Source organism: Rissa tridactyla, chromosome 3, assembly GCF_028500815.1.
Source record: "Rissa tridactyla isolate bRisTri1 chromosome 3, bRisTri1.patW.cur.20221130, whole genome shotgun sequence".
Lineage (NCBI taxonomy): Eukaryota > Metazoa > Chordata > Aves > Charadriiformes > Laridae > Rissa > Rissa tridactyla.
Window position 1 is genome coordinate 26664586 of NC_071468.1, and position 144179 is coordinate 26808764.

Below are 144179 nucleotides of genomic sequence, written 5' to 3' on the forward strand. Positions count from 1 at the left end.
CTCACTCTGAAATATCACCTCCTGCTCCCCCCTGGCCCCACAGAGGTTCCAAACTATTGGGAAAGTCCTGCGCTGGCCCACCACCTGCTGCAGAAATGCAAAATTAGCCTCGGGCAACCTTGAGCAATGCAAAATTAACCTGCAGGTGTGCGAGGGTGTGGGTGCTAATGCCGCAGGTGAGAAAGGAGCATCCCTAGGAGAGGGATAGGGAGGCTCTGTCCCGACCCAAGCCAGCCTGACCTGCTGCTGGCTGAGTGCCCTGGGGGCATCCTCTAGTGGCTGCCAGCAGTGCGGTGCACCAGCCTCGAGGGAAAGGTGAAGGGACCTGCCCAGGAGGAAGGCAAGTGTGGAAAATAATAATTATTAAAAAAAAAAATGTAGCGAAAAATAGTATTTTGGTAGTCTGCCGCTGTGCGGTGCCATGGGTGCTGCTCAGTTACTGTTTGAGATCCTGGAACGCTGGAGGCCTCTTCAGTAAGGACAAAGGCTCTCAAGCTGCTACTTTTTCCTGTGCTAATGGAAGGTTTTTGCGATGGACCTTTCCTGGCCCATCCGGGCACTATTGCAGTGACCTGGAGAGCAGCCGGTCACTGGGGTTTCCCTAAAGTAAGCCTGGCTGTCAGCCCTGCTGCTGCCCTGGAAGGTGAAGGGTGGGTGTGTAAGAGGAAAGGAGGAAGGCACTTATCCATCAGGGACTATTCTCTCTGCTTGCCATGAAGTGGATGAGAAGTGCTGTTTCTTGGGAGAGCCTCTTAAGTATTTTTGTGCAATAAGCCGTAGCACTGAAATAACATCTCTCCTGGCTTCTCGGCAAAATACCCCATAATTCTGCCGTGCATGTTACTACGTTTCGCTGACTCCTCCAGGGCTCAGTTAGGAAACACAAGATAGCTTGGAGGGTGCATATATCTGACAGCCTGAAGTTAATTCTACGTAAGTGACCTTGAAACTATTTCTTTTCTTGTCAGTGATGAGAGTGAAACTCTAGTTAGCGTGCAAAAGAATTTTCTATCAGGTCTGTGGATCATGAGGATATACAGAGAAATATGTTCTGCATATTCCGTACAATTAATAGGACAAGAAATAGTAAATCTGCCCACAGCAGATGTAAGCCTGGTGCTGTGCTGGATATGGGGAAATCTGTATTCAGGAGCACAGATGACAGTCTAAATATGCGCTACCTTAATAATTTAGCATTCAGATGTCCACGACAAATCTGATGCAGCAAAACCATGTCATTGTATACACTAGGGTGTTTCCTGTTAATTCAGGAATAAAAATAGTGAAATAGAACATGCAGCATACGCTTCAGAGCTCACTGATCCCTCCAAATTTACTCTTCCCTTTAAACAAAGGTTTAATAAATCATTCCTAAATGGATAGTGTTTTCTGGGAGATTATCAGTGACCCACCTGATGCTCAGGAAGGGACACCCAGGTACTAATTAGACCTTTAAGACTTCAGGTGGTACCTTTAAAGTCATCACAGAGGGCAAGTGACACAACAGAAACAACCCAGATCTGGAAATCTGCTGTTTATTTAAGTAGTTTCAATAGTTCAACACCAGCTGGGGAACTACAGTGGCAAAAACTACCCACCTATCAAGTTAACTCATCAGGCCTGGAAGCTTTAAAGGGGATTGCTGACATTAAATCATACGCTATACCTGAGAATCACGCACTATACCTGAAGGAAGGGGGTGCTTCCTTCAAAAAGGAAGTTAATGCTTTTAGAAGTGGGGATTTAATGCTTCCTGCTTCTCCCTGATGTAGAACTGACAAGCCTTGTGCGAGCTTCAGCACAAACTGATCACTGAGGGCTGTCCCAAGCAGAGCGACCTGAGGAAGAAGGTGGTTACGGGGGATCATCACAAAGTGTTTTGGGGTGTGGACAATACAAAAAAGAAAACTGGTTTTGCCTGGCATCTGCTTTTCTTGTAAATCTTTATCTTGGCTGGGATTCGCCTTTCATTGGGCAGACTTACAACTGCTTTCTACTTCAAACAGAAAATGTTGGAACTGATCCATAGCAGACAAAAGCTAATTGCAGCAGGGATGCTTGAGTTAATGGTCTCCTCAGAGGTTGCAATTTAACTCAAATGTATGATTCATATGCCATTTCTGAGAAAAAAAAAAAGTTAGAATAAAATATTCAAATGATTATTGATCTGATAGAACTCAGCATGAAGGTGTTCAAATTCAAAATACTGTTAAAAAATGTAATTTCTATGGATAACAATGCAATATTGATACCTTTATGAAGAGCTATGCCTGCTAACCTAAAAATAAGCCACAAACTTGCCAGTTAATGTTATGAGGGAGGAAAAAGTTGGTTTTAATACAAACAATTCAAGCAGGTATTTGCTATACAGTCTACTGCCCAGTCCGGGACTAATTGTGTTCCTTTCACCTCCAGGAATATGAGATATAAAAGGCGAATTCCATTTATGTAGGTATATCCTACGTGCCTAAACTATGGAAATGCTCTTAGTTGGCAATAATTTCTTGACCCAATCTTTTTTTCACACTGCTCTGTGGAACATGTGGCCTTCTTGGGTTCTTTTTTCTTTCCTTAGAAATGGTTAGGTTTCATTGCAAGGATGAAACTCAAATGAAAGAAGGAAGTTTACAGCATGTGGAAAAAGGGACCGTCCACTTGGGAGGAATACAGGAATGTTGTCAGAGTATGCAGAGATGCAGTAAGAAAGGCTAAGGCCCACTTGGAATTAAATCTGGCAAGGGATGTCAAGGACAACAGGAGCTTCTTCAAGTACATCAGTACCAAAGGAAGACTGGGAAAAATGTGGGCCTGCTGCTGAATGAGGTGGGTGCCCTGGTGACTGAGGATGCAGAGAAGGTGGAGTTACTGAATGCCGCCTTTGCTTCAGTGCTTACTGGTAAGGCCGGCCCCCAGGAATCCCAGACCCTGGAGGTAAGAGAAACAGTCTGGAGAAAGGAATATTTTTCCCTTGGTTGAGGAGGATCAGCTTGGAGATCATTTAGGCAAATTCAACACACTCACAAGTCCACGGGCCCTGATGGGATGCACCCATGAGTGCTGAGGGAGCTGGCAGCTGTTATTGCTAAGCCACTCTCTGTCATCTTTGAAAGGTCCTGGAGAATAGGAGAGATGCCTGAGGACTGGAGGAAAGCCAATGTCACTCCTGCCTTCAAAAAGGGCAAGAAGGAGGACCCAGGAAACTACAGGCCAGTCAGCCTCACCTCCATCCCTGGAAAGATGATGGAACAGCTCGTTCTGGGTGTCATTTCTAAGCATGTAGAGGAAGAGAATATTATCGGGAATGGTCAACATGGATTCACCAAGGGGAAATCATGCTTCACCGATCTGATAGCCTTCTATGACGGCATGACTGGCTGGTTAGATGAGGTGAGAGCAGTGGATGTTGTATACTTGGACTTCAGCAAGGCTTTTGATGCTGTTTCCCATAAAATCTTCATAGGTAAGCTTAGGAAATGTGGGTTAGATGGGTGGACAGTGAAGTGTATTGAGAACGGGATGAATGGTAGAGCTCAGAGGGTTGTGATCAGCAGCGCAGAGTCCAGTTGGAGGCCTGTAATTAGCAGTGTTCCCCAGGGGTCAGTACTGGGTCTGGTCTTGTTCAACATATTCATCAATGACCCGCATGAGGGGACAGAGTGTACCCTCAGCAAGTTCGCTGATGGCACAAAACTGGGAGAGGAGTGGCTGACACACCGGAATGCTGTGCCACCGTTCAGTGAGACCTGGACAGGCTAGACAGTTGGGTGGAGAGGAACCTGATGGAGTTCAACAAGGGCATTTAGGGTCCTGCAACTGGGGGAGAATAACCCCACGCACCAGTACAGGTTAGGGGTTCACCTGCTGGAAAGCAGCTCTGCGGAGGAGGACCTGGGAATCCTGGTGGACAAGAAGTTGACCATGAGGCAGCAATGTGTCCTTGTGGCCAAGAAGGTCAATGGTCTCCTGGGGCTCATTAAAAAGAGCGTGGCCAGCAGGTCAAGGGAGGTCATCCTCCCCCTCTACTCTGCCCTGGTGAGGCCACATCTGGAGTACTATCTCCAGCTCTGGGCTCCCCAGTTCAAGAAGGACAAGGAACTACTGGAGAGAGTCCAGTGGAGGGCTATGAATATGATCAAGGGACTGGAACATCTCTCTTGTGAGGAAAGACTGAGAGACCTGTGTCTGTTTAGCTGGAGAAGAGAAGACTGAAAGGGGAGCTCATCAATGCTTATAAATATCTAAAGGGCAGGTGTCAAGAAGATGGGGCCAGACTCTTCTCAGTGGTGCCTGGTGACAGGACAAGGGGCAACTGGCACAAACTGGAACACAGGAAATTCTGTCTCAACATAAGGAAAAATTTCTTTGAGGGTGGCAGGGCACTGGAACAGGCTGCCCAGAGAGGTGGGGGAGTCTCCGTCTCTGGAGACATTCAAAACCAGCCTGGACGCGTTCCTGTGCAACCTGCTCTAGGTGACCCTGCTCTGGCAGGGGGGTTAGACTAGCTGGTCTCCAAACGTCCCTTACAACCCCTATCGTTCTGTGATGAAGATGTCTGGTTTTGCCTATGATAGGAAGTTATTGTGTAGAGGTAAAAGGGTTTTTTATGCACTCTAGTTCATGGTTTGGCTTGCATTTGTAACTGTGTGGCGTGTACAGGGACACTCCTGAGGAACAACGTGATAAAATGGCTGAACCACATGATTAACAGGTGGAGAAAGGTCTGATTTATGACATTTTTTTCCCACTTACATGTACACAAGTAACTTGGTGGGACACTGTTTTTGTGGCATGTGAAGTGACTGCAGGTCCTGAGCCTGGAAACAGAGGCAAGTCGCTAAATTCACTCCTTTGGTTGTTGTATACCCTGGGGAGGGTGATGTGATCCACTGGACCCCATGGCTCCTAAACTACACTGGGGCACACTGTGGGGTTTTTAGTGTGGTTTTCCTCTGCGTAGTTCCCAGCATTTCAGCCATCCTCATTCAGTGTGGCTAACGTGTTCAGAAAACAGTTTTAATTTGACCCCTGAGATGCTCTTTATGAGTATTTGCTTGTATTACTGTGATGCCTAGAGTGTAGTGTTCACTGCTGAAAGAATGAGAGTTATAAATCAATGTTTGTACTAGCAGAAACAGGAAAAAATATGTTGGGAATTGAAAGAAGCTTACAAAAGGCTCTCAGAAGTCATTACTGCTGAAAAACATCTCAGCACAACAGACAGAACCTCAGGTAAGTCAGATAAATTAGATCACGATGTGAATGGAAATGCTGAAATTCCACAAGTTGCACAGGTATTATTATTTTTTTTCTTGCTGTTTGTATCTTTCCTTGTGTGTGATGAAACTGGCTTTTTAGTAGAGTACAGGCTGTGAGATGTCTTGTGCAGGTCCGATGGCTCCAATAGGAGGGCTGCGTAGAAAAAAAGGCCAGAGTCACTAGAATTGGGGAGAGCCTGATGGAAAGTGAGAGGTAAGGGGGCAGAGTTGAGCAGCAAAAAGATGATGCGTAAAGGAGGTGAAGAAACGTACTTGTCTGCACACAGCTCTGGAATCCAACAAGTCTGCCCTCAGATCCCACTCATACACTGGGAGAAATCTACTTGGAAAGACAGAAGCAGGATGTGTATGAAGGGGGCAGGGAGGAGGTTTGAGTTATATACACAAAATCTCCTCCCGTTCAAGAATTCCTAGGTATTTTGTAACACCTGAAGCAATTCCAGGTAAAGCCACTGAGATTTGATCCCTGTCTACATATAGCTATAGCCTAAATAGGAAAAAGTTTAAAAAAAAAAAAAACCAAAACAAACAAAACCCTGCCTAATATGTATTAAAAAAAAACAACAACCGAGCCCTCAAAAACATAAAGCATAAAAGTGTGTAAGAAATTGTCTTATGCACTTATTTCTTACCTGTTTCTCGTGCAAATATTTTGCTAGACCCCACACCAGGATCTATTTAAAGGAAAAAGGGCTGGATAAAGAGAGAATGCAAATAACTCCCTTTTGTTCCTGGTATTCAGAGAAGCAGGTGCAGATAGAGGGAAATGCCTGGACTTCAGCGGGAACCGAGGAGGGCTGGCCCCTCTTGAGATGGACCTCCAGGTACGATGGTGGCCTCACTGGAAGCAGCAGCAAAGCTCTCGGCTGCCTCTCTGGAGGCAAGCTTTAGTCCGTGCTGCCTCTCACAGCCTCAACAAATGCTAACACTCAAAGCTCTGCGTGGAGCTGAAGAATTGTCTCCGTTCTCTTGCGAGGGTTCACGGTTGTCTATTTTTGCATAGAACTATTTTATTTCATTCACAGACACATATGAGCTTTAAAAGGTTGAGTTACAGCGCTGTGGTGAGCTGAGGAAGTTGCACTGGCTTTAAAGATTCTGGTAAGGCTGGAGGAGGGCTATCCAACCAGGCCGTCTTTCAAAAATGTTTAAACCAAGAATATGCTCTTATGACTTCCTATGGAAAATGGTTCCATACCTCAATGCCCCATACTGTTTAGAAACTCTCTGCCTTTCTGCCAGTGGGCCCTCTCTTGAGTGCCAATTTGCACCTAGTCTATGGTGCTGATGTTTCTGTTACCCTCTGTTACCATAAGGTCTTCATAACCATGTCCTTGGCAGGTGTTTGTTTTTCAGCCCCTTCTGATGCCTAGCAAAATTAATTTCTTTAGGATATGTGCTGTGAAAGAAGTTCCTCAGTTATTCTGGTGGCAATGAAATGCATACCAGAGCTGAAGTTCTTGAGGAGAATTTGCTTCAGCCTTGCCCTGTGCAGGTTATGTGAATCTGGCCAACATGTGGGTCATGCTGACAAACCTCTGTGGATGGAGGCAAATTGGTGCTGGTGCTGCTACTGCTTCATCCCCCGGCCAGCCCTGGTGCCACTGAGGGAACACCGTCAGTCTCGGTGCTGGCTCCTGGTACTCCCCCTTCCCAACTGGTTGGGGAATTACTGGCCCTGAACATGCTCATTCAACGGGCTCCTTGAACCGTCTTCTCCCTTGCATCATGTTTTCAGTCCTCCATCTTGCTACTAGGCGAGGTAGCTTGAAACCAGCTATTTTTCACAGCAGTTCTGGCCGTTCCTGCCCTCCCCGTAGCAGGATGGTGAGCCTGGTTTTTCCTGCTATACCCATGCAACAGGAAACCCGCTCAGTGCACGGGCTTGCACAGAGCCTCCCCAACGAGTTGCCTCTTCCCCAGTGGTTCTCCAGGAAAGGTTGGACAGAAGGCAATCCTGGCTCCCGGCCTGGAAGAGGCTGCCAGGCGTTTTCTTCATGTTAGCATTGCTTCTCACTCCGAGGGAAGAAACCGAGCATGTGCCGCCCTCCTTTCTCCAAGTTGCGATTAGCGGAGAGACAAAGCGGCTCTGCCCAGGCTGGCATTGCAAGTCTCCTTGACCCAGGAGAACAGAGACAACCTGGCACGTTTCCTCAAACTGCTGCACAAACTATGCCCAACCTTCCCTCTGAATATTTCTTAGTCACAAGCTTCAGAAGGGGAATTTGGGAGCCCAGCCACTTGCCACTGGCAGCTCAGGGCACGTCCTGATACACGCCGTACTCTCTTGGAAGTAGCTTTGAAGAAGCTTTGCTTTGGTGTGATGTACGAGATGCTTCATCATCAAGTCATCTAGAGACAAGATAGCACAGAATTCCTCACCTGTTGGAACCCAACGCTCTCAGTAAAACTATTTCACCACTTCCACACTTAAGATATGTTTTTGATCTCTTGAACAAACAGCTTAAGGCTCACCTGCAGACAGGAAGCAATTTTTCTGATGCCTTGTGAGCTGAGGCAAAAGGTAAACAAATATGATGAAGCCACAAATACTGTGGACTAGACTTCTAGCCTTCCTGCGTTTAGCGTTTGCTCTGTAAGTAGTTCCAATGAAATGATCTAGATGATAACTCCATAGTCTAGACCTGCCAAAGTATCCCCAACATCTTATTTCCGCAACATTCAGTATGTGTCAACATAAAAATTTTTTTTTCCCCGAGATAATAGGTAAGAAAATGGCTTAAGAAATAGCTAAGAAATTTTAAATACAGATCATATACATCTAACTATTCTATAAAACATTTACATATGTATATACTCACGCCTACCACGCTTTTACATAGTTTTGTAAAAATGTAGTAAGAACATAATTCCCAATAACATCTGAGTTCTCACTTTCCACTAGATTTGACTGGAAAATGGATTCTCAAATGACTAACTGTACTTTTGGGGCATCAGCTAATATTCTCTTACTCACGTGGGATTTTACTTTTTTCTCCCTTCCAGGAGCCGTCTGCGCTGGTCTTGTCAGGAGCAAGTGTTCTGGGACACACGGCTGACAGCCTGCTAGTGCTTAGACCAATTGTGACTTCCTTTTCCATATGTATTTTTAATAAAAAAATAAGTGTTTCTTAAATAACTAATTAGATAGAAATGCTTAGGTGTTTCTCTTCCAGACCTAAGTTGCAATTTCTATACTGATAGAGCCTACAAATATGCTACCAAACCTTTTCTAGCCCATAACTCATGGTCACATACTACATTACTATTAACATAACATACTTCTCTTTCAAAATAGTTTTGAATTTCTCCTAGCATGGTTCTATATTAGTAACTTACTTAACATTTTAAAAAAAGGTGCATGGAAACACATGCAACTGTGTGTGCGTGTATATATATGTCCATATTTAGAGCTATAAATCCCATATAAGTATTTGCCTGACCAACTTTTTCAGACTTGCTGTTCTCAAATTGAGTTTTCTTGTTCTGTCTCATCCGTGAGATCAAGATCCAGTTGTCTGCTTTGTATCACAAAGGTAATGATGAATCTTTAAGGGAAAGTAATTGTCTGGAATATCTTCAGCAGCCTCCTCTGAAGTCATGTTCCTGACGAGTATTACGTAATTTTGGTTTAACAGAAGTTAAGTAGTTGGAGGAAAGAAAACATTAGGAACTGGGATGTCAGTAACTGACCTCTGAAAAATGTCACTGAGGAAGCATTTTCACACTGAAATTGAAGTCTAAATTTCCTTGTTTTGACCCATACTCTGTTTATTCAGGCAATACTGCATGCTATGGGGCACCAGCTGACACAGGAATGCACTTACATACCAGTTTGAAGTGTATTGAGAAGTGCACACCTCTGATACCTGCTACAGCTGAGCAGCAGTCTCTCCATTTCTAGATTTGGCAGTGTCCATCAACATTATAAGTAAATGCTCACAGCTTTTGGCTAGCAGAACAAAGGCACTTCTGGAGTTCTTACAGGCTGAACAATTTGCAGTTCCAGGACTAGAGGACGCTAAGGGGATTGTCACTACCAAGATATATGGGGAAGAAAGATTAACTACAAAATCAGGTTCTGTACTAAGATGGATGTGTTAAAAAAGAGTTATTTGAGAGCCTCATCTGATCACATCCCTTTAACAACAGATATTAAAAATTCTGTACATTAAAGCAAGACTAAGGGTGTTTTCTTTAAATCATTTTATGATGCTGTTAATGCAAAGGAGAATCATTAGGAAAGGGACAACTGAAACAATTCAAAGTAAGTATTTGAAATGCAAAATCCAATTCATCCAGAAAGTATACATTAACATAAGTAAACAATATATAAAATGAAGAATATACAAAAATTTCCTTCCCTCCTCCCCCTTTTAAATTAAATATGCTGAGAACAACTTAGGTAAAAAGTTTCTCCGCTCAAAACCAGTCAAGTACTCAAGTGAAGTTTCAAGTACTTCTCATAGTGATGATGCAGTTTTTGATGCTTCAGCTAGTATTAATTTTCTGTTAGAGGCACATATATGATGGTAGGGCAGCAAAAATATTTTGCCATTTTTAAAATACAACTCTAAGCTGATTCTTAGGCAAGATAAACAATGATTTCTTGCAAAATGTCACAAGTTAAGGAGTGGGTTTGGAAACCTAGAATTACTGTGTATACTTTATGTATGGGTAGTGGTCACCACCACTAACGAGGCATTGTATTCCATAATGCTGCTTTTTCTTTTTTTTTATTTAGCAGGAATGAAGAAGTGGGACTTAAGGTACTGTGCACTTCATGCAAGAAATTTTGGAGCTGGAATATAGCATCTCATCTTTCCATTTTACTGACTCCCTCTGTCAACGCTGCACTTAGGCAGTAGCAGGGTTCTGTAAGTTAAGGCTGCAGCACCATGAAGCCTGTTGTCTGGTAGAGAGACACAACAACTAGTAGGACATACCTGAACACCTCTCCCCTTAATTTTCAGACTGCAGTAGAGCAGTTTACCTAGCTTCTCTAACGTTATTCAGTGCTTTTTGTATGCCCCCCAAAAGTACACTCAAGGCACTCATTTTATCCATCTCAGGTTAAAACTGTTTACAGAAGGAGCACCCTTTCATGTAATATTTTCAGATTCTGACAGTTTAATATTTATCTAGGTTTGTTAATGTCAAACACTCATTAATATACTAGGAGAGCATTAAATGTTCATTAGGAGACTTTTTTCCTTTAGACTTATCTCACTCAAAGTAACAGCCTAAATAAAGACAACTCACAGATTTCACCCATATCAACAGAACCTGGCTCATAATTATAATCATAGCCTAGGATTCCTCTCAGTCTGCTCCACTGTTTAGTTACAAATTCCTCTAAATTAACCTTTTGTCCCCATTACCTCACAAAAGCCCTCTCCCATACTTGCCAAAAGACATAGTGTACTGTCATCTGCAGCTTGAGAACCACAAAAATATGAAAAATTTAGTATTTGATCTTTCCATTCCAGTACAGCTTGTACTACTTGCCGCTAATTCAGATTTTGCCTGGGTGAGTGAAACCAGAACAACAGCTCTTAATAGAGGCTTACTGCTGTTTGTGTATAGGTGCCCCGTGCCCCACCTTACGTGAAAAAAAAAAAAAAATTTCAGCAATGAGGTACTGCAGTAGCTGGTAAATTCCACAGTGATACATAAAGATTATAGCAGCAACTTGTGTAAGAAGAGTAAACTACATTTGACTGGTATTCTCCAATTTAAAAAAAATCCAGTCATACAATATAATTCACAATTTAAATACCGAATAGAATCATTTAATGGCATATCAGGGATGAAGTCCCACAGTTTATGAATCAATGCGTTTACACCAGGATTTCTTGCTCCGCACCGAGCTGCCTCTGCAGTCAGTCCCAGCAGCTGATTCTTTCCTGCTCGGGGATCAGGCTCCAGTTGGGCGAAGGCTTGTCAGTCGCCAGCCAGTCAAAGTCATCCACCAGCTTCCAGTTGTTTCTGTTTCTGTCCAGCCCAGAAGACTCGAAGTCTCTCTCCATACCAGGGTAGCTCCAAGTGTAGGGGGCGAAGGAGACCTTCGTGCAGCCCTCGATGACCGCCCGGCTGGTCACCTGCACGTAGAAGCGGCTGTCGCGGGTGCGATGGGTGCGGAGCTGCTGGCAGGCCAGCACCAGCAGGCAGTCGCTGCAGCCATCCACCAGCACGGAGGTGGACACGGGCCCGCAGAGGACGGTGCAGCCCCGGCAGTCCCGCACCCGCAGCGTGTTGGCGTTGCCGCGGAGCCGCACCCGGCAGCCGCGCAGCTCGGAGAGGACCACGTCGCGCTGCAGCAGCTCAGCGGGGCCCAGCTCCAGCTCCTCGTCCTCGGCGCGGCTGAACCCGCACAGCGGCGGCCCGCCCGCCTCCCCTTCGGCGGGGCCGGGGCCCGGCGTGGCGGCGGCGGCAGCGGGCCGGGCGGGCTCGGCGGGGCGCGGTTCGCTGCCCGGCGGCGCTTCTTTCTTGAGGGCCCGGAAGGCGAATTTCTTCTTGGGCTGCAACTGCTGGCGCCGGGCCGCCAGGTCCCCCTGGAGCCGGGCCACGGCCTCCTGCCCCTGCCGCACCTCGTAGGGCGCCAGGAACCGCACGCTCTCGGTCAGGAGCTTCTGCAGCCCTTGCAGGCGGGCGGCCGCCTCCTCCAGCGACCCCACCGTCAGCAGCGCCTCCACGGCCTCCCGCTCCCGGGAGAAGGCGGCCACGAAGAACTCGCTCTGCTCCTCCTTAACCACCTGCGCCTCCTTCTTCTGCCGCTGCCGCTCCACGCCCTGCTGCCGCTCCGCTTCCCGACGCTGCAGCCGCTCCGGCAGCACCACTGCGGCGGCGGCCTCAGGCTGCGGGGGAGCCACGAAGGCGGCCGGCACCTCCATCTTGCCTCCTCACCTCCCCTCCGGTCACTAAGCGGCCCGCCGATTGGCTGCCGGCAGCCCCGCTTGCGTCACCGCCGCCGATTGGCCGGCTGGGGAAGGAGGGGGTGTCTCCCGGCGGGAGGGGAGGAGGGCCGGAGGGAGGGGTCTCCTGTGGTTTTAAAGGGGCCGGCGCCTCGCTGCGGGATGGGGTGAGTGCTGGCGGCGGGGGCCGCGCTCCGCGGGGCGCCTCAGCCCGCGTCCCAAATTAGCAGCCGGGCTATAAATAACCTCCCCCCGCCCTTCCCCTCCTCTGCGCGCGCAAGTGCCCGCTCCTTCCCACCCTTCTCCTGCGTTCCCCCACCCTTCTCCTTCCCCCACTCCTTCTTCCCCTCCCAGGCCGCGCCTGCCACTGGTAGCCTGGTGGCGGCCGTTGGACTCGTTGGCTCTTGTCGTAGGGGCGGCCCCGGCTGCCGGCACCCCGCGGCCCTTCCTGAGGGCGGCAGAGCAGGGTCGGTGGGCCTTCTCCCCATCTCAGGGGAGGACGGCTCCGTAGGGGGGACCTGGGCGGGGCGGCCAAGGGCCGCCGCCTCAGCCGCTCTCCACCTGCCGTTAGAAGCAGAAGTCGGGCGGCGCGGGCAGCTCGGGCCCGGTATGAGGCGGGCCTGGGTGTCTGGTGGGCGTCGGGCTGTGCCCGCTGGTGGCGTTGCCCGGGCGGGCCCGAGCCGCGGGGCTGGGGCCGGCTGGACGCTTCACAGGGCCGGGGGCTGCCGGGGGAGGGGGGGGTCTGAAAGCTCAATGTTTTATTAAACCTTCCCTACTGTTTCCTCTTCTGCACTGAAGCAGTTATGAAAAAGGCTGTTAATGCTTGCAGGTGACTGCAAAGGTGCTGCCTATTCGATTTCTTGAGTGTGGTGTTCCGGAAGAGTTCAGTTCTTGAGGGAAAAGGCAAGCGTGGTGCCTGTAGGTTACTTGCCTTCGAAGGAAGGCTGTGTGAGAAACCCACAGAGGCCTATGTGGAAACGTGGCAAGGAGGATATTTTTTACATGTTTAAGTTTTATAAAATTGTGAGATGTGTTTTAAGTTAATTTGCAGCAGGAACCAGAAACGTAGTACACCTGGCTACAAAGTAGAAAAGTCACCATAGTTGTGATGTATTCTTTTGAGAACTGCTCTTCTTATTTGCTGGAATGTTAATTTTTGCAAGGAAAGTTAACACAAAGCACTCTTACAGAAACATATGAAAATAAATTTATCTCCTGCCCAGTTCTAGAAATATCATCTTTCCCTTGGTGTTTTAAAGTTCCCTATGATAAGTTAACAGGTGATCTAAAACTATCCATTGAAACAAAAAGGTACTAAACCCAAAGAAGATATTCCGATATAGATAGTAGATATTCTGGAATAGATAAATCCTCTATTACAGGCTGGCATGGGTTTTTTGTTGAATGTTCCTGTTTGGAAGTACAGATTGTTATGCTACTTATGGTTAGCATTTGAAAGTAGCCATTGTTTTCTGTTTCTTGAGAAATATGGTTGAATTTCTGTGTTAGATGTGATAGAACATCATTAGAGGGTAGAGCGTACCTGAACCTTGTATGTGATAATGTCAGCCCAGTTAGGATGACGGAAGAAAGGCAGTGAAATGCCTTTAATCCTTTTAATGTACAAAGGACTTCACTAAAATAGAGACCGTTCATTCCTTATCATGGTTACAATATAAAGTTGGGGGATTTCATGGGGTTGTTGTATAACAGTAGGACTCCAGAACAGGTTGGATGGGGGGGCAGCAGAATCGGTAACATTGTGGTTAATGCATTACAGCTCTTAACTGTCACAACACTGCACTGTTAATGTGTCCAGAGTTTTGTTTCTGAAAATTTAGATTTTGAGTCTTAAAAACTAAAACCTCTTACCTTGTAGAAAGGGAGAATGTTCAATCATGAAAAAGGAAGAATATTTTGAATTATTCTCACTTGATTTTTATTTTTTTTCCTATCAATATGTTTAAATGATGCATTTAGTAAGTCTTAGGCATTTTTGCTAATAGTCAAATCCACTCCTGCAATAACTGCAGTATTAGGCAGGAATATGTACAATTAATTAACTGTAAGAAAAAAAATAAATCCTTATTTCCATCTTGTTTCACAAGAAAGATGTGTAAGTTTCATTTTACGTAGCATGCTTTTTTTACCTTATGCTCCCATGAGTGTAGGTAATACACATGGTAACAGTGATGTAAGTGCTTATCCTGTATGTGAGAATATTGACAGAAAAAGGCTTTTGCTGTTTTTCAGTATGTACAAATGTTACTGGAGTATGACTTTGGTATTGTTACAGAGATGTGATCCAGTAGATGAACTGCAGTGGATAAAACAACTTTATATATGAAAAGATTACAAGAAAACACTAGCGTACACAGCTCAAAATAAATGTTAAGTATTTTATGCTGCAGTATAACGATTACTTTTTATTACATTTGGGTACTTAGAAAGCTGGTATTCTAAATTGGTTTTTTTTATAGAGGTGATTGGAGGTTTAAATTAATGAGGACCAAATACACTTGTGAGTAAAAGCTTCTGGGAGAGACTGGAATCTTTTCACCTTGCTAATGTGCACAAATGATTTTTGGGTTAGAAGCAAAATAACACCAGATACAAGAAGGTGAAGTGTATGATCATAATGAAAAATTAAAAAGGGAGCAGTAAAATTCTTCTAACCATCTCATCTTGATGTTCCAAATTTACTTTCCACACTTACAATTTGAGGTTTTGGTATAAGTGATATTGGTGTGTTTTGGTTTTTTTTTTGTGGTAATACAAAGACTGACAATTTGCTTCCTGACTTTGGCAGCCACTTTTATGTTTTACGGCTGCTTTGTGTGCTCCATTATAAGCGGTAGAGTACAGAAGATTTACAGTTACCCAAACAGTAACCACCTGAATAAAATGTAAGCCTTCTGGCTCAGGCTTGTACTCATTTTGGTAAGCTTTAACAAGCAGTTTTAGCTGTTTGAGGATATTAGATAAGAGTAAGGTACATAGTTCTGTCTGTGTTATAATTTTTTCCTACTTTTTTTTTTCCCCTGGATGTGCTTTAGTTCCTCTTTGGTTTGAAAGCAGACAGTGATCATTTCAGTAAGACCTTTTGCCGTTGCTTGGACACTGTTACTTGTTTTATGTGAAGCTGTAGGTTGCACATGCTTACTTGGATCTAGTGCTGTGAAACTCCAAAATTTAAGCTCCGTTATGCATGCTTCCAGGTTTCAATCTGTATCACGTAGTTATGTCTCTTGCATGCTGTCTATCTGAATGAAATATTTTGTACTGATTTAAACTAGCTGTACAGCATGACCTCATAGCCTTTTGGAGTGAGATGTATCGCACAGTTCAGGTGAAGGTTCAAGATCCTGTCTTACACTGTCATGTTAAGAGGAACGGGGAGTAAAAGCGAGATCCACAGAGGCAACTGGGTGTCTGGCCTCATAGTAATGGATTCTTAAACCTGAGGTTCCTGAGCTTGTGAAAATCAAGAACCTCATAGTTGTGGTGTCACCTCAAGATGTAGATTTGCACGCTCTCAAGCAAAGGAAGGAAGTAAATACAGTTATTCCTTATCATCAGTATGTATTCCCAATGCTGACGTTTTTTATTCCAAGGGGTGTAATGCGTGTGCATTGCACTGCCACACGCAAAAAATGCTATTTTGTCTTTTAGCTGTGTTTTCAAGAAAAGCAGCGGCCCCTATGTCTTGCATGGAGCTCTTATCTGATAGATGTGATCTCTGCCTGTTAGATTGAGTTTCTCCAGAAGAGATTAGCAGATGAACGTAATTACTTCTGGCTACAAAGTAGGTACTTCAGTGGCTTGTGGAACCATCCTGTTCTACTGACGGTTTTAGTAAGGGCCTTTTGAACTCCTCTGGCACTGTGATCAGGCATTAAAGATGTAAGATGTATTATGATTTACTTAAGATACTGTTGACTGTACAGTTTTCACAGTGGTGCGGGGCTTCAGTAAAAGCGACTGTCTAGTCACTCTGTATCTCAGTGTTCTTCTCTTGGAAAAAAATAACAAATTCCATTAACATTACGTTTGGCATACTGATTGCTTTTATAAAAGCTTTTGTTTGGACTAAAATGTTGTGCTTTATATATTTGGCCATATGGAAAGGCAAGACAATGTAAAATATGTGTGTTTTTAAATCACTAATTGGAGAGTTAGAGCTAAAACTATAAAACTTACTTGGTGCATCTTAATTGCTGTGAGTAATGCAAGAGCTTTGAAATGCAATCCTTGGGAATGCTTAAGATACTAATTATATTCTGACCAGTCAAGGTGCACTTGTTCTGAAACGACTCTGAGCTGGTCCCTTCCAAGAACCTGGTAGTCCCAATGCCAAAGGTGGAGAAACAAATTCCTTTCTATGAAAATGAGTTATCGTCCAAAACCAGGAACAGACTTCAAAGCATAACATCTTAGGACAAGAGGCACTTCAAGGTTTACAAAGCATGGCCCAAATACCCAAAACACAAAAGCTCAAGAGCAGAAGAGCACTTAGGTTTGGTCCAGACCTAGCTGCTAACTGGTATTTAGAATCATAACTTGCTAATTGACATTAGTTAAATTCTGAAGACCAAGTATGTGAACTACAGATGCTGTCTTATGGACTCTCCCTTTGAGGTTATTCTATTAGTTCTGAAGTTCCTCAGAGATTTTTCTCAGTGCGTCACTTCAGATTTGAGACGCTTTTACATTTATTTTTTAAATTTTAAGGCATTTCAGAAAACTGTGTGTGGCTATTGGACTAGCCAGTTCAATGGACTGCCTAGGTTCAATAGTATATCAAAGTTTTCAATTTTGGAATTGTGACTCTTAATTGCAAACATATTCCATTTATTTTTCTGAATAATTTAAATAGAATTAACTCGAAGACATTGTGTCCAAGTTTACTGATTTTCTGTTAGCCTTCCTGTAGTATATTCATTAGTTAACAAAACTAAACTTGTATGCTTTTTGCCTTTTATTCATCTTATGAAAAAATCTGTCAGCTATCATTTTGAAGGAGGACTGCCGCCTCCTATTATTAGCATTTGTTCTTCAGTCTAAATCTGTGAGAATAAATTCTATTCATATCGATATACTTTCTAGCGATAATATTAAGACTTATCTTACAGCAATCTTTATTCATATTCATATCTTGATAAGATTATCAAATCTTATCCAGTTGGTTTCTAGTAGGGTCTCAGAAATACCCAAGTGAAACCATTCTTTCACAAAAGTTGTGACTTAGATGGTGCTTTATTCATAATGTCCTTTCTGTTACTCCATTTTGTTTTGTCCTAATACAAGTATAGCTTAGCATGTTTGTGTGTCTTTCCTGAACCTGAATGCTTTTGATATAGTTTACTGTTCCACTGTGTTTCTGTTATCCCTATAATGCCTGGTTCCATGTTTTAGGCCACCGTTTTTTGCTTATGTTCCTTTTATTAATATTTATTTGATTTTTTTTTAACTCATCCACAGCACCTCAGTTGCATTAGGAGTGGCCCTTTTGTTAGCTTAATTGCCTGGCTGCTGTTTTTAATTACCACTACTTTTTTTAAAAAAAACAACAAACACCTTGTGTCCATCTACTCATTAACATACTTGTATGTATTTCTGTATCCTTACTTACCTGATTTTTTTTTTCCTATTCATCTATGCTAACCAAATGAACTATGAATATTATGCAAGCTTCTCCCAATTTCTGCCATCATTTTTAGTTTAAATTTCTTCTATAAATGTTGGCAGTGTTAGTTGTGGAAGATTATTTCTCCACATACCGTAGTAAAGTTCTGTCTCCAGAGGTATTTTTTTTTTCCAATACATTTCAGTGGCTGAATATCTTAAGATTATTCTAAATTGGAAGTGAGAGCCATTAATCTTTCAAACTTAATTTTCCTTTTTAAGGTACTCTAAGCTGAAGAATGTGAGACACTATTTAAATAACATACAGTATGATATAGTTATTCTTGATCTGTTGCAGTAATAATTGTGCAATGTCATTTGTTTCAACGTGGGGTCCAGTCACCACATTTTTCTCTGGTTTTCCTTGACTGTCTTCCATACCTCGGATCCACATCTCAGAGGAGCATAGTTCTCCAAAATCTGTTCTTTGGATTCATCACAGAACAGCTCTGCTGGCCTTCACACAGTCTCCAGTCATAGAAACCTGTCTGTTTTCTGGTATTGGTGTAAGTCTCTTGTTCTGAGGTTCACTCTTAGTTACCTCCTCTTATGACCTATATGCTAACCAATGACCCTTTAAGATATGTATTGGTTAGATAGTCCTGTGTTTGGTATGATGATTGATACTGGAGTCATACAGCTTTATACGTTACACCATGCAATTATGACGCTGGCTTTGTAAGTACTGGTTTGTGTAAGTAAGACATGGTATCAAGCTGAAATTTGTAATGTTTAGGAATTTTTTACTGGTGGGTCATCTAAGTATTGGTGGCAACTACTCAAAATTTGGCAGTCCAAACAGATGAATTTTTCATATTGCATTTATATTCCAAGTTAAAGTCCTTGTCTCCCTTCATGCCAGTTTTTGAGTGCCCTATTTTTAAAGTGTTGTGACCTCTGCCTTTCTATTGCTCGTGCCTTTTAATGATTTGTTTCTGTGCCTTCAAGCTTAGAGTTATTTATTGTTATCTAAATTAGTAATTAATAAAGCAGTATGTAGTTGGAGAAATGGTGTGTCTAGTGATGAGCTGGCACAAGAAACGTGTTAAGGGATGGAGAGGTAAAGAAGCATGGGAGGAAGAAGTGCCATCGATACCGCTGCAGCACTCAGTCTGAGGAAGCAAGGCTGCAGTGGAGTAAATGGCATTCTTTCCCATCCAGTACCTCAGAGGAGATGCAGTGAGTTGAGGTTACAAAACCAACTATTCATGGAAGAATCTTGTGATGACTGTGGAATTCATTCTTTTAATGCAAATAGCTTAGTCCTTAAATTCTTTCTTATGAATCTGCTGCTGCTTGATCTTCTTTTGGGGTACTAATTTATGATTGCCCAAGGATTGGAATGCTTGTGATGCAGGCCTGGAAAAATGGGCTGAATAATAATGAAGTGGCCTGATCTAGGAGAAGCCTGGAGACAGAATGAATGGGGAGGGTGTTTTGTACACCCTTATTTTCTCCCTCTCAATATCTAAGCCTAGTTTTCACATCTGCACAATCTGTCATTTCAGAGCTATGTATTTCAGCTCACTGCAAATGTCATGTGGTGTCTTTGCACACCTATGAGAGTGGTAGTTGTTAAATAGCATGGTCACAGTTTGACAGCTGATGTCAAAATATAGCCAAGTAGTATGTTGTGTGATGGGTGCATGTGATGTTCCCGGTAGCTGTACTTAAGAATTATCACGCGAATGTCTGTCTTCCCCTATTCCTTTTTGATGCTGGTCTTGCCTTTTTTCTTACGGTTATTCCCTCTTATTCCTTCTGAAGCTGCTACAGGAAAATGAGTGGGAAAATGAATGAATGAATGTGATTGAGGAAGCTCAGGAGAGACAGCAACTGAATGTCCATTGTACGTAATTTGGAGACTAGGACTCTGACCGAGGATGATGGCTCTGGGCAGGTGACCTTGGGGCAGAAGAATTTTGACATATTAGGGTCTTTTGTGTTAATGCAGTAAGGCAGTGAGAAAAGGGGAAACTTCCTGGGGCAATGATACTCAGTTCAGAAACACTATGTGATCCTCTTAAAAAAGCATGAGTACCTCATGGCAAAAACCAGTATTTCTTTAAAATCATGGTCTGGAAAATTCTGTAGTACACCGGAAAATAATAACACTACAGCTTGAAGACCACATTCAAACTTCTTAGTATTAAAGGTAACATTAATCTTAATTTAAGTGCACACTTCATATAAAGTCACATCCAACTCTTGGTTTTTTTTTTAGTGAGTGTTTTTACCTGAGCCAATTTTGCTTCTGAACAGATATATCAAATATAGAAATAGATGCAAATTTACTTCTGCAGGGGGTACAGTATGTTCTGGTTTTGTTTTGTCCACTCAGTGGCAATGTAAAGGGTTTTCGTTATTAAAGTCACTGACTTGTGTAGGTCTGTAGAAATCTAGTTGCTTCAGGGTGCTTCACCATGTAGATGTTAGCTCTCCTTCCATTTGTGTAATGCCCCTGCAAGGTTATTGCTGAGGCTGCTTTGAAGCATCCTTCAGGGAAAGTGAGTGTAAATTATGGTACAATTGTGGACAATTTATGTGGCTTCCTTGTGTTTCTTATGATAAGGGAATCTATTCAAAGTCACTTGTCCTTCTGCCTCCTGTTCCTTCTTTGTATTGCCTACTTCCTATTTGTGGTTTCTGTAGGACTGGGAGAATAATAATATACTGATCAGATATTCCGCCTTGTAACCTCTGAAGCAAAGTTCCTTCCTGTTAACCAAATCAGAAGAATGCTTGTGGTGTCTCTCCTGCTCACAAGTTCTTACTTGAGCAACATTCTTTAAAGCCAGTAGGCTTTAATTCAGGGCAGGGTTTGGCCCCTTGAAGTCAGGAACCTTGAAGGTTGGCCTTTTCGATTTTCTAATGCTAGTGTCAGGCCTGCTATAAGAGCTCTTTGACACGTGGTATTTACTTCCATATTGTTGGCTATTCAGGCCCATACTGTGTTTATGAAAGGTGAAGTTAATATGTTGGCTGACGGACTAGGCAGCACCATGCTTGTGTTCAGTGTGTCTGGACTGTGTAAAGGATGTGTTGGACTCATGCTAAGGCCTGTTGGCTATGACCCGACCTTTCCAGTTAGGGAGTGATTTGAAACTTCACCCGAATTCCCTACTGTGGGCATGCATGTAAACAACAATTGCAGGTAGGTCTTGGCTTTGGCAAAGGTTTGGAATCAGGCTTAACCATTGTTTCACATATTATGATACAAACTGGTTGATTACTTAAAAAATAATATAACCAGATTCTAACTGGTTGAGTTGCTGACTTTTTTTAAAACATAAAAAATCTGGCCAACTTCTTGGAGAAAGTCCATTTAATACACTGCCCATAACCGTTTTCACGTCATTGTATTTTAAAACTAAAGTTCAGCTGTAAACTAATAAAAAAGAATATGCTACTAAATAAAGTCTTCAAATCCTTGTCTCTAAGGAGTTTTAACAAAGTTATTTTTTCTTAAAAAAAAAAAAAAACAATAGAAAAGGTTGCTGTGTGCAAGACCTTGGGAACTGCAATTACTAGCAGAAAAAGGGTCCTTAAAGAGATTTCTTGTTTTAAAAGCATTAACATACGTATCTCTACATGCTAAGAATCTAACTTGTTTTCAATCAAAATGTTTTTGCTTTAAATCAACTAGGCTTGTAAGATCATTTGAATGAAGAATTTTTAGTTATATTTGTAATGAATAAAGCCAGTATTTTGAGTTAGTTTTGTAGAACCAAAAAGCTTTGAATAAAAGTAACACTTTTAGTAAGTGATGTAACACATTACTTACTAGTTACATTACATTACTTCCAAAAGTAACACAACTGAAATAAATTGTAGAATTGTATCAATGAACTCTCAGTGCTATAAGCTTTGACTCCAAATTAGCATTTAGGCTACCCAAAACTTTGACTGAAATGCCTGTCATTTGTTTCCACCAAGGGTGATAAGAATGTATCTTAGAGTATTCCAAATATTACAGCTTGTAAGTAGATCAAACCTTATGTTTTTAAAGGTGACCTTGCATTTTATTTTTCTGGCAACCACCGCCCGCCCCGCCAAAGTGTGTAGTGCTTTACAACTTTATTATGAAGAAAATCAACCAAGTTGTTAATATTCTTTTTAGTGGGGAAAAAAATGTTTTTTACTTTTATGTAACCCAAAAGACACCCCAACTTTTAACCGAAAGTAAAACAACTGAAGCACGTATAGCTCTCCATATCTACGGCTTTCTCAAAAAAAAAAAAAAAAAAAAAAGAAAGAAAAAAGGCTAAACTTTTTAAAGGGACTGACTGTAGAAAAGGCGCAGCGAGGATCGCGCCGGAGCCCGGGACTCATCATGTCAGGGCGGCGGTGCCCGGGCGCCGGGCTGCGGCACTCTCCGCCGGCCGAGCGGAGCGGCACGGCCGGCCCGGTCCCCGCCGGCGCGGAGCGGTGCGGCGCGGTGCGGTGTGTGTCGGCGCGGGTGCGGTGCGCTGCGCGGTGTTGCGCGGCGCGGTGCGGTGCCGCGCTCTCCTCGCTCGCTCGCTCTCTTTCTCTTTCCCCCTCGCTCGCTCGCTCTCTCCCCCCTCCCTCCCTCGCTCTCTCGCTCTCCCTCTCTCTCTCTTACACTGCCAGCCCCTGATGTGATGGCGAAGAAACCCCGTTGACAAGGCACTGCTTTTTCATGACGGTGAGTTTCCCTTTGAGTGTATTATAATTTTGTGATAAAAATTTCAAGGAAAAAAAAAACACACAACCTCCTTCCTCCCTTCCTTCGGGGAGGGAAAAGAGAGGGGGGAAATCTATCTCCAGACAGACAGAAAAGAAAGAGGAGCAAATTAACAACCAGGAGTTGCCAAAACCAGGATATTAGGTTTCAGCCCAGAGAGCTATTGGCTCTGGGGCTATGTATATAAATATATATCTAGAGAGAGAGCGAGCGAGAGGGGAGACGAGGAGGAAGAAGAGGGATATTTTGTGGGTGGCTGTTGTTTGGGCAGATGTGGATTCACATGGAAATGAACTATATATTTCTTTTTTCGGCGAGTCTGGTGGTGGTGGCGGCTGCTGAGGGCACTTAAAAAAAAAAAGTTGTTTCTTAAAATAAAGGCGGGGGGGTGGGGTGGGGGGGTAGAAGGGAGAGATAAGGTTTCAGGTCCAGGCTGATAGCTGCAGAGAGGGGAGAGGTTTGGGGTGGGTTTTTTTTTTTTTTTCTTGCTGATGCCATGCAAATTCAGGAGAGGAGGGAAGAAAAATCTCTTTTAATGACTCATTGATTGAGCCGGTTTAAAATTAGTTGTTGTTGTTGTCTTTTTTTTTTTTTTTTTATTTTCCGCCCCCTTGATGGCCATCAAGAGAGGGATGGAAAGAGGAGAGGAGGGAGAGAGTGTGTGTGTGTGTGTATGTGTGAGTGTGAGAGAGAGAGTGAGAGGGAGAGAGGGGGATAGAGAGAGTGTGTGAGGGAGAAAGAAAAATAATCTTTTCAAATCTCCTCCCTCTTTTTTTTCCCCCCTCGTTTCTTTGCTTTTCTCTAAAGCTCTGTGGTCTGTGAAACACTCTTTCTTCCTCCTCGTCGGGAAAATGGAGACACTTCGTCTCTCTCCTAGCTGCGGAGCTGGGAAGGATTTTTCTTTTCTTTTTTCCTTTTTCACTCCTGGCTTGATTTTTTCCTTTCCCCCGTCCACTCGCCGCCACCCTAATCTTGTCGTTTCTTTGAGCCGCCGGTGTCTCAGATTTGTGCCTTCTGGGGATTTATTTTTCACTCGTTTCCTCGTTTTCGGTGTCGCCACTCGATTTGATTCGATTTGTTCGGTTCTTTTATTTGCGATTTCCTCTGAATGGCTCCGTGCCTCCCGCTCTCACCCGAGGAATGGAAGCCGTGCAGCTTTTTGTGGGTGCGCGAAAGGCTCGGGCGGTAGGTTTGGGTTAATGCGCTTTTCCCCCCCTCCTTTTCGGGACCGAGTTTTCCGCTGTGTGTGTGGTTTTTATATATATATTCCCCCCCCCCCCCCCCTTTTGGAGAGAGAATATTTAACTGTAACGCCTCGCTTTTTTTTTTTTTTTTTTTTTTAAAAATAACAATAAACCGTCTCTTTCTGGAGTAACCCGCTTCGCTTTGCTCTAGAGTGGATGCGAACCCGAGCCTTTGTGCTGCTGCTGCGGTTACTTTCTGTGAAAAAAACAACGTTTTACAAGTAGATTTTTATTTGTGGCTAAAAGCGGTGGGCTGCGGAGGGGATTTTCTGCCATCCTCGCAGTTCACATTTATTGGGTTACGGGGAGGAGCAGAGGGGGGCTTCAGTACTCGAGTTATCAATTTGTTTCTATTAATTGCAAAATTCACTTACGGGTTATGTCAGAAAGCAGATCTAGTGATGTTAAAAACCGGGCAAAATTAAACGACGTGTAGAGGACACGTTTGCATTGACTTAGAACTGATACTAAATAATCACGGGGGGAAGAGGAGAGATGTGGAGGCCTTCGCTTTTCCCTGGTTCCCTGCTCCCCGCTCCTCCCCTGCTCGGGGATCGGCGGTAGGGAACGAAACGGGGTATGAAGGAGATGGGAGAGCTCGTGGGAGGCGGCCGCGGCCGTGCCCGGGCTCGGCGGCCGGCGTTGGCGGTGCCGCTCTGGGCGGGAGCAGGGGGAGAGGGAGCGGGGAAGATGGCGCTGCCTGGCTTCCTGCCAGCGTTTGTTGCGCAGTTTCGCTCCCGACTCTCCTCCCCCACGGGCGCCATTTTAAGGTCCTTTCTGCTGTCGCCGCGCCGTGTGGGGCGTTGCCTTCGCGCCCCGCTCGGGCCATTTCTTTTTCTGTCGCGGAAGCGAGAAGTCCTCTCCGTGAAATCACAGAAGCTGCTTGCTTCTCCCCCCCCCCCCTTTTTTTTTTTTTTTTAAGAAATTTCTGTAAGGAGTTTATTCTGTGTGTGCTTTGGGGAGAGAGGTGACGGGTTCTTGGCTGTGGGTGGTTTTTTGGGGAGGGCCCCGCCAGAGTTGTCGCTCCGGATCGGTGCCATCTCAGGCGTCCCCCGTCTCCCCAGCCGTCTGGGCCGCGGTCCTGAGAGGAATTCGGCGGGCTCGCTCCAGAGGGGCCTGCGCTCCCAGCCTAAAGCCCGTAAACATCGCTTCAGAGCTTGTTTTCATCTCATTAAAACATGCCTTTCGTGTCACGAGATGCCTTCTGAGTGCAGGAAGAAAAAAAGAGTTGAAAGAACATCCTCTTCTGTTGAACGATGACCAAAAAATACAACTTGCCATTAAAAACAAGAAATCCACCTTTAAAAAGCGCTGTAGTGTAGCATATAAGGCAAAGTCATCCTCTGTCAAGAGCCTTCAATACCTCTAGAAGTGCTTGCAAAAATACAAGGGCAAGTAACGTTTAGGTGGGTGGGTAGATAAGTCATTTTGTTGCTATTATTCTCTTGGTAATTTTTTTTTGTGAAGGGGGGACTAGGATCTTTTGAAGTTTTTATCACTTCTTTATGTCGCACAGGAAACAGTGCTTTTTCCAAATTACTCAAATTTGGCGGTTCCACTTTAGCAGGCTTTTTAAGTTTTGGGTTGGTGCTGTGTTGAAAATGGTCTCCTGTTTTTTGACCAGAACTTAACACTTTTTTTTTTTTTAACATTTCTGTGTGATTTCATCAATGCTCATGAGGCTTGAGTTTAATACCAACAACATCTGTATTCAGGAACAGCAAGTATGCTGCCAGACCAACACATGCTGCGCCCGCTAAGGAGTATGGAATGCTTGTTTAGTTTTTCGTTTCATGATTTTTGACAGATCAGAGGAGGGCTTTCCCTGTGCCTCTTGCTCATTCCTGAAGGAAGGGAGATTTTTTTAAAATTTGGGATTAATTTTATGTTTTTTAAAATTCTTTGCCTGTTGGTGTTGAAGGGTTTTAAACGATGTTTCTAGTGACATACGCGTTTTTATTGCTTGGAATATACTAAGGAAATTGCCTTGATAGTAACTCTTTTCTGAAGACTTTCTTGGGGATAACCTTGTTAACGTTTTAGCTTTTTAAACAATACAGCTGCTAAAACTTTAATTGTTTGAAAATCAGAGAATTGTGTGGAGTACAGTTTTTGTTCACACATTTCATAAATGTTACTACATGAAATTCACTCTTGAAGTGATGATTTTTCATTTTCGATGACAGTAGTCTGGGGATTGAGGTAGTGAATTTTTAGTGGTAGTGTGTTTTTTATACAATAAAATTAATCTGTCATGTACTAAGGTCTGGCAGATTGTGTGTTGATTTTCTAATTAATTTGTGAAAATACGGAAGAAATGACAAAAATGGTATAAAACCGGCTAGTTTATATCCTCTCGGGGTGTAACGCTCGTCCGATGACTATGTATACTCTCTACTCTGACCTGCTTGCATTAAAGCAGATGTATTCTCATCTTGAGTTGAGATCTTTGGCAGGTAGTATTTGAATATACTAGAGCTATTCTTTTTAGATCTGTTTCTTTGGCCAGGTCTGAGCTTAAAAGTTTTTTCTTTTTGTTGTCGTTGCAAGTAGTACTTCCTATTTTGCATAGCTTGTTTATGTTGATGGAGGAGTGCAGAAACTCACTATGTTTATACACGCTAATAACCCAGTTGTGCTTCCATTGGTGCCCCTTGGATTATTCACTAGTGTGATACTCAATGTATTTTAAGTGTGTTCTTATTTTGTTCATACTTCAAGCACTTGCCTTACACATTATACACGTACCATGAGTTGATAATACTCGTATTACATGTGTGGCTGTAGGTGAGGTCAGTGCTACATAGTTGTGCCCTTGACAGAGACGGTTCTACTGTAGCTAAATACGTCACCTTACAGATACGCCATTTTCCTGTCCACCCATGTGTCCTTTTCCAGTAGAGTTATATATTTAGCTTAATTGTACTGAGAGGAAAAACCCACATAACCACAGTTTAAGACACATTTCCAATTTTGTCCGAGGATCCTTTCTGTATCCATAAAGTTTTGCAACAGGGGTAAGTCCATAGTCTAGAGTTGAGGAGCCTTGCAGGCGTGGATGTGTTGGTGTGCTGCTTGGGCGTTCATTGTACTCTAGCTGTTTTTTCAGAGTTTTGCTGGTATGCTTCCACATCAGTTCCAGAAAAGTCGGATCTGCATAACTGCAGATTATGTTTTATAATGTGGCTCTAATGGACAATGATCATGACTTTTTATACTGCATTAGGCTTGTGATAAGTCTAATGGCTGGTGCATTTTAGCGTAGATGTAGCAGTGAGAGCGTGAAAGTGTGTCATCGCTGTCTAAGTAATAGATACAGTGCAGGCGTAAGAGCCTCTTTGATAATGTAGTTCATTCTGTTCAGAGCATTGACATAATTTCTTCTAGTAGTTCTGGAATAAGCTGCATCTCCGCTTGAAAGGTTTTTTTATGGTGACATGCCCGGTCCAGCGTAGATACAGGGGTTGTCTACAAAAGCAAGCATGTTTTGCTTTCTTGCAGTAGAGGAAAAGCAGCAAGATTAATAAACAGTTCTAACATTCATTGTGACCTGCAACTGTTCTAGTTTGAAAGCTGGAATAAGCAGTATCAATAAAGACCGTGTTTCACCAACTTAAATGCATAAACACCAACCTGAACTGATGTTTTTTCAAGATCATCATGTAGTTAAATGAATGTGTGTATCTTCATTTTCAAATGTTCATTTGCCCTTGCTTTCATTGTTGAAAAAACAACTACTGTGTCTGTATTATTTTTGCTTTATTTGAGAATCGCTGAGGTTTTAGACAAAATAAAAATTAACACAGACTATCAAGTTTTTGTATTGCTTTATTTTCTTGCACTAGTTTTAAAATGTGCTAGAGCTACTTCTGATGTTACTTTGAGTAAGGGAATACTTACCAAAAGCGAAAGTAAATGGGCAAATCACTGTCAAAACTTAATACAATAACCTTTCTTTCATTGAAGGTATTAAGAAAAGGCGGTGAAGTGTAGAGAAGGGGGGTCCAGGGAGAAAGTTTTAACTTCATTGCAAGAGATTGATCATTTCTGTAAGGGCTGATCTTATGCCTTGTCTCAGGTGGAACTTACAGTAGTTTTACTGTGAACTTGATCTGAGGAGTGTGGAACGTCAAGACCTGGTGTTGAAGCTTGAATTTATTGAGATATGTTGACCACAGAAAATACCTTGGCCCTACTGAAAGAGGTGGCACAATCTCCGTTGGCATCAGGAAGGCATTGGCTTCAACAAGGACAAGATTCGCAGTGTGGCTGACTTTCAGTCTGGTTTTGGGGGCATTGATAAGGACTGCACTGCTGAATTAGTTACACATTTGTCAATTCATCATATTCAGATTTCAGTTGATTGCCCAAACATAGTAACTGAAAGGAATATAAATCTCCATTCAGCTTCAGTTATTGTCAGTTGTTAGCTGATACTAGCTTGTGTGAACCAAGCCTGTGGCAAGGTAGCCAGTTTTGTTTGGTTGGTTTTTAAGCTAGTAGTATGGACTAGAGGGGCAATGAAAAGATATTAATTGGACATTGGTTTATAAATTAAATGAAAAATCAGTTCATAAGGATGTTACGCTATGTATTTTATCAGAATCTTTGGAAATTTTATGCACAGAATGAGAAGCATGATACACAGGTATTCTGTAGTAGAAGCAAGGTAAAAACATCTGAAAAACTGACTCTGCCTTTCTTGAAGTATTGTGTTGCACAAATAACGTATGTAACAGGCTGAGGGAGTTGGGGTTGTTCAGCCTGGAAAAGAGAAGGCTCCGGGGAGACCTTATAGCAGCCTTCCAGTACCTAAAGGGGGCCTACAGGAAAATTAACTCTTTATCAGGGAGTGTAGTGATTGGATGAAGGATAACGGTTTCAAACTGATTTAGATTGGATATTAGGAAGAAATTCTTTGCTGTGAGGGTGGTGAGGCACTGGAACAGGTTGCTCAGGGAGGTTGTGGATGCCCCATCCTTGGAAGTGTTCAAGGCCAGGCTGGATGGGGCTTTGAGCAGCCTGGTCTAGTGGGAGGTGTCCCTGCCCATGGCAGGGGGGTTGGAACTAGATGGCCTTTAAGGTCCCTTCCAACCCAAACCATTCTATGATTCTGTGGTTCTGTGCTAATAGACTGCATTATTACATGCAGTAGTTTCTAGAAATACTTAAGAACTTCATTTGAGCAGGTGAACATTTATTTCTTAAGGAACTGTTCAGATTACACCTCCTTTTCTTCTTTTGGGATGAAGCCAGGACCTTTCAAAATGTTCTATGAATATTGAGATTCCTGAAGAATTGTGTATGCAGTGAAACAACTTAGAAGACAAGAGCCCAAAATAGGCCATAGCGTAGCGATGAGGATACTCACTGCAGGAGAAATGGGCTGAGCCGAGCGTTCAACCTGGTGAATCCCATGGGTCGGTAAACATCCTGACCTGCAGGCTGAGAGTTACTCTGAATTTTCTCTACGTGGTTTAAAAAAACCTCTTGTTTACAGGTGAAAATCTTGTCAAGATTTTGATGTTGCCAAGAGCAGGTCTGGATGCCGTAGGAAAAAAATTGCATTGGATAAACTAGAAGTTCAATGCTGAACATGTGTGTCTGAGGGAAAGCGGATTTTAGACAGCTGCACTGCAGGTTCACACATGTGCTCGGTGTGCTTGAGAGTAGCTGGATTAACCTTTACTATCATACATACTGTTAATAATTGAACTGCATGTTTCCATTTTTTCTTAATATATTAAAATATCACTGTAGTTTTTGGAAGCATTGTAAGTTGCCACATTTACCAAACTCAAATTCAAAATCTTTTTTTTCTTTACGGTCTACTAAAGGGAAATAAAACTTAAGAGTTGAATAAACAACCTATTGTAGGTTGTCGTGCTTTAGTGTGTGAGTTTTGTTTGCCCTTCTGTATATGGAGCTGGTACTTCACAATTCTGTAGGGACCCTGCCTGTCCTCTTAGCTGTTCACCTCCTGCCAGATCTCAGAAACCATGAAGATGTCTAGCTGTTCATGAGAGGTAGAACTTCTTGTATTTCTGTTCTGTTGCTATTTTTCTGACTCCTGAATAGTTCCCAGTTTTTGTAGAGAGGTTTTGCATCGTTCAGCAGATGTCTTCTTGTACTGTCGCATACAGATGTCTCTGAAATACTGATGATTAAATTCAGTTTTACAGCTAATTTCAAACATTGCAAGTTCATCTTAAAAGTACTGCTCAGATTTAGAATCTTGGAATGAAAACACTTGCATATTGCGCTCTGTTACTAGGTTAGAATCCCAAATTTCTTGCTTTGTTAGCTCTTTAGAGCACAGTTCCTGGTAGATTTTGCAACAGTATAGTAGTTAACTTTTTGTTGATTACTCTGGAAGAGAAAATTTTTGTAAGGAATAATTACATGTTGTAGAATATAAGCACAGCATGGTTTACAAGTGAGTAGTTAAATCCTTGTGTTTTACAAAGTACATTTTAAAAATTAATTTTGCTTCCTTATTCCTGTTGTCCTGAAATGACAACTTTTTGATAATTATGCCTCCTATATTTTTGCCTAAGTAAAACCGAGAGTAAGATTTTAATTTGCGATCAAGTTTTTCAGTATTTACCTCTTTTCCATTGAATACTCCATCATTATTCCGCTGTACATCATTTTTACAGTTATGGGAGGGGAAAGTGGAAATACCTCTTAATAATTGTTTCTTTGTATTCCGTCTGTGTAAAAAATCAGTTTTTTGAAAATAAAGGGCTTGATGTGGTAAGCAGCTCATAAGTTGATCATAAAATACATGCTTGGTTAGTTACAAGAATCTGAAATTGTCCAGTTTGCAAGATATTAGATTGTTCAAAAGTAGCATGGACTTGAAATGTAAGAGTAAAATATATGGTAATAAGGCTTTGAGTTTATACTTCTTTCTTGCACTCCTGTGTTGTAGAGAATGCAAATGTGGTGTGGTTGTTCCTCTATAGGTAAGTTTCCTTCGGTGAATCCAAGGCTGCCTGTTTGGTAGGAACCTGAGAGATAACCGATAGTGTAAGGAAGGCAGTAGTTACAGCATCTTAGCAACCTGAAGTGCGCACTGCTTGAGTGATAGGCATTACCTAATATGTGCTAAAATGGCGTTTTTTTCTTTTTTCCTAGTTCAGAAGCACATTGAGCAAAATATTAGCACTGTGAAAATTAATGAGAGTCATGGTGGAAATTTGTGTGAGGGAAGGACTTCAGCTCTGGGCGTTTTTTGCATCTGCAGTCAGTGTGGAATCACTTAATGCTGCTATGATCCTTTTATGTAATTTAACAAGGGATGGATGCTTGTATTTGGTTAATAGAGTTATCTTACATCTGTATTCAAAAAGAATATGAGGGATAAAGACGTCATAAATTGGATGTAGCACTCATGAGTTCACTACAATATAATTCTCTACAGTGACTACTACAGTAACTTTGATTTATTCCATTTGTGTTGTTCTGATGATTACTGTTACAGTGACAGCGTATTTCTTAAGATACTCCATAGTGAAGTTACTATTAATGTTGGGATTTTAGATTAACATTCTGGAGAATGGTGTAGAGCAACAGAACAGCACAGAAGATTTGATGGCTCAGATCCATTATAAAGCATGACAGAGGTGTCGTCAAGAGCTCCTGCTGACTGGATGTGTACAAAGTCTTACCGAACCTGTGAGGATTAGTGGGCGTATCTCGTACCTCAGACAGTAGTTGCTTCAGGTGCTACCTATGTTACTGTATGCAGGTTTGACTATCTCCCACTATAAAGCTGTAACTACAGCAGACATTTCCGGGCTTTAATGCATTGATTTCCAAAGGTCACTGTTCACTCTTAGAAGTCGTTGGCCAGCATGCTGCCAGTCAGGAATTGATCCCATGTTATGGGATGCATGGAAGTTATGAGTCAGTAGATTTGTACAACAGTTTTGCAGATAAATGTATTTACTTGTGGCTTACCGAGTTTTGCTGGTGATCGTATCACACCTTTGGGAATTACTGCTCTAAATGCTGCTTTTCTAAACTTGCCACTATCTTAGGATCTTAGGCTTTTTACAAGATGTGAAAATAATACTTTACTGCTTTGTATCTGAAGTTATATATTCAGGTTGTATGAAATTATAAATGACTTTGAGAAAGGAAAATAATTATCTGTGACAAGCTTATGTACATTATATGAAGCGTATATGAGTAGTTGGACTGTTCTGGACCAATCCAGTTTTAATAACTCTGCAGGTTGAAGACCCTGCATGTGTTGCATGATACTGTGGATTGTGTAGCATGATTAAAAGTTTAGTCTGGTAAGGACCACGGGAGGTTATCCGGCCCTGCCCCCTGCTCTGAGCAGAACTGGCTTCAACGTTAGGACAGGTTGGTCAGAACCGTTTGAGTTTTGAAAATTTCTAAAGAGGCCTCTTGCTTGAGCATTCTTTTTTGTGAACTTCTTTTTTTCTTATATCTGGTTGGGGTTTTCTGCATTGTGTGTTTTGGCTCTTGCCTCATGTCTTGCTGGGCATTGATGAGAAGAGGCTGGCGATGCTTGTCTCAGTACCCCTTTTAGCTAGTGGCAGACTGCAGGTGGTGCCTCAGTTAACCTTCCGTTGTCCAAGATGAAGAAACATAGTTCCCTCAGACTTTCTTAATGTGATGTGCCCGCAGGATTTTATTGGCACTCTGCCGGACTCACTTTAGTTTTTCTGTATTTCTGTTAAGGGGTGGGTGTGTGTGTGTCAAAACTGGACACAGTATTTGAGATGGGAGCTCACAAGTGCTGAGTAGAGGGGAATAATTGCTTGCATTGACCTGCCGCCTGTGCTGCAGCTAACGTGAGGGTAGTGGCTGTATTAACTGTACACATGCGGCTACAGTCCAACTGCTTTAAGCTGGCTGAAGCACCGCTGCCTTCCCCCCTACTGAACTGCCCAGCTCCCTCCTTCCTATTCCCTCTCTTGTGCTGTCAGTAGCACTCTTGTAGCTCCGTGGCAAGCCGGAACCAAATCAAGAAGCTAATCCAAGTAGAAACAGATCAGTGTATTCTGTCAGATCAATTTTCTGTTCCAGGTGACTGTTCAAAGCCTTGAGCTGGCTCGGGGAAGGTGGATGAGGGGGCGCAGGTCTGCTCCCTGCCTCTTTTGTTGGTCTTTGCTCTGTAGTAGGCGAGAGCGTTGAAAGGGAGGCAGAGGCTTTAAGGCCAAGTAATAACAGTGCCCCAGAGGACTGGCCTGTGTAGCTGGGATTTCCTTGTCAGTTTTATTACTTTCACCTTTTCTTATATTCTGTTTGGGAGTGTGTGATAAAGGGCACTCTGGTTATTTCCCAAAAGGGATAGGCAGCGCCGCTTCCACAAGTACGTGGGACCCAAATTGAAGTATATACTGGGTTCACCAGTGCTGCATAGCAGGGGTATGAAATAAAACAGTAGAGGCTTTGCTAATAATAAGTTACGGGGAATATCTGTGCTGGGTTGTGACTAATTAGTAAGGATTGCCCTTTGTAAATTAGTTGGATACTAATCCAGGCAGGGCTGAGCTTGGCCTACTTATCAACAGATTTTTTTATTTTTTTTACTTTTTTTTTTAAAAGACCCTGTAGAACAGTGTTGATCATAACTAAGTATTTGTTAGGCTACACTGTAACAGCCCTCCAGCAGCTTGTGTGAACCTGCCCAATGTGTATTTTCCCCAACTGTGTCTAGTGTGGGCTCTTGTCAGGGCCCTGGTGCACTGATGGGTCCCGATGGCCCAGACAAGCCTCACCTGGAGCCTCCACACACACCCCTTGCCAACAGGCTGAAGCCCCCGTCAACTGATCCACATACAGAAGTGGGTCAGTCTTCAGGAGTCTAGGCCAGTGGTCTCCGGATGTTTTTGCACACTCCTATTGGTAAAAGCTTTTTGATCACCCCCAGGATATGTACATTTATTTACAAATTATATGCATGTACTCCTGAGGTTCTAATATTTTCTTCCTGCACCCCAATGGATTGTCTTGTGCACCCCTTGTGGTGCACACCCCCCCCTTTGGAGACCACTGATCTAGGCTATGTTAACTCTAGTCCTCTAATTCCACTCATTGTGTCAAGTTTTATTTTCAAACTGTGTTGGTTTAATATGGTTTATACCCATTTCATAATCAGTCATTGATTTGGCCTACTATGTGTTAACAAACAGTGAAAAGGACAGAATTTGTATAACTTGTGTATAGAAAAACTGAAAAGATAGCAAGAAAAGCAGCAAACTTTTCTTACCATTTGTGCAGTAGAAAATGTGTTAGAAAATTTCACAGGATAGGCTTGCTTTTATTAACACACTTTTAAATGATCATCTGTGTCAAGGTCATGTGTTGCTAAAGTTGCTTTCTTTTCTAAGTAGACTGAATGAGTAGTTGCTTTTGGGCATGTAAGGACTTGGTCTGATTGTGCACCTCCTCTGTTTGTGTCCTGAATTTAACAGGACACTAATCCTCATTGAAAATCTGCATCAATTAAGAAGGTTTAAACCTGCAGTTACATGGTTATGTAGATCTCGGGTATGTGTGGCAAAACAGGAACAGAATTTAGTCTAAATTGGTAGGTTTGTGGCATGGTTGTGATCTTGATGGTTCTTTGATATACTGCTGTGTATGCTCTTTAAATTGCATGTTGGTCCTGTGGCATTGCACAAAAGCACTGTCATGCAGCATCGTGTTAGTATAGTGTTACCTAACCCTCATTTGTGGGGATATTGAGATGGTAGTGATCTGTCTGTGCTTTGTTTGCAGTTTTCAAGGTGCAGAAGCCTGTAGCGCCTTAGGCTGCGAATGCTGATCAGAACAACTTCTGAATGTAGCAAGAGCTGTGTATGAAGTATGTTTGTGGCTCTGTGATGGTACATTGATCAGCTGGTTTTATACAGGTTGGGTCTTTGGTAAACCAACACTAAAAAAACCCAAAAGGTTGACATAATACTTCTTTTTCATCTGTGTATAGAATTCTGCTAGTGATGGCAAGACTGTTGTTAAGGCTTGTTAGGAAGATGCACTTCTGGAGGGAACTGGTGGCGATTCTTGATGTTTATCAAAAATGTAGCTGTTTTCTTTGGGTTTTATTGTCTGTTGTAAACAGGTAGGAGTTTACCTTGGGTAGACTTTTCTTGTATCATACTTGTGAAATGAGGAAAAACAACATTATTTTTTCTAATAAAGCCAACTGCATGTTCATCTCAAGGGCTGAATAGGGAAAAATGTGTATTACCATTAAGATTTTCTCTTTGGTGTTCTCATACAATTTATTTTCCTTTTGATCATTACATGCAGGTTTTCAAGAGTTTAGTGAACTTAACAAATTTGTCTAATTTGTGGTAGTAGTTTTCATACCTACAGGAGTGCTCATTGAACCAAGTTCTATGTGGTTACTTTCCATGGTGTTGAACCCTTATTGTAGTATAGTCACAGTATTTGGATTGGTAAAGCAAAGACATTTTATTTTATTTTATTCAAATAACAGTGTCAGTATTGCAATATGGGATGGTATGGCATTTTCAAAACTAGGCATGCAGTATGAAAACAAAGATTCTGTTGGCTTTTGGTAGAGCTGATTTTTATGTTTGGTTAGCTAGGAGTCTTTGAAACCTTGCTGTTGAGACATGGAGATGCTGTTTAGTTGGAGGAAGTAAAAGCTTTCTGTAAGTAGTACCAACAATGCAGTTAAAGCAGAATGCTAATCACAACACTAATCTCTTGTTAATTTGCTCTTACTAATGCACATTTACATTTAAATTCCATGACATCATAGAACATTTTGTTACTTATTTAGCATTAAATTGCAAGATCAGTGCGCATGCTGGTGGCTGTATGCAACAGTGAGCAGATGTGCTGCTGAATCACGGGAGAAATTATTTTTCTTAATGATGCATAATCAGTCAGTGAATGCTGATTTTGTCAACATCTGAGGTAGTTTTCTGTAGCAAGGCTTTGTTTTCCTGTTCTCCAAGACAGGTGATACTGAGGGATCCTTATAGTGATGTATCTTCTGGTTCTGCTTCAATCTGTCTGTAAGCTGAAGCACAGGAGATTGAAGAGAAAACCTGAATGAGGCTATGCAGTATAGAGAACAGGGAACCGTCTGCTAGTCTAAAATACAAACCAGTTTCAGAACCAGTGGAGTATAGAAGAATGTCAGGAAAGAGGTCACAGAATCACAGGACAGCTGAGGTGGGAAGGGGAGGTCTGGAGATTACCTCCTCCAATGTTCTGCTCACAGCAGGCTCAGCCAGAGCAGGCTGCTCAGGGCTGTGGTTCAGCTTGTTTCTGTGTGTCTCCAAGGATGGAGACTTCATAACCTTGCTGGAAAACCTGTTCTGGTATTTGATTACCCTGAGAGTTAAAAAAAAAAAAAAAGAAAAAAGTTTTTTTCTTGTGTTTAAATAAGTTTGTTTGCTTGTTTGTTTTGATTTGTGCCCCTTGCCTCTTGTTCATTTACTGGATAACACTGAGAAGAGTTTGGCTCAGTTTTCTTTACACCTTCCCACCGGCTACTTATACACGGGGATATGCCCCCATAGACCCAAGTGGAACCATCCTAGTGCTCTCAGCCTCTTGTATAACAGATACTCCAGTCCCTTCGTTGTCTTGATCATTATGGAGATCTGTATGAGGGAGAGCCTGAGGAATGATTTGATGTGGATCTGGTCAGGTACAGTAAGTTTGTTTGGCAAGAAGTAAAAGAGAGAGCAAAATGAATTAAGCCAAAAGTATATTAATAAATTTGAGTGATAAGTTTGATAACAGACTTTTTAAGGGAAGTTGAGAAAAAAACAGGGATGTGATGCGCAGTGATTGATTTGATGTAATTAGAAGATATTGTGAAGAAGAGATTGGATAACTGAATGGAAGCCAGGGTACCAAGAGGCTTAGGAAATGCTGGTATCAGTTGATAATTCAACTGGTGGATTAGCACCGGCTTCCCAGGGAAGTTGTGGATGCCCCATCCCTGGAAGTGTTCAAGGCGAGGCTGGATGGGGCTTTGAGCAGCCTGGTCTAGTGGGAGGTGTCCCTGCCCAGGGCAGGGGGTCAGAACTAGATGATCTTTAAGGTCCCTTCCAACCCAAACCCTTCTATGATTTTATTATTACAGAGATAATAAGGGAGGATAAAATGGTCCTGAGAGTTATGGACAGGGGAAAGGGAGAAGGTATAGTCTCAGATCACATTTTGAGAGTTATGGTGAACAGGAGAACCAGGATATGGAAACATAAGCTTCAGAGGAACAGCGATTAGAGGAAAAAGCGATGGAACATGTTTGGTCCAGGCAGCACCTGACTGAGTAGGCAGCGTTTAAGAGAGTTGGTGGTCGTGATGATGTGAGGCTAAAAAATTCAGTTTGGCTAATGCAAATTAATTCCTCACCTGTTGTTAAAAGGATTGTCAGAACTTTGTACTATTAATCACAAGTTCTTTTAAGTACTCTTCTGAGTATTGTTCAGGAGAAACTGGAAGTGGCCGTTGCCACTAGCGATAGCTAAGAAAAGTATGCTAGAAAATAGTGTTCTTTTTACTGCTTTGTAATGTCTTGGCTATAGTTTTGGTTCTAGCCTATAACAGCACTGCCATGATACTAGCCTAAATTTGTTTACCTTTTTGGCTGGTCAGTATTATAGCCACTAATTTGTAACAGTCTTTGTAGGTTCTATAGTGTTTGGTTATTCCCTCACTGGCATTAGCTGGGAGTAAATTCCTATAGTATCATTTTAATTGAAGTCTTGAGATAGCCTGCAGTGTTGATTTACTTATGACTTTTTTTTTTTTAATTATAGAAGTTGTTTTTAATCAGTTTGGTTAATCATTGGTCTCTCTCCAATTTAAAATTCTAAAAAAAACTCCTAGATGGTAAAACATTAGATGGGATTTTGTATATTGTTATACGTGACTGAATTTGATTTTGAGATAAATCAGTGGACCGCTGTAGAAGGTGCAGGTTTATTTAAGAACTTTGTCAATAGTGGACATCTGTCAACTTCATAAATTGGTTAATAAAAAATTTTGAGATAGTCTAAATTCATTTTATTGTTGAAAGCAATCTGTTGTCTGGTACATATCAAATATCCATCCTCTCCCTTTTTGTTCTAGTTGTCATGGATGATGACGACGATGAATCCTGTCTCCTTGATCTTATTGGGTAAGTTTTCCTTAAGCAATTCTTTCATAAAAGTTGGGAAAAATTGTGCAAAATCATCTTACAGAAGGTGATTCTATCTCAGTATTGTCTCAAGACTAGGTGACTTGCAAATGAAATGAGTAGCTTTGCTTCGCTTCCTCCATGTGGAGATGAGTGTATCGCAAAGCCGTCAGTCCCAGTGTGTGCCAGCTGACAGTCCACTTCCTGGCCTTCTCCTCAAGAGAGGCTAAGGAATGAGTGTGCATGGAGGTTGGGTTCTCTTCTCAGCTAGTGGTAATGTCAGGTCAGTGTTGAAGGACGTTACTAGGGATGTTGTTACTAACTTCATTTTTTTGATTAAAAAAGTAAAGATCTAAATTTTTTGAGTAGTGGAACTAGATACTTTGTTAACGCTATGCTTGTATTTTAAAGGGAAAAGTAAAGGTGTTCTTAATTGTAAATACTTGATTTCTACTATTAACATGGATTTATGTAAAGACGTTAGAAAAATTGAGTTACTACCCAGTACTGTTAAGTATTCACAACAAACGAATTTATCATCATTTTGCACAAAGATACTTGATTTTAAGAAAATTGGGGATTTTAACTGGTCCTCCCCCTCCCCCTCTCCCATCATTTCCATAATGGATTTATCTGGAGGTTTATAATTCCATATGGGAATCTCAAAAAATAATTAGGATATCTGAAGCATGGGCAAGATTTTTGTAGATTGTATATGTAACAAGTTACCTTTCTTTAGCTAACATTCATGTCAGTATTCAAGAACAGATAACATGGTATAGTGCATTTAAAACATAAGAAGAAAATTGAGTATTTCATATATGATACTTTGTTCAAACTCTGCACAAAATTAGTATGACATCGGTCTCGTGGCAGCTACTAAAAGATTGTCTCTGTTTCATACAAGAATTTTTTACTGTCTTAAATGTAGTAAATAAATAGGGCTTTTACCTTTCTCATGCACTCGAAGCTTCCAGCGAAACCAGTGAGAACTTTAACTTCTGAAAACCGGAAATATCACCACAGTGGCTACTGTAATTTGGGGGTGACTGTGGATGCTATAGCAAAAGCATTGCCAGTAATGGCTGACAGTTATATTCTGTGAAGTATACTGTGCAAGATAACTAACTGATGGTAGCCATATGAAAACACATCCTGCTTGGAACATAAAGGTGATAATTGACTGCATGGGACAATTAAGTGCTCTGTCATGAGCATGAATCATGAGGATCCTGGTACAGGCTCACAGGTGGTCCAGAAAATTAAGTGGTCTCCTTACAGATGAGTGTTTGTGTGAAAAATTACAATGTTCTTCCTGCTGCTGGCAGCAGTTACTTTCTTAAGCATCTAGAAGAATGGAAGACAGCATTTTTTTCCATCTGATCTTTGATTTCGGTAAGTGCTTTCTAAAATTCCTTCCCTACTAAAGACAATATTTAAGGTGATGAAGTGTTCTTCATTTTTAATTTTGTTTTTCATGATTTAAAGCTGGTGAGCGTAATTAGTATTAAATGGCCTGGTTATTTATCAGTAAAACTCATAAACAGGAGAGAGCTCTGTATGAGATCATGAGCTCTGCTCTCCTTAACTTGAAATTTAGTGTAATCTACTATGAAAACGACATTTTCATTTGAAAATATGTGTAACTACTATGTTGTAACTGTAATTGTACTGTAAAGTGCCTGTCAGGTACTGTTTGTAAACAGGTGAATGCAGTTTTTTTTTCAGTGAAAAAAAGAGGAATAGAGGTGTATTTGTGCTTTTAGAAGAGTAGTTGTAAACTGAAAGATCTTTAACTTGTTCCCTCTTTATTTTCTAGGAAGATCAAGAGAGGAGAGGTGTTTCTTTCAAATTAATATTTTTTACATGAGAATCTCCTGCTTCTCAAGAATGTTCTATTATTACTTGTTAATCAATAAAGATGTTTTAAAGTCAGAAACCTCCGTGTCATTTTACTCTTCATGCTAGTGGATGTGTTGGGAAATGCTGTATAATTGTTGTATTAAAATAATCCCATTTAACATAACCTTCTAATGTTTTTTACCTGGTCTATATGTGCAGTTACATTAATATATTTTTGATTTGTTTGAATTTCCAACACTCGTTCTGTCAAACCACATTTTTAGTCTTGAGCTTTATTCAGTGGTAGTGCTAAGTTAATGAAATACACTAAAATTGTATTTCATAATATTTAATGAGTTATTTCTGTGGTTGGTTTCACTTGGAAAAGGCACCACTTTTTTCTCCCGAGTGAAGGGACTGTTACTCTGGGAAGCATAGGGTGTTTTTTTAACTTAAATTAAGGGTGGCAGAAAACATGTTAAAGATTCAGGTTTGTAAATACCCTCTTGACTTAGATATTAGCTAAACAGGCATTATAATTCATCTACTTGTTTTAGTTCTTGTGTTATTTGGTGGTAGTATTTTCCTTAGGTTGTGTGCTGTCATAAAATACTGTGTGTTGTAAGAGAATATGAGCAATACCCTCATAAAAGGAAGTAAAGTAGAATGCAATTAAAATTTTGTAATGAACATAATTTATTGCTTGAAATGTGTTGGTACAATGACAGCAAATACGATTAACATCTGAAAACTGTACTGATACAGGAACACAGATCCTCAGATGGTATAAACTTTCAGCTTTGCATTGGAGTCAGTGAAATAAATGTGTTTTTTACTATAAACCTGATTTATATGAATACAGTATCTGGCTTAGTTAAATTAGCATCGTTAGTAGAAAGAGCTTCCTAGAAGTGGTAACCTTTTCTTTTCTTTTTTTTTTCCCTACCCTTAAGGGACCCACAGGCGCTGAATTATTTTCTACATGGACCTAGTAGTAAATCTGTAAGTAGAATTCCTGTGTATTAGACACACATAAGCTTCATTTAATGTATTATTTCTAAACGTGATTTTTTGTCCTTTACCAGAGCAATGAAGACTTGACTAATGCAGAATATTCTGTAGCCAACTCAAATTCAATTTTCGCCAACTCCAATGTAAGTGGTCAGGTGATAAATTATATTTGTATTGAATTGCATGCTTCTGTTATGGCTCTAGTTGGCTTTTATAAAACTGAACTACGTACATGTGGGTTTTGACCTTTTCCGCATGAAAATTCTGAATGCTAACATAGAACCACCTCATGCTGTTAATAGAAGTATTTCATTGGGTTTTCAGTGGGGAATTAATCCGAAGATACTGCACTGTTTGGCCATGTTTTGTAAATATATTAAACAGCTTGCTGCGCAGTGAAAATACTCGCCGGTGTGACTCTCTTCAGTAAACTGGACTTGTAATTTTAGTGATTGTAGATTTACTGCTCAAATGTAGACCTTAAAAGTTAGTCATTCATACATTTCCTCTGTGTGTTAGGGTAGATTTTTTTTAATTATTTCTAAGTAGATTCTGAGCTAGCAATTTTTTCAAATTAACGAATGGTGGATTTTTTGTTCTATCGACTGAATAGCTAGTTTGGGATCTTTCCTTCCTGTAGGGAAGTCACTTTAAATTCATTAGGTGTTGCAAGTAGTCTTCAGTATTCTTTCTTGACCAGGAGTGTATTGCAGCCCTGGACCAAGTTTTACCCAATGAGGCTGTGGAATCCCCATCCTTGGAGATACAGCCAAGGCTGATCTGCTGTAGTGCTGGCAATAGTCCTGCTTTGAGCAGAAGGTTGGGCTAGATGACTTCCAGACATCCCTTCTGATCCATGATTCTTTGATTTCATTGGTGTGTTTTTTTAAAAAAATGAATTCTTCATCCCACAATTCAGTTATTTGAATACATAGGGTGGGGTTTCCTTGGTAATTCCTCTTTCTGTTGTACTGTTCTCTTGACTCTGTCTGTTTGTCCTGTGTTCCTAAGGGGTATATGGATATGCTTGTAGGTTTTTAGGGACCTTAAATAATTAGCATAAATAAATCCTGAAAACTGTTTATCTGTGTGTAGAGAACTAGTGACGTTTCTGTAGCCACAGTAGCGTGATGTGAAGTGTTTGCCCTATCCTTCCTCTTTCAGTATCATTGTTGATAGATAGAAGAAAAATCCATTGAGTTGAGTTCTTTTTCCAGATAAACTGGTTGAGCTAATGGTGGGGGAGTGGGGTACCAATAGTAATAAGGTGTGCCCAATTTTCAGCTAATTGGGAACAGTGGTTTCGATGGTACCAGGCTAGCTATCACCGGACAGCAGCTTCCTGTATGCAACATGGCAGAGGTGCGTTTGCGGACTCATCCTGAGAAAAATGAGGTTATGGGGGCGAAAAGGATGGCATATGACATGCATTTGTCATAGACTTCCTAATTGTTCTTTGTAGAGATTTTTCTGATAAGCATGAGTAGGTGGGCAGGAGTCAGGGGTGTATTGCTGGTGTATTTTCACAAAGAGAGATTTGGACTAATCTTGAGAGGGAGTGGGAGATTCTGGGCAAGGTGGGATTGTTGCATAGAGAGTAGCGGTTGGGAGAAACAAAAATATTTGGTGAAAGCCAAGAGAGCTTTCTGGTATATGAAACTGGGGGGGGGGGCGGGGGTGGGTAATCTAGAAGGCAGGTGATCAGAAGAACAGGGATTTCTAGTGTGTATTCCTAGGATGGCTTACTGTGTTTTTATTCTCCAGGACTTGTTCCTCTTGTGCTCTATTCTCATCCTTTTGTGTCTTCATAATGAATACCAATGCAGTCTTCCCCTCCCTCCCTCCAACACGTGAGAGGCCTGTGCTGACCTAAGTGAAGCATGATTTGATTGCAAAGACAGCTTCTTATAGTGCATTGTGAAGGAACAAGTGGTATCTAAACTATAAATAGATGGTTCCACAATTCCTGCTTATAACATAAGATATGTGAAAAGTTAAAGGCTTCTGAGGTTGTTGTCATTAAAATTTTTGCAGATACTGAAAGTTCTGTCTTTGTATGTATTCAGAATTGCTACCATGAAGTAGGATTGACTGTCTTGATGCCCGTCTCATGCCTTTCAGTGGCAGAGTTTACAAATTCAGTGGCAAGGGTTCAGTGCCTCAGCTGGTAAGCATGCTCAGCCAACACCTGACACAAACAAGATGAAATTTCCTGCTGACTGAAGGATGAGAAAGCAGTGTCCACTCTTCCCTCTCCCTCCCTTTCCCCCTTCTCCTCTGAGTTGAGTGATTGCATATCACCTCAACTGATTTCAGGTTGGTTTCCTTGGAACGGTCGTCAGTCTCTGTTATAACCCTCATGAGAGAGTTCCTTAGCCATTGCCCTATTACGTGGCTTGTACTTGGTGACTGCTTCCACCTTCCCATTAGAGTAGAGTAGAATGAGAGCAGAGTATTCATGGGGTCAGCGAGAATAAGACTGTTATTGGTAAGCAGATTCATGAAGTTGCAGAGGCACTAATTTCTTGTTGGAGTTAGTATGGTGTTCTGCGTGGCTGTTCTGAATCTGGGCAGCAGTGATTCAGATGTTAACTTGGAAGGTCCCTAGTTCCAGCTTATGCACATAAAATTGTTTTTGGATGTTAAACAGTCCTGGGAGCAGGGAATGAAACTTAGGATTCTTCTTTCCAGCGGGAGAGTTTCAAGTTATTAATCATGATTGCATGTAATATTATTATTTATTATTACAATTGCTATTACTAGTAGTTATATTGTTAATACTAACTGAAATAGCATTAACTGGAGCCCTCCAAGTTACACAGCCATGAAAAATTTCCGATTGGTCATTGTCACTGGACACAAGTTACAGGTGCAATAGGGAATTCTGCACAAAAACCTGACAGTTACGAGTCCTAATAACAGCCTAGTTAGTGACTCCTTTTTGCTCTGCCTGGTGGTAGCTAGGTACAGTTGAGAACGCGATTTGTAGTTGTAGGTGTTCATGAGGTGCAGACATAAAGACATTTAAATACTAGTTTAATTCCCTCTGTTAACATTAAATGTAAAGTTTTTATTGTAATCTTATCATTGTATTTTGAAAATATTTTACTGAGAACAACCTCATAATATTTTAAAACATGATGGAAGTTTCATAAACTACACAGGCCGATTCAGAAACAGATTGGGCTAAAATTCTGAATAAATACGCTTGTGGAACTGAAGTTAGGGTCGGAACATTCTTGCATGTGATAATTATGTCTTGCAGCATATTCACACTGTTTATATGAGGTGAAAACGAGCGTCTCTGACTTTCAAGGAGTGAAGGCTCAGAGTTTGAAGGTGACTGATAATTTCACGCCCACATCCTGACCTAAAAAGAAACTGCATGTCGTCTTTGAATAGTTGAGATACAATTTTGCAATTTAGAAAGCTGTATTCTGTCGAACTTAAAACTGTTACAAGTTATTATTATGTGTTTAAATTTGTCGTTCCACCTGTAGAAACCTGATACTATTGTTATGTAGTTTCTGGACATAGTTTTGTTGTAGGAAAATGTTACTGACAGTAGGCCAGAGTGAAGTAGGTTCTGCTTTTCCTTATCACAGTATTTATGGATGTAGATTAAAAGGATTTTTCCATTCAGGGTGCCACTTAATATTTGCTGTAGTTTCAATGTTTCTAGTTCTCCATAATCTTTTTACTAGCATAAACCACAGAGTCTGTAGCATTGGTTTTGTCAGTGCTTTGTTTCTAAAATTTTTTTTAAACAAAGTATCAATGTAATTCCTTAATGTTATAAAATGGTCACTAGTTTGCGCTGTATGACTAAAGAAATATTGGTACAATTTTGGAGATGGATTTTATTTGAGAGAGGAGGTCAGTGAAAGAGCAGCTTTCTCCTGCCTTTTCCCTGCTACTACTGTTGCTACTGAAACCTTGCCCCAGATTGAGTTACAGTGGAGGTCTTTTCACTCCTCCTTTCTTTTATCCTTTTATCCATACAGTGCTCAGCTTGAAGAAGGGAAAATGGTACTTTTAGAGCATGTCACATCCTCTTGAAACCGTGCAGCTGCAGAGCTGAGTGCCGTGGAATTGGGAGATTTGAGAAGTGAGAGTAGTCTCTCCAGCAGTTTGATACAAGGGCATGAGTGGGATCTAGGTGACGCACGTGTTTATGCTGGCCCACTGTATGGGATGAACATCACCTTATATGCCTACTAGGCAAAGAATATAGTTTTGCAAAGAAAGTTTGCTTGCAGGGAGAAAAAGCTTAATGAGGAAACAAGGTAGAGCTTGGAATTTCTGAAAATTATTTATTTCTTGTTTTGCATTTCAGAACACTGATCCTAAGTCGTCTGTGAAAGGTGTGAGCGGTCAGCTTGGAGAGGGGCCTAGTGATGGACTGCAGCTGTCCAGTAGCCTTCAGTTTCTTGAAGATGAACTTGTATCTTCTCCTTTACCTGATCTTACTGAGGATCAGCCTTTTGATATTCTTCAGAAGTCCTTGCAGGAGGCCAATATTACTGAACAGACTTTGGCAGAAGAGGCATATTTGGATGCCAGTGTAGGTTCTAGCCAACAGTTTGCACAAGCTCAGCTTCATCCTTCTTCATCAGCATCCTTTACTCAGGCTTCTAATGTTTCTAATTACTCAGGTCAGACGTTGCAACCTATAGGAGTTACTCAAGTGGTACAGCAACCTGTTGGAGCATCTTTTGCAAGCAATACAGTCGGTGTGCAACATGGCTTTATGCAACATGTCGGAATTAGTGTTCCCAGCCAGCATTTGTCTAATAGCAGCCAGATTAGTGGTTCTGGGCAGATACAGCTAATTGGTTCATTTAGTAATCAACCTTCCATGATGACCATTAATAACCTTGATGGATCTCAGATTATCCTGAAAGGCAATGGTCAACAAACACCTGCAAACATGAGTAGTGGCCTCTTGGTTCATAGACAAACTCCAAATGGTAACTCACTGTTTGGTAACTCAAATTCAAGTCCAGTAGCACAACCTGTAACCGTTCCATTTAACAGCACAAATTTTCAGACGTCATTGCCTGTCCATAATATCATCATTCAAAGGGGTTTGGCACCAAACTCTAACAAAGTTCCCATTAATATCCAACCAAAGCCTATCCAGATGGGTCAGCAGACCGGTTACAATGTGAATAACTTGGGAATACAGCAACATCATGTACAGCAAGGGATTCCGTTTGCCTCTGCCAACTCACCTCAGAGTTCAGTAGTTGGTCCTCATATGTCTGTTAATATTGTTAATCAACAAAATACAAGAAAATCAGTTACACCTCAGACAGTTAGCAATGCTGGAGGTAGTATTGTTATCCATTCTCCTATGGGACAGCCTCATGCACCTCAAAACCAGTTTCTCATACCTACAAGTTTGTCTGTTAATTCTAATTCAGTTCATCATGTCCAGGCCATAAATGGACAACTTCTTCAGACTCAGCCTTCCCAGCTGGTTCCTAGCCAAGTGTCTGCTGAGCACGTAATGCTCAACAGGAACTCTACAAACATGCTAAGAGCCAACCAGTCGTATTCAGGACAGATGCTGAATAATCAGAACACAGCTGTTCAGCTTGTTTCTGGCCAGACATTCACAGCTCCTGGAAACCAAGTTATAGTAAATCATGGAACTTCACAGATTGTTGGTGGACAGGTGCCACTGCAACAGGCGTCACCAACAGTGTTGCATTTGTCACCCAGTCAAGCGAATGTTTCTCAAGGTAGATCGAGTTTTACTACGTTGTCACCTGGGCAGTCTACAGTCTCAAATATGTCAGCTTCTAATCGATTTGCTGTTGCAAGTTCTTCTGGTTCAGTACATCCTAGCTTGGGACCATCAGTTCAGTCTGTTGCATCTGGAGGAAACTTCACTGGAGATCAGCTCACACAGAACAGAACTCAAGCTTCTGTCAGTGCATCGCATCGTCTTCCAGCATCCTCTTCCAAATCTGTCAGCACCTTTAGTCACACGTCAATTGGAGTAACACAACAACAGTTTGCCTTTGGTCAGGTACGAAAGTTGCTTGAGAATATAACCAAAGAAGTGCTTCTAAGCTGTGCTAAAATCTGGTTAACAAAGTATTAAGGTTGGTGTTAATACAGAAAACATTAATTTTGCTAATTTGTATTGTTCTAAATACTCTGGAACTGCTGAAAATTACTGTAACCTGGATAGCTCATTTCACTTTAGTCTATCACCGAGTGAATGAGTCTGTCACTTTCATTAATTCGGAAGATTTTGTTGGTGATTTGTAGTAATATTTTCAGAACTGTTTAGCAGTGATCCAATTCCACTGCTGCTTAAAGGAATGGGCATTGTAAGATTACACAGCTACAGGCTCGCCTGAAAATCTTACCATAGAGCTAGATATAAAGGCTTGGGTACATTCTTAGCACTTGCAAGTCTTCTGACCTCACTAAATACTATGCATGTGTTTTCAAAGTTTGACCTATTCAAATTAGAGATGAAAAGATTTCTTGGTTTTCTCTTTGTTATTTACCATGCAAAATCAATCTGTTAAACCTTAACCTTTCTGGTTTTTCCCACTGTAGTTTTGTGTGCCTAGAGCAGTTAGAAGTTTTCAAATTTGAAGCAAAGACAAGGCAAGAGGTGTTTCTTAGAATCTTTAAAAGGAAATACCTTTTAAAGCAGTTTGTAAAAGCATAACATTTTAAAAATATTTCCTCTAAGAAGTCTACTTAGTAAGAATTAAAAAAAGAATTCTGAATTTACTTTTAAGGTGAAAACTGGTCTTTTGTTGTCCAGTTGATGCAGCTGCGGTATATATTCAAGTCAAGTTTGTCTGTTTTCATAAGTGAACTTCCAAACTCTGCCAATATTTAACTCAGTGACTTGTCACATAATTAGCAACAATATATTATTCCACTTCTGTCCTTTTTTTGCTTTTCATTTTTTCCTTGGTCATTATAAAATACTGATAATCGTCTTGGAATGCATTTTTGTTATCTATCTTAGATCTTGCTCTTCTCCCAAAGGTCTAATGGATTTTTTTACTCAAGACCAAAATGGGCAATGAAATAATGTGTCTTAGGAAATAATGTGTATTTAGAAAACAAGGGCAAATATGTTGTAGAACCACATGTTTGGTCTTTGCCAAAATGACTAGCACAGGTTGTAACATTTTGTTTGCAGATGAGTAATTTGAGGCCTGCCTGTCTTTCTGTTCATGTGACTGTATCTTCCTATTTGTAGGTTTTGTGCTGGGTCAGTGAGTTTCAGCAGTTACAAACGCGTAATATTTCTTATTGCTGTAAAAGATCATTTTGGTTTTGTGCTGAAATTTCAGAGCTGGAAGTGGGAACTACAGAGAACAAATTGTACTGTTTACCAGAATCTTCTTAGTTTGTTTGTACTTGCATTTTAAATATTGTACTGTATTGTAAACCATGTATCATTTAGTCACTAAACACTGGACAGTTTGTTCCACTGTGTATTTTTTTGTTGTGGAGACACCTTATTTAGTCATCTTGCAGTTTTGAGACTCTTAAAAGCTGAGCTTTCTGAGGGCCACTTGTAGTGGTAAATCATGGGTCTTCTAGAATGTAACTGGTGTATATTTGTACTGTTAGTGTAATTTCTCTTCCTCTCTGATTTACTTTATAAAATTCTTGAACTTAGGAGGAATTGGGATGTCTGAAATTTCACCACTTAGGAGTTTGAGGTTGAAAAAGGTTGCGTAGAGCTGAGTTTTAGTTGCCTTTTTTGCTTTTCTCCTCTGTTTATTAAAGCTTTCAGTAAATATTTGACTGTTTTTTTATTTTTTTTAAATGTACGTGGCACAGAAAAAAGCTATGAGCCAGACATCACCAGTTTCTGCATCGAAGACACAGGATAATTTGAGGCAGCCTCAGCTAACGAGTCTTCTGAGCAACACACTATCAGGTCAACTAAGGTCTTTTTAAAATAACTTCTTAATTTTCTCCAGCAACAGAAATTGGTTCTTCTTCGATGTGTCAGACTTGCATTGACGGCTTACACTGATAGGTTCTAAAGTTTATCACAATTTAATTTTTAGAAGAATGCAAACTAAATTTTTCAGTGTTTAATGTGTGCTTTTATTTTTCCAATCTATGGCACTTCATTTTGTAAAGTGAGTAGAGTGAAAAGTGGAATCTCCACAATAACCAATTATTTCTCCCCTCTATAAAATCCAAAATTGTACATTTTTTACATGTTTTCATTTTTATTGCGTTTTTTTCAGCTTAGGAAAGTAGAAATAAGTAATTTTCAAAATACGGACATCTGCTAAAAATTCTATGAAACTTCTAGACCCTCTCTTGTGATGGCTGCTTCAGATGCAGAGGAAAGAAAAATAGCGATTACAAGGTTACGTGCAGGCTGTCATCACTCGATTTATTTTTTGAATGTGTCAGTTTTGGTTACAATAGTTAATGCATTGTTCATGGCAAAATACTGGCCTTTTCAAGCAGCACCATGCTACTAAAAGAACAAAACCAATATATTCAAAAACAGGAAAATGCAGTAACCTGCATGTTCTGTTTGTACATAAGTAAACCTTTTGAATAAGGTCCCATAATCTGCCTACTTTTTTTTTTTTTGCCTTGTGTACTGTTACGTGCAAGTTGTCCAGGCAGTTCTCTACAATTAACACAGTATGGGCTTTTTGGGGGAAAAAAAATTCTCACTTGTGTTTGTTGCATTGTAGCACAGCTGCTAAAATGCTGTTTGAATTCCTGAGCAAGGCAACTGAAGGCAGTCTGCCCATCTAAAAAACCTATGAAAAAAACCCTATGATGCCTGCTGTGTAAATACTTTTAGGAGCTCTAGAAAAATTAGGTTCGTGTGCTTGAAGGGAGTGTTAGTATCGGAAAGCTTGATAAAATGTACTGTGTGATTTTCAGTAGATTATTGGGACACTTTACTTACGGTACCAGTTTCTCCATGGGGTTGTTTCACTAATGCTTTTAATCATATGAGTTGTGTCTCTTTCTCCTAAAAGCTAAAAACTCAAGAAAAATGATCAGTAGAGGTACAAGAAATTACTCTGTTCTTGCTTAGGGTGACAGAGTCTTTTTAACGTATGTTTTATAGGACAGGACTCTGGAGGAAAAATCATACAGCAGTCTCTAGGAACCGCACAGCCACAAGAAAAAGTAATAGTGTCATCATCAGTTCAACAGAGTATACAGGTAAAGAATACTTCTATTTATATGTTTCCTTTTCCCTTATAATTTTAGTAGTTAGGAATGTTTTAACTCCATATTGATGATGTAGGAGTCCTTGCAGGTTTTTTTAGTGTATATGAAGTCACTCAAGCTTGTCAGATTCTACCTTGACATTATAAACGTTGAGTATTTTGCAAGTTGATATTCTGAAAGCTGTTTTGAGATTTAATTCAGTAAGTGGAGTCTGACTGTACTGTTCCCTGAAGATAACTTCATATGACATAGCAATTCTTCGTTGAGTTGGACATAAGTTAAATCTACTCTTATCATTAGTTCTTACAAAGTTAGCTATTCTCTAGCTGATTGGGAGGGGATGGTTTGTGAAAAGTAGCAGAAAAAATCCATCTGGTCTTTATCTGTTTTATTCTTTACTGCATTGTCTTCTTTCCCCAGTATCTTTTCTTTTTCTTTGCTTTTTTTAATCACCAAAAGTTCTCCTGTATTATGGCAACTCTGTACAATAATTTAACACCATGGCCAGGGTTTGGGGCTGGAATGGAGACCAACTTTTTTGGAGAGGGAATACAAGAACTTCTGGAGGGAGGAGACAGTTGTTGGACTCATGGACTGAGTAGCTGAGGGCAAAAAGGCGAGGGTTTGAAGTAGTCTTGAAAATGTGGACTTCCTTGTAGATGGAACTAAACTTACACAGTCATGGAAGAAAACAAGGGAGGATTGATTTAGAATTTTGGTTCCTTGCTGTAAATGTATTTGTTGACGTAGTATGACATGAATGTTTTACCCTGCCTTACCAATGTACATGTAGAGCAGAAGATGCTCCAGTAGTGATCACCCGTAAGTTCAGCCTGGTTTTGTAATTGTTGGTCAGGTGTTCTTTCTCCTGTGGTGGTGAATCCTTTTTATGCTCTGAAGTTAGAGGATTTTTGGCCAGCAAGTACCATTACAGTGTGCCTGCTTCATGCTGCTCCTGCTTTGCTAAGAAGGATGCTCTGTACCACATGCTTTTTTGTTCCTTCTAACCATGTCGTAGTTCAAAAGTGCTTTCATGCAGTCTCTTTAAAAATCGTAAGTAACTTTTGCTCTGTGGCCAATTTCATTAGAAAGGCTAGTTGACTAAAAAACCCCAACAACTTCATATTAAACAAAGACTGTTTGATCCAGAATTGCTTCTTTGGGAGAATGTTTAGATTGCATTAATGCCTCTCATTCAGTAGGAACATGAGCCTTTACCGCGTCACATCTAGGACAGTATTTCCTTGAAAAACCTTGGCTTCATAAATGTCTAAGGAAGGGAGAAGATGACGTAGATCTAGATGGGTATATCTGTAGCATTGACCCTGAAACAGAATTCCTAGAATCGCTTTCACCCCTCACCCAGCCGCCATGGCCTTTGAGAATTTAAGTACACAACCGTAGTCTGCTTTCCTGACAGATACTGTAATCCATCAAAAGCAGGCAAGATGACAGCGGCTGAGAAATGCAGAGACAGTTCTTGAGAGCAGATTTCTTTGGAAAAGTTTTTAGTGGTACCTTTTCTTCTCTTCACCTGCTAAATTTGATAACCAGCCTTTTTCCTAGTGAAGCATAGATGCGCACTACAGTGTAGTTGGCCTACAAACAGCATTTCAGACCTTTGGCTTATGTAAGAGAAGTAACTTCCCTATTTCATTGATACAGTGCCCTGTGAAAACAGGAGATAATTGAAAGTGTTTTTGCTTACGTGGTGGTTACACTTAGTATTGGTGATATACTTAATAGGCAGAAATAAATGCTGAAACTTAGGCTTTGAAAGGAGGGGATATATTGTAATTTGTCTTTTATTTTGAACTTAGGTGGATGGTCATTTAGTTGGACAGAAAAGACCTGCTGCTAAACAGTTAACTAAAGGAGCTTTGTAAGTCATTCTTCTGTAATTTTGTTGCAGATATTTCCCCTAACCTTCATTTCTTTTTAGTTTTTGTCAATGCATAAACTTCTGTTAGGGTATGTGTTAATTATATATCATTAATTTTCCTTGTAGTATTCTGCAGCAATTACAGAAGGATCAAATGCATGCTGTGACACCAGATAAAAGTCGGTTCAGATCATTTAATGATGCAGTTCAGAGACTCCTTTCGTACCATGTGTGCCAGGGATCACTGCCAACAGAGGAAGACTTAAGAAAAGGTAATTTTCTTTTTAACGATTGGCAATAAAGTTTGTAGTCATTGTATTGAGAGAATTCTTTATGTAAGTTAGAGCAATAAGATTTTAAAATTTGTGTAAGTTACTGAACCTTCTGGGTTAGTAAAAGAACAGTATTTGAAAGTATACTCTTATCTTTCCAGTGGACAGTGAATTTGAATCTGTAGCTACACAGCTTCTGAAGAGGACACAGGCTATGCTGAACAAATACAGATGTTTGCTTATAGAAGATGCAATGGTAAGGTGTATAAACCAGGTAAATTATATAGGGTGTGATTGGGTTTGTTAAAAAAAAATACACCTACAAGAAGGTGAGAGCTAGCATTACAATTAATTTTGTTGATACTATTTATTGCCTTATGAAGCTGATAAATATATGTATGAAGGTTTTAGAGAGACATATATATATATATATATCTCCAGTTATTGCACAATCAGTCTCAGTGGCCACCCTGCATTTTTAAGTGTATGCACACATCTTAAAATCAGTGAAATGGATTGAATTTGTATTTCACATACCACCTACATACTGCCTCTATACATAAGAGTTCGTAGACATTTAAGACACATGAACTTTCGAGCTCTACTTGCACTTTCCTCTTGCTCAGAACAGACTGTGGTAGTCAGGCAGGTGATTTCTGTATATTTTTGTGGCTGATAGAGCCCGAAAGAATGTTGAAGAGCTCCATTCAGAGGCCTCCAGCCCTATTATAATTGGAACTAAGTCATATTACCACTTAGGGAATCATTACTTCTTAGAAGCTAGGTGGAGCCTCACATTTTCGTCAGAAATGCTTCTGGTTTAAGTGCTTTCACAATCCCAGGCGTGATGTAAACAGAAAACTGACAAAGTTACTTTAAGCATGTATTTTACAAGGATCAGGAAATGTCATTGTGGCTTCAGAAATGAGAGTTTTCAAGCCTGGAAAAGTTTTGAATTTGAGTATAGTAGACATTTAAATCACTCTGCTTTAGAGACAGGAATATGTAATGAAAATGTTAGAATTATTATGGTTTTGGAATCTAGCAGTCCCATTAAAAAAGATACTAACCATCAAATATTTGCAAGTAATTGCAGGTGCAGAGGGGGGATGGAGATTAAAATCTGTTCTTTTAGCATTTCATATGTTGTATGGTAAATCCCATACGGACATTTTGAAGACATTATTTCACTGTTCAGGTTTGGAACTAGTTATCTGTGTTGTGACTTAGTAGCCAGTGAACTTTGTTCTGTGATGGATGGATCCAGCTGGCTTGAAGGCATCGTCAGCAAAATGCAGCTCAGCACCAATTAGCCAGAAGGATGGGAGAGAAGTGCAGGGAGGAAACATGATGATAGGGTGGTGCTTTTGTCTCCAAAAGATACTGTGTGATGTAAAAGATTGCAGTGTACAGTGGTAAGCATACTCAGTCTTCAGTTCTTAAAATTGGAATAGTAATTCCGTGTTTTAAAGTCTTTAACAAATAAAACGTACCATAAAATTTGAAGAATATTTTATGGTAGAGTTTCAATAATGGTTGGGGTCGTCGAAGGTTCTGTGGAATTGTGAACATTCTCTGCAAATACCTAATGAATGACATTCTTTTTCTCTGAAGGGTAAGCTGTAAATGTCTTGATTTGGTACCAACATATGAGTGACTACAGAGATGGTTGTTTTTGTTCCTTTTTCTGCAGCGGATAAATCCCTCTGCAGAAATGGTTATGATTGATAGGATGTTTAACCAGGAAGAAAGGGCATCTCTGACCCGGGATAAGCGTCTTGCACTAGTGGATCCTGGTAAGTAAAGTGATGGTTAACTTCTGAATCTCACAAAAGCAGCGTAAGTATGGAGTGTTTAAAAATAGTTGTGGCCACAATGAGGCACTGATTACTAGAAATTCCAGTAATCGAAATACGGAATAAACAGTTGCAAGTTAAATTTTAATAACTCCCAAGTTCAACAGTCTAGGAACACTGTAAGGTTGAAAGAAGTTATTTGGGGGAAAAGCATATTTCACCTGAGAAATTTTTCTGAGTTTCCTTTGACAATAGGCATGACTCCTGCACGGTCTGAATTCTAGTAGGGAAGAATGAGTTTGCTGGCAGTCAGAAAGAACACCGCTGTATGAAGCATGAATATTCTTGTTCATCTTAATGAAGTGTTGCTTTTGGAATGTCATGACCACTTAAATGGCAGCATTTTTAACCAGACTGTTTTTGAACGTAGCAACTAGAAAGACATTATTTGTGTAAGGTAACAGTTACTATTTGTTTAAATGTTCTACATGCTCTGCATATTTATTCAGAGGATATATTGAAGAAGGGATTCGTCTTCCAGATACCATATTTGCATATCTAGAAAGTTAGGAAGTGCCTTAGTCTGGTTTTGCAGTGCACGTGCATAGTATGCTGATTAATTTGGTGACATTACACTGGACGCAGCAGAACGCTTAAGCGTGTGTATGTCTCTTCTAGACACCAATCTGTAGCTGTGGATGTTATTTGAATTTTAATACTCAGAAACTATGCTGGAGTGTCTGATGTATTGATGTATATGTCTGGTGTATAGGTGATTTAAGTAAAATGTTGTTACCTACTTTTCAGATGGTTATCAGGCCGATTTTTGTTGTTCTGCCAAACAATTTGATAAAACAGCTGAAGAAGCACAGTCCAGCAAAACTGACCATCAGTCTAGCAAAACATTACCTTCTCGAAGTCAGACTACCAAAACCCAAGCCAGAGACCGACCAAAATCCAGCTCAGCAGAGTCCACAAATCACAGTAAACCTCCTCTAGTGCCTAACAACATTCTGACATCACAAGAAGGAATTACTTCTACTAAAAAATCGGAGAGCCTCACTAAAGCTTTAAAGTTTGAAAAAGCTAATTGTTCTTCTGAGAGCCAATACGTGTCCCTTTCTGAAGAAAAGAAGGCTGGGAAAGATCTTGCCAAGTCCACGGAGAATTCTTCGAGTTCTGAAGACTTGTCAAAAACTGTGTCAAGAGGTGGTCATGGAACACACAATAAAATATCAAGGAACACAGTTCAATCTTTCTCAAAGGTAACGTGTAATAATTCCCTCCAAGACAAAACTCTGAGGAGCTCTCCAAAGAATGAGGTTTTACATCCTGATAACAGGAAAGGCTCTGGTGAACCCCAGCAAGACTTACTGCTCAGTAAGAGTTTAGAAACTACGTTTAAAAACATCTTGGAACTTAAAAAAGCTGGGAGACAGCCACAAAACGAGGCAACAAGTAGTGGCTCAGTTGAGTTAGAGTTTCCTAATTTTTCACCTATTGCTTCACAGGAAAACTGCCTGGAAAAATTTATTCCAGACCACAGTGAAGGTGTTGTAGAAACTGACTCTATTTTAGAAGCAGCTGTAAATAGTATCTTAGAGTGTTAATAGTTGCAGTACCATGGACAAGTTATGTTTCTCTTAGCAGAAGCAAATGTGAATGACACCACAAGTACAGCCTGACATGCATTTAAGGTTAACCTTTCTAAACTAGATTCTGTTCTGTGTTTGAGAGCAATACTCATTGTGGTTACAGTGAGATACCCAAGTAAAGTTAATCCTTGTTAGAATGCAGTCTGTTAGGGCCTTACTATTTCAAGTATTACTATGATAGTGCTTTTGATAATTGTGCAGTACTGCAACATAACAAGGTTGCAGGTCGTTAGGCCCTATGTAATACGGTAATATACTGACAATCACAGTCATTTGAAAGGATATATTTATTAAGAAAATGTTTTTAAAAAGTGATGGAAGCAACAATTCTCCCCTACCCTTCTCTTCCACAAATCATTAAATCTTTAGTTTTTCTGGAAAACCCACTGTACCTCTATTCAGAAGTGATTAGTTGCTTTGTTAATGAATCTGTGTTCTAGGATTCTTAAGTTGGAAGGATATCATCAGTGTGTTTACAAGGCTTCATAATTTAAACTTAAAGTGCTTTTCTATTGCTTTCTGAGCAGAAACTAGTACTTGATGATATATTTGTAGTGGGTAACTTTAGTCTGTGGGATGATATTATATGATCTTAGTCACAGTGGCATGATATGAAGTAATAAATGCTTGACTAAGGAAGGTAGAATGGAAGCCAGTAAATGGCAAAGTGTACAGGATGAGGCCATGATAGAGCCATGAATTTATATATATAATACATATATGTTAACTCTTGAGGAAAAGATTTTGCATTTTATAATTGGATGTAGTCAGCCTTGAGTCTTTCTGAAGTGGTATAAATGTTTTTTTTTCTATTTGTTGTTTGTTTTTTTTAGACCAAGTGTCAAAAGCACTTTTATTTGAAAACTGTTACGATATTTGTAGCTTATATTTTAAGAAGACATTAGCCTTACTCTGATTAAATTTAAAGGCCAGTGTTTATTTTTGATTTTTTGCTTTTTGCTGTCAGAGAATGTTAAATCATCCACCGTAGCAGTCATAATTATCAAGATATGTACAGACCAAAGTCAATCATCAGTCCCATTGTTTAAACATATCGAAAAGTGTGTAATTATTAATTCATATTGTAGAGCCAAGTGAAACCATTGCATGGTTTGTATTTGGCTTGCTGTCATGTTGTTAAGATAGAATCTTATTATTTTATTTATTTATTTTAATCTATGACATCTTTTTTTTTTTTTTTTTTTTTGCTGCCCATGCTGCTTTTTCTTAGTTTACTTTGGTCATGAGTGCTTTTATGCACATAAGTACGCTGACATTCGTCACGTTCGTGTAGTACATATGTCTGCTCAGGAGGATATAGCTTTTGTGGTTTCTAATGTATGCTCTTGTTCTCCCCCAGACCTTCTCCACAGTTTCTTAGAAAAATTATCAGCCATTTTCCAGACTTGCTGATTACAGTTTTCATAATAGAGAGGCTCATCGTGACAGGCTGTGGTTGTCTGTCAGATTGCCAGGAAAGAAAACAGAAGGTTTTGCTGTCATGTAATTCAGTCCATCTGTATAGTGCAAAAGAAAGCAGAATTAGATCCTTGTGACAGTAGAAGATTACAGTGCAGCTCAGTGTTGAGCTACAGTCCACTGTCTGACCACTAAAGGAAATCAAATCTAGAAAGCAATGTGAGAAAGATGAACTTCCTTAAAATTCATTTCCCCTTCAACGTGAGTGGAAATACTGGTTTTGTATGTTACTAATTGCCATTTTAAAAAAAATGTGCCAATTTTAAAGTTCATGTTTGTAAAAACCCATCATTCCCAAGTGTTGTATAAAATATTCAAGATAATAATAAGTATTGCCAGTTTTAAATTTTTAGTTAAGTGTCCATAGAATAGACTCTCAGGCGGTTAGTTGTTTTCTTATTGGCAAAACTGACAATATAGTCTTCACCTATTGCCTTCTTAGATTTAATAATATGCTCATGGCCGTGTATTCTGATGTGTACTTTATTTTATCATTTTGGAAATTTAACCATTCTAAACTGTCTAGGAAGGACAACAGTAAGTTACACAGCTGTATGTTAGCTAGTTACGTTTTTCATTTATAGGGAAAAAAAAGTAAAGTTGCACATTCATTGATCCACTTGCTTTTTGTACCACCTCAAAAAGCCTATGGGATTTCCAGCCTCTCTACAACAAATACATAATTGAAGTACCAGGCGATGTGTCTTCTATTGGATCTCATTTGGGGATGGGGGACAATGGCATATAAAAAATGACAAATTACAAAAAGTAATCATGGCTGATTTGGTCAGACACATTTCTCTGAACTACTTACGAGAGGAACCCTTCGGTCCCAGCAAGATTAATCTTAGATTGTTAATGTTCTGTTGTTCACTCCTTTGAATTCAGTTATAAAGGAATTCTGGTACGTGGTGAAGCAGTAAATGAAAAAATGGTATTTTTGTTGTGCTTAAGAAAAAGGTATGAATTTATTAATCATATGGGCTCAAGTCCAGCAAAGTATTGTGAATGTGCATGACTTGAAACATGTTTTCATTATTTTGCTGGATCAGCATTGTGATTTCAATGTTATTTAATACTGCCTAATATTAAAACAAATTTTAAACTGGCAATTAAGAAAACTATGTTTGTTTTGAAGATTTTAGTATAATTTATCTGTTAGATTAGGGAGGCCTTACAGACTGACTTCACTTAAAGAGGATGTGTCACTTATTGTCAGTGTGGTATGGACTTTATTTGCTTAAATACCTTCATTTGTAAAGTATGTCTCACTTGAAATTGCTTTGTATACATTTTGTAAAAATATTTATAAAATGTTTTGTAAAAAAAAAAGTATAACAAATTGCAGTTTATTTTGTTATGTTGGATAAATACTGTTAAAAGACACAAGTCAGTAAATATATTGTTAATCCATGGATAGGAAATGTTTAGTTGGAGATTACAAATTGAAACAACCATTGCAATACAGCCAAAGATTTGGGAAAAAATGTCTATCTGTGATTGTCTTGATTTAACCAAGTTGAGTATTTTACATTTCCAAAAGAGGATTGTTCTTAGTTTTAAGTAATATGGTTGCAAAATATTCTTACTCCTGCGCTTCTTATAATGCAGACCTGTTATAAAAAGAGTATTCCATACTCTTTATTATTTTTTTTTTTGAACATACGCTATTAGGACTTGGTTTGTGTGGCATTACACCTACATATAGTAGTCGGTCTCCAAATAACAAGATTGCCAGTGGTCCTGCTCTGTTGTCAGTAGAAACCTTGCCGTGGTGAGGTTGCTGAGACATGCTCTCCTTCACCAGCATGTTTTCTCAAGGTAGAGGCAGCATCTTCCTGATACGTCAGGGAGATAGAAGAAAAGAGATGGATTTGGTTACTCAGCTGGCCGCCTCATCCATGCTGCAGGTTTCTGAGTTACACCAGTTGTATTTGGTTATAGATAACCTGTCTCTGCAGTGTTTCCCATTCCTTCCTTTTGGCTGTGAGAAGATAGTGCAATTACTGGTGATGTAATGCTTCTTCCTACTTTTAGAGAGGTGATGAACCTTTTCCTACTGTGATTGAATTTTTCAGAAAGTACGCTGAGATTCTGATCTAGTAAAGCTGTTGTGCTTGGAACTTCAACACTTTATTTTTGGAGGCTATGAAAACGAAGGATTGGTGAAGTGCACTGCCTCTCAACTTGGAGTAGGGCCTGCAGTGTTGAAAGGTAGAAATCTTTATGGTTAGTATTCATTATTTTGTCAGTGAGACAAAATAAACATGCATTTTGAATGCTTCTTACGTGGATTCAGACAGTAAAAACATGAATAAAATCAGTTATACGTTATTTTAATCTCCGTTTCAGTTAGGATGGCTAAGCATCTGGGATTTTTTTTTTTTTTCCTCTTTATCATATCCCTGTAGAATTACCAGGCAAACTTTCTGGGTTGGGAAACATTTGATGTACAGTTTATCGTGCAGCTGTCTTCACTTCAGAGTATCTTTTTGTTACAAGAACACAGTGTATTTTTTTAATTGCCTTTCAATAGCATTTTTATGGTGGGGTTTGTAATGTTTATTCCAACGTTCAGAATTTCTGAGGATTTGGGCATGTGTGTTAATGTGTTTATTTAGGAAAAGTTAGGACACCTTTCGTTTTGAGGATCTGTGTAAAGAAAAAAAATAATTGCCAGAATAAGCTTGGCACAAGGAAAGGTATGTAAGTAATTTTCAACCTTACAGAAATTCCTCTTCAGGAAGTGTTTTCTTTATAAGCCTTTGAATTTTCCCTTTAGAATTGTACACGCTTTTTCTTGGAGTTTTCACAGTGATGTGTTTGTCAGACAGCTTCAAGAAATGCAAGGAACTGACTTAATGACTTGGGGTCACCTGTCACTTTTGCTAAAGAAAGTCATTGCAGAAAATAAGCAAGTTCCAGTGAAGATCTGAGCAGCAGCAGCTCTGGTGCGCTGATACAATACATTGCACACAGATTTCAGATTGCAGTAGTGGTGGGTATACTGAATTATTTCTTTATAATTTAAGGATCGGCATTTGTCTCTCCGTGCTAATAGTCTTGCAACTTGTTGTACTGGAAATTGAAAAAAATGTATCTGTAATAACTAGTTGCAATAGCAAGCAAACTTGAACAAGTTTGCTGTGCTAGGGAAGAGAAACATAAAAGGACGCAAAGTGTCCAGCTGAACCAGTATTTTTGGTGTAAAAGCAAAAGCCTCTGAAGTTGCCCCGTTGTGTCCTGAGCATAAAACCCTGCTTTATTTTTTTCTAGACTTGTTATCATACAGTTTTGTGGGGAAAAATGTGTCACAAATGGAGGAAGAAGCTAAATCGGAACGTAAGGCTCTTCTGTAGTATACTCTTCATGTGGCCTTGTACACGAGCTTTTGTATAGTTTGGTGCCATGGTTTCTGCAGATCGCTAGCCTTCAGGAATAGTGCTCAGTCTGCTGCTTTTGCACTGCAGGATTTTTTGGAGGAATTTCTTCCAATTTTTTATTTTTATTTTTTTTCCTTGAGGAGCAAATCATAGAATTGCTTAGGTTGGACAAGACCATTAAGATCATTGAGTCCAACCGTTAACCTAACAACCAAGTCAAATGAGGGGTTCATGTTTGATGTAAATTGTTGGAATTATATTAATGAAACGACAGCAATTTTAGAATTCAGTGGTTTGAAGAGTAAGTAAGCTTAGTTAGTCCATGCTTATACATCTGGACAGCTTTTTATGTTTCAGTTAGCTTTTGTGTCTACATAGCTTTACGTTACATAGTGTAGTCATACCAGAGGCCAAATTTTCAAAATTATCCTGCACTCTTGGCTGTACAAGCGCCTTACTGTAACGTGTTTATTACAAATTGTGAAGATAGTGATGTTTCATTCTAATTAGTTTACAGGAACATCCTTGTCCCGATAGAGCTCCACTATCTCTGCACACCACTGAGGTGGAAGTAACGTAGACCTAACTCTGATATTCCTTTCTAAACACCTGGCATGTAGGGCCTGATCCACAGTCTGTTAAATTAGTGGAAAGATGATTTTCAATTAAGGATTATGGTGGTAGTACTTCTCTTTAAAAAATAAAAATTAAAAAAGCATGAAATTTGATTGATGTAATACCGTTGGGTGGAAGGTGATGCATGGACTCTCAGACTCTACAATGATGAGCATCTCGGCACTTAGGTAGGTACCATTATATAATTCATGGTATTACTTGGGATGGTGATTGAATAAAATGTTTTCAGGTAAGTAGGCTGCTATTTTTTCCTCTAATGATTTTACATTTTTAATAATTGCTGCAAAGTTCTGAAAATACCAAGCTTTACTCTCGTCTGTGAACTTTGACTCCAAAAGTTTATACAGACATGTGAAACCATGTGCGAGTCATGGTGAGAAGTCACTTCAAGTAGTTCATTTCAGGTAAGGGCTACAGTGGCTGGAATTATAAAAGTGAGCTAAAAATAGTTGATATTTATATGAGGCTACAGTCCTGTCTGGGTTATTGTTACCAAAAGTCAAGTTCAGCAGCTGAGATTAAATTCAGAAGTTACAAATTGTGAAGTTTAATTGGAGAAGTACGAGATTGAAATTATTAAAAAAATGCATGTCATTTCTGAGCCATGTCTCAGCAATTGGATTCTCATCGACTTCAAACTCTGGGAATTGCTTCAGATAACACTCAAAACTGACACCTTTTTGAAATTTTCAGGTGGCACCTAAATGACACTGGAAAAAGGTGCTTGTTTTTTAAACTTCTCATATAGCTTCTAAGCTGCAATCACGAATTATGCTGTTATTTTTGTGAGTGAATTCCATTTGCTGACAAGTCAGGCAGCTAATAGGCTTCACGAGAGCTGCATGCAGCATGTACTTAATTTGCATACAGAAAAACCTCCGTTAAAGAAACTTTGGCTTCAGTGATTATTGTTATTGGAATCAAGGGGCTAATATTATAAATATGGGTATTTAGATGCTTTTCATACACTACAGAATTCAGCCACTGGGCCAGCACTGACAAAATTTGTATATGAATGTCCATTTTGTGTTCTCTAGAGTACTTTAAGTGATGTAAATGAATTTTTTTCTGCACTACTATTGAATTTGAGTAACTTAAAATTCAGTTCTAAGCTAATTTAATCTCAGAATTTCTTCCAAGGTCTCATTCCAAAGTGCAGTAACACACTGAAACTATACTTCAATTATCTAATACATGTTTTAGGCTCTTTTTTTTTTTTTTTAGCCATACTGTGGTTGATGTGTGTGTGGTGTATATCCTTTACGTGAGCAGCAGCAGAGTGCGACACTGTTGGAAACCTGCTGTAGTTCATTTCACAGCCTGATACTGGTAGGTGTACTTGGGGCTGATAAATGGCAAACAGAATAAAAATGCACGTGGTTAGTAATGCTTGGGTTGAACAGTTCAATTTCACCTTGCTTTCAAGGTAAAATTAATCAGGGACTAGGGGATTTGGAAAGCTCCTATTAACAGAGGCCAGTAACAGACCAGTCTGCTGTGCCTGTGAAGGGTTGGATACCAAGTGCTCAGGAACAGGGACTTGGAAACCTTTGCGTACAGAGAAGGAAATTCAGATGAAGAAGACGAGGCTCCAGGGTTTGGAAGAGATGATCAGGAAGGTAGGTAAGGGGGTGTGGGGGATGGATTTTGTGGGGACCCTTAGGGACTTGAATGTCTAAACTTGATTTTAAAAAGACAGAATGTACTGTACACACAGGAAGTTGTACGGGATTGTATCCGTTTCTGTATTGGATCACATTTAATTATTTACATATTAAAAAAAGTATTAAACATATGGTCTTTATTTTCCCCTTGCACCTCTGAAAATACCTGGGTGATACTGGGTGAAGAATTAATTCAACAACATAGTGAATATTCTGTGTGGATGTAGATTTGTATGTCTTACTGTTGCGTGGATGGGCTCAACGCACAGTTTGAAAGCTGCTTGTGAAATAGCTAATATGCAAGGTCTGGTTTTAAATTGAGCAAGAACATTAGTAAAAATTATCGGTAAACTGCGAAATATTGTGGAATTGGGGAAGTGTCATCCTGATTCTGAACAAACATCATTGGCAAACGTATTCCTTATCAAGAGGTAGGGAAGGTGTGGAATCTATTTGCTCCTGAGCCGTTTTTTTTCTGAGGTTTAATTTTCCCCGTTGATAGAAAAGAGTAAATTTTGATATTTTAGTGAGAATGTATACAACCTTTTGACACCTGCAATAATTAGTATTCACTTTATGAGAATCGGATATGTTACTCTTGCCTATTGAGGCAATATTTGACTTGAAATCTGTTTTTGTTGTGTGTATAGAGAGGTAGAGGAGAAGCAGCAGACATAAATTGTTAAAGGTGTGTTGTTTTATAGAACAGCCAAACAAATAAGGATTTTTGCTTGGTTCTTGCTTCCCCTCCTTTACTTAACGAGGCTGCAGGAGCTTTGGTATTGATGAGTTGACTTAGTCTTCCGTAAAAGGTTGAAAAAAATGAAAGAGAGGGTGGAAAGCAGAGTACTCAGCGCTGTGTGTGTGTGTGTGTTTGTCCATTCCAGAGGTAGTCAAATAACATCAGGTTCTGTGCAAATAAACAGTAGGTTTCAATTGTCTGCTGCTAATTATCACCCAAATTTGATTTGCACGCTCTTCAAAGGGACTCATATCTTTCCATTTAGTTATTTGTTTCAGTGCGATGAATCTTTAATTCAAACCAAACGTGGGTCAATTTCCAACTGGAAAAAGAAATGCGAGGAATGTGTTTATCCGCGGTCATATCAGTGTGTCTCTTTAGTTCTATATATGTGGTGATTCATGGCCTCAGTGGGGAGGTGAATTTGTGTCAGTCCGTGAATTGGCTTTGCCTGTTTGGCAAGTTTGTAAAGGGTTTGGTCAGTTGTAGAAGGGCTTAAATAATTGTGCCTAATGGAATGGTTCTGGTGGGCTTTAAGTAATGAGGGGAAGTTTTAAAGTTCTACAGATGTAACAACATCTCATTCTGACTACATTTTTCCCAGATACTGTTTTCCCTTAAGCAGCGTTATGTCAGTTGGTCCTTTGTGTGCACATTTTTTTTTCCTACTCTAGTAATTTTCTTCTTAATCTTTATAGGCTGGGTATTTATTCCTCTCTCTGTAGTGACGCAGCCTAAAATCTCTGAGGGCATTGAAATAACGGTTGCATGCCTTTCCTCCACCAAAAGCATCAATTACAAGATAGAGGCCTATAATGAGAAAATAAGGCAATTTAAGAAACTTCTGATGCAGTGGTTGAGTAAGTAAAAGTCGAGCAATACCTTAGAAATCTTGCAGTGCTGCGTTGTCTGGATGTTGTCCTGGGTAGACGGCTGTAGCTGACCCTGCTTGAGTAGGGGTGTTGGACAAGATGACCTCCAGTGGTCTCTTCCAGCCTCAACCATTGTGTGATTCTGTGCCAATAACATTCAGTAAAAATTGTGAAGAATGGATTTTTAAGTGTGCAGTACTAAATGTAACTTTGGTTTCACTGACTGTGGTTTTGAATTGAACTTTTGGGGGCACACAGGTGATGGGTGTATTGAAAAATGCATTGCTTTCAGTTGTGTATAACCTAGAAAGAGAAGATATTGTTAGAAACATGTTAAAAGATTGTTGCCAGTCAAAGGTATTTTAGTATTTCAGAAAAAAACCAAACCAAAACGAATAGAATTACAGCTGCCTGTATGACTATTTATCCTGCATAAAGAGCATGTTTTTAATTTTTATTTAAGTGCTGTGAACACCTTAGCACTGCCCTGTGCTGGTGTCATACAGTGCATTCACATGCTTACACACAGTCACCACATTACAGCCTTTTGGACATGCAATTATCCTTGCCTGTCAGCTGGCTTTTTAATTACATGACTGCCTGCCCTTCTTCCAAGGCTGGCTGTCTCAGTGTGCAGGGCAGCACAGGAAGAATAATAGAATCATAGAATTGTCCAGGTTGGAAGGGACCTTTCAGATCATCTAGTCCAACCATCAACACTGACAAAAAACATCACTAAACCATGTTCCTCAGCACCACATCTACCTGTCTTTTAAATACCTCCAGGGATGTGACTCAACCACTTCCCTGGGCAGCCTGTTCCAATGATTAATTACCCTTTCAGTGTAAAAATTTTTCCTAATATCTGATCTAAACCTCCCCTGGCGCAACTTGAGGCCATGTCCTCTTGTCCGATCGCCTGTTACTTGGGAGAAGAGACTGACCCCCACCTCTCTACAGCCTCCTTTCAGGTAGTTGTAGAGAGCAGTGAGGTCTCCCCTCAGCCTCCTTTTCTCCAGACTAAACAAGCCCAGTTCCCTCAGTCGCTCTGCGTAAGACTTGTGCTCCAGACCCCTCACCAGCTTTGTTGCCCTTCTCTGGCAATGCTCCAAGTACCTTCTAGTGTAGTCAGGTCTATCTAAAGGCTTGTCTGCCTGCTGTGTAGAAGTTACACCAAGTCTAATGAGGCTGAAGCTCCATCTGAACAGCATCTCCGTTCCCTAGGTAGGAGTCTTGTCCCCTAGCAAAATGCTTAGCATTGATTCCCGGTTCCTTAGCCTTCCCCAAGAGTCACACTTCCTTCTCCGATTGACTCCACTGGGAGGAGACTGCTGATCTCCCAGATCCCTGGGTACTGCCAGTGCCAGTCTTCGTGAAGCCAAAATAGCAACTGGCAGTAAAGTAGGTGTCATCTTTCGCAGAGCTGGCTCTTGAGTATTTCCCAAACACCGCAGCTACTGATCCTCTGTTGGGGGGTCTGATATATGCTATAGCTCCTAACTCCAGGCGGTCATAAAGTGTTCGCTGGATGGAGTTGAATGCTCTTCATTTTAACAGGCCTTGCCTGTTTTCACCATTAAAAATATTCAATGTCCATCCTCATCCACAGCCTCTGTCAGTTCCCTAGTCTGTCGTCTGCTGCTGCAGTAGCTGCCAGCTTCCCTCTTGAGAACAGTCTTGATCTCTTCCTTCAGCTCATGGTGAAAGCGGTGCTGGCAGCTGCTCTCTGAGCACAGATGGCAAACTTAGAAGGTCCTTGTTCAGACATTTGAGCCTCTGCTGCTTTTTCTGCACCTTGAAATCGGTCTTTGTGATAGAAATTTATTATTTATTTAGTGCCTTTGTGCTGTAATGGATTGGCCAAAGAGCAATCTGCCATCCAGCTGGCTAGGCACTTAACAGCCACAGCAGGGAAAAGGGTGAATCCAATGAGTGAACTGCTGCCTATAAAGGTGGTATTGAAGTCCTAAGCCAGCCCTGCTAATTGGTAACAGCTATTTACAGTTGCGTGTAGTTTTGGTACAGATTCTTGCAAAAAATTGTTATTACAGACTCCTGTTTCATCTTGTGCCTGTAGGAATGTATAGACCTTCCAGGGTCAGGGTCCTCACGAAGCAGGGGTGCGTGGTGCCGGTTTGGTGGAGGTGTTGGAGCCTGCCCTAGTTGTTGGCGTGCCCGACTGCACTGAGCCCCATGCAGGGGTCTGGCCCCCTTTACCCCAGCCAGGTGAGTGAGTGTAGGCTTAAATCGCTTGTACCTCTGGATAATGAGTATTTGGGAGTGTTTTTTATTTTTATTTTCCCAAGAGAAGGAAGAAGGAATTTGGGGCAAGTAAAAACTACAGTCTGGGTAAGAGCTAAAATTTGCTCTGCAGACCCATTTTTTTTCTGCAAAATGCAGAGAATTTCTACTTCTCAGAAAGAAAGAACGTGCATAGATTGTGTAAGCAGACAGACACAATGGCACTGCAAAGTGTGAATTTCTCCCAGCTGTTTTAATGGAGTGTTGATTTTAAAACCTAATTTCACTGCTGCTTGCTATGCAATTAACACCCAGTTAATACATTTGGTTAGTTCAGCTGTGTGGTACCGTACTTTGTGTTGGGGTGGGTGTCAATATGGACACTTTAATGAAAATATCTGTTTGAGACAAGTGAGTAGTCAAAGAGCAAACAAAATCTCGGGCAATGGAAGCAGGAATAAGCTAGGAAAAGCTGGTCATTCTGTAATTCTATTAAAATTAATTTTAATAAAGTGTTAATTTCTGTTATGCCCCCAAAAAAACTATGGCAAAAAGAGAGGGAGCTGAGAGACAGGAAGTTAAAAAATGTTAGAATCAAGTAGAAGGGAACCCGACAAAATAGTGGCTGATTCAGAGAAGGTGAACTGGCTGCCTCCAAGTAAACTTGTCATACCGGAGAACAGCACAGCTAACAAAACGAATATAAGCATCAGGTGAGGTCAAAAAACTTCTATTAAGAATATCAAATTCTGTTGCAGAATACTAACAGAATAGTAATTACTGCCTGGCATAACAGCAATGGAATTTGGTGGTACAAGGTTTTGAAACCTACGGCACAGTGAGATGAAAACCCCACCCTGATTGAGGAGACTCTGCACTTTTTAGTGAGAAAATGATTTGCAAGAGTCACAACTTCCAAGGCAGTTTAAGATCTGACCACCTCTCAGCAGTGGTCTCTGAAGTTGCTTCTCTGAATCTCCTGTAAATTTAATGATGTTCTATACTAATAAAACAAAAACAGGGTTTTTACTCACTTAAGGTTGAACATGTGAACAGGAAACTATTTCCAAAAATTCTGGAGCTTTCTGTGCTGGGGAAGGGGTATTTCTCGTGATTTAAATTTTCCGTGTTTTATCAATTCTTGGTGACTGTGGTTTGCGCATCAGTTTCACGATTCTCCACGAGGTGGAGGAAGCAGCTTATGCTTCGGCGTGTGCTGGGGAGCAGGCTCTGGCGTGGGGAAGGGGCTGTGGGGCGGCTGTGCAGCTGTGCCAGCTGTGCAGGGCTCCTGCTCCCCTCCTCTCCCTGCGCTGCCTGTCGGACTGCACACAGGGAGGCTGCGAGAGCAGGCTCTTAAGGTTTCTTGCTGGTTTGCTCCTTTTAAAAATAATTAATGTAGATGTCAATACTATGATTCATCAGGAGGTCTTTAAGGGCTTCGTGAAGGGTGCCAATGTGATCACGTCTGCTCTTCCATCGGAGGAGCTTAGTCCCGCAGCTGTGCAACGCCTGTCCTGTGGTCATACAGGCAGGTCGTGGCTGGGCTGCCAGATAAACCTGGTTCTCTGAGATTCAGTGTGCTGCAGTGTATTCACTCTGGGAGATCAATTTCATTATAAAATCAGCGTTCTTTATGGATAAAATACAAGTAGGAGAAAAACCAGCTAGTGTCTGTAATTAAAATGGTGTAACTTGTATCAGGTTTCTGCTAAGGGCTCTGGTTTTGAGAACAGTGTTTCAGGTTTTCTGTTGACCATGGTGGGATTTGGAAGGACCTAACCTTGCACAATTAGCCCCAAGCTTGTGTGTCTCAGAGTCCTGCGCTTTCGGTCTTTGCAGATCCTAAAAATCAAAACCCATGTAGTTTGCAATTTCCTTTCCTTGTCTTAAACGCTATCATCTGATTTTTATTTTTGACTGTAATGAAACAGATCAGCCCAACATAGAAAATATTGGTTAGTTTTAAAATTAAATTCAGTTGATTTCCGTTGGAAAAAAGTTCTCTCTTAATACTCGTGTATGCACGACGCAACACTACTTTTGTTTTAGGTGGTCATCTTATGGCAGATCACGTGAGTTATTTTTCAGGACATTAAAGTGTATTTGCAGTTGTGCTAAGGTTGTTTCTGAGTTGCACAGGGCTAACTCAGTTGTATCAAAATAAAAAGCCATTGGAATGGGATGTTACTGAAGTGATTTACAATAAGTGAACACTGAAGTAGAACTGAAGACTTAAATAGCAAATTGCTTGGAAAGAAGCCTGGAAAGGGGTTTTGAGGAGCCATTTCATCCTTGATACGTGATTGTACAAGGTCTTTTCACTTCTCTTTAGCCCAGACGTTTTCTGTGAGCTGCTGTTTCTGTGTTCCCAGAAGCGTCGTGTTGCCATAAATGAAGCGTCTGTGAGCTGCAGTGTGAGGTTAGAAAGGAGTGGGAGGTGACGAGGGTGCAGACTTGATAAATGGTGTTGCCATCAGGGAAAATGTCCATGAACCTGTTCTTAAATGTACAAAGGAGTGTATTCTACAATGTCCCAAAGCTTTTATTTCCTGGGGGCGAGGGCAGATGATTGGTATACCTTTACTGGTATTATTTGTGCCAGTTCCTTAAAGGAAATCAACAACAATATTTATTTTTCCCAGAATGCATGATGGCTTCTTCCAGCATAGCTTTGCCAGTTAGGGCTATAATTTCTTCTTGCTTCTGATTGATATACCTATGATAGTAACTCATCTAGCTCATAGCCGGGACTTTGACATTTCTAACAGCTTGGATATGTGATCTGTACTTCAGGTGAGGTTTGGTCTCTGTTCTTTTACATATGTTAGCTTGTGACAAACTAAATAACATTAAGATAAACTTTACTGAAAGAAGTTCACAGGAGTCAAGCTTTTCTAGCTTCTGTGGCAGCTAAAAGAATATATTTTGTTACTGAAGACTCAGTTCATTAGTGGCAGTCTGTTAGTGTGGTAAATCAGTCAGATAACCAAGCCCCAATTCCTCTCTAGAGGTTTAAAATTGAGGTGACTGTAGTTATTAATAGAATCTTAGCTTTAACAGAAATCACTCTGCATCAGTAATATAGAAATTTAATAGTAACGTGCTTTCTCTGGGTGGAGGGGTAAATATATGGGAACATCCTCCAAACTACTTGAAGAAAAATGCATTTATCCTGAAGAACATAACGTTGGCCAGAGAAACCTGATCTCCGGAGCTGTGCTAAATTCTGTGAGTTATCTGTCCCAGAAGAGGCAAAACTTGTCTCCAGAGACTTGAAAGAATATATTGGCTTTGCTATTTTATTATTGATACAGGACTCAAGTTGGGCAATACCTGCATGGGAGGTAGGTCACATTGAGTAAGATGGGCCAGCAGTTGCCTTAAAGCTTTACTCTGCTTTCTGTCTGGGTGAGAAAGGGAGGGACTGCCTGAAATTCTCCAGCAACAGCAGGTTCAGAGCAAAAAACTGATGGGGAGCTGCAGAGAAAGCTCTGTCGATTTGCCTGTGGGGTGCGGGTGGAGTGAGGACCAGCCTGTTGGTCTGGTCCTCTCTCTCCTCGACGGGGGATGGCTCCTTGCTGATCCATGCCCAGGGCTCCCTCCATCCCTGTCGTCATGGACGATTGATATAAAAATGAGGCAATAACAAGCTATAGGAATCAAATTTTACTGGCGTAGTTCAGAATTCCAGCAAATAGAAGCGAGTGTGAAATGAAAGCTGTCTCCTTCTGTTGGAATGATGGCTTTAGTAGCTCAAACTGCGACCAGTCTCCTGATACAGGAAGATCTGTTTCTCAAAGCCTGCAACAGCAATTTTTTTCTTGTGTAATTCATTATCCTGACTGCCAGTTCCCTTCATCACAAAGATGCTATCACTTCTAATCTTTTTAAAATCTTTATCAGGCCTTCTTTTATTTGCTGGTAGCTCAGGCTGACTGAAAAAAAATAATCTATAAAACATGTGGTGAAGTGAAAAATACACCAAAATTTCACTTCAGTGCTCTGGCCAAATGTATCTTATGGGAGTTGCTACTCTAGCCTGCTCTGTGCTGGAGAGCCATTTTTCTCATCTTCACTTGTGCTGCAAAATTGTGCTTCCTCTTATGCGGAGGCCAAACGCATCTTGAGAAAAAACTGCTCGGTTTGCCAAACATGCAGCTGATGACACGTGTATTTATGCTCCCTGGCAAAGTAAGTTAAACAAACAGGGACTAAGTTGGGCAGACATTATAGGAGGTAATACTTCATTATAACTCGACCATGAGCAGCTTATTCTCCTTTCCAATTATGGCATCCCTATGCATCACTTTCCCAAGAGAGGAGTATTCTGGGACAAAAAACTTACGGCATATAAATTCATGAAAGCGCAGTAACTGTACAGTAGGGGACAGTAGCTGGAATGAAGGGTCTGAGCACATGTACATCTGTCCCATTTTGTTATAAAAGCATGGTTGTTTCTACCTCAGATATTAAACTGTTAAATTAATTCCTGAAAACTCAGTCACTCGTTTCTCGGTGTGCCTGAATTCAAGCCACCTTTCAGTAACATCAGGTTCTGTGCAAATAAACAGTAGGTTTCAATTGTCTGCTGCTAATTATCACCCAAATTTGATTTGCACGCTCTTCAAAGGGACTCATATCTTTCCATTTAGTTATTTGTTTCAGTGCGATGAATCTTTAATTCAAACCAAACGTGGGTCAATTTCCAACTGGAAAAAGAAATGCGAGGAATGTGTTTATCCGCGGTCATATCAGTGTGTCTCTTTAGTTCTATATATGTGGTGATTCATGGCCTCAGTGGGGAGGTGAATTTGTGTCAGTCCGTGAATTGGCTTTGCCTGTTTGGCAAGTTTGTAAAGGGTTTGGTCAGTTGTAGAAGGGCTTAAATAATTGTGCCTAATGGAATGGTTCTGGTGGGCTTTAGAGTAAAGAGTGCAAGTCCTGAAGTTACACAGGCACAGAAGAATCTCGTTAGACTTCAATTCCCATCCTACCTATAAAAAGATATCTGTGCGAGGATGAAATGGAGAGATGGGATAACGCAACATAGACTATTTTCTACTGATTGAATCTGAACTTAAAAACGTGTATATTATATTTTACGCAGTCTCCTTGGTTGTCACCGTGACCCTCTGCCATGTGCACGGCCATAAAATTTCAGTCACAGAACTGAAGGAATTCTGGACATTTTTCTTTGTAAAATAAACAGAAAGCACCAAATGCAAGCAAGAGGGCTATAGCAACAATAAAATTTCATTGTAATAAATACCACATGCGATCACGATTTATGAAGCAGACAATAAAGACTAATTTAAAAAGAGAAATCCTTCTATTCTCTTTCATGTGGCTAAAGGCAGCATCATTTCTGGCTGTCTTTACTGGAGATTGATTCAAAGATTTAACACCCCCTTCTGTTTTTCTTCTCCTGGAAGCTTGGAGGAGGATACTTTATTAACTTGCTATTCTTTAGATTCACATCTGACCTCTGTTTTCTTTTAACATGGAGGTAGTTGGTAGGAGTTTGGGGTTTTTTTTCCTGCAAAGAACTTTCAAGATAATTCTGTAGTATGATGTAGCATTTCCTGCATTTATTTATTTTGTTTCTAGTGACTGGAGTAAATGGACCTTATTTTAGATAAGTCCACGAATACTGAAAAAAACCCTCCTCAAAATCTGTATGTTGTCTTTTGATACTTTCAAGATAGGTTGTTTAATGTCTCAGCAAAAGAAGAACATCTTTTGGTTTGGTGCCCAAACAGTCAGCTAAGTCTGAATTGGTGACCTAATGTAAAAATGTTTGCTGCTGTCAGTGGAGGAAAGATTTAAACTTTATGGCAAGTATTTCTTACACCTCACTGTTTCGGGCTTCTGTCAGTCACAATTAAAATCAGGGTCCTTCTGAAGTGGAGCTGTAGTTACAAAATGAACATCATGTGCATTTTTACTGTGGCTGTATCTATAAGGTGCATCTCAACAGGGTTTGATACGGTGAATTCTTCTTTGATGAATGGAAACTTTTCTGTTTGTCTGGATCAGTGTTTCTGGATTCCAGTGCTATGTGACTGGTTAATCTCCATAATATTTTTATGGTTTATTTTCACTCCTGCCAAATCCAATCCAAATAGTTGTATGTTTTCTTCCTACAGTGGAGGTAGACTATGTGCTGGTAGAATAAGTACAACATGCAAGACACATTAGGATGTATAGGATAGTAGTTTTCTGTTTGGATTGGATTGTCTCAACATTGTTGGCAAAGGCAGGGGATCTTATTTAACAAACATAAAAGTAGTAATAGACTTAGAAAAAAATGCTTGCCTATAATGATAGGAGTGGGATAAATCTTAAGGTAAGGATGTTCAGATTTGTAGATGTATTTCATGTAAATTCCATGAGTGTTTTGTAAGGTTTGGTTGTGATGTATGTGGCTATATTGTGATGCCTGTGGCTATTCTGCTCAGATATGAACAGCAACATGGGAAAAACTTTGTCTTTTTATATTCTCAGGTCCTTCAGGTAATATCTAAAATTACTTGTCTCTATTAGAGTGAAGCCCTAAAGGAATGGTCACCTCTGTGCCAGAGATTTTGAGTGTGGATGGTGGTGGGCTCTGTTAAATTATTCAAAGGTTTAGCCATAATCTTCATAGCAGTTGAAGCTCACTTTAGTAAAACCTTTTTAAGGAACTTCTTTATGTAGGTTAGCTGCCTGCAGCAATGTTTATACCATACGAAGCACAATACCATTGCTGCAATATCTTGGAACGACACTGTTTTGTGGGAGGATCTCTGTTCCTGTTCTCATTCCACTAAAGACTCGGAGTCAAGACTCTGGGAACTTGTGAATGTGATGGATACTGTTGGGAATCAATCACCAGTTCTGAATGAACACATGGGCTTTCTCTTGAGCCGTTGTATAGCAATAACTGGTACCCTTCAGGATTTGCATTGCACATGCTTGTTTCACAGTTCTCCGCAGTCTAGAATTTCCCTTTGAATTGAAAATTCAGAGAAAATGAGGGCTTGAAAATGGGGTCCAACTCATATACCTTCACGGGTAAGCGAAAAGACATGGGAGAACCCCCTAATCGCACGGTTTTCTGACTTTCAGATCATCTCCTTGTTGTGTATCTGGCTCTAAGTGCAATCATTTCTGTGGGAACGATTACGAACTCTGGTCCTTCATTTTTCTTTCTTCCAACAGGAGGAGAGTGACCCGAAGTTCTCTTCTAGCTAAGTGGTATAGAGTAAATTGATTTTAAAGTAAAGATACATTTTTGAAGAGGTGTTTACTTTAAAATTCTTCTACTTCAGAAACAAGTCAGGTTGTGGGGTTTTTTTTCCAAGATTACCAGACTGCTTGAATTTTCCTTAATGCTTGCTGTTCGTAATAGCATGGAGGAGGAAGCTTTCCCACTCTGTAATCTTTGTCTCACTCTTTCTGTCAGTCCATCTCCCTAGATAGCTTCTGTGACCCCTTTCTCGCAGAAAGCTTTTTAACTGAAGTGGTCTTTTGATGTCTAGTGTTTTAGCCAGCTTTGTTACTTTGGCCAGGAGCCTTATGTTGTTGACTCATCACTTACGAAGAAGATACTTAACCACACACACCCTGAGGCATTCTTGGTAATTCAACATATAGATCAGTTCAATCATAGAGGAAATACTTCTAATTTTCCAGACTAGACAAGAAACTAAAATACTACTTTGCTTTGTGTATCTAGTAACTTTAGTTCGTTGACTAGTTTGGTCTAGAATAATTTGCATCCCTATCAGATATTATTGCTCATAAATCAGTAACGTAGTCAGTCCGTGTGTGCCAAAGCTTGTGTCCCCAACTTTGTGCTGGACATTTGTACCTGAACTATCTGAGACTCAAATTGCCTTTATGTATGTAGGAATATACTCTACAGTATTTGTTTATTTCTGCTTTTGGTCCAGCGAGTCTGTTAGAGCAAAGTGAAGTACTACTTCAGATTCTTCTCCAGTCCTTATGTAATTTGTCTTGTTTACGTAATTACAGTCAGAAAGTTTGTATCAAAAGAAGAAATGTGGAGAAAATCTGCTTCGCTGTGTATGATTTTAAATAGGTTTTCCAGAAAATACTACTTGGTACAGCTCAGTCCTGAATTGAGAATGCAGAGAAATTAACTGACCTCCACAAACCTTCAGTGGGGCCTGGCAGAAATAAGCTCTGTGCAGAACAAAGACAGACGTTTTCTCCACTAAAATTTCTCCAGTATATCCTAGCTAATCTTCACAACTGAGGAGTTTTGGGGCTGATGTGACCGCCCACGCAGCTTTCACACCTAGGTAACTTTATTAATTTCATGAGGGTGAGGTCAGGAAATTCTCAAAGCACAGAGCAGGTCCAGGTCCATAACCAAACTTTTATAAGGGCTCCAAGATTAGTGGTGTCCAGGGCATAAAAAGCACTTTGAGAAAAGTCTTTGACAAAATATCCATGTCTTTTTCCCTCAGTGTTGCTATTAAGAAAAACTGGCCTTTTCCATCCAGTGGAGAAACCTTGTCGCAGTTATCCATGCCTTTGACACCTTGACGCTGTATTATGTTATCGCCACGCGCTCCGTACGGGGCTGTGTGCTGAGACCCTTGGAAACTGGAGCCGGTGCGCATTGTGGAGCTTCATGCCAAGAACACTTTAGATCAGCTCTGCTGGTTGTTAATAAGTTCCTGGGCAGAATTCAAGGTGTTAGTTTGAACCTATAAAGCCCCAAATGGTTACCCAGGAGGCTGCTTCCCTTCCTGCAGCGCAGCGCTTGTAACTGGGATCAGCCAGAGACGCTTGACCTCAGCTTTGGAATTCGCTTCCCAAATCCATCCACCTGGGCTGGGGTCTGTCAAAAGTTAGTGTGTGCTGTAAGCTCGGCTTCTCTGCCTGATGTCCTGGTAGGGGATGGTGTGAGGTACCGGGGGTTTGCTTTATGCTGGTGGTGGTGTGTAATTTTACCTGCTGGTGAGTGATTGGTTGTTTTGGGTTTTTTTTTTCCTTTCTCTTTATGCTAGAAAGAACGGTATATTGTTTTTGAAATGATAGCATAGCTGGAAGTTTATACCTGCAGTCACATGGCTGAAACAGAGGCATTGCCAACTGCATTTTAATTAATTACATTTCCGATTCCATTGAAATCAGTGGGAGTATACAACTCATTCTCCGGCGCGAGGATTTATTTCCCTGAGCAAAGCTTTTGAGATCAGATAGGAATCTATAACGGAATTCTACGTAAGGATGGGTGAGATCAGGAAACCCTGATAACAGGACTTCTCTTTAAGACTGAGATCAGTGATGTTCTATTATCGAGCGGAAACATCAGTTGGAGAAAAGAAAGCAAAGACAAGCAATAGTATAAGGGGAAGCAAAGTCCGTGTTGATGTTTGTCATACAATGTTTTATTCTCAGCTCATTCAACGAGGTGCAGAAGAGGGGAAGCTGCAAAAGGATGGAATGTGCTTGATCTTGATTTCTGGTGGAGGGAGGTAGGACTTGCGGTTACAGTTCTGCAGTGTGGAACACACAGCTTGCAAGCTGAGTCGACTCCTGTTCATACCATGAGGTGCCATGATATGGTCTCACAGGGCGCATCAAGGAAATTAAAGCTGGAAAACTGAACCGGGGATATTCGGGCATCTAAGTAATTTTGCATGGCTGTGCTGTGCCCTTTAAGAAAGTGTCTGTAAAAGTAATTTTGGGGTTTGTAATAGTGTAGTTCGTGAACAGGAAGAGATGGTGACAATGAATTTGTCATGTTTAGCAATAGAAAAAACAATACAAATAATAATACATAGCTGTTTTAAATGGGAAGCCTAGGAGAAGTCCAGTGACTTGATGAGAGAAAGATCTGTTGCTTCTCTGTTTGTTTCACCTGGAACTGTTAGGAGAGGGAGGATAAGGTGTTAGAAAGCTGAGAGTGTATATAAATCCCAAGGCTTGAGTGTTTTATTCATCAGTGGCTCATCCCTAATATTGTTTGGCTGTAGACCAAAGTTCCTACCTGATAAGACAGGATGTAAAACTCTTAAGTAATCCATCTACTAAACAGCACAAGCCAGATTTTCCTGGTTTTGCATACATAAACAGTTTGTCCCTGCGTTTTTATTCTGGTTTGTTTAGACAGATCTCAAATTTAGGTGTTGCACTATGTGGTCGTCCACAGGAGAGAGGCACTGAACCTCCAGTGAACTCCATGGGCCTCCCACCCACAGACCCCCGAAAGCACCAGGTCCCAGTGCAGCACATTCCTTCATAGAGAAAATATGTCAGATGCTCAATCAGCCCAAACTTAATCTTTTTCTGCGTTCAGCCTCCCAGCTATGGGGATATAGCTGTTTTAGGCAACCTGGAAAACTGCCTCTCCTTCCTAAAGCCTTTACATATTCACATAGTGAACAAAAGACTTTTCTTCAGTGTTAGAGCCATCCCAGTGTACTTGTGACTTTTCTAAACTGTTCGTTCATTGCCAGTAAAGAACTACCCCCCCCCCCCCCCCTCCCCGGGAAAATGCATGTCCCATCTCTAATAAGTTTATTTGTAAGTCTGATTGACGTATGATGGGACAAAGTTAGACTGACAGTGAGTGTTTCATTGATGTGAAATTTTACACCATATCTGGACATAGTATATACTTGGTTTATGATCCAGCTGGGCATGCTTGTTAGTTATTGTTGAGGTCAATCAAAGTGTAATTGTAACATAGGGAAAGACGGTCCCAGGGCTACAAAGATTTGTTTCCAACAGCTGCTATTCATTATTCATTAAACTCTACCTTCTGTTTTTGAAATTAATAACCCTTGGCCTTCTAACAAGGCATCAGACTTTGATTTTTAAATCTATATTCTTAAAGATGCACTAGTTTCATCCGCAGACAAGTGAGAGCACAAAGCACTTTAGCTAGTAATAGTAGTTGGCTGCAGAATTTAGTATTTCTGCTTGTGGAAAACCAGATGTGAGTTAATTAACCTGAAATTTACAGGCACTGTATGCTGGATGTGAGAGAACTGACTGGTGTACAATAAACCCCAAACTTATGGAAGTCAGGGGGAACACTTAAAACTTCAGTTAAATAAAATTGCATGAAAATTAAGGCTAAGTACCGTATCACAAGTCTACAATGGGGGAATATCGGCTTAAACAGAGTTTATTCAGATTGGCACTTGCACCTCCATTAAATAAGCGATTTTCCAACTTGCATTTGCCATTTTGTGTCGGAAGTAGAGCACAGGCTTTGGCTCAGGACGATGGCGGAAGGAAGCACGTGATACTTGTCTTGTGAATTCTGTTCCTGTGTCCCCGTGGATGTCGCTCCACTGATTTGGCACATGGGAAAGGTCTCAGGACAGCTTTGGAGCGTGGCTGGGGACAGGGACAGTCCTGTTAAGCTCCTGTGCAGCTTCGTTTGTTGCTGCTGAGCTATGGAGGGACCTGGAAATTGTGGATGCAGTCCTCCTGTGCTTATATGACAAACCGTGTCGTCTTGGGAGTGCTTTCTGTAGCTGAGTGACGGATGTGGTTTTTGATTCCGTGAACCACAGAAAGAAAGCAGTGATATCTATGAGTGACTTGTTTGAATGAAAGCTGTAATTCTTGAATTGCAATATTAGGTGTCTTGTCCACTGCAAATTTCTAAACTCTGCAACAGTTAGTGACTACTGCTTCAACTGATCTCAGAACAAAGCAGTCAAATGTATAGCTATCTGTGATATTATAGGATTAAAAGACAACTTCTTTAATTAGCTGCAAGGAAACTTTGTGATGTGCCTATACCCACCTATCTATATATTTGCAAAGAAAAATTTTTTAAAAAACATTTACTTTTTTTCAGTGGAAAAACAATCTGATGAGGGAAGACATTCTCTTTGAATTCCACCCTACCAAACCTCCACTGGAACAGACAAAAATTTTCTAGGGTTCATGACTAGACAACACCATCTTTGTTGAGATTTCTATTGTTGTGAGACACCCACCTGCTTGAAGAGCGGTGCCCTTTCACTGCAGCATCCTACCTATACATTGGTGGTGGGCGACTGTGGCAGGACTCATTACTCTCTCTGAGACATTTTGCCTTCCAGACGTGTTGGGCACCATCACTGAATAGGGGAGTTTTAAATCCTATGTATAGCAACGGGCCCTATGTCTCTTTCTCCAAAACGTCAGACTACTCTAAATTGGCATGAAACAAACTTGTGACAGTTACAATTCCCCTCCAACAGTTATTACAAGTTTTAACAAATTCTAGTAGTGAGCAGCCCAACTTGTGCTTAAGTTTCTTCTTGAGTTTTACGTCAAAGTCTGTGGAAAACTTATTTCAGTTGACTTCAGAGGACTCTGGGTCTACTCCAGGCACATTTTCCCCATTTCATCGCCTTGTCATCACAAAGGGGTAATACACTGTGGCTAAAATATGTACAGGACGTTGTTTTGAGGCTGGGTGTCTCAGTGCAGGCCACCTATGGGAAATATGATTACGTTAACTGTGACGCATGATCATAAGACCGGTAACTATCGGTACACCGATAGTGTATCATGAAGTTAATTAAAATTTGTCAAGAGTTGTTAAAGCAGCCATCTCCCTATTCTCTGAATCAGTCTCTCATATCCTTTTCTTTCCTGTGTAAATTCCACTACTTATTCAGGTGGGGTACTTTAAACCATCACTAAATGTTACATTTATGACACATTTCTAAGCAAACATTGGGATATCCATTGTACATGAGCATGTTTCCTCGGCTCTGCCGGCCTTGTTGGGCAGCTTATCTACTGTTCTCCCTAAGTCTGACCTTTCATGTTTAGTTACTTTAAAGACACTAGAAAACCAACTATCTACTCAATTTCCTTGTAGCTTGGGGGTAAGGTTAAAATATCATGTAGCTACCGTATGTTTGACATTACACAGCCACAACTGATAAGCAAATATTTTCTTTTTAAATACACAGTACATTTTGCATGAGTACATAACAAGTATTCTCATTCCCATTCTTTGTCCTGGAGAAGGCCTCGTGTTGTCAAATATAAAAAGTTGCCACTGGTGTTTATCTTACTAAAGCTGTTCACATCGATTGGTTCTGCCTACTCCATATTTCAAAGCAAAGTGATGGGGAAAGGTCGTACAGATTGCCCTTCTCTTCAGTTCTTGGCTTAAGGGTGTCCTGTTTGTAATTAAGGAACAATTTCTTTTGTGATGGTAGTCAGGAATTTTTTCTTTCTTTTCTCTCTTTCTCTTTTCTTCACATAATATTTGGAAAGGTATGTGGAAGTCAGAGAACAGTTAATACAGTTGGAAAATTTCTTGCTACAGAGGTAGTTTGGTGGTTTGTTGTTTTTTTGTTGGTTTTTTTTTTTTTGAGAAAATCTGAAATAGCTTCTGTGTTGTGTATTCAAATTCGAATCCATACAGTATCAGAGCAGCAAATTTGGAGGTAAAGGGCTGAATGCGAAGGTTTTGATTGCAAGGCCATCTGGCATTATTATGAAAAACGTTCTTGAATGCTTAAAAGAAACCTAAACCACATTGCTCAGTAGGTGCTGACTCCAATGAAATTGAACCATCTTGGTGCAGGTTTGTTGTCTGACTGTTGGAGAGCCTGTGGGAAAATCAGCTATTTCTATACTGATGAAGTGCCTGTGGCTGAGAATCATGATTTTAAGGAAAAAATGTGAAATGGAATGTCTGGCGCATTGGAGCAAAATATTTAAATTTTTTTTTTTTTAAAACTTCTTGCAAGGTTCATGCAAGATGTACCTTTTTAGAAGACCAGAAACAGATAGCGAGTATAGTGTTGCTCCAGTCTCATCCTAGAGGGATAGACACCGAAGAAAGATAAATTCTACTTGCTGTCACAAAATGGTCTGAAAATGTTTGGGCAACACAGAGAAATAAGCTTCTAGAGAATATGGAGGCTGGTATTACTTGGGTCGATCCGCTGAAGCCCGAGTTTTTAGATTTCTGTGAAACTCAATTTGTTTGCCTGCTTTACTTAAAATCTATGTGCTGCATTTGCTTACAGGCTTTGCTGCTCGGATGGAACCGAAGGGATTAGCAATGGGATGTAAGGGCTTTTCTATCTAGGTCAGATTGGATTTAGCACTGACTGAAAATGACACCGGTTGTTTAGTATTCTGGATCAAATGTACAGTGGCCAGATTCATAGCAGTCTGGGTCATCTGAGGTCATAGTGCAGCTAAAGTTGAGAAAACATAGCCAAAGCTGAAGCAGCGTTTTCAGACTGCGAATCGGGGAAGAACAACACTGACTGTTCCCACACAAGGTTTAATTCGTATGTATTTCCTCTTCCTTTTTTGAGGCTGAACACTTTATTCCTAGATGCCACATGTAATGCATTTACAAACTAGGAAGGTGTGCATCAGGCCAGGCATAAATCTGATGAATTGTTTTTAGTTTGAATTCTGCAGTCTGAATTGCTTTGTCACTACTCCGAATCAAGAGTCTGTTTCTGAGGTTGTGTCAGCAGGTTCAAAAGGTCCTCCTTTAGGATCTGGGGGAGGGGAACAGGAGATCTTTTTTATCTTTTCACTTTGGACAAGTTTTTTTTTAAATGAAAGAAAAAATAATTAGGAATGAAACAGGTGGCAGGCAGCTTCCCAGAACTTCCCACCATGCCGTGCTGGAGCTCCTGCCACAGACACCGTCTCTCATCCACCCGAGGGACTGTGAAGGGAGCACACAGACAGTCAGGAAAAGAAAGGGAAGATGGAGTCAATGTCATGTTAATCTTCGGTGTGGATGTTTCTACCCTTCCCTTGGTTCAGCAGAGAAGGGAATTGGAAAGAAAAAGGAACCAGTTTCTGCTTTGGAACCAAGGACCTGCCTGCACAGCAGTTCGGTAGCTTGTGAAAGGCAAATGCTGTTTGCCCTGGTCTCCTTATAGAATCGTAGAATGTGTTGGGTTGGAAGGGACCTTTTCAAGGTCATATAGTCCAACCGTCCATTCCCCCCCCCCCCTTTTCTTTTTCTTTTCTTCAGTGTTTAAGGAATTTCTATTAAACCAAGAATTTTGTAATCCAAACTGCCAATCACACAGAACCACACAGAATCACAGAATGGTTCAGGTTGGAAGGGACCTTAAAGACCATCTCATTCTAACCCCTCTGCGGTAAGCAGGGACACCTCCCACTAGACCAGGCTGCTCAAAGCCCGATCCAGCCTGGCCTTGAACACTTCCAGGGATGGGGCATCCATAGCTTCTCTGGGCAACCTGTTCCAGTGTCTCACCACTGTTCAATCACCATCCAATCGCCAGGCTGGGTTACTTCCATCATGAGTGTGGGAGAAGGTTTGTGCTGTAATGCACTGGGTGACAGCAAACAGCCCAAACCCAAAAGATTGGGGATTTCAATTTTGTTATCTGACTTCTACATACCAAGCCGGGTGTATCCACTATGCTTGTTGCTGTGGTATCTGAGAAGTACAATTCATTTCTTGTTTGAAATAGTGGAGCCCTGATTCAAGGTCTTTGTTTTTTATTGGTGAAGTAGTTCAATCATGCAAAAATTAACCTCCTAAGATTTATAAATTTGGCAAAGTATGGGTCCTTCTCTGTAACTGAGATCTTTTTCATGTCATGGGACAACGAGCCTCAGTGACTTTGCAGTTGCAGACAGGCTGAGCTGTGTTGGTAGAGCATTTCCTGTTTCAGTCAGATGAGATGTCATAAATCTTCATTCTCTCTGTGATAAATTGTGTGTTAATGAAGATAGAACTTGCTTTGATATGAAACCAAGTTAAAAGAAGAATTCTTCTGATGAGACAAACCCAGAGATAATGAAAATAGCAAATTAGGGTACAGGGGAAATGATGGATTCTCAAGAGGAATTTTTGCGTGGACAATGACAATTGTGTACAGCTATACTTGAATATTGTTAACATTTGAGTTAAGATCTAAGGGGTGCATATAAAAGCTACTGGTACAGATAATTGCTGAAAAATTTAGTGCTGTATTTTGGGCACAAGGTGGATTTCACTATAAGCACGCCTCCACTGTTCCCATAAAACACAGCCTGTCTCTGTAGGTATAGTACGTCTTGCCTTATTCCACAAAAAGGGTCTGCAAATGAGTAACTGAAAGGTAGAAGGGATAATTCAGCCAAAATGCTGTGTGTGGGGTTCACTTTGCTGCTCTCACCGGTCTCATGTGCAGTGTGTCAAGAAATGAGCCCTCACGTTAGCTGACTCACTGCTGCATTTTTCCAGTTTTATGTTGATGTAACACCGTGGGAGTGACCTCCAAGCGTTTTCTCTCTTGTGTCTCATCGAGGCATTTATTAAGCATCCAGTCATCTTATTACCTGAGTGCCTTTCAGTCCTGTGCGTAAGGCTGGCAGCTCTGACAAGGGTAGAGCGTGGGTTGCTGTTGTATATCCAATGCATCTTCAGGACCAAAACGTTCAGAGCTTGGTGGTAGGCAGAAGATATCTTGAGACCTGCAGATCGGTCACATGCGTCCTAGCATAAAGCACACTGAAATAACTAGGGACTTTACTACAGACTGAAAGGTCACCTTCAATAACAATTATTCCCTTTTTACAGCTCACCTTCAGTCACGATCAAGCTGCATGTTTTTGTGTCGCTTTCATTTCTCCCACTGATATTGGATGTTTTAAGGAGGTAAACCCTGGCCTCGTCTTTCATTCTGTCAAATGCTGAACATCAGACCTGTACTTGAATTATCAGTTGCATGTGGATTATGTTACCTGTCTCCGTTCTGTTCTGTTTCTGTTTTCCATATGATACAGCTGGTGTAGGGTTTTTTATCATATAAAAGCTATAACCTGGAAGAACCAACATTAATTTCCTCTGGAGCCTTATGAAAAGTATCAAGGGTGCGCCTGACTTGTGGTGACAGAGCTTTTCAGCATACTCTGAGAAAGAACTGCTTCTGGGCACACATGGCAGCCAGATATAACTTACACGCACAGCGGCGTACGTATAGTACTAGTTCATTAACTTTCCCTTCATGAATCTGCTAACCAGATACTTTACTAGCACTTTTAATGTACCATCGCATGTCTGGGGTCAGATACTAGTAATACCCAGCTGCAGGTCAGGCTGAGTTTCCATACGACCTCAAACACTAGTGATTAGGTGAAAGCTTAATACCTTTAGAGTCTTGTAAACCCTCTGTCTCATATATTACATCAGGCATTCATGAAAGGGAAGACAGAATAAATTAGTCAATGTAAAATGTATCTGGAAGCCTAAGATAATCCTATAATTCCCAATATTATCCCTAATAACGTGACCCTAGAACCGGTGATGAAATGGAGCAACGAGGTCATTGCATGCCAGGGTTCAGATAAGATCTTCTGTGGATTCTTTCCTGCAAAATCTACCCAAAAGAAGTGGAAAGTAATTTGAAAAAACTCTTGAAAGCAGTCTTTAGCCTGAAGGGATTAGGAGCTCACAGATGAAGATGATGTTCCTCAGTCTCCCTGAAAGAAAATCTTTGCTGAGACAGCCTCAAATCACGGCAAAGAAATCAATATAATTCAGGAACCTGGGGTCTGTTTTATCAATTCCCAGACACAAGGCAGCAGATATTGGGTGTGATTAAGAAATGGTGCAAGGGGACTTTAAATGGACCCTGTGTGGGCAGCTGATTGAAAAAGCTTCTGGAAAGGACATGGCATCTGGGCTTGGTTTCTGGGAAAAGGAGAGCAGCTTTTTGGAGTTCCCTTTATCTTCCTCCCAGAGCCGCAGCAAAGGCGGTGAAGGTGTGAGGTGGCTCTGAGAAGGGATCACAGCCGTGCAGGGGTCCTCAGATGGAGTGCTTGCACCCTGGCCTGGTGAGCCACCTGCTTGTGGCTCCTGTGTCCTCTGGCCTGTGTGGTGTCAGCTCTGCAGCAGAGGCCTCTTCATGACTGCAGTGCTTTTTTCTTTTTGTGTAGGACAGGTACCATCATCAGGAGCTGACAGATAGAAAGGGAAAGGGGGAAGTGGTTGGTGTGAAGGCTTAGCTGATGTTCAGCCCATCCTGTGCCCACAGCTGTGTGTGGAGGAGAGGGGCGCCTGTGACCATCTGGTTCTTGGGATCCTGGATGGCTGTCCCAGCAGCTGGGACAACAGCAGTCTGATGGGCAGGCCACCAAAAGTGCGGTGGCACATGACCTGAGCTGAGAGGGGAGACTCTAAAACCAAGAAAAACTTCTTTCTTGTTTTCTCTTTGCAGACAGAAGAGAGGTACCAGAGCAGAATTTGACGGATCCCAAGGTGTCTACTTACAAATTAGTGGTGCTGGTGATGTCTGGGGCTTAGTACCACGTAGTCTTCCTTGAAACCACTCCCTGTTTGTTCTTCCCATAGGATCCTAGGAGGAAGGGTAAACAAGAATTTCTTGTTCCCGCTGGAGTAGACTATGAACGCAGGAGGACTTTCTGTGATTTTCTCTGGAAAGGAACTGCGGTTGGGACATATGGTCTTTTAATTTGGAAAAATCTTATATTTTCCAGGGTGCTTGCCATAAGTCAGGGAGAGTTTGGGCTCACGGCAAAGATGGGTGGGTGGAAAAGCTGTTTTTTGTTTGGTTTGTTGTTGGTTTTTTTTTTTTTCCCCTCCAGTTTGGGCTCTGACACACAATGTTTCACTCTGTTGTTTGAGATTTTGCCACTAAAACCTTGGGAAAAAAGGAACCTTCTTCCCCATTGCAAGGCTGGTATTGTTTGGGATGCCCTGCTGGGCTTCTGAAGAGAAGTGATGACAGACACCCTGTGACAGACGTAAAAACCAGCTCTAGAATCTGAACAGCAAATCAAGCATGTGAGCAAAAGCTATACTGACTTGTGTGTGTCTTCATCATCGCCTGCCAGCTTGAGAACAGGCTATGCAAGTATAGCACATTAAATGCTTCTTGGCTGCTTTGAATAACTGAAGAGAAATGTGAAAGGTAACTTACAACGATGAAATATATAATAGTGCAGTTTCTGGAGAAACAATGCAATGTAGGGATATGGAGATCCGAGCTGTAAAAGGCTGGAAGTCAGATAAGCCACCAGGGATTCACTTTTACCATAGTGAGAAGACTCCCAGTCCTCAGTACGGATGTGAGACGTCTACGCCCAATCAGAAAGAGCTGAGCTCCTTAGACAAATACAATTAGATCGTTAAAGTTAAATGCCTGGCTATATCATTAACTTTATATTGTAATAATAAAAGGGGAGTGAGAACCTCCTGTAAAAGAGTCAGATGATGTGCTATTCCCAACCTGTGATTCCTACGGATTATGGGCAGAGTTGCAGCCAACGCACGGCGCAGTTCCCACGTGAACAGATCTGGTTTCAAAATCACCGCTAGGAAATAAACACAAGAGTCTCAGGCAAGTGAGCTCCAGTCCAGTTTGGTTTGACAGCACGTAAACATTTCCAGTGCTGCGGGGCCCGAGGGGGCGTTGTGTTCGGACCTTGCCTCATCTGAGAGCAAAAGGATGAAGTAGTAGCTACGTTCATGGCAACCGAAGAGCGGGAGCAGAGAAAGAGCATAGGTCTAGCATGGATAACGCAGGCTTGGTTAATTGGGGGATGTCTGGGATATGGAGAGGCAGCCTCGAGGAGGGTGGCAGTAGCAGCTTTCACTCCCCATAGTGAAGGGAGCTGTGTCTGCTAGATCTACCCATGCTGAAGGAAGAGGAACCTTAGACTACCGTACCTTGTCAGATCAAACAGCAAAATTTGGTCACTTAGCACACCTGAAAATGCTTGTCAGAATCTTATTTTTCTGTTTTTCCTGTTTTGAGCTTGATAACCAAATATACTTGCATACTTACAAGTTCTACAGGGGTTAATTCATTGGGACTACCTTGGGGATAGAAATATTTGGAAGCACTGGAATTCCTGTTTCTCCAAGTGTGAGTGGATGTTATCTGTTCATGTCCGACTCTGTCTTTGATATCGTCAGATGGAAGGTGATGGTGACGCCCCAAGCCGTTTCATGCCAGCCATATATCACCGTTCTGGCACCAGTCCTCCTTTGACATCTGACCTGAGTACTATCAGTTGCAGTGCATTTAATTGCCTACAAAAGCCAGCTTTTTGCTGCAGGGAATACCATTTCCTGTAGCTCCTGGCAGGCCCAAGGGGCCAGAGAACTCTCTGGGCGGGGCTCTCCCCTCGAGAGTGTCCGAAATGCCTGTTTCCATTGTAGAAGAGGCCCTCTTTGCTCATGTGTAGCTTGCACCTTTGAGGGCAGCTCAGCTTTGCACAGGGGACAGGATGGATAGCACTCACGGGATGAAGGAACAGTTGCTCAGTGTCTCACTTTATTATTTCATGGTTTTCCCCAGCTCATCTGGGTCATATATGATTCCAAAGTATCCTTTATATATAAAGCTTTCTCTTTTTGTGGACTTTTCTACAGTGGTGATCATGAAGTTATCTGAGACTTTCATATCAATGCATACATTTTTACCCTGCCCCCGTGAGGTGAGAAAATGGCCCAAACCAGTGGTAGAGGGGATTAAGACTGCAACAGGGATGTTGAGAGTCTCCAATAATTTCAGCTGGTTTTGTGAGGGATTTGCACCCTAGACAAATGTAGTTCAGACTCTTACCCCAAGGTGAGACTCCCAGAATTGGTGACCATTGGTGGGGAACTGGGAGTACCTGAGCTGCCTAGAGCCACCTGAAAGCATTGCCCATCAGCAAGGGTAAACTTGGATGGCTGAGAGCAGCATTCGTGTGCCCGAGCCCTGAAATGGCTGTCCCTGCATTCACTTTGCACCCTCCAGTCTTCCCAGCAAAAAGGCGGAACGAGGAAGAAAGCAACAGAGACATAAAAACCCGTGAGTCGTAACTAGGCAGTTCATCTCTGTGGGTTTTTTGAAAATCTCCCCCAGCAGTGTCAATGTTCAGTAGGGATTTTGTTCGGCCCCACTGATAATAATACAAACTTTTGTTTCCCCGCTACCTTCAGCTGGAACTTCATCAAACCTACTGACCAAATCCACGTCATTTTGTGCACCAAAACACTCTGAGTGCTCAAGTTGAGAGCCTTAATGCTCTGACTTAAATTTTTTTTTGTAAGTGTATACTCTTTTTAGTGTGATTCCTGGGGAGCTTTGCACAAAACCCTTCTCCCTACACATTCGTGATACAGACTCCCATATCATCAGCCAACAGGTCTGAACTGTTGGAGCCAAGCATAAGCCTGACTCATGTGAGGCAATATGCTCTCAGACTGAAGATGCCACAGTCTTTCTGAAAACTTGGGAAAGACTCTCTAAGAGCACTAAATTGTGAGAAAAATCAGTACAGGACATCCCATCCTCGCAACAAGAGTAGTAGCTGAAAAATTATTTTTGCCAATGGGCTTCCCACTTAGATGCAAACAGGGGAGGGCTTCTGGTTCCCGACTGAGGTTTATTGGCATATGAGAGTGGGATGTTTCTTTCAATATGGTCCTGACAATAACATCTACTAAGTCCCATTTGGCACGGCTCACAGAATAACGTCTGCCAGTTGACCTCACCTGGACCACTGGAATTTTTGCCCTACGTTTTGAAATTATCTATTCACTATATGTGTTTTTTTTTTCTTTTTGAAAATTGCAGAATTACTCTATTTCTGTTCACGCTGAGGAATATAAACACATAAGGAAAAATTTTGCTTTTTTTCCAGACCTCATTATTTAATGCAAACAGTTTTGTCTGTCTGAGAACACCACTTCCACTGAGGCCCAGTAACTCGGTGCTGACTTTGCTTTTAAGCCATATTTCGTCTAATGTTGGGAGAGAGCATACTTCTCTGCTCCTCTATAGCGAAAGCTCATAAAGAGAAAAGACTGAGCTTTTCTTGCTGACAGAGTACTTTGGAAATTTAGGTTTTGAGGCTTATATTTTTAATATTACCATCCCATGAAAGTAAATAGATAATTAGCACTTTTTTTTTTTTTTCTTTTGCAGGGGAAGAAATGGCAAAGGGGAATGAGAGAGAGGCCCAGATCTCAGCCTGACAACAGCAGTCTCTTGAAAGAGGCACTGTGGTGGGCAGTTTCAGTATGGTGATTTGTTTGATCTATTATAAAATCCTCTCTACCACTGTGTAGCTACCACCCACTTATATTTATTATGCAGTTTTATTTTTGCTTGGTAATATTTTTCTTGTGTTTATTTTAAAAGGTCTACATTTTGTGGTGACAGTCTCCCATTTTCCAAATTAACTGCTAGCAGATGTTGCTGTGTGGTGTGAAGCACACACAGCAGCTTAAACCGCCAAGGTCTGGATACTGGCTTAGAAAAAAAAAAATCTTTGTGTTATTAAAGCAAGCTTCAGGAGTGTCTATAAAGTGCTTATGTAGAATCTTATTCAGAAAATAAATTACTGTTGTTTTTATAGCTTTTACATGGTTTTAGTGGTTGGAATTACTGCTGAAACCTAACAAGTCCATACCATGCTTTAAGAAATGAAATATCATTTGAGCTGTGTTGTTTAGGAAAGCAATAGCTGCTGATACGTTATGTATAGGCAAATGCAGGTAAGTTGTACTTAAAGCTACAACTGCTTAGTATTGTCCCTTAAAGTCTCTGCTATTGCCGCACATATCTGCTAAACCATAGGTTTTGGAGTGAAAAGCTTCAGTGTGAGCAGAGCACTTTGAGTAGGCTACTTTTGAAACTGTTGCTGAAAATGATATGGAGAAATGGGGGTTTGTGCTTTTCCCTTTGGAATGAGGTATTGCAATTTGGCTGGGGCATCGTCCCGTTGCCAGGGATGTGCTGTTTTGCTGCCTCTGTGAAATTTCACCCAGTTTTGGACAAACCACGCGTTTGTGAGAAGCTGAGGTTGCAGAGTGACTTGCTAGGCAGGTAACTAACCTGTCCGGACCACTTATGTATCATGCTACAATTGCTCATCCAGGTAACTAGGCAAGTTATAAGCGCTCACTGCTCTCCCTGCCTTTCATGAGTAGGTCAAGAGAGAGAAATAAAGGGGTTTACAGTGCAGCAAGTAATTAACTGTCGAACTCATTGCTGGGGTGCTCAGGGGGAAGCGTGGCTGGTGCCGCTGTGGCTCCATCACAGGTTTTTAAGATCTGTTTGTGCGAGTGTGAGTTAGGAACGACACAGGTACAGTTGGTTCTGCATTAGAGCAGGGAGATGGGCTAGAAAACCTCTAAAGTTTCCTTTTAAATCTAGCATTCTCTGCCTTGCTCTGTAGCCTCCCTCAAAGAGACGGGAGGGTCACCCGTGTTTGCCCCGTTCGGTTCGCTACTGCAGGAGAGCCGTCCGCTAGATGTCACTGGTACTTCGCTGAAATAAGGTATAAAAAAAGCCTTTTCTGGTAGGCCGTTAGAGACGATGCACAGGTGAGCTGGCACCGTGCTTGCACCCCTCTCAGCGCCGCTCCTGCCCGAAGGCCTCCACGGCCTCTGCACGGCCGTCCCGGGGCTTGTGTGTGGTGGTGGCTGATACCTCCTCGCACAAGTTCCAGACCATAAAATTAGACTGTTACGCCTGAAGGTACTGGAGAGCCTGTGGGTGGGCGCAGTAACGCTGCTGGGATTTGTGCTGCGCAAGCACGTGAGGGCGAATGCCTGTCGTCTTGTCAAAGTATTTCGGCGGTGCTGTGTTTACCAGGATTGCTAAGGATCTTATTTTCTTATCTTCTAAGTGCAACAACGAATTCTGCGTTTTATTCTGAGATAAAACTTCCTGCCGATAAGGCATATATAGACTCTTTTATGCTTTTTCCCTTTTAAAAAAACCTGTCTTGATACATCCAGCGGTCTTGTTAAAGAAGGGTTATCACAAAGATGGCAGATAAACAGAAGCTGGTCTTCACCAGTGCTTTTAATGCATAAGTTGGACAAATTATATCTGCTTTATTTCACTTGACCTACTAGAGGTTCCCTCCAGTTAAATCACCTGTAGTTGGCCTACGGTTGACCCTTTGTTGACTTGTTTAATCATCTGCCTAGTTTTCAGAACAGGTTGTGAGCATTCAGACCTAAACCAGTCCTTGAAAAGGTCCTGTCATTAGGCAGTAAGGCTCATACCTGATAATCTGCCCGTCACACAATATGAACACAGATGACAATCACTTATCTCTTTTATGTCATGATATAAGGCCGAAATTGCCTAAAATGAGGAAGAAAGCCATTATTTAATCAATGGAATTGCGTCAATTGAGTAAAATTTGTCTCTAGTGTAAACAAATGGAATGTCTTTGCGCTCTGTGAAAACAAGACTAAATTACTTGCAGATCTTGCAGATAGAAAAACATAGGAAGTGGATTTGTAGGCTGACACATTCAGGGTTTCAGAGTATGCATTTAAAATAATTATCCAGATTACACTGGATTACTTAATATATTTTTTGCATCATTTGTATGCACTTGTATTTTTCAAACAATAAAAGCAATATTAGTCTATTTTTCAGTCATGTTTGATTATTTGAGAAATTTCTTAGGATTATTACCAATAAATGTACAGTAGTTAAATAAGAAAATGTCAAAAATCAGTTTTAACTTTTAAAGGTGAGTTGAAGAGTAGTCATCAGTGTGTCCCAGAACAGAGAAATTTTTGGTATGCGTACATATAAGAGACTTGATGTGAGAGAATGATCTTTCATTAAAAATAATAAATAAATAAATCAATCTAAGTTTCCTCCTCGTAGTCTCACACATACACAAATAGTGGAACACAATAAAGAATTTAGCAATTTCTAGATTAATTCATTTACCCAATTACCCAGCTTTTAGTACTACGAACACTCAATATTTAGTGGCTACCTCCTGAAGAACAATCTATTTGTTGGAAAAACAGAAGCTGAGTGGGCTATTGGGATATCAGCCTGCAGGTATTTTTCATATCCTTTAAGTTTTCCACAGGTCCAATGGAAGAAAATGCGTGTTAAAGATGTATGTTTCTAATCTATAGACACCATAATTTCTTACTTGCTAAAGTAAATTTTATTTGCACTTTTGTAACTGGCCTAAAGTGACCAGCTGGAGTGAGTTCAGCCATGCCTCTAGAATGCAAGATAATGCCTATGTAAGTCTTCCTTACTGATTCAGAAGTTGGGATTGCTCCACAGAAAAGTTTTTAGGAAGAAGCTGATCGGGCAACCAGGTATTTAGTTTGTTGGTTTTTTTTTTTTTAAAGCTCCAGGTATTTAGTGTTGTGGGGTTTTTTTGTTGGTTGTTTTTTTTTTTTTTGGAGGTAACGTTGGGTGATTGGAGGAAACACTGTGGGAAAGGCAATAACTGTGGGTGTAACGTGTAGATCTTGATTCATGGGTGTAATGTGTAGATCTTGATTCAAGAGGCTTTCAGGACAGCCCCTTTACTCAATGAATGCCTGAAGAACCAAGCTGAAAGACATTTAATAATCTTGGCACTTTGAGAGACTGGTCCTTAACTGTGACACACAGTAGCTGACAGGCAAAAAGTAGAGGGGTAGGCAAAACTTCAGCACCAAAGATGACAGAAATGGTATAGTAAATATGCAGTGCATTAGTCCTCCTGTTCCTCTTCGAGTTGCATACAGCTGTCATTATGCAGGGATTTTGAAGGTGTAGGATCCACAGCAGGGAAGGAGCTATCAATTGAAAGAGTCTGCACCTCGCTTCTATGGCGTCCTCTTCTGCCGCGGTCTGTGCCAGGCTCTGACTTTAGGAAGTCGACTCCCCTGCTTTTATGCTAGCTGTGTGCAGAAGCTCCCGTCAGCGTGAGGGTGCAAGGCGTGACTGTGGTCTATGCAAAGGTGGGACTGACTGCCTACTGTCTTCATCATCTGTCAAATTACACGACATGGAAGAGAACATTTGAAAGATGCTGGGCTGCATCTTTTCCCTAATTGTGGTTAGGGAACAGCGGTTGTGGTGGTGTTTTCTTTGCAGATTCATTTTCAGGAATATAAAAGGAGAAAGAAATGGCATCTTGGTGGAGCTGGAGATTTGAAGTCAGAGCTCTTGGTTCTTTCCTTGACTTTTCCAATACAGGAGGTGCAAATTACAAACCAAAGTTACAGAAGAAACAGTGGTTCCTTGCTGCCCCAAAGCGTTGGGTCTGGATTTCTGACAATGCACAGAGCGTGAGCTTGTCATCGTGTAATTCTTTGTCATGTGTGATAGTAACTCTCATGCTCTCTCCCTGCACCGTGGAGGTTAACCCTCCGCAGAGGGATATGAACTTGAAACTCCTTTGGTTTATTTGAACATAAGACATCTACAGCTCTCTCCCACGTCTGTCTTCAGTACCAGCCCTAAAACTGCAATCTGGCTAAACACAAGTCAGCAAGTTTGTTGCCACAGGGGTTCCTGTATAGCCGTTTATCCACAGCAGCCAGAGTTTCTGTATTTCCACAGTGGCAACTTTAACTGGACCAGATCTCAGACTCCACGGGTGGGCTCTAGCAATGGGGTGTGTTTCCCATTTTACGCTGGTGGTATAAACTAAGTGGTCCTTTCTGCAGGCAAATTGTCTGGGGAGGAGAGATGGGTCCATCCAGCTGAAAACAGAGTGGAAGGGTGTGAGTGGGAAGGCTTTGGGTAGGAGGGTCTGTAAGTCCTGGGGGACAGTTCATATTATTCTGGAATTTGAGAAATCAGCAGGAAGGCGACTGCCAGCTCCGGTTTCATTAGGGTGATGCTCCCTGAAATACTCTTGGCAGTTAGCTTCGTTTACAGGTCAGTGTAATGATAAAGTTCACTTCCTTTCATTGGAGGGTCTGCTTTGGATATCTGAATATGTTTATTCAGAAATGCCTGACATAGTAGCTGATAAAGAAAACACTATGCTAGATTTTCATAAAATAAATACATCTAATAGCCAATAATCAGAGTGACATCTCTCTATTTGTCTGAGAATCTGATTCCTACCACTTCTAATTTCATGCTCTAGGGTCTTGTTTCTCTTCTTTTGTCATTTAAGGTAATTTATTACCTTTTAACTGAATTTTAAAAAAAAATGCTCTTTATTGTTATGCTCTGCATAGTAAAGCATACTTAAGCAGCAAGGTAGAGAAATCTGCACCTTGAGAGAGTATCATGTTGTACTGAGACTTCTGAGAGATTAGCTTTTGAAGAACCTCTTTGTTTTTATTCCGAATATGATCCAGTCCTGGGGATTTAATTTTCTTCTCCAGGCCTTTATGTTTGCATGTTTTCTTATCAAAGAAGGAATAAGTTTAGGGCATGAGCCTGTAAATCTGTTTTCACATAATTTATTAAGAGTCACATGGTACGGGTGCCATTGAAGGGAAAGATGATGTTTATCTTTTAATTTTACAGTGACATCTAGTCCTTTCAACATGGTTTTCATCCTTAGAGCTCAGTGCATTATTCTGGTTTCCCACACTATGATTGTCCAGGGATCGGCAGGTCTGCGAATAAAACTCATGTAAATTTTGGTGAATAAAAGTCCTGTAAATTTTGTTCTCTTTCTGCTTGGTCACTCCCCTTTCGGCATCTGCTGACAGTGCCAATGAACTCAAATTGCATTTAGTAACACAAGATCGGCTCTTTGCTGGATAGCCTTGGTTGGGTAGAGGAGCAGAAGTTTAACAGGATCTTTTAAGTCATTTGGGTGTTCTCTCAAGCCAACTGTCTGTGTTCAGAGGCCAGATAATTATCCTTTTGTTTGAAAGACTGTTCTCCTCCATTTTCCACAAAGAAATCTGAAGAGTTTATTTCCGTGTTGTGATCCCTTAACAGTTGCTGAGGTTTGTGAATGACTATTTCTATCGTGCAAATGCTATGGAATACTTTGTGGGATTTGCAGAAAAATGTTTCTGGTTTCCTCCTCCTTCCTTCCATTAACACTCTTAATATCCTAGGGAGATATTTCAGCTGTGTTCAGAACCACAACCCGTAACAAATGACGGCGTGCTGGTGCGTCACGCAGCCAGGCACAGTGTGACCATGGGAAATCGCCCCACGTGTGCCACATATGAAGCAGACTGCTCATGGTTAGGGCTGATACTGGTGTGCTGTAGAATGAAGAGCTCCTCAGGCATCGCAGCAATGTGGACGTGCAGATTGATAATGGTCTGCCATCGCAATGGAGGAAGAAAAGTTTGGCTTTTTAAAAATAAATGCTCTCCTCTGAAAGATTAATGCTCTACAGGAAAACAGAAAAATAAACTTGACTTCTTACTTGAAACTGAGACAAGGCAAAATCTGACCGTATCATGTCCTGTCTAAGGAGAAGGTAACGCCTTTAAAATGTTTTGTTACAGGAGACATGACACCTCTGCTGTCTTTGTGGGGGTAGACAAACAGTCCAATTCACCTTGCACAACCTGAAGCCACCCCCTTTTGAAGAGGGGAGAAGCTGGACCAAAGTCAGCTTAGAAAGTGGATTTGAAAGCTGTGTCTAGTTAATTTAGATGCAGTTCTTATCAGGGGTTCAAGCATTAAGGGATGAGAAGTGGAATGATCCCTTAAGGTCCTTAGCTTCTATGTCCATCTCCTGTTGATGCTAATGAAGAATGGGCTCACAAGGCAAAAAACAGTAAATATCGCCTCTGAGGATGAGCACGGTTGGGATTTCCCAGGCCTTTGGATCCTACTGGGAAACTTTCAGACAAAAAGGCAAAAAAGCTTTCCTATTGCCAAAGGTTCATGTGCTATGTTTACAAGGGGCTTCCTCCAGGTTTCTAAAGGCAGGTGATCAAAGTGTGGCTTTGTGCAGAGAGCACAGCGCGCTTTACATGCACTCAAATTGAGCTGCTCTCCTGTGGCGGCAGCAGCAGCGTGGCCAAGCGCGAGCCCATGCTTCCCAGTAAGCCTGCTCACTGTGTGCTTCCCTGGCTCTGAGGGCAGCAGCTCTCAGCAGGCAGCTGCCTTCTAGTCAGGTTGCTTTTAGGTAAGCTTAATATAAAGATTGCAGTCTAACTATGGGGAAGAGAGTGCCAAGGTTTTGGGGTTTTTTTGAGTGCTTGTAAGAGTAACTTGTAAACTTAGTTATATCAGGCTCCAAAGACTGAGAAATGGTGGCCTGTCAGTCCAGGAGCTGTGTCTCCAGTTTGACGTTGCCAGCTCAGCTCTGACACGAGCGTGCAAACGTCTTGCTTGGAGCAGAGGAGCTGTACTCCAAAGACAGCTTTTGGGCTGGGTCTGAAACCCTCATTTTCATACATCTGAAGGAGTCACGGTTCCTGCAAGAATTGACAAGAGCTGCAGGTGCCAATATTGGTGAACAGCAAGACTTGATTCAAGTTGGACACTCTTGGTTTCAAGTTGGCAGTAGAAAATGCTGCTTCTAGTGTCCATGCACTTCTCTTGAGGATGTGGGATGCTCTCAGCCTTGGCTGGCAGACTGATACTTGCCAGTGTTTTTAGGACTCCTCAAGGGATTGAACAACTGTACGTTACTGTTGTTATTACAAATCAGAATGTATTTATTTTATTATAACTTGGGCAGTGTTTTATTCAGAGCAGCTCAACCCCTCTTCTAATATCTATGGGTTATGGTTTGGTTCCCTGTCAGTCATTTCTTCAAAAACTTGGTGCTGGAGATTTTGCCTTGCTCAGTGAGACGGTCTGAGCTCCTCTGGCCTTGCGAGCAGTGAACATAAACGTGTAACACTACAATCCACAAATGGCATTGTATTTACAGTGCAAGGCTCTGGTTCATCTCTCTGTTTCTGTTCATGCTGCCATAACCCCCTTTATTTCAACACAGCTGATCTGGAAAAATACAGATGATGGAGAAGTTGACAAAATGCCCATAGGCCACTACAAACAATTAAAGTAATATAGCCACCTGCCTCAGCCTCTCAGATGGCAAAAATTCCTCCGCTGCATTAAAGTTAGGTGGCCAGTGTACTGGGGTCCATCTTCATTACTTGCGTATTTTATTGTGTTTAAAATGATGATTAAGGGAGAGTCAGTAAGGTAGAAGGAGGGAAGTAAGATAAAAAAAAAAGCAGAATGCTTGAATTCATTAAGAACCAGAGGAGATTCATTAACATGTGCTTTGCAACCCCAGACCAGTTCCTACCCGTTCTGCAGAAACACAAGCTGTGCCTTCTTTAAAATCCACTGCCAAGAGAACAAAATGTTGCTGGCTTTCACTTTCCTTTTTTCTTTCTGTCTGTCTGTCTGTCTTTTTTCATACTTTAACTCTCTGATTGGTCCTGTTGTTTCTGTATGAATAAACCTGGCTGCGTGTCCACCTACAAACGCATGTATTGTTACTGACACAATTCAAGATTCTTCATCTTACGTCCTGGTTTCTTTTCAAACTAGAATAGGGATGATGATTTATTACTTGTATGACACTAGGCCTAAAAGACCTTTCCTGGGCTCTTACTCAGTTACTCTTACTTCTAGGAACTGTATAAAAACCAGAACAAAGGCAATATGTGTGCCTATTGTATACTTTTTAACTGGTTATTCTAGAAGTGCAAGAATTCTTCCGAATTGTGAGACAAATTTTCTTCTGTTCAACTCCACTGGCTCTATATTAGGATTGAAAAGTCTTGACCAATTTCATTTAACAGTAGATGCTCTTTATGCCGCGCTTGATAATTCAGTGCTGAGAACGAATTAAATGAGAGCTTGCCTGCTGCAAGAGGTTGCATTTCAGAGGGTACCTTGATAATTAATTTTTCCTGAAAAGGACACCATGTCTTAGTATTTCCTTGCAGGAAATTCTGGTTCCTCGAAGCCTGGTCTCCTGCTTTGTTAAGTTCAGGTTTCACAGGAGCATAAAAGACCAGACATTGGGATGTCACAAGAAGTTTTTGCAGGGGCTTAATGCAGCGTGAGCCAATTTAGCAAATATTATTTGTATTTATTTTTCACACCTGCCTTTTGAAGGCGGAATTAATTTTTAGTCTAACCTGTTTCTAGCTGCTCTTGCTTGTAGAGAACTTTCCAGTTATTTGGAAGCTTTTTTCTACTGATAATCTTTATGCTGATAAATAAAACCAAATACTAGAAGGCAGCAGAGCTCCTAGAGAGTCATCTTGCTTATATAGCTGTTCCTTCCCTGGGTATCTGCCACTGCCTCCAGGGAGGAGGATGCAATGAAACCGTAGACGCTCCTTTGAGGGATTCTCACTGAGCTGTTGACAAGTTCTTCATGGGCTGTGGACAATATACCACTATGCACTTGTGTCACACCACAGGGCCTCCCATTGACGCTTATCCGTTTCATTTGGCCTCTGACCTCCTCTGCTTGCCACTTAGTGAGGCGGCAGTTCAGAAAAGAAAGCAAAAGTCAGGCCAAAGTAGCTTTCCATCTACCTTGCATAGCCTAACTGGTACTTCTTGCTATTTTTCAGATTGCTAATAATTAATACAGATCTTATTTATTTTTCTCATTTTGAAATAAAACCCATTCCTGAGTATAAACGGACAAATAGCATTGTTTCCCTGCTCCCCAGATGTGTGAATTTTCCCTCTGACATCATCATTTTCCTTTTTTTTTTTTTTTTTTTTTTTTATCAGAGGTAATCCAGAACCAACCCCAGAGAGTTAAAAAATGTACAAATGTAAATTTACAGGTTTGGTCCCTCTGCAGTTTCTGACTTTCACATGTGTTAGTGCTCCGTACTTGGGCTTACTGGGCTGAAAGCAAAATGTCGTGTCGAAGTACAGGTTAGACAATCCATGCAGCAGTGATTTTTGAATGTGAGCATCTCGTTCATTTGGTTAATTAAAACACTCCATTACAATTTTTCAGTATATAAATACCGGTCTTTGAAGCCTGGAATGGAAATAATTGCATTATTCTGGATCTGTGACTGTAGGGCTACGGCACCCCAACTCTTCGCACAGTGATCCCAAAGAATAACTTCAGTGGCCTTCAAGTCTGTTAATTGAATTACTGGGTTACAGGAATGTTGAAAACCCTCTGCATTTAACCAGGATTCTGTTGTGTTCAGGTGGTGTACAAAATCAGAATGAAAAATCACCTCTCTTGACATGGGGGTCTCGAAAATAACCCAACAAGCCTCCTCCGTACCCCTCCTCCCACTGATTTTGGAAGTGGTCATCAAAAGAAAGGGTAGAGCTGCAGGGAGGGGAGATGGTGATTTAATTAGAGATCTAAGGGGTCATTTTTCCCCCCCCCAGCATGTAGTATTGTAATTCAGCACGTTTCGAGTGACAGCTGTTGATGTGTGATGATTACAGGCAGACAAGAAACTGGCCTCTAGGTCCACTCTTCTAGACTTACGATGGCAGAGACAGAACCCTTTGCTTTTAAGAATTAGCAGTTTGCCCACTTTGTTGGCAGTTAAACTGATCTAGATGAAAGATTCAGTGAAAATGAAATTAGATGAAATACACAGAAAGTCTAGCTGAAAAGGCAAAGCAAGCATTAAAAGTGCGCAGTGGTCATTTACAAAGCAGGCAAAACTTTGGAAATAAGTTCAAGAGATTTAGGAGCACAGATTTTATTCAAAGTCGGCAGGATTTGTGTTCTAAACCCCACGTAGAGTTTTTGAGTGTTTTCTCTATTATTTGTACTTCAGTTTAACAGAAAGAAAATGTATTTAAAATGTTTAGCTTTGAAGTTTAAAATGCAGGACTTCAACTGGGAAATGACTAATTGAACTTTAAAGATGTTTACTTACTAAATCTTTGGTTTTGATCAGAGCTTTCACAGTTTTACCTAGTGCTGCTGAAGTCAGAGTATGACTTGGGAAGTTATGCTTTCTTTCATTCATTCGAAAAAAGAAAGAAGATTCTGACTCTTAACTGGCTGGAGGAGCTCATGATTTAAGAGGTGATCTTGTATGTGAGGGTGGAGAGCTGTGTGAGCTGTGATTTTTAAAAAAAATTTTTTTAACACTTGCTTTTGGCAGGAGCATTACAAAAAATGACAATCAAAACAAAACGTTTCTTAGTGATGATTAAATATCGAGGCATTAGCGGTGAAAGGAAGCCGCTGGATATCCTAACAGTTTAAGTTAATGCTGTAATCAAGTTACCTTCATTTGCTCCTTTGTTTCGTTAGGATAGAAATAGCGGCCCATGCTGAGCATTTAATCCTTTTGCATGCCTCTCAATGAGCTAAGAAGGTGGTCCTTGCTTAAAACAGATAGACAATCATCAGACCGCTAAGGCGGCCAGTTGTAGCTTCGTTCACACTGGTGCTCAGTGGATGCCAAGTGTTTGCAGGATCAGGGCCAATATTTATAACTTCAATCAACTGCGTAGCTCCTTTTCAGTTCTTGATTCTTAACAGGTGCTCTCCCCCCGGCCAGTGCTCTGCAGACTGTGAAAGCAATTGGGGGTATTATGGTTAGACACTAAATACATCATGAAGATTAACTTGATAAATGATCAATTCGGGCCTCATGCTTGAAATTTAAGTCAATTGTCTGGATGAAATGTGTAAATCCCTGTATAACAGGCATTTATCTCTTTCCAGACTTTTCAGTGCTCTGCACAAGATGAAAGCGAGCAAGTGGATAATCTTTTCTGGAGGTGATTCTGTATTTTTTTTTTCCTTTCACTAGGAATAATTTCCTGGGGTGTGGCGTCCAGCTGTGTGCGTACGGTGTATGTCAACAATAAGGGACACAGGTAATTTGGCGAGTGTTTCCACCAGATAGCCTAGGATCTGATAGACATCCCAGGCAGAAAATGGGATCTGCCCTTCTAAGCGGTCCCGCCAATGCCCTATAGGTCACATCCCTGTGCTTGGGGCTTGCCCCTGACAAGAGTGATGGGAGTATTTATTCTTCCTGATAGCCTGCAGGAATTGTGCTGCATATACTTTGGTGGGAATATTGTCTTTTTCTCTTACCTCTTTCCCTTCCCCCCTCTCTCCTGACGCTAACTTCTCCCTTTCTTTTACCTTTTCTGGGTGGATTGTACGTTTTCAAAGTTTAATGCTTGCTTACTTTCCCTTTGCTCCCTAAGTGGCACAGCTGAAGTATTACAGGCTGGTCATCAAAGCACCTTTAAAAAGGGAATAGTCAGGAATTCACATCTGTGTGAACTATGTGTCTTTGCATAGCAATTTTTGTGGGTTATCAGAGCAAAATATGACTTGCTTTGACAGTGGTCCCATCATAAGCTCTTACCTTCAGGAATTCAACCTCCTACTTTTACAACCTATTCACAGTCCCTTTGGAAATTTTAAACACAGCATGTTAGGATGTTGGTTAACAGCAAATAAACCTGTGCGCTGACCTGCCCATGTGCTAATAATAAGTCATGAGCCTGCTTTTTAAGAAACACTGTCACAAATGGTGGTTGAAAAAATAAATGAACGACCGAATTCCTACAGATAAGACCATCCAGATGGGACTGCTGGGGGGTAGGTTAATGAGTTGGTCCTGCGGCCTTGACAGTCTTCCTTTAAAAAAAGGGGCACGTGTTGTTCAGAGGAGCCCGTGGCCTCTATTTTCCAAAGGTGAAATTTGCCACGGAGTGAAGGGCCAGCGAAAGGTCTCTGCCTCAGGCTCGCATGGGGCTTGACTGATAGATACGGCTTGTGCTAGCGAACCTCATTTTTAGGGAGTAAACTAGCCCTTTTGGTGAGTTCCTCAAGAGCAATCAAGCCTAGGAGCGAACGTTTTGTACAGGATTTTTGATACAGTCCTGGTCCTTAAGGATTTGCAAAGAGGCGTGCGTTTATGGGTTGGATAGGGGATGTAAGATTATCTTCCTTGTATCTTTTAATGAGTGTGCATAAAGGCTGCGTATGTGGGAAACACACCATCGTTTTTTGCAAGAATTGGATGGCTTTAATTTCTAGCTTGGTTTTTTTGTTGTATCACTGTACTAATTAGTTCCACTTTTCCATAATACTAATCAGTTCAGCATTTTCTGAAAGGAGTTTTCGTACTGCAGAAATTACTTCCATTCGCATGGAATGTTGGATTTGCTTAAAATAAGATATGACGTTTTTGGCCAGTAGACACACCAGATATTAGGTACCTTTTTTGGCGGGGAGGGGGGGGAGAGGTGGCTAAAGAATAGCACTAGTAGAAGCCACAACGATGTGCAGCTGTTGTCCCTATTGCAATCGCAGTTCAGTTTCTGAGTGGGGGTATGTGGTGACTCTCTTTGCTTTATGCCTTGGACAAAAACATAGCATGGATAACGACAACTAAACTCCTTGGTCTTGGAAGTTGCTTCCTCTTTTGGCTGATGGACAATTTACAGAGTTAGTTCCATGATTTCTAGTGTCTCAAGAGTGCATTAGAGTTTCACAGCAGGAGATTTGTAAAAGGGAAAGGGATGGTGTACGGGGAATTAAAAGGTCTGTAAAACTAGAGGCTTGCTCTCCTGTGAGGAGTGATCTTGTCTAAATCAATAAACGTCCACGGTCTGTGTTTTTCAGCTGTGATTATTAGGACTGTGTGTTCAGTCAGTGTGTTCTCAGCAGAGCCAATATCGGCTTAATAACACAAAAAAATGTATTTACAGCTATTTGTCCAAATTCTGAATAACTGTTCCTTTTGTTCTCTGTCCTTTGCTGTTCCCAAACCATAATGCAAACAGGTTTTGGCTCTGAGTCCAGTGAAGTATTTCTAAGCACGCTTAACTCCAGGCACATGACTACTCCAGTTAACATTTGTAAGACTTTTTGCAGGCTTAAAGGTAAGCACATGCTTAAATGGTTTGCTAACTCCGAGTCTCATTTTTCCCGAGTATTTAGGAGAACATTATTTTTAATGACTGTGCCGTGCACAATAAAAGGTGTTCTTGAATAGAGATCATTATTATCTGTCATTCATTTTCCTTTATTCTGTATTCATCATTACCTGTGCTCCTGCTGAACTGTTTATCTGAGATCAAAAACTGGAGTAAAGGGGCATCAATGGGAAGTTGCACTTTGATATAACAAGTAGTCAAAGCCAATGACTAAGCAAAAATCTTTAAAGTCCAAGATTTCTTTTGCAGAAATGTGGTGTAAACACGTGGAAAAATGAAATACAGCTAAAGAATAAGAAAGCGGGAAAGAAGTGGCTATGTGTATGTTTTTACTGCAAAAGGGTATTTTTTTTTACTCCCGCGTAACCGGTGCCTGCCAAGTCTTACCCTGCAAGGTCCTACAGACATTACAGATTTCTACCACACGGTAGCTACGCAGGCTTAACCCTCTTGCACTCAGCAGTGACTGACTTTGCCTACTCCAGTCTCTTAGAAAAACTGTAGTGCTTAGCTTCTGCTAAGCGGGATAGCTAACATTTAATACTGTAAAGTTATGCAACTACCACAGCAGAACCAGAGTAATACTGGCAGTGAAGGGAGAACCCATTTTCATTTACAATAATTATTAAATCAGTCTAATTCCAGGGTAGCAGCTGGGGAAATGAAATTCACAGGATTTAGGCAAAGGTGCAGTCACAGCTGAATTCTTAAAAATAAGAACACGAAACAAAAACCCAACTAGCTGGTTATGAGGAGGACAAGTTGTTTATGAGCTGTTCGGTTACGTTTTCTGCTGATCCATCTGCTTGTGGAAATCCTTTGCCATCCCTTGAAGACTAAAATATCATTCTGAAGATAGAGGCAGGATTCAAGCAGTACCATTCTCCCCTGATATCTTCTGATGAGGTGTCAGCTTCCCTTTGGCAGAGTCTGGAGGATAGATAAGGGACTGTGGTTACAGGCACAAAGGGCTTTTATGACAAGGTGAGAAAGAGAAAGCTTCAGATTAGCAGGAATTTGTATCTTTATTGTGCTTTTAACTTCGGTTTCAAATCTTAAAACAGATTTTCACTGGTACACACGAACTCAGTGAACTAATGTCCTATTGCATTTTAATTTCATCACTCTGACTCCAAAGCCTATCCCAAGTCTGGAGAAAAGTTCACAATCCGCTTGGTTTGGCTACAGAAATGCGGGTTTTTTGTATGTGGTCACAAAACAGGGAGAGCTCTTCAAATAGATCAGCCGAGAATAAAAAAAGGCTACTCTATGTTTTGAAAGATCCATTGTATTTGTACCTGGATAATGAATAATCTTAACTCACTTTTCACTCTTAAAGTTAGGACTCCTAATTTTTAAGGAAACAAATAGAAGCCTCAGAGGTAGGTCTTTAAACTAATTGAAAATAAAATTAAGTAAATCAGTAAAAAAAATTATAAAAAACATACAGGATGTGTTTCTTTCCTCTCCCATAATTGTCTTACTCTCTTCTTTTATTCATCCAAAAAAGTTTTTAGATTTGCATATCTGTTCCACAAATTCAAGTTTTGGAGCTTTAAAATTGCGACCTGTCAAAGTTCACTCTAAGCCTGAGGGATATATCACATTCTATAAAATTGCTAAGACTGTCCATCAGATCAGATGGAAACCTAATAAGTGCAGTAGTATCTCACCACTTAGGAATCATGCTCAGCATTTTGTGTGGTCATTTTGGAGATAAAAGTCACTGGTATGTGAATTCAATTATTTCACATATATAAAACTTTCCAAATGACTCCCAAGTTCCCATGTTTTAGCTGTACCCATATCTGTTATGTTACTTCAGGGAACGTCAACCGTACTTTGACTTTGTGGGAAATGAGATCAAAAAGAAATAAGATTTGCTTCATTGGGAAAAGACAGTTAGAGACAGTGGAGCTGGTGAAAATTCAGGAGGGTAGATTTTAAATTCCCTTTCCTTAGGTTGTTGAAAGAATCCACGGAGACTGAGGAAATGATATTACTACTACTGCACCGTATAGAAACTGCAGAGCAGAAGTCAGCAAAGAGTATTAAGGAGAAGACCCCAGGTTTTGGCCTGGAAGTTTCTCAGAAGTGATAAGAAAATCAGGTCGCTGTCTTCTTCACTAGAAACTTGGATGGGTCCAAATACAGTGCCTGATTCAGGTAGTAAGCTGGGTGCAAATATTGTTCTTGTGATGGTCCGTCAGATCTACCAGTCCGTTCTCATTTATGGCGGGGCGCTCTGTACAGGAACAGTAATTTGGCCCCTGGTGCTTTGGGGCAACTTCCACCATGAGGCAAGTAGTGGCCGATACTGATCATACCTGAACTCTGGTTCTGGGTGTGTGTATCAGCCCACAAACCCATCTCCATCAGAATCTGCTGAGGTAGATGAGGGATCCAGTGCTGAAAAATGCCACTTCTCTATGTGGTCCAGGGGAACTGCTGGGCACCCAAATGTTTTTCAGAGCAGGACATTTAGAAGCATAAAAAATAGATGCAGTTTCCAACTTCAGGGGCTTACTTCAAAAGTTTTGGTAGTCCGTATTTGGGCAAAACAAATACCAGCTTCTTTGGAGTTTTGATGATGTAAAGGCTGCTGAATAGGCATATGGCTATTTTTTCACTTACTCAAAAGCAATTTGTTTATTTCTGCTATATCTTAGTGTATAATATTATCATTCAATGGTAGGTGAATATATAAACAATCCTAGGTTGGTGTAAAACAGCAGCATCCATCAAGAGTCTGGCCCTGTGTGCTCACTTGCATTATCTGAATTTCTCTTAACTTTTCCTTTTCTGTGTACTATATGAAGTCTCCGCTCCTCTCATATCTGTGCAAGGAGATTTATTTGGCAGTAAAAATGTCTGCTTAAATTGAAAGTTCATTTATTTACTTTATAGAAGTGTATAGCCTTCAATAAATCAGTCTTTCTTTCTCTTTCCTATTATTATTTATTGTTTACATTACTGTAACAGACATGTCTCCTGTAAAGCCTTTCAGCTTTAATCCACCAAAGGGGGGAAAACGTGATGTTGAAGTACAATCGAAGCAAAGGAGCACTTGGACCTCTGAATTTTATTCCCCACCAATGGGCAAGGGGTTGCTCTCTGTGTTGTCATTCAGTACCAGTAAAAAGCAATTTTCACTTGCTTTTTGAGGCAAGAGTTATTGCCTCTTCATAGGGGTGCTGAGGGCCAAGAAGGGAAGGACAAGGCTATCTGAGAGGGATGTGCAGCTGCTGTCACAGAGGGAATGGCAGAAATTAGGCTTGTGCTGCAGTAAAAATGCTGTATAAACCTCCTAAGTGGTTAGGAATACCTCATCTAAAAATCCAGATGCCCATTTGTAACCTTAGACACCTACGTGTTTTAAAAACTTGACTCTAGAAGTGTCTTCTGGGAGGAAGATTTAGGTCCTTGGTCACAGCTGAATGCCTTGTCCCTTGGAGTGCTGTGGTGTGGTGTGGGGATGGCAAATCCCATGCACTCAGTAAGGAGTTGTTGCTCTTAAGGAGAATGTAAATTACTTTCATTTTATATGCTTTCTGCTTTGTACATTGGAGTTGGTAACTCTGCGCCAATACAGACTCTCATTATATGATTTAAGTGCATTCTTATTTAACCTCATTGATGTCTTGGGTGACTTCATCCCTTCTGTAGATGTTTCACCTCTTTGTCTACACTTATTTACAGCTTGTACTGCTGAAAATCATTCAAGCACACCAGTGATTGAAAGAGCCCGACTAAACGTTTTCTAAAGAAAATCAGGACAAGTCTGTAAAATTGGTTGCAAAATGTACTTATCAGTGTGTGCAGTGGTATGGTATGTACTCTGTGTCTACTCTGTGTCATGTGGCAAGAATCCCCGGTCTGTCCCCGCAGCTCTTCCTTATGTTGAAATTGTTTTCAACCGTGATGTTATTTCTGTCTTTATTTTTGGCAGCAGGGTTAGCAAGTTGAAATTTTGAAAGGCGGGGAATGAGAGAGATACAGAACTGCTTGGCGAAGGGGTCAGAAAGGACAGGCTAGCTGAAAGCAGTCGGGACTGCTAATGCATTCCTCTTCCGTCTCCTCACGGGGCAGAGGAAGGCGAAATCCTACATGGAGCCCAGAGGTCCCTTCACCCCACTTTCATCTCACCCAGCCTATAAGATTCGTGTCAAAGCCAACCTCTTCCTGCAAGAGGATGACTGGATGTGATTCCTTTCAGAGGCTGTCAGCGCTTCTCCTGTAACTGCCCCATGGAGATGCTGTTGAGTGACATGAAACACTTTTTCTCCTGACAGGATTAGCAAGCCGTCTCTCCACGCTGCCCAGCTTCCCCTTCTGCCTTCACTGGCTCTCTCCATGTGGTCAAAGAGGCGTGCCTGGGTCTTCGATAGAAAAATAACATTGGGCCACTTCTCCCACATTTGATACTGACAGAGGAACTCTGTTGTTAGAGGAAACTTTCCCTCTTCACGCAGCAAATTAACCCATTTTTGGTGCAAGAACAGGAATTGTTAGTTGATATCCATTTCTTTAATGCCTCTCCATTTAGATCTTGTGGAAGTGTAGGCATTGTCCGGCATTATGCCCAGTCTGCTATCCTTCCAGATGAGTTCCTTCTCTGACCACAGTCTCATCAGGAGTTCTGTAGGAGGGAGAATATGACAGTAGTGGTTAGCCTGTCCCAGTGGAAATGCCGTGACTGATCTCTGATAACGGAAAACTTCCCTCTTTCTGGGAAGATGTATGATAAAATCTTGCCAACAGGACTCGCACGATAAGGATTTTTATCCTGGATGTTCATTTCGACTCCCTGAGTAACAGTGTAAGATGGACAGAGAGACGCACAAGAAGGGTGTGGACCTGTTGGAGCGGGTCCAGAGGAGGGCCACAAAGATGATCAAAGGGCTGTAGCACCTCTCCTATGAAGACAGGCTGAGAGAGTTGGGGTTGTTCAGCCTGGAGAAGAGAAGGCTCTGGGGAGACCTTACAGCAGCCTTCCAGTACCTGAAGGGGGCCTACAAGAAAGCTGGGGAGGGGCTGTTTGCAAGGGCATGTAGCGACAGGACGAGGGGCAATGGTTTTAAACTAGAGCAGAGTAGGTTTAAATTAGACATCAGGAAGAAGTTCTTCACAATGAGGGTGGTGAGACACTGGCACAGGTTGCCCAGAGAGGTGGTGGAGGCCCCATCCCTGGAGACATTCAAGGCCAGGCTTGATGAGGCTCTGAGCAACCTGATCTAGTGGAAGATGTCCCTGCTTACTGCAGGGGGGTTGGACTAGATGGCCTTTAAAGGTCCCTTCCAACCCAACACGTTCTATGATTCTATGTTTTTTAGGCATGCCAGAGAGTGATCAGTCTAGCAGTTTGCTGGAGGGAATCAAGAAATTGGTACTAACTTGCCTCTCCCCTGTGCCATAGTTGATGCTTGGTTATTCTGCCCCTCTCTCCATTGTCGCCTTGACCAGTTTGTACTCTCCATTGTTATTTGGCTATATTGGGTTACCAGAGCAGGTCTTATCTTTCATTTAACTGCTTTCTCTTCATCCCGAAGTTACTGTGCCTTTTTTGAAAGAGTGTCTTGACTGTGCTTCTGTTAACTTCTGCTAACTACACCATTGCGCCTGTCAGGTCTTCAAAGACCAATTATCTTAGCCTGCATTTAAATTTATACTTCTCTCACTGCTGAAATATAGATGCAAGTATGTATGAAAAAATACATTTGTTACATGACTACATAAAAATAACTAGAAATAAGCAGCACATTTTTTTTTCATTGCATATATAGTGGGGTTAGGATGTATTCAGCCAAGTATGTATTCAGATTATTCATTCAGCTTGCAGTAAGCATGTATATTGAGATCAATGTTGGGTCTGCTTATGGGTTGAATCTGGCTCTGCAAATTTACAGTATTATGTTACTACATTACAATATGCTGTCATGTTCAAACCTTTGAATTTATTAAGCAGGATGTAATATGCCAAATCTTTACAAATTACTCATTGTTTTGGTACTGGATGTTGGCAGTATTATCATCAACATACCAAGCCAAATGACCCCTGCACTACATTTTCCATGTTATTTTCCAAGCAGATGTCAATGCAAGAAACTAATCTCAGTTTATCTCAAATTATTGTACTTTCAGATGGTTATTCAATCCGTGAAGTATGGGACAGTCCATATTCACATTATCCCAAGGGAAGCCCTTTGAAAGAACTGTGACCTCTTTGCTCTTGATGGTAGAGGAAAGCATTTTCTTCCCACTCTTTACAACTCTGCTTCCATATGCTGCCAACTCTACTAACGTTTTTGCCAAGGAAAACCAGCCCTTTCCTTTCTGACCTTTTCCACCTTTAATTTGCTCTGTTCAGGCTTATTTCTGGAGAAGAGGACTCATTTCTTCTCTAAAGAAGCAATCTTTTTTTGCAACAACCACTCAAGCATTATGGCCTTACCATGACTTGACTCTTTTGGAAACACTGAAATGTGAAAAAGGGCACTTGGATCCCATGGTGATGAGCAGGCTTAAAAACACTTAGGTAGATCAAAAAGGCAGAGTTGCTGAGACTTTGTGGCTTCTGTTTGCATTTTTTGTTTCATTTAACCTGCAGTGTCAACAGAGCCAAAACTCTGAAAGGCATACCAGACAGGAAAAGCCAGTTGGGAAATGACCTGAAACTGTTGTTGGCACCGTGCTTTAAAAGTGAGTGAGCCTTTTTTTATTGTCTGCAAAGCAGTGGCTGCAGATCGCTATCCTTGTGTTATGCAATGCTGAGGATACCTCTGAATAGTGGCATTTCATGTGCAAAAAGAAAATCTGAGAAAACTCTCATTTCAGACCACAGGTTTTGATTTTCCTATGGCAGGATTTTTTCTTCTGATTTTGAAGCCAAAGAAAAATTGTGTCACAGGGCCTGACTTTTCATCAGACACTTGAAATCAATTACGAAGCATGCCAAAAAGACTTCAAGAGTGCTTCAGAGAATCCAGATTATTTTCCGGAAACAAGCTTCCTATATTTTGTAACTAGCATCACTAAGAAAGACAAAATGGTTGTCTGCTATGCAACAATTATGTCATAAAAAGAAGAAAAGGAATGAGAAAGGCAAAAGTTTTATAAACCTACAAAGGAAAACAAGCAGAGAGTGACCTCTCTTGATCTTTACTATCAAGGCACCAAGTATGTGTTTCTTAATGTCCAATTCTAACTAAATTTAATCTACACACTGTCTACCGTATTCCCCCTAGGGAATGCAATGCCAAATGAGCACACAGTGTTCTTACATTAAAGTCTTCCATCAGCATTGCTGTGGGCTGGGGGGGATATTAAGTCAGCCCGTCTCCTTGCTGCTCTAGCCTGAAGAAGAGGCCAAAGTTCACCAGTTTCATTAATTCGTTCAGGAAGAGAGGAAAGTAAAAACAAACCGAGTATGTGTTTTCGTTGATTGCCCAGGTTTCATTGATTGTCCAGACAACCAGTTCACTTGGTTGTCTTTTTCTTTTCCCCTTTCCCCTTTTTCCCCTTCTAGAAATCAAAGGGTTATGGAATTTTAAAGAAGTCGGCAATGAAGATACTTAAACAAATCATTCCATCATATTCAACTTTTCTCTCAATGTTTTAATTTTTGCCTTAAACTTCCTTTGCTTCATTAGTTTAATTTTATCAGACTTGATAGTAAGTTTTAAGCATAAACTCTTCATTTGATTATGGTTCTTCATCCAATGAAACATTACTAATTTTCTTTTCCTACTAGTGACTGAACAAAGACTGCGTTTCATGAATGCTGGCTGGGTTGCAGAGCTCTGGCTGTATGAGATAGCTCCTTCTCTCTCTGAAAATGCAACCTCACGTAGCATACAGCAATTAAACTGTTGGGAAATCTGAGAAACCCTGTGGTCACAGGAGATGCAATCCTACATTGACTGCAAAACTCCCTGCCAGATGAAATAAAAATAGCTATTAATTTCACCATGTTAGGAGCTGAGAGCACGTATGGGAGCCAAGCTCAAAAGCCATCCCTTTGTACAGGCTTTCCCCCAAAATGTAAACGCAATCATGCTGTCAAATAAAAACAGAGGCAACAATCTTAATACAAGACACTGCTGTTGCACTTGTATAATCTGAAGAAATGCTCAGTCTGAGACTGATGTGTACCAGGTTGAGAACCCCACTGGACACTCGGAGATCATATTCGCTGTGGTAAAACGTAGTTCAGCCTTACAAGTGTACGAAAGCTAGAGAAACGAGACCAAAGAAATGAAAGAAGGGTTGGACCAGAAAGATGGAGAATAGCAATAGATTACCTTGGTTAACTTGGTAGTTCAGGAGTTCATGAGAAGTTTGTGACTGCTGTTCTTTGTTTTTCTTCTGTAGAGCAATTTCCCCTGTCCTTTTCCGCCTCTTTCATGTTATTTATTTTCTAGTAACACTGACCTTCTGCATTGAAAAATAAAAAGAGTTTCCTCCTCCAAGACAGGCTCTTCCATGTGAAAAGATTTTTCTTGTCTATGAGTTCACATTTTGTAAATATGTTTTCTTGCAGGCTTTTCTGACTTGTGCATAAAACTTTAAAACATAAAAATTTACATTTTAGGTAAATGCTGCAAAAGTGTGTTACTTGGAAGTCTTCATTCCCTGGTTTTCATTAAGATCTGCATTAGTCTTCTAAGTCAGATGTGAAAATAAAGCTATGGCTCATAAGTCACTTTGGTGCTCTTCAAATGTGCTTTTAGGGTAAATCCTGAATGAAGCTTTTTCCCTGTGTATTATTTATAACGATAATCCAATGTTTAGCCAATGCTTGGCTGTGGAACAACAGAGAGTTGTGAGATGACCAAGCTCATTTCCTGAGTTGCATCTTTTTGTTTTCATAACAAGTCTTTATTTAACATTTCATTTAACAAGCCTTGTGGACTATCTCTTGATTAGATTCTGCATGTTTCCTGCCACTTGCATGAACTGAGAAATGTAATCTTAAAGCCAGAGCCAATATAAATATTTTTTCATAGAGTGATGTAACAACCAGCTTTTTGTTCCACAGAATTCAGACTTACTTGAAACTCTGAAACTTTCGTCTGTCTTCAGTCTGTCCTGAAAAATAATTTCAGGCAGTCACTTATATAAGTGAGGAAGTTGTGGATTTAGCATTGTAGGAAATTATTGCAGAATCATTATTAAAAAAAAAAAAAAAAAGGTTAAATTTGTGGGACTAACTTTTTAGGGCCCATACTCTGCTCTTAGGCTTCATAGTGAAAACCTGGAGTGAACTTACTCTGCAAATGTGCTTGTGTGGAGACCAGCAGCTAGTCCAGGAGAAGAGAGTCATAGTGGGTATTTCTGGAGAGTCTGAACAAGAAATTGTGGTTGATGGTAATATCAAGACCAAGAGAAAATGGAATTGGATTTTAAGGGAGAAGTTTGTGCTACAGGCATAGTTTTGGGCAAGAGGCCAGCTGAGATGGTCAAAGCCAAAGATTGTCACCATGGGATATGCCCCAGAGAGGTTCAGCCAAAGGACTTGAATGTTGGAAGTTTTTCACTATTGGTTTTGTGTTTTTTTTTTTCGTCAACCAGTGTAAGATTAATTTACAGTGTTTGGGCAGGGGGGAAGTTGGGGGATGGGGTCAAATTGATGGCAAGCTGCCAAAATCTGCTTAACTTCTTTATCAAAAGAAAAATAAACTTTCATCTGCTTTTCTGATGTCTTTGAGTGTGAAAATGGGTGTCTTGCAAACTGAATGCATAAGCTGCCCTGCTGCAATGAATTTCAAATTCTTAAAGTTTATGGGACATTATTAAACCTGCAGTTATAGTGGTATGTTAGCAATTGCTGAGTTTTACTAGCTTTACTTGAGTTCACTTTAAAAAAAAAAAAAAGAAAAATCTTGGTGAATTGCTGCTGCTCTTGGTTTCCAATGGTCAATGTTCAATTGCTGCTTGGACTTCTCTGCTGATTGTTTTGATTTGCTGCTCAAAGGCCAACATGTAATTCACTCAGTCTGGTTCCTGAGTCTGATTATGATTTTTATAGTGCCATCTCCCAGTCTCAGTCTTCATAGTTGGGTTTTTTGTTTTTTGGTTTGGGTTTTTTTTTTTGATTGGCCAGGGTTTTTTTGATTGTAGGGCCGTTGCAGCTTCATTTTCTATTGTGATCTTTCAGTGAGATGTGCCAGGTCTGCAAGATGGGCCTATTTTTGACTCATCTCCCATCTGATTGCTGTGAAACTGCACTTCTCCAAGGACGCCAAAGCTTCCAAAATATTCTAATTTACTCAAATTAAATGTGGTCCTAATAAGTTTCCCAGTTATTGTATTTGTCTGACTCTTCTGACCATTTTCATAAAACTATTCTTGTAAGACCCCATTAAAGAAGGACCCTATTTTCACAGAATCACAGAATTTCAGTCACTTTAACTTTGCCAAACTTTTAACTGTTAGGTTTAAATTTTGTAAAGTGTCTGCATCAAACAGAATGTGTTTGCTTAGACAAAAATGCACCAATATATTCTAGCATTTTTCGGAGTAATGCAAAGGAAAAGAATACACTGTTTCATTTACATTTTAACTATTGAGTATTAAAAAGACAAAAAATAAGCATTTGTGGCCACGTGCTTTGAATCAGAGACCTGACAAAGCCAGAGGTTTGAGTACTTGGGCCAGAAATACATCTTTTGACGTCTACCCTAAAAAATCTTACCTTATTTGATGAAATTATCAACTTTTTTTTAGAAATCAGGATTCAAATATATTTTTTGTAAATCTTCTCGTTTATAAAGTCAGAATTATATGGAGAATTGATGTTTCCTCGGTGTTGAAAATTTTAGTTTTGCTCAGCTATTACCAAGGTAATTTCTTCTTTGATACCATGTGGTAAAATGCTTTTGGATATCGCATTTTGAAGCTACGAGGGGTACCATTGAAAATGCTAAGAGGTCAATTCCCATTTCTGATTTCTGGAAGATTTTAAGTAAGCATGGTAAAAAAGAAAAGGAAGTCCATTGTCATGTGAAGACACCTTCTCTTCACTGATGGTTAAATTGCTTCATGGTGGACGTGGCGGGGTTGGGTGGTGAAGGTGGCCTGCAGCCGTGCAGTTGAAGATCCTGTCATGTAGTGAATGCACTGGAAAGGCTGAATGAAAACACTGGAGAGGGACAGATAAGGATTTTCCTGAATGGCAAAGTAGTCTTGGCATCAGGAATTTTACTTAATTTAACTTATTGCCAATTAACATAAACTTTTAATTACTTGATTCAAGTATTGAGGAAAAAAGGACAATTAAATGAACTCTTAGGGAAATACGTTTCCTCCCCCTTCTCCAGGCTCGGCTTCAGTCTGACTCCTCTCCTCCTCCTCCCTGGTCGCAGCCTCCCCCATCCCCACACGTGTTGCCACAGCCTCCCAGTCCCCTTGGTGAGGTGACAGGTGGCACAGCAGGTTGGGCTCTCCCGCCGAATGGCTTTCTGCTGCCCCTTACTTGTTCTCCTCTGCGCCAGTGTGGGTCAGCCATGGCCGCAGTCCCTCAGGGGTGTTCCTGGCCTGGTGTGGGGTGACCTCAGTCCCGTGGGGGTGTCCCTCCTTTCTCAGGGAGCACCTCCTTCTGAGAGCTTGTCGTCAGCCATGTCCCCCATGATGCTGCCTTCTGCATGTCCCCTCCATTGTGTTTCATTTTCTTTCTCAAAATGTGTCTCTTCCTCACGTGTCTCCTGCCCCAGTGGCTGCTTTCTTTAGCTACGTCTGAGCAGAGGTGCAGTGGGCTGCCCTGACAGACTGCAGTTTTGGGGTGCTCATAGTGGTGTTGGAGTCAGCAGGACCTTGTGGTGACCAGCCTTGGACCTCCTCCACACAGGGCCCTGCAGACCCCCTGCTACCCACACCCTGCCATTTAGGCCCAGTAGAAATTTAGGAAGGTTTCCTAACTTACCAGTTCTTGGCTTACACCTTAAGTATATTTTTGATAAATACAGGGCTTGTTATAAATCTATTTTCAGAGCGTCCGAATGTGAAGTCGTATAGATGGGTGTGTTATTTGGAATTGGACTAATCTGAACCAAAATGCTTTCAAGCAGTGGCACTATGCATCGTGGCGATGGGCCAAGACACCTCATGCCCAGGTGAGTGCTAATGAAGCTTGGCGTGATTAAATGTCCTTGAAAAATCTGAAGACAATTTGTTATAAAAGAAAATCTGAAGGCGTTTTGTTACAGGAATTCACGTTGCTCTTTCCTGATTGGGATCTTTCTTGATATCAATCATCTGTTGAATAACTTGAGCTGAGAGCAGTTCAGATGAGCATACCCTAAAAACTGAGTCTTAGAAAAGGCATTCAGATCTGGTACATTTGGTAGAGAGCCGATTCATTAAAACCTCTTATGTTTCGTTGCTGCGTGGAATTTTGCTTTACCAGATTTTTGACGCCTTTCTGCAAAAGTCACAGATAAAGTTTTGAGGAGAAAAAGAGACATCAAGTATCTTTTCCAATATTTTCTGGTTCTGGGACTGAAGAGCTGCTACAGCTAATTTTCCCTCTAAACATTAGGCACTGCTATTTGAAAACACGAGGAGAGAAGTAGGACGGCAGTGTCCACTAAAAGCATGGGTTTAGTGGAAGATGTGAGAATACAGGACTGGCAGAAGCAGGGGTGAATATTATAATATTTTAATCCTGCAACTTTGTTATGTTATGTTGTTTTTTAACTACAACTTTAATGAAAATAGTATCCCTGCTTATAGTTGAACTGCAGTCAGCTCCCTTTGTGCAAAACACCAATAGATAAGAACGAGTTATGCCAGCAAGAAATAAAGATAGAATGTTACTTGAAAGCCATGCTTGTCAGATAAAAGGGGGAATAATTTATTAGGATTATATCTTACTGTACCTTTGAAAAAAATTACATTAAAAATACAAACAGTGAAGAGAGAAGCATTGGGTGAAGAAATACAGTTAAAAGAGCACATATGTTTCAAATTCTTACTTGGAGAAAAAAATCCCCACATATGTTTTTATTTTAATTTGCATGTGTGTTGTTATCCTTGTGTTAACTATTAGGTAAATAAAAGTATTGAGAATCCATTTTTCGGTGAAGTTTGGTTAGGAATATTTGTACACATTGTGAGAGATAATTTGAAAGCTAATTGAAGCTTTGTGAGGAAACATTTCCCTGCAGGTCCCTTGTTTTAAAATACCTGCCTTTTGTGTACTAGTGTTGACCAAAGGCACCTATTTATTTCGTAAATGAAATCATTTTACCCTTCAGTTTGCATTTTTGACATACCTTGCTAGAGTACAGCATAACACAGAACCATGTCACAGCTACAGCTGTAGCAAGAACTGAACTGTAGAGGAAAACACATTTGGTTTTGGTTAATGAGGTACATGTTTTCAGCCATGATTTGTTTAGATAGCGATTTTAGATACACTCTTGTAAATTTCCTAAGTTTTCTACTGAATTGATAGGGGGATCTCATGCTAATAAACCCAGCCATTTGGTCACAAGTAGCAGTGATATCCCAGTGCCATTGAAATCAGTGGTAAAAAACCCATCAGCTTCCTTCAGTGGAACTTGGTTGTTGTCTCACAACTATTGTATAGGTCTCCTGATCTCAAGTCTGCACTTCTGTAAAGATTTCTGGTGAAAAAATACTCATTTTATTTTAGTTTGCAAGACCCCTGACATAAGAAAAACTACTTGTGTGATGATGGTCTAGAACCATCCTGTTCTGCTTTTGTCGTCAAATTAAAGTGCCTAAATTAGGAGCCTTGACCCTTTTCAAGGTCAGCTAAGAGAGATGGGGCAATTTATCCCACCTGGGATCTGATTCATCCTCTGGAGGTAGCTGTGCTGTGCTCTACACAGGTGGGGTAAGGCAGGCTGAGGACCTGCCCGTTACTTCTGTGCTTCCCTGGAGAGCATGAGATCCTCAGGTGCTCAGGGGGGCGTTGATCTGTTCTGTCGTAGGCACTCTGAGGAGCAGTCACTGGAATATCACAAAACAGAAGTCGAGGTGGGACTTCTGAAATTACCCCCCAAGTAGCTAGGCAGTGTGAACTTACCTCTTGATGTTAACTAGAAGAGCAAGCAGGTGAGAAGGAATTTTTACTCTGTGTCTTGCAGGAGCTAGAAATGTGTTGGGCACTGGCCTTTGAATGAAAATAACTTTATGGACTCATTATGCTCCTTCTTTGCTGCAGAAAAGCCAGTGATTTGATATTGTTGCCTCTGCCACTTTATTATTCCAAGAAATAGTCATAAAAAGTAGCAATAGAGTCATTAGAAAACTCTATTAAAACCATCGCTGTGCCTCTAACTGCTGCAGGAAAAGAAAAAGGCTTCTGCACCAAAGTTTTCTATCCAAGATTTTTGCCCTCTGTAGAGACGAAGGAGGCTAAAAAAGAAATCCCTGTCTGTAGTTCTTGCCAAATAGGCATGGCTTCAGTGTTTGGAGAACCTCTCCTGGGAGATCAGGAATGGTTTGATGTAGAAAGATTTATGGGCACTTAAAATGTATAATGAAACAGTTATCTTTGCTCTCTCTCTTCTTTCTAAATCATATAAAGTCAGGTGGTATGTACTCACAGTAGTATTAATAACTGTCAAGTCAGGTATAAAGCAAAAAATATTTCTAACTCGGGGAGAACTTAGAGCTGAGGACGAAAACTGTCAGTGGAGAAGTGATTTTTGTGTTGTCTCCAATAGTAAGTAAGGTGCGGTGCTGCTCTTGCAAACTCTTGCAAATCATTCTCTATGAGAAGATCTTGTGCCAAGCCTCGTTAACTTCAGCGGGAGCTTCATGAGAGCCTGGGGATCCTGCCTTTCAGAGCAATTTATGTGACTGAGGTCGAGTTGGAGAAAGAGCGTTGTGTGTTGGAGGGCAAGGTGTGGAGCTGCTGCCAGAGGGAAATAAGCAGGGAAGGAGTTGAAGGGGGAAATAGAAAGGTAGTAATGCAATACTATCAGAAGAGTTTTCTTGGATTAAAAATCCAGCTGAAATACATTCCCTTTTCTATTTAAAAAATACAGCCTTATTAATCCTGGATTGCCAGGGATCAATCCTGCCTCCACTGAGGGCACTAAAGTCTGTTGCTTGGTTTTACAAGCCTGGGGTTTCAGCCCCTTTCAGATCATTCACATACGTGTATTTCTGACTCGCACAAGGTTGCCAGAGCATTGCAGTGTTGGTTTATACCCTCCCGTATTTTCATGCTAAGATGGAAACGTTTTGAAACTCAACTCAGAAAAAGTGAAATTCTGAAAGAAAACACAGAAGTTCCTGTTAAATACTCTGGAACTTGTGTAGAATTTAAAAAATTCTCCAAAGCTGGCTTGAAAAATGTGTGACATTGAGGATCTATCACGCTATCTGTGTTTTTAGACTTTCCTCACCTTTAGCCATCCAAAATTGCTGCTGTGGTAATCATTGCAAGTGATGCTCTTGGGAGTGGAAACTCAATTTGTCAGACCGAAGTACCCAGAGAGAGAAGGTGAGAATATACATTGAAACTCACAGTTTCCCTTTTCTCCGTGTATTTTCTTGCCTTCTTTATTTTCTCCTAGCCTGTTTAAGATCCTCAGTTTAAAAGTTGTTTTGCTTACTGTCGGGACTGGCCTGCTAATCTCTTCTCCAGCTCAGTCCTACGTTCTGTTTCATGAAGGCCAGCACCATTGGTGCTGAGATAGGTGTTGCTGAAAAACCTGTCTTTAGGGTAAGTTTCTTCTTTCCTCTCACCCCCTTTAATAAGAGTTTTGCTGATGTAGTGAAGTCTGAGTGCTTGTCATTAATAATAATTAAAAAATAGTGTCTACAAGTTTGAAAAGGCTGATTGAAAACAGGAGTATACGTGATTCTTGTACGTTCAAAGTTAATACATAATCTATTTGTGCTGTACTACAGTATAATATAAATTTGTTTTAAATAACTTTTTGTTGCTTTTGGAGATTTGCTGTTTAAACTATCTTTCCCCCCTCCTCCCCCAGTGGCTAAACACTTTTAACCTCCCTTTCCTAAATCTTATTCTGTGCTCCATATGTATGAGATCTCATTTTGAACACTTATTGTTAATTTTTATGATTGGTGTAGAAGAGAAGCATGGAATCCGGGTCAGTTGGATTGAATCCATGGGAAAATGCCACTAAAAATTAATTTATGATGGATGAGAATGATGCTGAAAAGGCTGACTTAATTTGTTTCATTATGTTTGGGGAATGAAGATGAAGGCTTGACAGCCCCAAACTGAGGTGGGCACAGCAAAGCCCAGTTCTTGGCAATCTTCACGCACAGCTTTGTCCATGTGTCTCTTTGATGATAGGTAATATGCTGCTCTTTGGCAACTCCTGAACAAAATCCTGAATTAATTTTGCACCTAGGGGAGAGTACAAATCATCAGTGTGATGCTGTTGATGGTGTTTATTTTTCAGAAACTTCAGCAGTGCAAAGAAATGGTTCTGAAACATAGGCCGGGGGAGGGAGGAACAGGAGAAATGGGGTAGGCAGAGTAGGAAAAGAGGATGTTTCACACCACTGTGTCCAAGGAAGAATGGAGACCGAGGGCTGAAGACTGGGCAGTGCTTAACCTGCGGAAACTCTGTGTCCTTAGCAGGGATTTGTCCTTCCACATACACCATAACTGTTTTGTACTTTGCGTGCGATGGTCTGCTGGTAACAAAAGGATATCAGTAAATGAATTTCTCTTCGGGATCTGAATCATCTTTAAGCTTCTGAGATGGTGTAGTTTCTCTTTTTATGCCAGATCAAGTAAAAAGTACGGTTATTTTTTTTAATTTAATGTCTGAATAGCTCTCAAATACGTTATTAAGAGAACTTCTTTCATGAGCAGAAGCATTAAGTGCTGCCTCTTCTCATTTCACTAATGAAGGGAATGACTGATGAAGTGAGAGTGTGAGAGTTCACACATAATTTCATTCTATCTGAATTTGAAAATGCTGAGCTACGAAAGTGCTAAGAATTTCCATTTGTGGAATAAAGAGGAAGATGACTATCAGAACAGGGCTCCTGCTTCGAACTTACTGCAGTGATTTTCTTTAGCATAACTTCTTTTGTTGTAGGAAAATGTAAAGATTCTGAAAATAGTTTCCATTTTAAACAAAGGCAGCTGTGTTTCTGGGTTAGTGAGTGCTGGTGCTGTGTGTGTCTTCATATGTGATCTTGACGCTCTGGATCTGTCACAAGAAAAAATGAGCATTTGGCATCTAGTTAATAATGATGGGGATCTACCTTCTTTGTCATCAAAACTCAGTTTTGGGAAAAAGGAGTTTTCTTTACAAAATAATGTTTAAGTGTATTTATAGATTCAGCCGAATTTCAGCAATAAAGGCATGCGTAACTGCTAGCACCTTGTGGTATATCAGGCATCAGTGCTGTAAACTGCTATTCCCCATGCAAATGGTGTTGCCGTATGCAAACATGGAGATGTCTATGGCCACTTAGGTGTTTACAAGCACACAAACGTGTGCATGTTTATGACTATGCAACAGTCCATGGACTTTGGCTGCGGAAATGTGGTCAATCAAGTGCAAAACCATAGATGTATACATAAGCGCATTCCCTGCTTATTAGCAACCTGCTATAAACCCCTGTTGACATAGCTATTGGTTGTGCGTAATCATCGTGCGCATTTTTAACTATCACGTTAAGATTCCCAGTTTCTTGTAAAATCAGTCACTACAGTATTTTCTTTTTTTATTAATACCTGTGTGTATGAGGTGTCTGACAGAGTTATTATCCACTTTGGTGATGAAAAACTCCTGCTGAGGTCCAGGAGAACAAGATTGCAAAGACCAGCATGATGTCTGTCTTATAAAGCGCTCATTCTTCTGACTGACCATCTGTGTGTGAAAAAGGACTGCTATTACGCAGCAGTAGTTTTGTTGAGCTTGGCCTTGGTTTCTTTTTTCCAGATTCTGCCTAGCAAAGAGGGAGGGAGAGAAGGGAAAAAGAGAATTTCATTGGGGAATGGGGGAGGTGGGGGTGGAAGGAAGGAGGGCTGAAAGCTTAAAAAATGAGTGGCTGGTAGAAGAGTACAGTAAAGGCAGTGAATAATTTTACTGTCCTGGTCTAGCAGCTTGGGAACGTGCCATGTAAAACAATAACATCTTCCAAGTGAGAAAGGTAGAGATGGAGAGGAAAGTTAGGGTGAAGCGTGGGGAGGGGACTGGAGGGAAGAGAGGGATTGGATCCTTGAGTGCAGTCATTGCCAGTCCTTGGATCAGCTACTTTTTCTTTTTTTCTTTTTTTCATTAAATATTTGACACTGAGTCAATGCCCAGGATATAAAAATCTGTACTACTCTGTTACCATTGCTTGACAAATAACATTACAGGTAGGCTGCTGGCTTCGGGTTTTACCCATATAAATTAAATCGTTATTGCTGCTTTGGAGCCTTATGGACCTCACCTCTCTAAAATCATCGTATGGCACTGAAGGAGATCTAGAGGCAGGGCTCCAGGAAAGATGTAGGGCTGCTATGCAACTTGGCCAGGGCCTTTTTTCATTTTCTTTCCATACGTCTACTGAATATGTTATCCAGGGGCTTTTGAAGGCTTCGTAGATTGTTTTCCAAAAGTTTAGTAGGCTTATCAATTGAGACACTTTCTGCTAGTTTGCTCTTAGCCAGGACTACAGTGGATGTCTGGGATTCTGGCACAGAGAGTGTCTTGGTCAGCGTGCTGAGGTGCTGGGAAAAATTAAGGTAACTGTGCATGAACTGCACAGTGTTTGGGTGCCTTGGCAAGAAGTATGCTGCTTTGGGAAGCTTTGGGCTAACCTACGGAGCATTTCCTGCTCTGTTCCAGGCTATTTTCTATGCCTGGTTAGTTAGAGCGATGTGCTGCAGGAGTGTTGGTTTCACGTGTGCCATGCAGGATAGAGGACGCTTTCAGGGCATGGTGGCCCAGAACAAAGGGGCTGTCAGTTCGCTGCTGGAGAAGACTTCTTGTCCTGACAGAGATGGTATACGAGGCTTGGGCAGTGGCCACCCGCAGCCTGGGTTTGGGCTCACATGAATACAATTTTTGTGGTATCTTGGAGACATCTGGTTTGGAGGAAACTGATGCTGTGACTGAATGTGGCCTTAGTTCTTAGTTTAATTAAAAGTTAAACTCCAACAGGTCTGATGCACCATCTGGTGAGAAGATGTACTGTGTCTGCCCCTCTTCTTCCCCCAGCGTCAACGCGCTGGGGACAGTGACACTGAGCTGCCACTGGATTCATGGTTAAGCCTGCCTTTCATCAGCGACTGAGCAGACCCCATGGGACACGTTTCTCTGGAGAGGTGCAGCAAACATGAGTTTCAACTGCCAGTTTGACAAGTAGGTTTTTCTGGAGGGTGTGAAATTGTAAGCAGGCTCCGGGCTTGCTGCGCAGGAGGAGGTGCAGGGCTGAAAACCTGAGAACAATGCTGGGGATATTGGGTCATTTCAGGCATTTGAGCCAATGGTGATAGGCGGCAAGCCCCGGAATGACAACAAATTGGTCTGAAAAAAACCAAAACAAACCAGAAAGTCAACCAAGAAAAACAAAAAGGATAGAGGAAGCTGAGCTTCCTATATTAGGTCTTTTCTTAAAGAGCTAACATGTATCATAGCATTGATGGAGACCCAGCAGGGAGGTAAGAAAGAGAAACGTGTTCCTTTACTAACTCATAACCCATGTTAGTTAAGAGGTATTTCGTGCTTTTATGAGGATGGATGTGGCAAGCCTCCAAGAAATGGGTGAAATAGAGAACTCTTCCCCAATTAGCTATAACATCACAATAATGCAATAGAAGGAATGGTAATCACAGGAGGAGGAAGTAACTGACAAAAATCTGTTCCACGTTATCCAAATTATTCCTGATCTAAAAATGAGTATAAGCAGTAAAAGGACAAAATTTGCTAATGACACAGAACTATTCAGGAAAATCTGAACTCAAATCAACCCTGGGGAATTGCAGATGCTGTTATAATGCTGAATGGCTGAATCTCTTTTCTCAGGTTATTTTCTAATCTTAGTAAATGGAGAGTGAAGAAACTAGTGTAGATTAAACATATGTTGTTACTAGCAGGAAAAAGCTATTCCCGTCTCAGGGGAAGCACCTCAGGTGTTACTATGGCTAGCTCTGACAATGTCATCTCAAAACAATGACAGAACCAGCTGGAATGCCTAGAGTTCATAGGAAGGGAATAAAGATCAAAGTATAGAGCATCGTGCCACAGAGCATTCACACCTGGTGTTCCATGTGAAACTCTGGAAACATTGTAATTTAAAAAGGATTTTAAGAAAAACTGGAGAGATGGATCATAAGGATGCTATGAAATTACTTATACGTGGCAAAGAGCTTGATGGACTTCCTAGGCTGAAAAGAGTGACTCTGGGGGAAAGATGATCATTATATTTAAAAGCAGTGAGTGTGAATGAAGAAGCGTAAGGAAGGTGAAAAAGGAGCTATTTCTCATCATTTCTGACTAAACAAGAACTACGAACACTCAGTTAAATTCTAGGATACCTGATTTTAAAAAAGCAAAAGGAAGCGTGAAGAAGCCGTGGATCTTGCCACAGGATGTTGTCCTGGACAAAAGCATAATTGTGTTCAGAAAAGGATTAGGCGAATTAGAGGAGGCTGTGTTCTTGAGTAGCTATTAAGCATGATGGCGCAAGTGCAAGCTCTCATTCAGGAAGTGTCTAAGCTTATATCTTGCTGGATGGATACAGCAGGGAAAGAATTACTCTGTATATACCCCTTTTCCTAGAGCTGTTATTAGACTGGACTATACAGACCTTTGGCTGGCTCAGTATGGCAGTGCTAGATTGTGAAATATAGGGTTTTTTTCCCCACTTGGTAGCATAAGTGACTTCTTGTCAGCCGTGTACAAATGGCACAACACATCACTGAGTGAACGGGGAGAGTGTTTCCGGAGGGTGTTTCGTGACGAGGTGGGCTCTGCGGAGCGTGCCAGGATGACCGTGCTCGTGGCAAGGGTGCCCGCATTCCTCTCTGGTTTTACAAGTGGAAGGGGTGATGGAAAGTACTACAAGGCAACGTGCTCTTCATTTAATACAGATCATCTGTCTTAGTCCCAAAGGTGATTGAAAACACATTTTTACAACAGAAAATGAATGGCCACAGTTAATTTGGTAGATGGGAATCTGCTCTGGGAAAGTGAACAACGGCTGATCACAGGGTCACGTTCTTGCTGATAGTGCGGCTGCTGATGTTTTTTCCATATCAGTGTCAAGGAGGGAAACCAGCAGCTCCTATGCCAATGAGAGACCTATCTGTTATGAGTGTCAGCACTTTGTAAACTACTTCACTCTACTCCCTGTCTCTTCCCTTCACCTCTTAGCCTCCGCTTTAATAAATATTTTAGATGGAGAGATATTCTCTGCAAGACCTCAATGTGCTGTGTAGATGTACTGTAAATGTGTAGAAGAGATGAGCCTCCTTTTACCACCTGCTCTGGATTCCACTCACAAAGATCTGATGGTAAAAATTAGTAGGATAGACTGAGAAGGCAGTTGAAAAAGTAAATATGCTCCGATTCAGACATAAAAGCTGATATTAAAAAAAGGATCACCAAAACACTTGATAAGAAATCTGCGTGAGTAGACTCTGACTTTTAGAATGTAACTTAAATGAGTTGTGTTGAGGTTTTGCAATATTTAATTCATGTTAATTGTTTTTTTTTCCTTTTTTTTTTTTTCGCTTCTGATTTTTGTCCAAAAGTGGAAGTGCAGGAAATCCCCCAAGAAAGGCAGTTCTGGAGATTTCCAGCTCTTTTTGGGGCTCCAGAGATTCAGATAGTTTGGGTAAACCTGTGAACTTTTGGATGTTTATCTGAACTGAACCTGAACTCTAAATCTTCTAGGGTTCACCCAGCTAAGTCAAAGGGAGGAAGGCCTATAATGATAATTTTAATGTTCTTTTCTCATTCAGCCATGGATATGACCCTCCCCAGCCTCCTGAGAATTTCTATGTGCTGCATTAAACAAAGAAAAAGCTAAATAGCGTGTTTCACATATGCACAATTAAACATTGTACGCACCATTACAGCTTCAGCTGCTATACATCCCAGTTGCTAGCTGCTCTCTTTGTAGGAGGATTTAGCTAGAAAACAGATGACTGTTTCCAACCTGACATTGCCTCTAATGACGTCTTTCATGTCAGACGAAGATAACTTACAGAAAAACACTAGAAACAAAATTACTGAGCTGTAGTAAGTAAAGCAATAGAAAGAAAAGAAAGCTCATTAAATAAACACGTATGTGAATACGTAGTGTTCATTCTGTCAAGTTTTTAGAAGTGAATATAGTAACTTTTTCTTTGTCTGACCTTACAATCACAGCATCTGGGTTCTTGATGTTTATCTATGGAGACCTCTGGCAAACAGGGGAGCAGTTTATAATCTCCATTCTATAAAAAAGAATTTTCTGTGGCAGATAACATCATAGCCATCTTGATGTCAAAGGCAAGGCACTATCTGATTTTTCTTGCTGCAGGATTTTACTAATAGAAGCTAATGTAAGAAATCCACAGGAGAGTGAGAGATGGAGACAAGGTTTTCATCTACTTTGTCAAACTATCCACACATAGCCCATCATCCACCGCAGTTATTGCTGGCTCAAATTCGTAGTCTTGTATTACATGCAATGAAACTATGATATGTTCAGAGGGTTCTCCAGCTTGAAAACACCCAGCAACGCTACCCTGGCCTAGCTCTCATTATCTTCTGCCCTTTTTAGACTGCATCAGGGATGACAGTGGTCTTACGCTTATTAACAAGTAGGTGTGATGAAAACACAAGGCCTGCTTTCAAGCGTCCTTCCAGATGCAAGAAAAGTAATTGCCGGAAAAATGCATAACTGAATTTCCCTTAGTGAACGTGCAGATTAGCAGTTTGGTAGCAAGCCTGAAGAGACAATGCTCTTCATTATGGAGGTTTCGGAGACATGGTGCCCTCTGTTCTTGTCACCTCCCTTTGGGCACCTACATGAGTACTACTGTTAGGAGCTTTCCGTGCTTCCTGCAGTCTGTGGAGAGAGGGCTAGTGCCCATGCCTGTAAGATCTGCCTCACTTTCTGGTGGTGCCAGGACTTACAAGGAATAAATCTAAAGCTTACTTCCCAAATGCCTTCCCAAGTCATGCTTTTAATGTTTATGGAATCACTATGACTGTGTTACCACAGCAGCAATCATTTATGCCTTTGGAGCTGCCTGCCACTGCAGGGGAAATTCGGAAGAGCCTGTTTTATTTTCAAAGGAATTTGGAAACCGTCGTGCTCCATTTGAGCTCCTGGGTTTTCCGCAGAGCTCAGCGTTCAACAGGGGTATGCTGCTCTCGGCTTCTCTCTGTGGGAGCAGATGCGTGTTGAGACCCCTACAAAACTTTAAGGACTGCTGTTAGGTCCTACATTCATAAGAAACGTCTGTTGCAAAGTTCAGACTGGGTTTGTTCACAGATTTTTTGAGAGGGCTCTCAAACAAATTGCAGTTAATTTATACTTTTGAACAGGAACTGTGTGGGATTCAGTAATTTTGTGGGATTTTCAGATTTTTGAAATTTGGCTAGCTTTCTGTTTGCTTCTGTGTGCGGATCCATGCAGGCATGAGGTTCATAGATATGAAGCTATGAAAGCTGCAGCTTAAGGAATTGTTTTCATCAGCCCTTGAGAATGGAGACTTCCAGTCTGGCATACTTATATTGCATAACGTACTTCACATTGCGCTCAGTCTTTCCAAAATACCATCTCCTGGAGTGTATGCTTGAATAAAAACGCTCTCCAGACTCATTCAGTTTCTAGGAACATCTTATTGGAAAAATTGTTGGTTTTTTTTCCTCCTAATGAAACCAATGCAATGAAGCACTGAACGGGAGAAAGATATTAATGAACAAATCCTCTAGAAGTAATGGCTCAGGAGAAATGTCCATGCCAGCAGGATGCAGGAATGCCTCCTAGATACACTGAACCTGGTATGTGCAACTGTGTTTACGTAGCAAATCAAAGAAGATTAGCTTCTATACACAAGGTCCAAGGAGATCTGAACCAGGGGAGTTATACTTACTTGAAGGTACAGTGAACTTTTTATGATCAAAGATTACTTTGGGGCCTTTCCCACAGATCAAACTCTTAGCCTCAGCTTGAGATATAGGTTGAGATAAAATTGATTCCAATGTTACAACGTTCCAATGTCTGAAACCTTTTTAGTTCATGTAAATATGCGTCGTTCCTCTGCTTTTGTCCTAGTATCGATAGTATTCATTTTGCCATCGAAAGAATGGTTATGACTTTATTTTGAAGCCGGAGTATTGGATGCAAGTTTACAAAAGCGAGTGCTTACTTGCAAAGTATACTTAGATGTAAGTCTTCCAATTTCTTGTATTCTGGAAATGCTTTACAGGGAAGTCCCACTGAAAGGAGGTCACCATCAGCAGTAAGATTCTGGTGCTGATGTAGCTTTATCTCAGAGAGAGAGAAAAGCCAGGCAATAAAATGGGATTATCAGTGGAAATGAAAACATTTAAAGGAGTGAAGCATAAGAATAAACAGTCTCTCTCACACGCCCACAAAAGAGAATCTTTCAACTGGGGCTTCAGATAAGGAAACGTTTCCACTAGAGGTACAATTAGAAGAAATAATTGGGTCAGTTGAACTCTGGGTCAGTTGACCCTGGGCCTCTTTGTGGCACAAGTCTGATTCTGCCCTGAGCAGGAGCAGAGCAGGGAATGTGACTATACACAATCCTCGTGGAGACCAGATTCATCGCTTTCTGAGTCCAAATGCCACAGGTTGAAGCACTGACTCGTAATATCGCCAAACACTGGGGGAGCTAAGATCCAGATCTGGGTGGGGATCTACGCAGTGTGATCTGGATCCCCTTTATCCCTTAGGGCACTGTAGCATGCTTTCACACTTTTGCTTTCCCTTGTTGCAGTTACTTATTTGTGAGTCATACAATTCTGTCAGCTCACAGCCCGGTTTCTTCTCTCCTGATAAAGTATGAGAATAGTGATTAATGTCTTATGTTTTGTTGTGCCATGAGTTGCCATGGGAACGAGCTCGAGGTTGCAAATCTAATGAAGTATCCTATCTTGTGGAACAAAGGAAAGCGGGAAGCGATGGTACTGTGGGCAAGAAGCCTTATGTGAACGTCTGTTGTCTGAGATCAGTTTAGGTCAGTCTGGCTGTCCCGGTACTTCCTATCTTGTCTTTCAGTGCATCAGGAAATAATACTAGAACTTGGTCTGATTAGGAATTATTCATTACTTAAATATGGACATTAGAATCTAATTTGCTATATGCTTTTTAAAATAATGGCTGTGGAATTTGTGTTGTTTATTGACTGAAAGTTTTTTTACTTGCAGAAAAAGGAAGAAAATATACCCAAAAGCAAAAATATATGGTGCAAAAATTCAAGAACTGCTGAGAAAAATGGCAACACCTTCCTTTCTAGCCCAGGATACATAGTCCATGCTCTGTAGCGTGTGCACTGAGAGGAGTACATCCTCAACCAGAGCAATGTTAGAGTGATGCTTTCATCGTTAGACTGTCGGAACAGCTGGTTATCTGCAGTGTAGGAACTTCCCGGGGCAAGGGTTGTATCTTAACCTTTGTGTTTTATAGCCAGTGGTCCTCACTTCCTTCACCTCTAATATGCTTCAAAATTATACAGGATTTTGCAGACTGGAAGAAACATCTCATTCTGCACAAAGTTATTAGAAAGGGTGGTGCAATCTCTGAACAACTACTATTATTGTTTCCTAGTCAGTGATACTGCCAAGTGTGTAGGAAGCTGAATTCTTCCTGTACAAGCATTTCCCATAATTTGTACCTTAATTTCTACTACGCTAAGTAAAAACACTTCCTCTCTTGGGGTGGGCTTTTTTTTTTTTTTCTCTTTGGGCGTAAGAAAAGGCTGGAAAACTGTATGGATAACACCGTTGCTCAGTGTTGTCCTTTTCCAGAACTCTGGTCCGCGTGGCGTGCAGGATTGTGCTGGGAATTTCCCCCCTCTCGTTTGGGCCCTGCCTGCGATTTATAGCAGAAGGATGGAAGTCCTGACATTTGGAACACAGCAATGCCTCTTTCTTATTTCCCAGTAGAACTTTCGACTTAAAAGATTTAGATGCTTTTCCTTATTAAACAGAGTGAATACTTCAGTGTTTTCAACTCAAAGCCCATCAACATATCTCCATATTTTGTCAAGGGGCCCAGCTGCCAATTCTCAGTGGAAGTGCTGTTAGCAGTGGTGGTAATCCAGCATGGTGGTCTAAGAAAAGGATAGCAGCCAGACATTTGTGTTCAGGCTCCAGTTTTCTCTCTTGCATTTGGCTACAGTCACCGAAACCAAAGCTTTAAAAAAAAGTCTTTGGTTTATGATAAACAAGATGGTCACCCCGGAATTAGGATCCCCTCGCTTTTGAAAAGGTTGTCTCTTACCTTTGTGCTTGTGTTTCTTGATCTGTCAACTCTCGACGATGCTATGTTTCTTAAAACAGACTTGTCTGTCTGGTAAACGTTTGCAATGCAATGGTTAAATCTAAGACAGTAAGTGTGCAGATGGTAGACTAGGTTATTAATTTTGGTCTGTAATTGCAAACTGAGAATAGGGTAGGAAAAGTCATACAAAACTGGATTATATATTTGAGGCTTTAATCTCTGCCATTGAATCTCCATCTCTTTCTGTCTCTTTCTTTCTCTCTTTCATTAGCACGCATGTCCCCAGAGCTCATACTCTCTGCTCTGGCTCCCAGCTCATCCCCGCTGTTACCACAGTGGCATTTGGCAGTCCCTGAGGTGAGAGAGGGAGCTGAAAGTGTGCTGTATGGTGTCCTGCAGCTCTGCCCGAACACAAAACACATTTCCCACCTACAGGATGCTTTTTTATGTCTCCCCTTTCCGAATGTTCCCTGTTTCTCTGCCCCCGCAGGACAGCACTCCCTGTCCTTTAAGAGAAGTTTTATATTCAGATTACTAATTTTAACCTGATTATTGTTTGTGAAACCAATAATTGGAAGAAGTCAGTTATTGGTTAACAGCTTTAGTGGTAAATCAGTTCCAGCAGCTTGCTGCGCTGCTGCTAGCATGAATCCACGTGCTTCTCAGCTAGAAGCTCTCGTCTCTCTCTCCTCCCCTCTCTCTGCGATCCTTTGCTGGGTCCATATGGTGGTAGGGATGTTAGCACTTCAGAGGAGTGTTTCAATATACAGTTATGATTCTAATTTTTGGCATCAGCTTTTTATTACAAGTTGATGCCTGGCTGGAGGCGTGAGAGAGTGGGAGCAGAGAGGGCTCTCGACCATGTGTGAAGCAAGGAGACGGCAGGCTGCGGTAGCAGAAATAATACAATAGCTTTTCTCTGGAGCATGAAAATGGGGTCTGGAGCAATCCCCTTGGCCCTTAATCTCTTGCTAATCGATATCTGTTGCTAACCCTGGCGTTTATAGCAGGGACCATGACAGTTTTGCTGGGAGGAAGGGTCAGGATTTCAACTACAATAAAAGTTGCAACTCAGGTTAGTAGCATGTAAAGTTTTTTTGTCTGACATGGGTGCATAAAGTATGAAATCCAAAGCTCTGTTTGAAGATAAGACCAATTCTAGGTACCGGTGCTCATTTTCTATATTGTCTTCAGTTTGCTTTTCATGTAGGTCTAAAAATATAATGAAAATGTAAGCAGATGTGTTTCTATGATAATACAGAATAAGCTCCTGATATGGAACAATTTGGTTTGTATTTTATATTAGGCAGAAGTTGGTACTTATAAATAAGATCAGCAAATGCAACCATATTTCCAGATAAAACCAGTAATAATTGTAAGAGATTGTGTGAAATTATTAGTAAATAGCAAAGAAGCAGAGTAGTATCCTCTGATTAGCAATTACAAAACTTAGAGATACAAAATTAAAACTAAACTCAAAAAGGAATGAAAAGATGTTAAGGATGGATATCCTAGAATGGTTTAGGTTGGAAGGGACCTTAAAGATCATCCAGTTCCAACCCCCCTGCCATGGGCAGGGACACCTCCCACTAGACCAGGCTGCTCAAAGCCCGATCCAGCCTGGCCTTGAACACTTCCAGGGATGGGGCATCCACAACCTCCCTGGGCAACCTGTTCCAGTGCCTCACCACCCTCACAGTAAAGAATTTCTTCCCTGTATCCAATCTAAATCTCCCCTCTTTCAGTTTGAAACTGTTACCCCTTGTCCTATCATTACACTCCCTGATAAAGAGTCCCTCCCCATCTCTCCTGTAGGCCCTCTTTAGGTACTGGAAGGCTGCTATAAGGTCTCCCCGGAGCCTTCTTTTCTCCAGGCTGAACAACCCCAACTCTCAGCCTGTCTTCATAGCAGAGGTGCTACGCTCCGGTTTAGGCTCTGTCCTGAAGTGATCTTCTTGTAGTAGCCTTATAATATCAGACCTTACCACACGCACAATACCACACACAGCTCTCCCTAATGAAGGACTGACATACCATGGTTGGTGGGAAAACCAGAGTAACAGAGATTGCCTAGGGCACAAAGGGGGCAAAAGCATCAGCCTGACCTAGCAGGGAGCCAGGTCTGATCCAGCTGAAATTGTTAATTCTAGTCCAAAACCAGCCCTACTAAGCATAACCCGGGCACTTTGTCATTATGTGGATCCCTGTGTACCATGTTGCCCTGTGCTCTGGGTCATGCTGGGCTTATAAATAATAAGAACGAGAGCAGCCCTGTTGTGTGGGCTGAGGCAAAGAGCACAGGTATGCCCTGAGGAGGTGGTTGAGGGCTGTAGCATGCCATGAAGCAGGCAGACAGAGGCTCCTGATGGGCAATACTGGAGATCAGGGGTTCCCAGCACGGTGCAGGTGTGAGGTGTGTGGGTGTTTTGTATCTTACTCTCAGGTGCTTGTACCTCCTCACAAACTATGCAGGGAGCCACAATGCCTTAAATAAGGGTTAGAGACCCCACTTAGGAGTCAGGAGTGAGGTAGACTGCATGATCTTGTGTATTGCACTTGCCCGTAAGAGAAATCTTTGTGGTCTGTAAAACTTCGGAAGAGTTTTGGGCCTTCCTGAAAGTAGTTAAGGAACAAAGGAGTATATGGAGTCCTTCTGAAGGAGAAAAGGATGAGAGTATTCCATGGAGACGTATTAAAGTCAATCCAAAGTGAACTGGTGACTTTACAACCCTCAAGCAAAGTACCCCAGGTCGTTTGTTTTATACAACAGCATCGTGTATGAAATATGAAAATGTGTACATGACCTTCTTTTAAACTGCTGTGATTTATTGCTGCCAGAACCATGAGGGAATCAAGACGAGCTTATGAAGAAATCAATGTTATGTGGGATTGCAAAATGATGCTAGATCTGACGAATCCTTTCCGAAGCCCTTTAACCCCAAGAAATCTGCTGCTTTACTCAGATGTTGCAGAGCGGATATCTCATCCACTCTGATTCCAAAAAGCCTTAGGTCTCTAAATGTTTTTCAGGAAGGTGATGTTTGGCTTTTTTTAGTATTAATGTTTGTGTTTCATGCAGTCTTCTGCATGCACTTAGGTTTTGTTGTCATGATGTCTTTTCGTTGCTGAGAAACTTGAATGACGCTGGTTTTATTTTCTTTGGCAGCATAAAACATCCCATTTTTTTCAGATTATTCAGTAATCTCCATTTGCCTTGCTCTGCTAAACATGCTTTAATTTAAAAGCTACTGGGTTCTTTCATATTTGTAATTTGACGTGTGCTTCTCCCATTTTCCCCAGCCTTCTCAATACTTTTGTAGCGCAGCTGCTGTCTTCAGATTATAGTTCTGAAGCAGGAGAGAAATACTGGGGAGAACCAAAATTTTTTATTTGTTTTCTTCAGAAGATACTGTTAATCTGCTGAAGCAAGAAAAGTCTTTGAGCTGAAAAATGGGTCAGCACAGCCTACAAATCATAATACAATTACTTGTGTTTGGGAAGGTGCCATAGCATGACGTATGATTTTCATTGCCTATTGGTGTTTCCTACAGTATAGGAGTAAATCTGTCTGATATTTACAACTAGGGATTTTTTCTCTCCTTTTCTCTGTGTGCTTTTGTGAAGAATTAGTGCATCAAGTAGCATACCTGAAACCTGAGATACCTCAAGCAGGTGTTGTTTTCCAAAAATATTGAGGTCTCGATCTGAAGCCTGCTGGGTGATTCGAAGCAGGGGCCCAAAATCGCAGATTACTTTCAAAAATCTTTAATGGGTTTTGACCTAAGTGGAATTTTGACCTATTCAAGAACTAGCTTATACACAGGTATTGTGGTACGTGAACCGTCAAATGTCTCTGACCTCTTGGTAAAGCAATTAAGTGGTCTGCTTTGCACCGTGCAGAGCTAACCTTTGTGGAGGTTGTCTGTACAACCTTTGGGAATGTGAGCAGGTAGTATGTCCTCATTAGGTATGATGGAAAGTCCCCATCAGACAGATGTAACACACGTAGTGGGTGTCTCAGAGTGCAGTGACATGGCAGGTATGCCACCAGGGGGATGTGCTGCAGCCTCAGCACAGCAGTGTGCTGCTGTAAGGCTTCCTGGGATCAGACCTCCTTCAAACCCGTTGAGCCACAGTCATACTCCACTGCTGTGCTTCACCCATCCTCAAAACCCGCTGGCATTTGGGGTCAGTTGGTGGCAGTAGTCTACATGGCCCTGTGCCAAACTAGACTCTCGCTTTCTCCTCGCTGGGGCCATCAAAACGTGATGAGGCTTTATTAGACTTGACTTGGGAGTTTCGGTGGCTTCTTCTCAGGTCTCCTACATCTGCCATGGAAAATTCTCTGTTGCTACAGAGTCCTCCACTGTAGGGCTGTGAGAGCAGGAGAGTGCTCCCCCACAGCCCCAGTGATGTCTGCTTATGATAATGTTCCTACCAGAGATGCTGGCTGAGAGCCTTGCCAATGAAACTGTCTTCGGTAGCATGTTTCCCTTCTTACTAGAAGGGGAGGAGGGTGACATTTCTTTCCCTGAAGCTTCTGGCCGTAGGGCTTATAATAGGCAGAGTTTCCTTTGCTTCTGGTAAAAAATAGTCAAGATTATGTATGACAGGGCTGTGTCCTGTATGGATCATGTGAATTCTTTATGCGTCTTAGCCTGAGGTAAGTCTGGCCTGACTCACCATTACTTTGTGGCTGTGTATGACAGGCAGGGATTTCTTGTTCTCAAAAAAAAAAAAAAAAAAAAAAAAAAGAATAATTAGGAAAACTGTGCTCAGACAAGATAAATCATTCTAGTAAAATTTTCCAATGTTTTGATGAAAAATCAGTAATGTTTATTTTATTATTAGTGCCATGTGTTATTGTTATTACCATCATTTTCAGTCAAACCTGCGAGTTTATTTTCAGCCTTATTTTCAGATGAAAGTTTTTGCCCTAGGACCTTGATTGGAAATGATTTTTTTTTTTTTCTTTGGGCCTGGTTTGGCAATGCATTGTCTTTCAATAGGCATGAAATCAGCTCAGGAGGTGCTTGGTTCAAGCGTCAGGATTTCGGGACAGGCCTTAGAGTAGAGGAGTTGCTCGGGAGGTCATATTTTGCTTCTTCTCCCCCTGCTCCCATGTTCTCCTCGTGTGAACAGAACAATTGGTGCTGAGGAGCTGGTGTCCGCATGAAGAACGCTTCAGGTGCTCTACCTTGAACTATTTCTAATCTGGTCCTGTAGGCTGCATATCCGTAACTGGTTGGAGTGCAGTAGGTGCACTGCTGGAGCAGATCTTCCAGTTTAGTTTCATAATCCAGTTTGTGAGCCCTAAGGCTGTTTGAAGTGCAAACCAAATCATGGTAAGTGGGATGATAAGGACATTTTCTTCAAAAGCTTACTGCTGATTTGAGACAGAAAGCGAATGTGAGCGCACTTGCTTTATTTCTTGTGCTCAGTGATTCCTGACACGTTACCCTCTATGTAAATATCCCTGACATGGTTAAATCATCAGAAATGCAGCCATACTCTTACGCAAACTTAAGCATTATGGGCCTTTATACAGTGAAAAAAGAAAAAAAATAACTTAGTATTTTAAGAAATCCCGTGCAATGTGCATTAAAACTGTGTGAATGGCTGTCCTCTCTGTGTTTCAGATAATTGGTAAGTCATCTGGAGCAAATATCTTGTGTGCTGATAAAACATAATCGTTTTTATCAGTTCAAACTGTGGACTAATTGTCACACATTCAGTGGCCTTCAGCAGGAATTTTTTCAATGCCACATGCTATCTATGGTGTCAGCTACTTTTTTTACCTGGTCTGGATTCTCTTCCACTTACATTACACCCTCACTTCTATGTAAACTCTGCTTCTGCTCTGTTTTGGCTTATCACCTGCAAAGTAGTCACCTACCTTCTGAAATAAAAGCACCGATGGTAACAGTGTGATGTGTCTATCCACCGCAGCCCAAATTCAGTTTAGGAGTAAAAGGTGTCCTGTTAAATTCAGGTTTATCTTCATCTGTCAGTCACCAGTGTAAGTAGAGCTACAAATCCAAAGATTGTAGTACTATATTAGCCATATTTTTCTACCCCTGTATGTTTATAAGAAAACTATGGTCTAGCCTGTTTGGATGTTTCTAGTATGTTAAATATATGCAACAAACAACCATTAACGAGTTTTAAAACTGTGATGCTTATTCAGTGCTCTTGAATGTGAGCCAACATTAATTCAAGCTCAGTTGATCCTAATAAGTAACTAAGACCCCATTTCATAAACATGCAATTCTAGCTTGTTATTTCTGGCTCTGCCATTAGGCAAAATTCTCTACCCTCAGAACGACAGAATTGAGGGATTAGGGATAAACTGAAAATCGTGAATAATTCACAATTTTTTCCCTCCTCTTCTCCCTACCAAAGGCAACTCTAGAGGGGGTCAGTAACTGCTCTCAGTTATACACCCTTTATTCTGTGAGTTATGCACACAAGTGTGACCTGCCAGGGCAATGGGATTTGCTCATATGAGTGAAGTCTGTGGGATCGGATGTAATATCTGATACTTTCTATTATCATCATAGGATCACTAGGACAAAGCACCAATGCCTGCACTGAAAGCTTCTACTTATACTTAGCCATCCTGAACAGGGATCTTTGGTGTCTCCCTGTTGTATGTTGTCCCAATACATATTTCTTTTCAAAAGAAATCTATGACATTTCAAAAGAATCTATTACATTTCTTGCTAAGACGCAATCAGTGTAATTTCTTACGCTGGTCCTTCAGATAATCTGGAACATGTGTTATGCTTGTTCCTTAAATAGATTTTCTCTTCTACTTCTCTGATTTTGAAGAAAGATATTTTATGAAGGTCTCATGGAGAAGGAGAAAGTTTGCGGAAAATGATCAGGAGATGCATTTTATTACATAAAATCCAGTGATGTAGGACTTCAGATTAAAACAACAAAGACTGAAAAACAATGTATTTCTCAGTAGAGACATTTCTTAGTCAACCTTTGTCTCTACCGTGCCACTGGATATCTCATGCAGCTGTAGAATATAGGTTTAGGACTGTCCTTTTTTGTGTTTGTACAGTGCCCAGTCACTGGTGTCTTTGGGTCTCTGAGCTTCTAGGCATGATGGTGGTATGGAGGAAAGTAAGAGGTAAGGATATATTTCACCTGTCTCCTGCAGTGACAGTTGCTTGCTTGCATTCATAAGGTCTGTGTTGCTAACATACTCCGTTTTGCTCAAACTCTAAGCCTTCTGGCTGATGCTGCAGTGTTCTTGTAAAGCTGTTGCATTGTTGCAGCATTATGCCAAAATTTAAAAAAAGAACTCTAGTTAAATTAAAAATTAGGGCACTAGTGGCCTTATAGACTTGCTGTCTTCTTTATTCAGTGTCAGTGAATGGCTGTGCTGTTTGGCAGCGCTCATTAATTTTTCTCAAGCGGTTGCTGATGTCGTTATTGTTCTGGGCTTTCTTTTTTCTTCATGTGCAATTGTTATTTTTACCAAAGCATGTGGGGAGAACGCTGTGCACACAGCTGTGTGAGGAACGAATTCAGAAAAGGCCAAGTCAGTTTATAGGAGAAATCAGGTGTATTGCCATCAAGTTTTGGGTCAGTAGCAGGGCACCAAGTGACTTAGCTTTCTTAAAAAACATACTAAGGCTTTTAATTTCTGAACAGAACAGGGGAATGCATGCAACCCACAGAGACTGGAGTCTCTCCAGGCCTATCTAACATAATGAGAGAATTCTTTGTGAAATGCATAAAAAGATGACATTTTAGTGGTGAGTGAAAATATTTGATTACTTTTTCCATAACCTAAAATAATTGGAATGTTCTTTTGCAATCCTGTTCCCGGTGAGGACTCAGAATGTGTAACCTCACCATATATCTACCTCAGAGACACCTCTAGGGCAGTGTGGTGATACAGAAAAAATGGGTTGAAAAGTCTTTTTTAAGCCCCAAGGAAAAGTTACAGGCATATTCATCTGGGAAAATATCCAGAAGATGAATTCAGAGTCATGACCACAAGTCTGAGGAGAGGAAGGATGGTCTGGGCAAGGTTTGGTGAGCACTGCGGTGGTCAGCGAGATAAGGGTGTGCGTCTGGAGCAGTCTGGCATGTCTGTGCAGCCGTTGGCAGAAGGGGAGAAGGGGCACACTGCTGGCTGGCACCTGGAGGCAGGGCAGCACAACCTTGGTCTGGTGCACCCTGCTCCCTGCCACCGTCCTAAGGACGTCCGCATGCGTGCTGAGCTCTCCTGGGGCTGGTATGGTTTCTTCTCAAGTTTGGAAACAGAGGTCTCGTCCCTGTGGGTGATAGGCAGGGTCTGTCTGTGCCAGTTTAGTGCCAGATCCCTGGTTGGCTTGCCCCTGTGGCCTTACAGGGTTGATGCTAGAAGGATGGTGTTTTCCCAAGGAGTTTTTACAGTGAAGGGTGGACAAACAGAAAGGAATAACATTGTACTCGCTCCTGGTTGAGGGCTGAAATGGCTACAAGACTTTGTGATCTGTCTTACTTCTGACAATCATTAGTATTTATTGGTGTATGAGGAGCAAGTGAATAATACAGAAGGGATTTAGGCACTTTGCAGCGCAGAGGAGGTTTTTAACAACATCTAACATCTCTGGCTAGCATGAGTGGTGGGTTAGCGTGGTCTTTCACAGCAAAGCTTATTTGGTAGGTTGAGAGGCATGATTTAGCATTTCAGCAGTGGTAAAGAACAGTTAAAATCTGTCAAATTGGTCCTTGGCATTCAGGACATGTATGCTTCTGCAGCAATTGGAGCATTCCTAGGTACAGTGCTGGGTATGTGTATACAATGTGTGTATTTGGGGTATGGAGGCACTGAGCAGTTCTGACACAAGGCATAGCCAACCACGGAAGAAAAGCATAGTCTCTGCTCTGTGGAAATCGCAACTGGACATTCAGGAGGAATCTCATGGGTTGAGATTCCCAATACAATGAGAGCTGAATTGGCATAGGAAACAGGAATAGACAGGCATTGGGCGATATCTCTTTGAACAGCTTGGGATTGCTTTAAAGGTAGACCCAATCTTTCTGCTCCCAGTAACGTCATACCTCTGCTAGCAGAGGACTATGTATATTTAGTTGCTGAGGACAGAGAATGTATTGCCCAGCATGCTCTTTTACCACACTGTTCATGGATAGTTCTTTCATATTTTATACTGCGTGAACACAGAAAGACCATTTCTCCGAGAGTGGTTCACAACTGGACTGTGTTGACACAGCATTTCATGAGGACGCAGAATACCCCGAGTGGCTGTTTCTAATGTAAAAACATTAAACCATTTAAAGCTGGACCAGTTTCATTGATGACTTGGATGAAGAATAATATGGAGCAAAGGAGCTAATATCTGTAAGAGGTTGAAAGTCTGGAAAGGGATGGTAGGAGTTATAAATTGACAGAAGATGAGCCAGGCTACATCATGCCTGTTTGCCAAATTAATTATTTGTTTCAATATTTATAAAAGTGAATAGGAAACAGATGGTAGAAATAGAGATGCCTGTCAGGTTTTTGTAGTGGAGAAAGGAGAAAGAGTGAGAGGAAATCAGAATCCCACCATAAGAGGGGAACAGGAAATTAAAATGTCAGACAACTGACAAAACTGCAGGACCACACGCAAATATAAAGAGGTTTCTCTTAGGATCTCTAAAGCATTTTAAATGTAAGTCTTCTCTCTTTTGCCACCCAGAAATCAGAAAAAAGATTTAAAAAAAAAAAAAGGAAAAAAGAGGGAAGTCAAAACACACGCTCAGCCCAGTCTGTTAGAATACAGTATATTGAACATTTATTTGGAAATATATCTGAGTAGTTTGGAAAGGTATTACTGTAATATCCAGTAAGAAGACACAGAGGAGAGGAGAGAAGGTGGGGAGTTCCTGGCTTATGTTTTGAGTTTGGTGGTATCTACATCCTTGTCCTTGGCAGTAAGAATTCATAATCTTTACTCTGCAAAGGCTGGGGATGTGGCAGGCAAAGGTCTTGCAGACTAGGGTTAACAGGGAACTCTGGGTTAAGTTAGTTCTCTGCAGCTGTTCCGAGCACCAGCTGATGTGGTGTGTCCTTACATTTGGCTGTAGTAATTTCACCTGAGGTGCAAGATACGAGAGATGGGGGTAAGGGAGTACTGCTGGGTAGAGGCAGCTTTACAGTAAAAGTTACACCTAGAACGTTAGAGTGGAGGAGGAGGAAAATAAGGGGTAAAAGGATAGGAAGCTTTCATGTTGAACAGATTTGGTGGAAATATTCCAGGTGTGGCAGGGATCCTGAATCCATGTGGGGTTCTGATAGTGCCCCTCCAACCAGCACGCAGCAGTGTATTCTCTATGCCCGTCAGTAGAAGACGGTCCTGAAATGCCAAGTTGCTCTTTGCAGAAATCTATTTGTGCTGCATCATTGCCTGAAACAGCTGAATTTGGAATGAGGTTGTGAATCCAGATAGGGTTACTGGTCTCTTCTCCTCTCAGAATTGCTTCTGGTTTTCAGTATCCGTGGGAGCACAGGGAGATATGTGCTTTGTCCGGCACCCTTCCCAGCTGGAGAGGGTTTGCTGCCGCTCTAATAATCTCTACTTCTTTAGCTGCCCCTTGCTTATGTCTCTTCATATTCAGCAATCATCACTGAATAAGGGCTGTCTGCTGACCTTTCCTTCAACACTAAATTCTGAGCCAACTGTGCTGCTCTGCTGAGATATGGATGTTTTTCTTTCTGTCTGTCTTGTGGTAGGGTTTTGTATGTCTCACTTTGACTTTGGCCAAGTGCCTCAGAGCCTATGGACTCTGAATGCCTTATTTGTATAAAAATGTAGGCTTTTCAGTTGGCTTGACCTCCCAGTAAGTTTCCTACTCTCCTTTGACCTTGTTTCTGCCTTGCCAGTCTTTGTATTAAGCTTTTTTCTCTCTTTCACATGTAAGAGTTCACCGATTCCTCTTCCTTCCCCAATAAAAAGAAGAGAAAATTTTAGTAGCAGCTGCTAATTGTGCCCCAGTCCTTCTGCTGGTGTGTGATGTTCATCTCGGGAATAAGACACTTGCAAGTTCCCCTTCACACCAGGTCAGCAGATGCTGCTGCTGAGGGTTGTATTGAAACTTGTAAAATAGCTTACTTCAATCACGAGTATGGCCTGCCCCATAGAGCTATTGCCCGCTCCATTTTAGCATTAGCTGGCAAATTCAGCCCTTCGCAAGCAGGATCTGTAGACACTCCCTGAGAAACAGTCTATTGTATCTTCATGTTTCAGGAGTAGACTTTTCAGGTCAGTATTGGTGAATATAACTGCAGTTTTGGAAGCAAATGCTAGTCCATCAGTTGGATCAATGGGATCAAGATTAAACCCTTTAGATGAAATGTAGACCACAGCCCACCAGTAAAATAACATTTTATGCAATCAGCTCTTCCTTCAGTTAGCAACTGGTAAACCACAAAAACAAAGTCAGGAGCAAAACCTGGCCCGGTGGAGTCCTTGGTCAATGTCAATAAGGTGCCTGCCAAGAAGATGGATTTTGTGATTTCCTCTCTATTGGCTTTCAAAAGGAGATGTGTTGGAGGAAGAGAAGAAGTGAGAATGCAAATCAATGGTGCAGCAGTTCAGGGTGAAGCGGAGTGTCGGATGGACCCGTTCTTTATTTGTCTGATGGCATAAAGTGGGAGCTTTCCATAAATGCATGTCTCTATATGGCATTCGTTGTAAGCAGATAGTGTGGAAGCAGCAAATAGATTTGGTTTTAGCTGGATACTAGAAGGAGGAGTTAGCATTTTTCCTCTTTGCTTTTCTCACTTCTTCCAAACACTGTGAACTTTAGCAGGTGCCTCCTTTGGCAGATGGATATCTCAGGAACTTAATGTTTTCCAAAAGACCTGAACTGAACTTGCCTGAACTTTTCAACTTGTTTGAAATTACCATTTAGGAATAAGGGACATTCAGGTGTGGGATGTGACTAGGAGTCATTGTCTTTGCTGATCACTGAGTGAGATCAGACTCCCCCTTGAAGCAGGGTATGAAGGATTTTTTTGTACAATTTTAATCTACTTTTCCTTTGACACTACTTCCATTAAAGCTAGATCTAAATTCATCTCAGGTGCTACTCCAACTATGCGTTGTATTTGGTCCATTAAATTTGTGACTTAAAAGCTAAAAAGAAGACATACATGTTACAGAAATGTTGCCTGTGACTGACTGGAGAGGAAAAAGAGTCCAATCCCTTGTCCCAGCATGTTCATCTCTGTGGGGTTTTCCCCTTATCCTTTATTTTTTCAAGGATCTGACTAAAGCTAAAGGCCAGCCTGGAATAAATCTTGAAGATATTGTCTTCCTTTCCTCTCCACTTCACTGAAGCCTGAAATGTGTTGTCCTGCCTGTCCCCCCACCATTGCGCTCGCACAGGGCTGCAGTTACTCACAGAAGGTTGTCACTGTGATGGATAGGAGTGACGTGACTCAGGCTCAGTCCTGCGGAGGAGAAACGCACTGTTGGACAGGGAAGGAGAAGGATCAGCATCAGCACAATATCCCAGGAACTGATGTCTTTTTCAGAGTTACGCCCATCTGTCCTCTTAAAGCATGCCTTTCATAATGCTTCCTTCACCTGCAAGCCTTGCAAAACCCAGCCTCTGGTGGGCTGCCTCCCTTTGCACCGGTCCCCATCTTACCACACAGCCGCTGCTGTCTGTGTGGTCTTTGAAATTCACAGGGCTTGGTGGCAACCAGTAGGGAGGGAAAATAACGTGTTTTATTTATTTAGAGTCAAGCACAGTTTAAACTCCATTCTAAATAAATAAAAACTCTTAGCCAGATCTATATAAATAAAAAAGCAGATTTTCCCCTCTCTTTTGGCTGCTGTTGAACAGCATCAGTTTCGAGACCACACAAGGAGCTGTGTCGACAGCTCTGAAATGTGCGGTGGAGGCAAAGGTGGGAGGGGTAGGAAGGACCTTGATAACTTGCTTTGGGCTTCTAATGCACGGAGGTTCCCTGTGTACATAAAGGAGCCAGCCTGACTGTGGTGGGTTAAAAGGCTAGAAGAAAACTGGGGGCATCTTATGTCTTGAACAGAGGAATAGTTGTATAAAAGACCAGTTTTCCTTCAGATTGTTCATCCACTCTACCGAGTCATCTGTGTGAGTGGTAGGATTAGTTGGCACGGCTGAGGACTACTATCTCAGTCTTTTGGTATAGCCTAGAGGTGATAGAGCACCCATAAAAGTGGTGATTTGAGGAAGAAACACTTTATTCTTAGGAGGCTGATCACATTTGGCCTTTGAGAGTTGAGTCTGCATTACACGAAGGTTCCCACTTTCCATCAAATGGTGCTCCCACACAGGTGCTGACAGTGCCGTGTCTCCTGTTACAACCATCACTTAGGGAAACTCCAAGCATGGTTTCATTTTCTTGGGAATGAAATGTATTACGTCTGCACAAGGTTTCAGATCTCCCTTCACTTTTTAGACCTGCCAAGCTATCAGGAAGGGTGACAAGCGGCAGCTGTGTGGAGCACCTGGGTTTTGTTACTCCAGATGAGAGGTTACTCTAGGCCCTAAACAGATATCCGCTTTAAGTGGGTTCTCCTCAGGGCAGCACCCACTGATCATGGATGAGGATGGGCTGGAGGACATGGTTCTGCTGGTCGCAAGATTAGGCTGAGAACAAAAAGGGCCAAATTAATAATCGTCATTTTGTGACTGGTCAGAGGCCACTACAATTATGACAAAAAAAATCAAAGAAACACTCTTGCAAAGTAAAGCTGTGCTCACAGTTCATTACCTCTTTCATATTCTGAACCTCCTTGGGCTGGCGGACAAAATGACCAACAGATGTTAGTCACATTGAGGAAAATTTTCAAAGAATAATTTTTTAAACGTGTCCTTTTATAGCTTACTTTACCCACTTTATGTATTAATTTAGAGTTATGTACGGTTATATGTCCCACAGTGCTTTTGGGTTGTCTTGTTCTGTTAGTAAAGCATCAATTCACTTTTCCCGCTTAATGGCACAGCTAGGGTCACAGCTCGTCGTGGGCAATGGTATCAGAACGTCACAAACTCCTAAATGTCTTCTCAAAACCCTCATCCTTAAGGTAGTACATCTCAAGGCTGTATTGCACTATGGTCCAATTAGCGGTAAAATGCCATTTTTCTTTGCACAGATGAAGTCATCATCCTACTCCTACTTCTGCTGTGACAACTTGCTTCAACTGCCAAAAACTTCGACACAGCAAATGGTCCCAGTCTCCTCAACCCAGAGATGTGAAGAGTTTCCCTCATGGCTCCAGCTGGTGGTGGTTTAGTGAGTCTTTTCCCTTGAGAACACTGCTTACCTTAATAGAAAGAGTGTAAAAGTAGCATTCAGTGTAAAAGTAGCATTTTGAAAATGCTACTTGGTGCATGAACATAGATATTGCGGCATAGGCTCACACTGACTGCCTGTATGAATTTCAAAGCCCCCCAAATTGTTCCATGCATAGGGGATTGGATTCAATTTTTATGTGTGTGTGTATTACGGTTTCAGAAAGAGATGCTGCGTTTTGAAAACCCGAATGTAGGAGAGCTAGGGAAGACGGTGCAAAATACTTTCAAACCTGAATTATATTGATCTTTTCCATTTTCCTCCTTAGAAAAGAAAAAAAAAAAGGGTTTTTTTAATGCTTTCTCCTCTGAAAACATAGTGTCGTTGGCAATGTACTATACGTGCAATAAACGGTTTTTCATGGTTATTAAACACCCCGGCCTTGCCTTACAATTTAACCAGGCATAAAGTCATTTATTGCATTATATGCTGAGTTGCCGTGAAGGATATCACCTACTTATCACAGCATTCTACTTAACTCCACCAAAGAGACTCTTCATTTTCACAACAGAGAACAAAAATAATTTACCTGATTTTAAAACTCTCAATAGTTTACGGCTTCGAAGATAATTATTTAATGTGTGAGTTTTAATTATTTTCTAAAAATTGTAGCTGAGCTATTAGACCTGAAGCAGAAAGCACATGGTTCTACACCTCTTGTAATAGTGACTATGAATTATCATACTATTTGGCAAGAACGTACTTCTGGAGAAATTTTGTGCAAATTTAGAGAAAACAGCCATAAAATTACAAATACTAACAAATCTTAGTCTTGGGATTCTGAGTGAGTTGGAGCTGCTATTCAATTTTAATTATTTTACTGGAATTCAGTGTAGATGTTAGCTCTGAAACATGAAAGAAATTCCAAGGAATAAAACTAAAAGCCTATGGGAGGCTGTGTTTAAGAAGAACAGAATAATCTGTTTAACTGTAGGCAGGCTAATCTGACACTGATTCTGAACAAAAATCATTAAAATCTTCTTAGGACATACAATTAGCTAAAGGTTATAAAGAAATTGTTGCCAATGAGGATAGCTTTATTTAAGTCTGCTTTTGCCAAATAACTAGATTAAATTTCAAATATTGTTGGTAAAGTTAAATGTGATGACAAGCTGCTCATTTAGCAGACTAGATTAAGATAATGAGTAGGAGATAA

At 41.1% G+C, this 144179-nt stretch overlaps 2 protein-coding genes across 10 annotated transcripts; one reads left to right on the forward strand and one right to left on the reverse strand.

Annotated features, from left to right (window-relative positions):
- Positions 1-9017: 9017 nt before the first annotated feature.
- Positions 9018-12393, reverse strand: TBCC (tubulin folding cofactor C). The gene has a single exon (XM_054195995.1). The coding sequence runs from the start codon at positions 12167-12169 to the stop codon at positions 11159-11161; it is 1011 nt and encodes a 336-aa protein (XP_054051970.1). The 5' UTR covers positions 12170-12393; the 3' UTR covers positions 9018-11158.
- Positions 12309-106072, forward strand: BICRAL (BICRA like chromatin remodeling complex associated protein). 9 transcript variants are annotated; one of them, XR_008465552.1, is made up of 19 exons: positions 23078-23765; positions 37934-37982; positions 40778-40826; positions 40910-40978; positions 45172-46872; positions 48666-48765; positions 49936-50033; positions 51863-51924; positions 52051-52196; positions 52358-52452; positions 53890-53992; positions 54800-55257; positions 59205-61549; positions 62370-62764; positions 84859-85445; positions 88582-88674; positions 100095-100161; positions 102091-102189; positions 105943-106072. XR_008465552.1 is itself a non-coding variant. In XM_054195993.1 (12 exons), exons 2-12 carry the CDS (start codon positions 37939-37941, stop codon positions 55600-55602), a joined length of 3270 nt encoding a protein of 1089 aa, XP_054051968.1. In that variant the 5' UTR covers positions 12309-12357; positions 37934-37938; the 3' UTR covers positions 55603-56477. The 9 variants fall into 9 exon arrangements, 4 of the variants coding, with proteins under 4 accessions (XP_054051968.1, XP_054051967.1, XP_054051966.1 ...); XR_008465556.1 differs by having other exon boundaries at positions 62370-62474; XR_008465554.1 differs by lacking the exons at positions 84859-85445; positions 88582-88674; positions 100095-100161; positions 102091-102189; positions 105943-106072 and having other exon boundaries at positions 62370-62474; positions 62572-62764.
- The last annotated feature ends 38107 nt before the right edge of the window (positions 106073-144179 follow it).

Excerpts from the sequence above, each read along its gene's own strand:
- TBCC (XM_054195995.1), bottom strand. The coding sequence starts at position 12,169 with ATGGAGGTGCCGGCCGCCTTCGTGGCTCCCCCGCAGCCTGAGGCCGCC.
- BICRAL (XM_054195991.1), top strand. The coding sequence starts at position 23,432 with ATGGAGACACTTCGTCTCTCTCCTAGCTGCGGAGCTGGGAAGGATTTT. Across the intron at positions 52,453-53,889 it reads TGCTTATAGAAGATGCAATG|CGGATAAATCCCTCTGCAGA; the intron begins GTAAGGTGTATA and ends CTTTTTCTGCAG. Across the intron at positions 53,993-54,799 it reads TCTTGCACTAGTGGATCCTG|ATGGTTATCAGGCCGATTTT; the intron begins GTAAGTAAAGTG and ends CCTACTTTTCAG.